Source organism: Melozone crissalis, unplaced genomic scaffold (assembly GCF_028551555.1).
Source record: "Melozone crissalis strain CALT ecotype California unplaced genomic scaffold, PUWL_Pcris_2 ptg000008l_1, whole genome shotgun sequence".
NCBI lineage: Eukaryota > Metazoa > Chordata > Aves > Passeriformes > Passerellidae > Melozone > Melozone crissalis.
This window is the reverse complement of record NW_026535786.1, coordinates 7,591,763-7,735,941: the sequence shown is the minus strand read 5'-3', so window position 1 is coordinate 7,735,941 and position 144,179 is coordinate 7,591,763. Positions and strand designations below refer to the sequence as shown.

The following is a 144,179-nucleotide window of genomic DNA, read 5'->3' as shown; positions in this document are numbered from 1 at the left end:
TGAGGCTGTCTCACAGCCAACATTAACATTGCTGCCAGTAAGTGATGCCCAGCATTCCCTGAAGCTCATGCATACCTACCTTGAGGCTATTTACACATTTGAAGGAATATTTGCACTTCTTCGACTTCCATTTTCCTTTCCCCCAGCTTTTTCTCCCTGGTGCATTAGGAGTGTTTGTTGGCGTATCAGGGCGCTCGGTGTTAGTACCGCTCTCAATGCTGACAGCGTCATCCTGAAAACATTCAGAATCATACAGAATGTCAGAGAGATCATAACTGCTGGATACATTCAACTGATCTTGCAGCACTTGGCCTTTTCACTTTTTCTTGTCATTCATAAGAACAGATCTCCCAGGACTTGGTGTTATTTAGATTCATGTATTTTAATCTAATGCCAGCATAGTAGCATTCTTCTCTAGAAACAGAACATGAATCACATGAAGACTAATCCAAGAGGGAGAGATATGAACTGTGATCTAGTGATGTTTCTTCAGAATACTGGTAGCTGCTCTCAAGAAAATGTCTAGAGATAAAGCAGCTGCTTCCCCTAGAAAACATCTTTGATCCAGATGAAATGAATACTTCTGAAGTACTGAGGAAGAGTTGCTTGTGTAAAAACATCAGGCTTGACCTTACCAAGAACTGAGCCATTCTGAGGCTTCTGTACTCACAGCACGGTTCAGCATCAACACCAGAAGACAAAGTCCCTCCTCTCCCTCCTACTCTTTTCCACAGACATTTACTTGTTTCCACTAAAAGCTAAATTCTGATCAGCTAACTAATCCAACTGGCCCTCTAACCATTAGCATAAGATAACAATGGGGAAAATTGAAAAAAAGGGATACACAAAACACTCTGTCCAGCCGCTGAGATTTTACATCAGCTTTGGACAATCAGCAGAAACTACAAATTCCTGGGTGGTCTGACTGCAGGGCCCTTAAAAGGTTAAAAGGACACTTCCCTGCACCACCTGTCACAGAGCACTTCACCTGCATTGTACCTGCCCACTCTGTGCTTCTGTATGAGCACGTTCAGCTTGTTAAAAATCAACTTTTCCCATTTTTTCTGGCAAGATAGTCCATTCACTTTCCATCACACTAGTGGGGGGAAAACAACTCATCCCAGGCCAGGTAATTTCTAGATGTGAACTAAGGGAGACAGAGGCAGACAACAGCCTGTCACTGTAGGGGATTCACCAAGCTGCATTAGGAACTGCACTAGGAATATGGAATGAGGTCAACTATAAACATTAATACACTGATTCCCACCAAACATTCATTCTTTGTCCCAGTTTCATGTCTCTATTATCAGAAGCCTGAAGAGGTGTACTAGTCTTTGTTTGCCCAACAACTCTGAAAGACAGGACATTCAGAGGACAAAAAGGAGGAAAGATACCACACAAGCCCATAAGTGTACTGCCCAAATCTGGAGTCATTCCCTTCACACTGGACCCCTAAAAGAGCCAACCCTCCACTAATATTCACATCCAATTTTACAGTTTTAAGTTTTCCTGTTTCTTCTCCTTTACCCTAAAAAAATTTCAGAGTTTGCCAAATTCTCATCTCCCAAGCACATTTGCCAGAACTTTAATACTCGACAAGACTGAAGTTTTCTCTGGACTAGACATATACTGCCCACGTGAGAACACCAGGCAGCTGATGTGGTGAACTATACCAGGTATTTGCAACTACCACATAACCAACAAACCTGTACACAGGACACCTAACAGAGCAAAACACACCCTTTCTCCAAATCAACATCATTATGTCAACTTTTAAACAGAACACCCCATCTTGCAGGAGTAGTGGAGTCCAGTAACAAACTCTTGAAAAAGGAATCCCTTCACCATTGAGGCAACCCACAGAGAATCAGAGAATTGTATAATCAGAGTGGTTTGTGTCGGAAGGGACCTTAAAGATCATCTAGTCGAACCCACTGCCATGGGCAAGGACACCTTTCACTAGAGCAAGCTGTGTAGAGCCACATCCAGCCTGGCCTTAAACATCTCCAGGGATGGGGCAACCTATTCCATGCTCAGTGATAGCCTACGACTGACAACAAATTAAGCCTGAACGTCTGTCACCAAATTACACTTGGATCCACGAATGCTGCTAAGCTATTAAAAAAAAAAACAAAGAGCAGCCCTGTGGAACATCTCAAACCTGCCTGTCACCTCACAAGCACCACTTCCAAAGGTTGTGGAGAATGTGGTCCATATCCCTCACTTGTTGAAAAAGTGCAGAAAAAGAACTTCCACACACTACAAAGCACACATCCAGTAACTACACAACCCTCTCCACACCAGCAACTACATAAAGTGACTGCTCGATACCTTAGGTTAAGTTTACCTTTCAGATATACAGTTATTCTACATCAATCACATTACCTTTGCTCTGAGCACTAGAATTTCACCTAACTTAGAGACTACAGACCCCATCCCTGCTGCCTTCTGCCGGGAGTAGTTTACGAGCACCATCTCCTACTCCTCATTCACCAAAAGGCTGCACACATAAACTTGTTAGTCTACAGCGTGACAGTGAAGACACACAATGCAAAACTGCAAGAAAGATGGAAAATGCTGCTGATTTGCAGGGAAATTAAAAAAAAAAAAAAAAAGTGGTTTGAAGCGGAGTTCGAGACAGAGCCCGCTCGCAGTCTGGGCCTCAAATCCACCTTCACCCACGTGGAGGCAAAGCGGGAGTCTCTCCCCCAGACCCTCCCCGGTCTCTCCCACGGGGGCCTCCCTCCAGCGGCCCCGAGGGGCGGCCACCGAGCTGAGACGGCCGGGCTGAGACCCCTTCTCCCCCTGCCCCGCTCCCGTCCGGGATACACCCGAGGGCTCCCGGTGGCCGATGTCCCCTCACGGCGGGGCCGGGGGGGGGCGGCCCCTCCTCCCTCCGCGCTCCCGCCCGCCCCCGGCGCGAGGCCCCGCGCCCGCCGCGCGCGCGCGCTCCCGCCGCACCAACCCCCCACCCGTGCCGCCTCCCCCTCGCCCGGCCTCACGTTCTCGTCGCCGGACAGGTCCCCGGGGTTACTGTTCTCGTCGCTGCTCAGCTTCTGCTTCTTCGCCGGCATCTCTCCCGCCGGTGCCGCCGCCGCCGGGGCTTCTCCCCGCTCAGACATCTTCCCCGCCCCCCACCCACCGCCACGCAGCCGCAAAGCGCGGACGGGGAGGTCGGAACGGCTGTGCCGTAAAGCGGGCGCGCTGGCCGGGCCGGAGGCGGCAGGTCGGCGGAGCAGCGCCTTTCCCGCCGCTGGAAAATCGCCTTTCCCGCCTCTGGAAACGCGCCCTGCCCGCCGCCCCGGGAGCTCGGCGGGGACCCCGCTCGTCCTGGGGGCTCAGCCGGGAGCGAGCCCGCGTGGTCGCAGCGTGGCGGCGCCTGGCCGGCGCTGCCTGCAGCCCGAGCACGCGTGCGGTGGAGAGACAAACAGCTGCTTTGGCCGCGGGTGTCACCGAGCTCTCTGTCCTTCTTTTCTTGTGCCCAAAGGGTTTGTTGGGGTTGGGGTTTTTTGTGGTTTCTTTTTTTTTTTTTTTGTGTTCTCTTGCTACACAAAAGTCCTTCAGTCTGCAAATAGTGTTTCCGGATAAGAAAGGCTCTTCTCTGCTTCCTACTTCTGTAGTCTCCGGCAAGCTCCTTCTGCAGCTATAAATTAAATAACTGCACTTGCGGGTTTTTGTTTGTTCATTTATTTATTGACAAATCAGAGGTCCCGGAGTCATAATAGTTATGAAGAGTAAAAAAAAAAACCAAACCCAACCTTCTAACAAAGGGGAAAAGTAATCTGCCCACAGGCACAGCATCTTATCTGCTATACTTGTAGAGGCAGAAACAAGTCTTTTCTCCCTGAGGGAGACATTCCAGTGTCAAAAGAGCTTTGAGGGCAGTGACAGAAGTGAACCATGCCTTGTGTATAAAATATAATCTCACATGAACTTCAGAGATAAAGAGGAAGAAGAAATATGCTTCAAATGGTGCACGTTCTATAGTGTTTTTAGCAATAAACAGTCTCAGCTCTGCAGAACTGTAGGTTCCAATGAAGCTTTACGCAACATGTAGCAAAAGGTGGTAGTTTACAGGTAAAAGCCCTCCCTACATCTGTGCTGTTAAGATTGAGGTTTTGTTAGAAGTGTTTGTGGGAAAATAGACAGGCTTGTTTCTAAAATACAGCAGGATTTTTTTGGACTGATGTCTTGTAATGAAGACTAAAGCATGACTGTGCTGCAGATTTGTTGAAAGAAGGGCAGGCACCATGTTTTCAGCAGAGAGAATTTTGAACTTCTCCCTGTGGGTGCCCTGGAGCTACTGGGGAGAAGACAGCTCCCCTTTGTCCTGCAGCTGTCAGCTGACATGCTCCAGACAGCCAGCTGAGCTGCACTTTTGACTCCACCACGTTTCACCAGCTCACCAGGAAAGTGGAAGCCTCAGCCAGCCTGTGTTTCATGGCCAGCATGCAGAAAGGTTCCTCACCCACTCCCAGAGCCAGTCAGTTCATCTCCCTCACAAACAGCTGTGGCCTGGCATGTCTGTGCCTTCTATCTTCTAGATGCTGGGGAAAAGGAGATAGCTTCCATCCCAAGGTGATAGCTCTGCTTCCCTCCGGAGACACTTTTTAGTCTTAACTACTTGCTTTTCTTTCACTTTCTTGAAAGACATGGAAGACTGGTGTACCAGGGGAGCTCAGTTTCCAAATGTCAGTACATTTCATCTAGCTTCTATTTAAAGAGTTAGTTGTGTGGTTAAACATAAGCTTGAAAGTTCAGGGAAATTGTTCCAATTTGTGCTCTGCTGAGATTCTCTTTGGAAGGCCTCCATGCTTTTCTCTGCCTCAGTTTCTCAACAGTGCTGTGTGAGAAGCATTTTTTATATCCCAGAGGGATACTATGAAAAAATATAGTTCATTATTTGTTTAATTAGTATAATACTGCTATATAAATACTATACACATATTAACTAAGAAGTAATAGGGCCTTTGATATAGCATATAGAGGAAAACAGGAGAACAATATTTTTTAAAAAAAATCTGCAGTCAGTTTTAAGTAGTGAATTAATGGTATTTTAAAAACACATGGTGGGTACTTGGGAGGCTGGATTTAATATATATGGAAAGACTCTGCCACATATGAGTTCTCATAGGATTGCAATAATAAATGTCAAAAAAACTGTGGAATGCGTTGAAGACATGGGGTCTTAATAGATAGTCTGGTTTTGGATTGTTTTGGTTTTTTTTTTAATAGGTACCACAATATTTCTGGATCATTCAGGGACCTTGAAATACTTTTTTATATATATATGGGTTGAAAGTAAATCAGTCTCACACTTTTCATTCATTCTCTACCAGGCAAGCTTCTTCACAGAATCATGGGATCCTGGAGGTTGGAAGGAACCTCCAAAGCTCATCATCTCTATACCCTGTTCAAAGTAGGGACAGTTAAAGCCAGTTCCTCAAGGCCTCCTTGAGTCCAGTTGCAAATTCCTTCAACACAAGATATTTCGCAGCCACCGTGGTCTTCTGTGTTCAGTGTTTCATTACCCTCATAGTAATAATTTTTTAAGTTGTAATTAGTCAGAAATTCACATGCTGCAATTTGTGTCCTTTGCATTTTCCATGTCCTTTGTGACTGTGTCTGCCCTTTGCTCCATGCAGCACCAGATCTTTATGTTCCTCAGCCTTCCTTTTGCTTGCAGTGTACTACAGAAGCCTCTCCTGATAACCTTCCCCTCTCTGTCTGGTTTCATCTCCCAGATGAGCTTTGGCTTTTCTGACACTACCCTACCCACTGAAGCAATGTCTCTCTATTCTCCTTGGGCAGTCCATCCGTGCTTCCACTTTCCATACACTTCGTTTTTGTGTTGGAGCTCAGCTGGGAATCCCTTATACATCCATGCTGGTCTCCTGCCTCGCTTGCTTGGTTTTCTGCACATTGGAATGGACTGCTCTTTAATTTCTTAGATGAGCTTCTCCTTGAAGATCAACCAGCTGTGCTGAGCCCCATACCAATTGGATCTTGCCAAAAAGATTCCCAAGCAGACCAAAATCTACTTTCCTGAAGTCCAGGGCTGTGATTTTACTACTTGCCTTGCTCATTTCTCTGAGGATTTTCAGCTCTACAGTCTTGTGTTTGCTGCAGCCACCTCTTTGGCTAGCTCACTTTTGTTTTTGACAGGTCCAGCAAGACATCTCCCCTGTCATCTTTCTTCCTTGATATGCTTCAGGTAGTCTACATACCTTCTGCCTTCTTTTAGTGGCAGACCAGCATCTCCAGGTGGCTGAGAACTTGTGTTTTTGAGAGTAGGCAGTAGACAATATGTAAGAAAGAATGTAAGAGATAGTGGTGTTCTAAAGACTCTTAGAATTTGCTCAGGGTTTCTAACTGTGTGGGTAGACCTTAATTTTGCCATCTTAAAGATGAAGGGGCTGTGCTGTGCTGGAATGGAGGACATATGGAATAGTGAGCTAGTGGGCAGACATCAAGGAGTAGAGGCCTGGATAACAAGCTTCTTGTTCCCACTGACAGAGGCAGCATGGAGAGTTATTTTGCCCAGGCAATACCTGTTCTCTTCCAGCCTCTCTTGTTACTCAGTGAAGCATCTGAGTCTGGCTTTTTAGAGCTTCTGCATTAACAGAGGGGCCCTGGCCTTTGTGCTGCCCTGATACTTTGCTGCCTTAGGTAGCATAGTGTTTTGCCTCTGTGCAGAGATAGCCCCACAGCTAAATTACCTGATACCAGGATCTGCTTTATAAAAAATGTTTCTTATTATTATTACTAACTGGTTTTTATGTGTCTATAGATCAGAACTACTGAATTAACTGGATAAAAGTAATTTTTAAAATTGGATTAGCTCAACAGGAAAACATAGCCATGGCAACTGAGGTGGATTCTGTTCTGCTCCATGTATTGTCAATAGCCCTGTCAGTCCATCCCCAATTACAGAGGCTATTTTACTGGTATTTTTATTAAGAGTCTGAAACCATGGCTGGATTTTCAGAACACCAGTTGAGTTTTTAAGTCTGACTGCTTACATAGTTTTTGCCTTATGAAAACAGCAACATTAGTAACCAACTGGAAAAGCATCCACACGAAAAACCGTAGCATCTCTTTTGTGTAATGGGAGTGCAACAGCCAGAAAAGGCTGCAGTATTTTCCCCCCTCTCACTTTTGCAAGATTAATGGGTCAAACCTTTGGCTGACTCACACTCTGAAAGCAAGGAACAACTCACACATTTAAATCTTGCTGCAGAAGTTCAAGATGATAGGGATAAAACTTACATGCGTTATCCATCTGCTAGAGCTAACAACCTGCATAAAAATGGAAGATGTATCTGAATCAGAAGACAAGACAGCTGAGTTGATCTGACAGCTCAGTGATACTGAAGGAAGGATATCTCACCCACCCCCCTTTCCAAACCTTCTTCATGTTCCTAATTCTGGTTTTCCACCACTGCTCTTCCATGGGCTTTGCTTTTCAAAACACTCTCAATGAGCAAGTTCAGCTCACTAACCCAGAAGAAAATTGATCAAGCACAAAGTAACTTGATCCTTTATCTTTAGCTAATGGGCAAAACCAGACAAACACAAATTCTCTGATGACCACCAGAAAGGAAGCTGCAGCCAGGAGTCAAAGGTGACAGAGAAACAAGATCTCAGTAGTGGTGAGCTGCAGCTCAGCAATGTCCTGAATTCTGCCTGTGTGCCACTTCAGTCCATGGTTTATCTTCAATGTTGAAAGGGTTTGACCGAAGGTGTAGGATTCTCTACGCTGCTCTAGCAGCTCTGCTGCCATGATGACAGAGGGGCAATGTGCAGTTTTGTGTCAGTAAAGTATCATCTCAGTCTGTGCCTTCATGATCAGCAACATCGTGGCTCAGCCAGTCCCATCCCACCTCATCCGCCTAATTTCTCCTGCTTCCACCTGCCCTTCTATTCTCTGCCAAGGAGTGATTTACATAGCTGTGTAAAGAATCACACAAGTCAAGTGAACTGGCAGAAGAAAACAAGGAGCACATCTCTATTTTGTTGTATTAGATCAGTTTCCTTGTTTGTTCTCAAAGTAGTACACAAACAGCTCTGCTGTCACAGTGCAGGGAGTGGCGCAAGAACAATTGGTGGGAAGAGAGGGAGGTGGCAGGAAAAAAGCCAGAATTACTTAAGCCAGTATTGTCACCAAATAAATCCTCATGGACCCACAGCTCATGTGAACAGAGCCTTTAGCCTAGTTTAAAGTGACCTTTTTTACAGAATAGCTTGGTCTGTATGTGAGGGAGCTCCCACTGAAACAGACAGGCACATTACAGTACGTGAAGCATATTTGCAAAGGGACTTTGGAGCCCAGTTTATAGAAGAAATGGGGGGACCTACAGTCCCACATACTGGCTGAGTGACAAAGTACAATAAAGACTCTGATGAAACCTCTGCCATCAACAGGAATTCAGCTGCTGGTGTGGCATGAAACAGCAGCAGTTAAAAATGTCTTAAATGCTAAGGGCTGCTGTCCATGCAATTGGCTGTCCCAGAACTAGTCCATAGAAGTGTGAATATTAAAGCATTAAATCACCATAATACCAAAGAATCTGAAAGGCCAAGATAAGAAACTAACATTCAGCTAAGCTGTATTTCACTTGCCACCTGTACAGTGAGCAGAAGTATGTGCAGCTACCTCCCTAGGATTTTCTCCCCATCTTCCCAAAAACACTACAAGGATGATCCCCACAATGGATTTTCTTTCAACTTTGGAAAGATACAACACGTCAGGAGCATTCAGGGAAGCCTCATGCTTCCATTACCACTTGGAGCCCCTTTGGCAGGCAGTTCTTGGCTTGGGTGTCTCCTTAATACCAGGGAATACTCTTAGAGAAGCCACCCTGCCACACAGTCAATCTATAGGGAAGATAGTACAGACTCAGGTCTTGGCCACATTGTATGTTCTGTAACAGCATCACTCACCAAAGGAGCAGCTAATGCAAAAAATATTTGGATAAATTAATAAAATTTTCAAAAATGCAGCTTCTGCCTTTGCCTGTAACTTTTGCCTTTTTTCCCATGCCACACCCTAGTTTTTCTATGTAGTTCACCATGGCAATACACTTTCCCTTAAATATTTTTCTATTGAAATAGCCATGCACAAGGCTTAGCCCAAGTGTTTTCCACTGAAACGCACACAGTCATGATGACCTTGTTGACATCATCTTCAGAAGCTATTCACAATGCTAAAACTTCAGTGCCTCAAAATGTGATGATTTAGAAATGCCTTAGAGACAGTTATGCATTGTAATTCAGGCTTTCTTTAGCTGCATGCTGCAGGAGTTATTTGCTGGGGAAAATGGTCCAACACCTATGGTTAATCTGTATTTAAATGAATGCTTTATTCTCTCAGCTCATATTTCAGTTTCATTTTCCAGTAGTTGTACTGGAAAAACTCCAGAGTAACTGTGAAACCTCATAACAGGGTGCAGGCAGATTTGCCGGCAGTGCTTAACAGGGCAACAGTCCACACCAGCAGCTGCTGGAACAGCTCCCATGTCCTGTCACCTCATCACTTTTCTCTTGTGCCTTCTTTTCCCAAGAACTCTGCTGCCCAGGATCTGCCTGTCTTTGTGGTGACAGGCAGCTTTCAGTATCAGAGCCATTCTTCTGCTCATGCCAGTTCATGTAAACTTGTTGTCTCTCTACAAAGAGGAAAGTCCTGGGTATTAATATTTATTCCTTCCCACTTAAAGTATATTTTCACTCTATTCCAGTGCAATGCAGCTGCCATTCCACTGTCACTTTCTGTCTTGCCTCAGCCGTGTGTTCCCTCCCCTCCATTGCAGAGGATGGCAAACCCATCAGCTAAACCCATTCTTTTAAACTGCATGGAGCTACAGACTGCTATAGGAGGTGGTGTTGCTAGAGCCAGGGGGTTGCCAGGGGATTCCTCCTTACAAGCCTTTCCTTTGATGCACCCAGGGTGTGGTGACAAGTTCACAAGCACATATATTTATTAATGGGGCTCAAAGCTGAAGGCATGTATTGAAACTGAGAGTGAAAAAAATATCTAGAGAGATTGAGAAAAAGAAAGGAAAGGCAAAGCTCTTCTACATGGACTGTTGCAAAAAAATGGGGAGAGGGTCCTCAGAGAGCATCCTCTCCTGGACTTCTCTCTAGGCTGTCCTGAAGTGCTCTTACCATAGCAATGATTTAATGGTTATTGGGACCCACCCAAATGGTATTTGTTGAAACCACTTGTATGTAGGTGGCACATGCTGGGTGGTTGTTAAGCTTTGTGCCCCCTGAAATGTAAACCAGAAGCAAAGGGAGGGAAAAGAGGGGTGATTCCCACGCTGGTGGCAATCACTTCCCATGGGAACCTGCTGAGAACACTATCAGGGACTTGCAGGTGCAAGGTCATTAGAATAACAACATGAGAACAACAGAATAACAGCATGAGAACAACAGCATGAGAAAAACAAGGGAAAGATAGTGCCCCAGGAGCTCTGGGGAACATTGCCAAGGCAGCCAGGGTAAGAGACCCAGCTCTGGGAGGCAGGATTGAAGTTGCAGATGGAAGGCCCTTGGCAATACAGAAAGCTGAGGCGCCTAAGGCATGGGTGCAGCAGCCCAGGACACACTGCTGGTGCTTGCTGTGCCCTTTTGCCAGTCACACAGCCTCACGCTGAGCTGGTGGAAGGCACAGTAAAGAAAATGCTTCTGGGCCAAAACAGCACTTGCTTGATGAGAGCCAGTAATGAAACTACATTTTCAGGAGTTCAGGAGCCTCTCTCCTATGTCTAATGCCTGTCTTGTGGTCAGCCAGATCAGGGATCCAACCAAAATCAAAATTAATGCAGGCAAAAAGAACAGAATATTTTGGAATATTAGAGCCTGCATCAGAAAGAAAGCAAGGGCAGAGAGGTGCATGGATAATTTCTCCAAGCAGCAACAAGGGTTGAGTCTTTCTTAAAACCATTGTGAGCCTACATTTCCAGCCATGCTTTCCTGTCCCTTGTATGGGCACAATCTCCACTGTGACCTGGTTCAGAGCAGGCATCTATCCATGAGCTATGCATCTTCTCTTTCTACTGTCTTAGTTTTCCCCCAACCTGGTTTACCACAAAGGCTGTGCAGGGTACATGTGCCAAAGGGAAGGCAGGAAACAGAAAACATAAACTTTTGCTGCTTTAAAATATAACAGGTTAAACTATGGCCCAAAATGTCTTTGCATCACTTTTCTACTTGAAGACCTTAAAAGGTTGGAGAAGAAGAATTTGGTCTATCTCTGTTCTGGGTATTACCAGACTAGGACAGTGCTGTCACAACTGCATTGCACTGCTCCTTGCTGCCATCCTTTATTAGTGCAGCAGCATTACCAAGTGGAACTTTCCCTCGTTAAGTCTTTTTCAATTTACTCAATAATAGTTTAGCTGCTGGAATGGAAAATGGGCACATTCCACATGGAAATAACAAAGAGGTGGGAGGGGACTGAAGAAACACTGGGGTATAGGATTAGAATTCCATACGCTCTTGACATATTTATAGAAGGGTCTGAAAATAGCTTTTTAATGGAGGTAAATTTGAGATACTGCACTTGGGCAGAAATGTTCAACTGCACAAGCATGAGGCAGACAACATAAAAGTAAAGACCAGGCCTCAAGAAGGAGGCTGAGGGGATTATAACATAAAGGCCTGAGTAATGTCAACTACTGCAGCTAAGGTCTTGTCTGTATATCCAGTTCCAGGCACTACGCTTCAAGAATAATTTGGCTCTATTGGAGAGTGTCCAGAGAAGAATCAGCAGGAATGATGATAGGTTTGAAACCATGACCTGCACTAGAAAAACAGAACAAACTGGAACTTCTTACCCTTAATAACTGAGAAGAGAGGTGATAACAGGCATGAAAAAAAAGGAAATATCATTGAGGAAATAAATTCTTTTCTTCAGGAAAAGAAGCAATGAGCTTTAATTGCAGTAAAGAAGATTCAGATTATGTATAGGGAAAATATACTAGTAGATAATTAATAGGAAGAGGTTGTTGTGAAGGATAGTATATGGAAGCTTCAAGGTTAGAGAAATGTCAGTCATTAATATTTTAAGCATAACTGATCTTATATAAGGCCAATGAGGCAATGGCCTCTCAAATTCTTTTCTATATAGGCATGTTCCAGATGCAGGGCAGACAAGGAGGAAGCACAGAATTAACAGGGATTAGTAGAGAACAAAATAGTCTAACAGATTACATTGCAGCAGAATCAGGGGAAAGTCTTGCTGGCCTGTTTCCTTCACCCTTAGTGCCAAGGTAAGACTTGGGCTCAAGGTAGCTACGTATTTCTGATTACCTTTGAGAAAGTGAAGAGGTAATATTTCCACAGTGTGCATGTTGGCTTTTTTCTGGAAAGGGGTTTCTAAAGTTGGCTGGTAGGAAAAAAAGTTACTACGAAAACTCTGAAGCCTTCAAGTTCCTGTCTGTGCTTGTCTATATGGTGTGACTCTTTAATGGGTGACAACAATGTTGTAATATTATAAAACATTGATTTTAGTTCATCCTCAGACTGAGGGCTTGCTTTTAAGTGCACAGACAGTCCAAGACTGTAAAAGCTAACTGTTCCCAATCATGAATCCATGTAAATAGGTGGGTGGCACTCAGGCACCAGCTCTGTGCATGCAGAGCAGCTGTGCAGTTGTGTGCTGAATTTCAGGCTGAGCACCAGGCACTTTGCAGCTACTCCTGTCCCACCTGTTGTATCTCTCATTTGCCATTGGGATGCACATTACCCACACTACTGGCTATGGATTGACTCTGAACATCTTAATTACATCTGAAGAACATGAGAAATGGTTGGAAATGTTACTCCAGAGGGTACCAGAAATGCCTGCAGCTTTAGCTATACATTATCTGTTGTATGACTGTATTTGATGGAAATCATCAGGTCCCTTAGTCCACTTCCTTCAGGATTATTATCAAGACAGCCACAGAAAAACCCTTTAGGAAAATACTTTTGGTTTCTTGCAATAAAATACAGATATGTGTATACTTCTAATCTTGTTGGACACTTTTCTGACATACAGACAGCAGGATCACCCTCACTAGTTTTCTGACTATCTATGAACTACTTTTCATTTCCATCTATCAATCTGAAGCAAATAATAATGATGATTTCCTCACTAATGGACTTTGGGCCCTATTGAGGAAAAGCTCACTTTTAAGTATTGTTTTATCACTTTCAGGAGGAAAAAAAACCCCAGCGTTTTTAGTGACTTTAGAGATGAGTTGCTGAGAAAATTGCAGATTTAAGACTGCATGAAAAAATTGTTGCTCAGATTTCATTCACATGTAGCATCTGTTCTATCTAACTAAATTAGCTTTTTTCTATTTACCTTTCATGTGGTACTAAGCATGCTTCTTTTTCCAATATTATTGTACTTCTGTTTTTATGTAACACAACTTGAACTAGACACAAAGAACATTGAATTGGAGATAGTCATAGCTGAAGGGCTTCAGACAGAGACAGGCTGACCTCAGAGGAGGGTTAAGCAGGAGCAAGATGCTGTCCTGGACACCAGAGGCTGCAATATTCCAGCCAAAACATTGTCACTGACAAGGAAAGCATAGGAATGTGTTCCCTAACCAGTTCCATAGTGGAGTTCAATAGCTGTTTCATTTACACTTCATTGATTTTTAAGAGCAGAAAGGGTATTATATGATCCAGCTTGACCTCCTGTTTAATAAGCACAACTGGGTTTTACTGAATTAGTTAGTGTTGGGCCCAAAATCTCATGTTTATTTAAAGTATTTTCCACAAAGGCATCCAGTCCTGAGCTGAAGACTTGAAGAAATGGAAAATCTGTTGCTTCCCATGGTAGTCTGTTCCACTGATTAATCACTCTCACAGTTGAACAATTGTGCCTTATTTCTCCTGTGAAATGTTCCTGGCCCCAGCTGTTAGTGACATTAAGTGGCACCTGGTATTTCTTCCCTGTAAGAATAAGTTTTGTTATCAAGCCACTTCCTAATTTATCTTTGTTTTTTTTGGGAATTGTTTTGTTTTGTTGGGGAGGGGGGGGGGGGGTGTATTTTTTTGATTTTTCAAAGCTAAAACAGAGTTTTTAAAGTGTAGAAACCAGCATACCTATGGTAAACAGCCATGACCACAAGCATACTTGCTGCCAGTATCCTGTGTGCCCAGCCCACCACACCTCTTGCCATGTTTCTCCTCTGGAGCTGCCTGTCTCTTTCTGCTGTCAGACCTGTCTCCCAGCCTGTTTCAAGCACAAATAGTTTGGTTTCTTAATTATTTTAATGGGAAGTGTCCTGGCTCACTGGGCAGCTTTGCAAGCAGGCAGCAGAACCTTGTGTTGGGAGGAGGAGTTGGAAGCAGCAGGAAACACCGCTGAGCACAGCAAGGATCTCCATCCACAGGAGTAGTTGCCCACCTTTGGTCACAATTAAGTGACAATTTAAACCAGCCTGATTAGTCCCTGCCCATATCATCCCATCTTGTTCCTAGTACCAGCTCTCCTATTTATATGACTCTCGAGGACCCCACTCCAAGGCAATAAATCCACAGAAAACTTTCACTTATTTCACTGAAGTAGTTTCCTGGCACCTTGGTGCCCAGAACCAGCTCATCAAGGGACTGGACAAATTCCAGTGTCAGTGCAATGGAAGGCATTGAAATCTGTGTTCATGTTATAGGTGTCAGCCCCTGCAGACATTTTTCATCTGCCTGTGCCCATGAGTCACAGCCCAAAGCTTCTCTGACCTCATAGCAAAATGCCACAGTTAACACCATCCTCACAACTCATCTGTAGACCTAAAACCACCTTAAAGCTGACAATCTTATGTATAAAGTCAAGTTCAAAACAATACAGACACATGGGAGAGGTGATATTAGGCGTGCATTTTCAAATTGTCATTGCAATGAGCCCTGCCTACATCTTGGACTACAGACCACAAAGAAAGCTGGAGATCAGCTTATTTTTCAGCTCCCTGAATATACTCACTAGAATGCAGTCACTGTGTTAAATACCTTACAGGAGACTAGAGGTTTAGGGAGAAGGTCTCAGTCAGCATCCTTGATTAAATCTTCAGCTGCTGCACCTCAGGATAATGTATAGGCTTCTTCAGAACAGCATCATTTTACCCTTGGCTCAACAATGAGATGTTTAAATGCTCAAAAAGAAAAGAAAGACTGCCTTGTTTTTGTTGAAGAGTTGTTACAACGGTGATCACTTAGTCTAGCCTTTGTTTTGTTTTGCCCAGGGACACATTTAAAGAAAATGTAATATCTTAATGATACTCATGCTCATACATAGATTCCCACAGCAGCTAAACAGGTATTGGCCATCAGACTGCTGATTACGATCATCTGTCTTCCCCTTGTGCATGTTCATTTCATATTCACAGTAGTTCTGATTCATTGCAATTTGTAAAGTAATAAATTCCTTACCAAAAGTTGGTGTCACATTTCCAGAAGGAGAAGTCTTGAAAGGTGTTGAATTAAAAAAAAAGAAAGGGAATATTTCTATTTTTTAATCTAATCTCAGGAATTATTATAGCTCATATTGGCATAGCTTTATTTTTTTAAATAGATGTTGGAATACAGGCAGCTGCCACAAACAATCAAAATAGTTACCTACCTTGTTTCAGTTTCATTTATAGTTTGGCTGCGTTCATGCCATGGAATTTTAGAGTTTAAATCTCTTCCATACCACAGTTTCATTGCTATTCATTTAAATGAGCATGTTTCCATTTTTCATTAAAATAGACAGAAAATACTAATTAAAAAATAAAAAATTCTCTTTTAAGAACAGCTAGTCTCTCACTCTAGTACCTTGTAAGTCAGTGGGGGTTGTACAGTGTTTGAAATAATATTTCCCTCCTTCCTTTCATGTTCCCTGCTATTCTCTTTCTGTGAATGGTGTTCTGTGAAAAGAACATGAATGAAAGAATCCCAATGTGCGTCTTTTAAGTGTTCATTTCATGCAATTCATCATAGTCTCTCCTCATTGTCCTGCTACTAAAATTAAGTTTTAGTATTTTTCCTTTAATACCCGTGGTTTTCCATTCTTATATGAGTCTTACTGCCCATCTCTCAACCTTTTTCTTTTAACTATATTTTTTTATTAGATCCAGTGGCCAAGCTGAGCACATTATTTCAGAATATTCTTTCAAAAACTCTCTGCTCTGTCTCCAGGTCTTTCTCTCTTGCAATAATACTGACTAGTCTGCAGGTTTTGCCTTCCTGCTTCTCACCTCTTTCCAGATCAGAAACAAACATTCATAAATATATCCATGGTCACCACTTCAAACAAGGAATGTAATATGCATAGCCCCTAGATACAAGTTGTTTTTCTTCTTACATAGCAAGAGTTTGGGTAGATTTTTTTTTTTTTTTTGCATTGAAGTGTGTTTTATGATGCTCTGCCTTTGGAAGAGTCATGGTAAGTAATAAGAGCATTTGTTCTCTCCTTTAATCCTTCTCCCCAGAACAGATCTGGGGATAGATAGCATTGCTTCTGGCATTTGTGACAGAAGAGGCAACACTGTCCCTACCATCACTGCAAAGTCTATATAACACATGATTTCAGGGGAAATGCTGTAGGACACCAAGCTGCCAGGACGGGAGTGTTGCCTGCTATTTGGTATTGCCATGCTGAGTGTTGCAGTTTCTACTCCAAACTTTTGGCTACTCTGTGTTAACTCTTGGCTATGATGAACATGGGTGGAGTAACTACTGATTTTTTTCCTCTCTGGCCTCTGGTGATATTTTACTTCTCTTGGATGGCTTAACTATTCAAAGGCTCATTCAAGTCCAACTTTCTGTCTCCTGATTCTTCCCCATTCATTTTATTGATGGATTTAGAGTACTATAAGGCTGAGAAATAAATTTACTTTTCAAAAGATGTCTAAGGGTTTGTCATATTAGTATCATCTTTCTAGGGTGTCATTCCATTTTGAATTGTAGCTTAACCAGTATCCCAGACACTGAAGCATGCTTTCACTATTAACTGTGTACATCAGCCCTTTCTGGGTGGCACAGTTTCAGTCTGTGAGGTGACACCTTCTCTAGATTCAGCTGTGACACTGGAAGAAGTTATCACTCCCAAATTTTCTTTGTTGCCTCTCTTCCATGTATTCCTGGCCCTTCATATTTGTCAGATGACTTGTTTATGTAGGCACTTCCAAACCCATCTCTCTGGCAAAGCGACCTAGATTGTGAAAATTAATTATTTATACTTTTTAAGCCAAGTTGTCCCTTTTTCACTTAAGTGAGTCAGAAATGTATTCCTACTGCTTCATCAGGAGAAACCCATGGAGTTGGTATTTTAAAAGAGAAGAAAGAATAGCCACTTTGGTGGAGAGACGTGATGACACAGGCAGCTGTGGCCACTTCTTCCACCACCAGCTGGCTCTGGCAGAGAATATTTTTTTACTTCTGCTTTCTGCAGGCAGGGCATCTGCTCCAGAAAGATTACAGTGGATAAGACTGGGAACATCTCTGCTATGTGGATTTGCCAGTATGAATCAGCACTTCCTAAAGGATGTTCTACACTGTGCTCATCTGTACGATACAGACATTCAGGAGGGAGAGAGAGGGAGCTAGAAGAGTTTCATCTAAATCCAGCCAGCATCTTCCACCAGAGCAACCACTGGGCTGTTTTACACCTAAGAGAGCAGTGAAAGTTAAATGAAGAACATACTCCTGATGTTCCTTTTCAGAGACCAGTATTGAAGTTTCCAGACATAAAATAAACTTTAATTCCCCTGTCTTCTCAATACTAAAACACTGGATGAGCATTCAAGTGTGCTATATAGTTTTATTGGTGTCTCATTGAATCTTAAACTCTTTCAAATCTCTACAGTGACTATACAGTTTTTCAGTCATGCTACCATTTATCCTACATTCCTGTAACTTCCTTCCCTAATCTGTGCTGACAGTCTCATTTTTTCTCCCATTCTCTGCATTTCCCAGCATATTTTCAGAAGGAAGCTGATGCTAAAGAATGACCTTATTTCTCTGCACTATCTTCTCATCCTTTACCATTCCACCCATTCCCTAACTGCACCATGAACAGGATTCACAGGCACTTTACCATTACATTTCCTATATGTCCTATGCAAAACATTATGTATACAGGCTGAAAAGCTAAGCAGATGTTTGTTGGAAGGTTCTCCTGATTTATTCTCCCTGTATATTGCACATATAGAACCATTGTGAAGCTTCACCTATCTGCTTGACTGCTCAGGCTGCTTGAGCTATAGGGACAAACTATATTCATTGGCAGTACAAAGAGGCAATTGTCCTACAGCAACTGTCATCATGCATACTCTGTGCTGAAACACAGTTACTTGAGTGCTTCCAGGTATTTTCAGCCAAGTTAGATTGCCCCCAGTGCCCCATGTCCACAGCAGAGGTGACTGTCTCAGCTAATCCCCTTGGGGTCCATGTGCAGTCAGTGGAGGAGGCAGCACCATCTATCCACTCTGGTTTAGACATTAAATTTAGGATGTCCTGATTTTGGTTTTATGTGCCTGGCTATGAGTGTTGTAAAAGGATGCAATGCAATCCAAGACTAATCTTAAAATTGTAAAAGAAAATTTAAAAAAAAAAGGTTAAATGAGGGCTCAGCATTACAGACTTTAGTGTCTCTCAGGCCACTTTCATACTTGATGTGAACAGACCCCTATTGAGTGCATCCTATTAAATAAAGCCTGAAAGTTTCAAGTATAAATTGAAAAAGATTTGCCTTTTGGAACACTGCTGTGTTACATAAAGGTGACAAATTTCATAGTGTTGCACAGACACTGTATCAAATCAAGACCTTGGTGAAGAGAAGGGAAGCGACAGTCCTGGAGCTGTAATAGATAAAGTCATGTACAGATGTTGCCAAAATGTCAGGATCAACAGACTTGAAGCAGCAACAATCTCTGCAACCAAATGTCTTAACCTCAGATAAGTTCACTGCCTCTTGTAAAAGTTGCTCATGTGGATGATAAATCACCAAGGTGAAGATCAGGTGCTCCTCACAGACAAAATAATGGGTAGAGCTGGTGCTGAGCACTATTAAACACTTCCCTTGTCTGTGAGAAAAGGAGGGTTATTTCCACTGCACTAGATACTCTCCTCCCTTTTTCTTGAGAATTGACATTCTTGCATCTGCAGCCCTTTCTTTATCAGAACAAAACATTCCTGCCCATATGCAAAACCTTTCAGGCACCATGCCAGATCAACGGCATTTCCCAGCACACAAGGCATGTTTAGTACAGAGCAGAAAACAGTTATCCAGAGGAACAGGACACACGAGATAAGGCAAAGTTGTTGAGGTGCCTCAGAGAGCTGGCAGATTTCAGAGGGACTGCTGACTGATTCCACTGAGACAGAGCTTTGCACAGACTTTTATTCCTGATGAAACACCTATAACCATCTATATTCTATTCTAGGCAGCTCCCTTCAGCCAGTCTGTGTGGCCAAATGCTTTAATAAGGCATAAATAAGTGCTTAATGGTGACAGGCACATGAGATAGTTCCCCAAATGACTGCTCTTTCATCCTGTCAGTGACTAGCTTTCATACATTTTGGAAAAACAAGCTCAATGAATTCATAATTCTTGTGTCTCAGGGATATTTGCATTATTATTAATTACTGACATGCAGTAGTTTAATTCTTCCACCTGTTATCACTTGACTGAGATTTCACTGGAGATAACACAGAAATGAGACACCACACAAAGCAGAAGACCTGAAGAAACTGTATCTCTGTAAATGACACCCTGGTTTCAAAGGAGAGGGCTGTTTGAGGGAAGGATAGGAGGTCTAGAAGAACATTTTCAAAGAAGGATATTTATGTCCTGAGACTGTAATCACAGCTGTTACTGCTCTTTCTGGGTTCCAGGCTAGGATAGCTCTTGTCAGCTCCTCCACAGAACCAGTGGAGGTTTTCTTTCTGTTCTGAAGTAATTCCTTATGAGGTGTTTAAACACCTATTTTCAAACACTCCATCTAGTTAAGTAGAATGGTGTCCTTTGGTAAAAAAAAAATACAATATTATTGATATAGCATTGGTTGTGCTCTTTCTAGACCAAATGAGGTGGTATCTCAGGTCTTGGCTGTATATTACACCTCTCCTACTGTGTTTTACCTGTTTCTTGTTTCTATGGCATGAGGTATATGAGACATTTTATATGCATTAAGTTTTGGGACATACAAAGGGCTAATATTTTTGAAAATTGTCTAACTTTTCAAACTATACCAGCTGATCCAACAGAAGACTATCAATAAATCTTGTGTCACCAATGTCCACTCAAAGTACAATCCTTTCTGTCTGAGCAGCAGATGGTAGAAACCTGCTACAGCCTGGAAGTTTTCTGCCTGCCTTGAGCAAAATGATGGTGATCTTTTATTCTAAAGCATGGTATTTTACAGACAAAAACAAAATACAAGAACTTTGCCAAAGGACTGCATGCTTGCAACAGTGTTGGCTTCAGAACCTAGCTGAAGCTTTCCAGCTTAAAAGTATGAAAGAATCAAAACCAGAAGAATAAAGATTTTCTAACAAAGGAAGCACAGTGGCAGTGTTTATGAAAGAGGACAGTGCAAATCTCCACTGGAAAGCTTTTGTGAAATGTTATTTACCCTTAAGTTTTCAAATTTTTTTTCAGCGTTACTATTTTCTTTACTAATACCTTAATATTTCTATTCTGTAGTGGCTTAGCAGAAGTTGAGCTCAGTACTGTATACACATGGGCAAATAGCTTTAGAATCTAAATCCAAGACAAAATACAAAAGACCTAGATGGAGAGTGAGGAAGCAATGCAAGTGCATTAGCCAGCCAGACAGCATGGATTGCCAAGAATTTTCTAGCCATCATAGCCAAGGAAAGCTGCAAGAAGGAATCTGAATTAGAACAATGAATGGGTTTCAGAGATCATTAATAGGAATGCTTTTTTTTTTTAACATGGCAAATATGTGGCAAAAGCAGGAGTCACTCTCTCAGTATGGATGATAGGAAGAGAGGACAAAAAAGCTGTTAACCTGAGAGAAGAGATACAACTGAGTTTTGATGAACACAGAAGGGGAAATCAGTAAAACCATACAGATGTGGCAAAGCAAGTAGAGTATGGATTGTTCATAAGATCTGCACAGCTGAAAGTTATCCATATTCTGAGTAAAGTTTCATACTCTTTAGTAGTTGAATTTTAGACAATTTCTGCGTCTTGCTCATGCAAAAGACCTAAAACTTGCACACAATTTTTGCTGATGAGATGTATTTTAGAGGAACCTAAACAATTGAATCTATATTTAAATGAACTCAAAAGAGGTCAAAGAAGTCAAAATTGATATCCAGCATATGGGTCTGACTGACAAGATCGTGTACAGTACTCAGTGATGAAAAGAGTGCAAATCAGGTTTTGGTAGTGAAGGCTGGAGCATCTTCCTTGGTCAGATGGAATATAAACCCATTACACACCCACTGAAGATGTCAAATCAATATGAGGTTTTACTTTGAACAGAAAGGACAAGGCTTGGATGCCACTATAACATATATATATAAATCCAGGCCAGTCACCCAAGCTTCCTTCATGAATGGTAAAGATCTACTAAATGGATTTTAAGACAAAATCCGTTTCATCTAGGTTAAATATCTAACACAGGCCAGTTTTGAATAAAAAGATCCCTAATGTTGGTCCCTGCAAGTATGTTTTTCTGTCCAGTGACTACAAAAAGCAATTCAGATGCCTGGTTTAGCTGTACACATCTGTGCTAGGGATGCCTAATGTTAGGTGAGATGACTCAGCCATGGAGGGAGATGTGGAGTAGTGACTGTAAGCCTGAAGAACAGAGATGGCAGATTATTATACATGTGAGTGTGGAGCTTCTCAGGGATAAAGGGCAAAAAAGAACAAATCTCTGTGTGTTTTTGTGTACAAGTGCTGCTCATCAATCTATCACGTATGGAATTGTTGCTTTCAGAATGGAAAGCTTCCTGCTCTGGAGGAGGCAAGAGGTTCAAACTGCATAGCACATTGGCTATGCTAGCATAAGGAAAGCAACAAAGTGATCTCTCTCCCTAATGATTACAGTTAAGTCTAGTTCCAAGAATGCTGTCTGTGTATCCAGCAAACGCTCTTGGACATGTACATTTCCTCTGGCTCTAAAGTACTAGGCTACAAAATACCATATAAGTGCATGAAATGTCCAGACTTTTTTTTCCATGAAAAGAAAGCTTTCAGCATTGCAATGCCGAGTGCAGACATTACTATACATCTTTTTTTACCGCTGGCAAAGACCAGGTGGGAATTCCATGTACATGGCACATTGGCACATCTGCAAATAAAGCAGGTCTGGCATGCACTTCTAAGTTGTCTCTTATTTCCCACCCAGATATCTTGAAGCTGCAAATGAAGGGTATTTGGTGATAAGCATGTTATGAAAATAATTCTTTGATAAAGAAAGCCAAAGCCCAACATTTGAATTAGAATCTCACCACTGCAACAAACTGAATTGTGCCAGGATGATCCATTGAATGGATAAATAAGAAATCTGTGGATAAATAAAACAATAAATGCTGCAAGCCAATAAATTTTAACTCTGTGGTCTCATGGTAAATCACTGTATTGTGCCTATATGCAGAGAAAGGATAGAAAACACTTTGTGACATGACATTTGGCCTCTACAAATAAATATTCATAAGTTACAAGCAAAGGGGAGAAACAAGAAACAAACAAACAAAAAAAAAGAGTTTGTAGCTGCACTAATTCCTGTGGTTAGAAAGTATTTGGGTAATGATGGGATATCAATAATAACCAGGAAGCAGAACAACAAACAACATAAAAAAGCAAACTCAAAGGCAGTCAGCCTGAAGTTTTCCATCAAAGTCAGCTCAAAAAAAAAAAAAAACAGATTTTAAATAACTGTTGTGGATGAACTCACCACTGTGTTTCTACAGGCTGATGACATGATGACTGCTTTGATTTCAATGTGATGTAAAGCCAAACCAGCACACTGTTGACATAGACCCATTGTCTCATACTAACAGAAACACTGTTCAGTTAATGGGTCAGGTCCTGACTGATTCAGACCAGAATCTGAGACTGGAATAAGCCAATTGAAGCAGATTATTTGATCCTAGTGGAGAACTTTTATCCTCTCTCATCCCCAGGCCATAGATAAAACAAGTTTCAAGTAGCTCAGTGAAGGACCAGAACAATGAGTGGCACGCGGAGGTTGAAATGAAATCCCTGAGGTCCACACAATTTTCCCTTGTGCAGAGACAATACAGGATCCATACATGTAAGTCCTGCAGGATCTATCCTGTAAGGTCATAAGGTTAAATTTGTGCTGATGACAGTGCAGGGCTGGGGTAAAGAAGTGTGCTATAGCAGTGTCATGTGCAGATCACGTAGCTGCTGTGGGGATGGCAACACATGATAATGCAGCCAGAGACAATGGATGGTATCTGGGCAAGGGATCCCCTGTGCCAAGACTCATGTCAGTGATGTCACACCCTTGGCAGAGAGAGCTATGTAGTGTCTCTCAAATCTCTGTTTGGGAATGCAGACCACAGCTTTGGCCTGAATCGCCTTCAGTTTCACAGGGTGATGAAAATGCCTTCAGACAAAAGAGGTGTTTCATTGCAGCACAGGGGCTGCCCATCTCCACCCAAGAGGCTGCTGTATAGCAGTGGCCCTTCTTATGTCACATCCCTTCATCGGCTTCTTGAAACAGAAAAGCCCCACACACTCACAAATTAATGTATTTATTTTGTTAGAGTAGCAGATCCCCTTATGGCTTATATTTAAGCACCTACCTTTGAATTTGGAAAAATCATAGCAATCTGCCTTTATATGAAATCCTACCAAACAGGGGTTTCTTGTTGCATTACTCTCAGTCTTCTCTGCCTCTAGGCTGAAGCTTGAAGATATTCAATTCAATACAGCATTTTTATTTGTGTATTCTCCTGTATCAAGGCCATTAGCAGGCTATATAAGTACCTAAGTGAAGCTCATGAGCAGTTTTAGCATATTACTGAATTAACATTAAGTAAAATATATTTCATGTTCAACTGCAATAGCCCAGCGTCAGAAATAGGATGTTTCTCCCTGTGCATACTAGGAAGTGCTAGGTCCCTTTCGGAAAGGAAATCTAAATTCATCCTGAGCATCATTTGGATGTCTGAGAAAAGGTTTAGTAACATGTCTAGCCAAGCCACAGAACTTTTTCACATCTGGATGTGTCCCATGTGCTAAACTGCTTCAGTCTGTGAACAATTCCAAAATACACTCAGCTTTATTATTGTAAAAGAATGTAATGTTATATAACCAAATGTGAAAGCACATATTGTGGAATATTTCAGAAAGAACAACATGTTAAAATTGCACTTTTAAAACAAGGTTTGAATTTAATAGAGAAAATGGCCTCAACTGGTCTGCATATGTCAATAGTTTACTTTACGTAATCGGCTGAAGGCAGAGGAGCCTGCCAGGAAAACTGTTTTTAAAAATAAAATCACACTGGTGAAATGGGCTTTCTTCAGAGCAGAGGTGGGCCTCAGCTGCAAATATCATATCTGGCTTTTTCAGAAGTTTGAAATACTTAAATTCCAAGGTATTGCCCCACTACGTCTTTGAAATAGATTTAGAACTTATCCTCAATTAAGAATTAAGAATGTGTCTCTTTATACTATACAAAGAAATTCTGAAGGGTTATAAAAATAAGATCTTGGGATAAGGTGGATTTCCTATGAAATATTAGCAATATCAAGATGGACTTTTTCCTGGTTTTACTGAATGGCTCTTTAGGGTCAGAAAATCATCCCGAGTTCTTCTTCATCCTTTATTTAGTTGTGGACTGCCAAAGTAACAACCAAGCTCATGCCAGGCCCAGAGATGGAGCCGTGTTAAGAAGCAGATTGTGGTACAGTGGAAAAATGTCAGCTCAGACCTTCTAGAGACCCTAAGGAAAGGCCTGTCTCAGATCCCTGCCTGTAAAAGAGTGAACTTCAGAACAGTGCTGTGGGAATATGTGAGAAATATGCCTTTGCTTGCAAGTGGCACCACTTACTGACAAGGCACCATGGAAGAGAAAGATGTAAAAGATTTTCTTACTAGTGGAAAAGCAAAAGGTTTAATGTAAAAGAGAGGAGTGAAACTCCAGAGTGGACTTCTTTTCAATTCTTCAAGATTACTTTTACAGATCATAAGTCGCTTACAGTTTGTTAGTCCATTTGGAGTTTTTTGTCTTTTATTATGGTGCAGAATTGCTGAGTTTCATCAGCTAATCATGATCCTCTCTGTCACTTCTAAGGCTTGATAAAAATAACCTGTGTTTTCTGGGTAAAGAATGGACAATGAACAATGCTCAGGATAACACCACTCCCTATTCCTGCACTGCTGTCATCCAAGGAGGGTAACAGCAAGCTTAATAAACTGGGGGCAGAATCTGCCTTGTAGATATGCAGCTTCTCTTGAGTGCCTTAAGAGTGTGGATGCAGTTCACCTTGGGCACATATCCCTCACTAGCTGCATTTCAGCAGCAGGCAATCTCTGTAGGGGAAACACAGCAGTCTTTCCCATTCTGTGCCACCAGGATTACACAAAGGAAGGGAAGTGAGCAATACGTCATCCAGCTGAAAGTACAGAGAAAATCCAGGAAGAAAGAAAAACATCTGAGCTGGAACACAGCCACATCTCAGAGGTTAACACCCTACTTCTGTGAAAAGTGGCGTAGTCATAACGATAAAAAAGTGGTCAAGTCCTCATGTTTCATACAAAGGGAGGTTTTCCAATTCAATTTCCATTTTAAAAATCCAAAATTCAGAGCAATGCTGTTCTTTCTAGGCACTCTAAAGTTCTGGGTAAATTCTGCCACAAATAGGATGCCTTTTTTGGTAAGGAAATCTTGAAAAAATGTGGTGGGTGTCAGAATCCAGTGAATAAATCAATTAATAATTCTCAGTCTATGGCTTATTTGTGAATCATTTCTTTGCATACTTTACTTACCCATTACTCATACTGTGTGGCCGATTCCTTAAGGCTTTATCTTCACTGCAAAAGGGATCCATTCTTCACTACAGGCTACCTGGGCCAGATCAGCTTCGCTCTCTGCAGCTGTATTTTTCTTTGAGTTGACAGAGACAGAAACCGCTGAGCCTCACTTCCATTAGGATTTAAACTGGGATAGCCAGTTGGAGAAAGACAGCAATTTTAATGGAAAAAAACCACTGAGCTTGTTTTGGGTTTTGTTTGCTTTGCAGAGAACATGTCATTTTTGTCCAAGACATTGTTTCAGCTCCCTAATTGAATGACGGAAATTTTTTAGGCAGAACAATGAAATGGCCTTCTTGTGAAAAAAATTCTGGTTGCCATCCAACTACTTGCGAAAATTCCAATTGTAGAAGTCAGGGTAAAACAAACTCTTTAAATTATTTGTGAATGCATTTCTATTTTGTATTTTTTCAATAGATTCTGCTTACTACCACACTTGGGCATTGCTTTGTGAAGAGAAGAGGATCTTATTTCCTGTCCAGCATCACCAATTTCTCACCCATTTGATCCTACTCAGTATATAAAGTCATGCACCACAGCAGCTCAGCTTTACTTCACCTTATGCTCCATGAAGCTTTAACTCATTCTGATAAGAAACAAGATCTCTAGAGATAAGCAGGAGGGCCTAGCTAAAAATATAACTGAATTAAAAGCTGGCTTTTTGAATGCCTTTTTTGTTACTTAAGATCTGCCTGTCAAGTGAGGTGACATTCAGCATGAACTGGATCTCAGAATCTCAGCCTTAGTCATTTCTGCTTAATGCAATAACATTTTGAATGAAATAGTTTATTTCCTGGCAAAGGGCTTAACAGCAAAATTAGACTGTGTTCTGGCATGGCACTTAAATTGGCTTCCAGAAAGCTTGTGATTATCTTCTGAAGCTGGCTGAGCCAAGGGTCTGTTCTTTATCAGTGCTTCTTGGTCTGTTCTGTCCTTTTCATTCAAGGTACAGCCTCACCAGTGCTCAGTAGAGAAGGACAATCCCTGCCCTGCTCCTGCTGGCCACCCTGTTGCTGATCCAGGCCAGGATGCCATTGGCCTTCTTGGCCACCCGGGCACACTCTGGTTCAGGGGAAGCTGCTGCTGACCAACACCCCCAGGTCCTTTTCTGCTGGGCAGCTTTCCAGCCATTCTTCCCCAAGCCAGCAGCACTGCCTGGGGTTGCTGTGACCCAAGGGCAGGACCGAGCACTTTGTTTTATTGAACCTCACACAATTGGCCTTGGCCCATCGATCCAGCCGGTCCAGACCCCTGTGCAGAGCTTTCCTGCCCTGCAGCAGATTGACATTATCACCTAACTTGGTGTCTGCAAACTGACTGAGGGTGCACTCAATCCCCATGTCTATCTACATCATCAATAAAGATGTTAAAAAGGACTGAGCCCTGGGGAACACCACTGGTGACTGGCTGCCAATTGCATGTAACTCCATTCCCCACCACTCTGGACCATCCAGACAGTTTTTAACCCACAGTGCACCTATCCCAGCCATTTCTCCAGGAGAATGCGGTGGGAAATGGTGTCAAAGGCTTCACTAAAATATCAGTGTGATGGAAGAGATGTTAAAGCTTCTGTTGCTGCTGGTTATGCAGTTCTTGTTTCTACAATGTCTAAAATGACTCATTATTCTGAAAATACGAGCTTACAAGATCAACAGCCTAAAAAATCTGAGTTTACAGGTCGACAGATGTAAAAGAGAAAGCAACTTTAATTATCAAGACAATAAATGAATCACAAAGACCTATAAAATTAATTTCTTCTGCCCTTGAGACAAATCCTTCACACATAAATGTGTAGGTCATCTCCACACCATTCATTTTTTAGTCCATTATCTTGGAAATGTGCAAAAATTTATGGAAAACACCATATGGTCTGAGGTTTGTGACAGAGATTCACATGTAGGTCAATGGGAGCATAAGTGTGAAACATTCTTCAGTGTGCCACTGGCCAGTCTTGAAATCAATACAACCTGCAGCCTAGAAGTGAATCTTTAGAAAGTGAATAACTTCAAATCCATTTTTATTAATCCTTTGAGCTGATCATGCCCTTTCCTCTCTTGGGCATGAATGAAAAAATTAATTTTCCAGAATGCTTTAGACAACACCTAAGTATTTTGGATACACAGGCAAAACCATTAAAGCAAGAGCAGAGAAGTCCAGAATAATGTGAGCTACCTAAATTTAGGAAGTTTGCTAGAGAAAAAGACCCTTGCTCTGCCTTGTTCCATGCTCCTGGTGAACTCTACAACAAGAATACCAAGCTCTTTCATTCTGGAGAGTGATCAATATAGGACAAATTCATACAAACTTTTGTTCAGTTGATTAGAATCATGGAATTGTCTAGGTTGGAAAAGACCTCTAAAATTGTAGTGTCCAACCATTAACCCACTACCACCATGTCCACCATGAAATGTTGTCCCCAAGTGCCACATCCACATGCCTTTTGAATACTGCCAGGGACAGATATTCCACCCCTTCTGTGGGCAGCCTGTTTAAATGCCTGACACAAGATTAACAACAAGCTATTGAGTTAAGGGAAAAAAATGGCAGGAACTGCTGTTCGTATGGTGTCATAATAAAGATGCTTCAACTTTGATCTGAATTGCTGACAACTCTGAAAACGTTCATGCATGGCTGGTTCCAAGGCTGAAGTCTACAGGGAAGTTACTGGCAGTGTGCCAGGAACTTGATCTCCTCTCCCTTGCTTTCCAGCCACTAAATTGCTTTAAAGGAGAACCTAAAAATACATCAAATGCTTCCTGATAAATAATTTTCCACATACACCATTTCTGTACTTGTTATAGAGCTGTTATGAGAGTGAAATGATCTACCAGCCACTCACACTCTGCTAAGGTGCCCAGCACATAATGACTGTGTTTGAGAGTCTGGGATTTGAATGTCAGTACATCCAAAGCAGAGGAAACCCATAGGACTTCATAGTTCTAAGTGGGATGTGGGAAAGCTTCCTGATTTAAAAAAGGAATGATAATTAAAAAGCCTGTGAAAACTGGTAACTTCACATTTATGCCTGGTGTTATGTGATCCTTCCTCCCTTTGAGGTACAGAGGATACCTTGTTCTACCTTCGGAAAACATCCGGCTCAGTGGAAGGAGGATGTTTGTTCTGTTCTTCTGAAGAAGTTGGAAGCAGAGCCCAGTCTGGGGCCCCTGATGAAAGGCTTCATGATGCCACAGTCCCTTGAGGAGATTTTGAAGGAACCTAATTTGCTGTGAGATACAAATGAAACCGTTTACAACTAGCAGGTTTTTCCCTTTTACATGTAATGCAATACTCCTTTTAAGCTGGTGGATTCCTGTCGTCCAGTTTTGCTGAGGCACACACTGACTTGTTGTGCGTATCCAGTTATAATGGTAAAAATATTGAGAGCCCCAACTAGCATGGCTGGGTTATTTGCAATTACAAATGACCACAATTCTCAAATCTGGAGGGCAAAATTTTGGTTTTATCAAGATGTTTCTCAGGTGATAAGCTAGGAAGAGATTTTTAAGCCTGATGTCATTCTTTGTTTCTTCATGATAACTGCAAAAGATTTAAAAAGAGTTTATCTGGTTTACATTTATCCTGGAAAAGAGATTGGAGAACTTGCATTAGTCTTACATGAAGTAAACAAAAAATGGGTCTTAACCCATCTTTAAAGCATTTTGTCACCATTTAAGGTAGAATTCTCATTTATTTCTGTTGTTGCTACACATTACCTCCAATCTGACACATATCCTGAAGAAAACCATATCTGTTCAAGATCCCATGCTGTATATTTATTTTGCTGAAACTGCTGAAAAATTCTCTGCTGCAAGAAAGGAGAAAGCTGATTTTCAGATTTTTAAAAGATAAAAACAATCAAGCAAATTCCCAAACAAATAGATTGTGATGCCTCTAAAAATACACAAGTTAAACCATCTCTGTCTCAGATGCCAGGTTCCTGTACTGTTGTAACAATGACAGTTTATCTTTCGACACTGCACCACTGTGAAAAGATCAGTGGTGCTGTGTGTATATCAAATTCCCCCAAAACTGCAATCTTGTCTTCTTTATCTAATAACCAGACAGCTGAGGCCATGCTTGGCTGCTGTTGACAACAGTGATTCTGCTGAAGGAACTAAATAAACAGTTAAATGCCCAAAAGTGCTCATCCATGGCAAAACATCTCAACAATCAGAACCACTTCAGCTTTACCGCAGCAGAAACAGAGTCAGAAACTTGTCCCATATCATTCTCATCCTGCTAATGATGAGTTCACTGAAGATGGCAGCTTCTGACTCTAAATGAAGAATAGAAATAAACAGATATCTAGACTGCCAAGGTTTTTTCCAGACTGTCTTTGGTTTGTAGTGACGGTTCTCATATCTATACTCCACTCTGCTAAGACCACACCTGGAGTACTGCGTCCAGCCCTGGAGTTACCAGTGGAGGAAAGGCATGAACCTGTTGGAGCAGGTCAAGAGAAGGGCTACAAAAGTGATCAGAGGGCTGGAGTACATCTTCTGTGAGGGAAGGCTGAGAGAAGAGGTTTTTCAACCTGGAGAAGAGAAGACTTCAAAAAGACCTTGTTACAGCCTTCCAGTAAAAGGGGGCTTACGAGAAAGATTGAGAGAGACTTTTGACAAGGGCATGTAGTGCAGCACAAGAAGAAATGGAGTTTCTGAAGTAGGGCAGGTTTAGATTAGATATTAGAAAGAAATCATTTGCTGTGAGAGTGATGAGACTGGCACAGAGAAGTGGTATATTCCCCATTCCTAGAAAATTTTAAGGGCAGGCTGGATGGGGCTGGAAGCTGGAAGGAAAGAAGGGCAGGAAGATGTCCCTGCTCATGGCAGGGAGTATGGAATGAGGTGATCTTCAAAGGTTCCTTCTCACCCATTCTATGATTCTATTCTTCCATACCTGATCAGCAGGCACCAAACTCACTGCCTAAAAAAAAGTCAAAGTGTTGCTATGCTCCACCAGTACAGCCTGCTCCTGTAAAGCCACTTTGGAGCAATCTTGTATCTACCACACAGCTAAAAAGGCTTAAGAGCATTTTTGTCAACCAAAATCCTTGTTTGTGAACTAGAAAATGAAGTGGACCAGATTGTTTTGATTCCAGCTTCAGTGGGTACAGATGTTATTTGAACTTGCCACGCTCTTTTCAAGCCTGGCTGTGTCAAAGTGGTGACTTTTTTTGTTTATTTGCAAAGAACCCATTTGAATATACCCACTGCTTTATTTGTGTATAATTTCACAGTATTCAAACACCTTAGTTTTTTATCCTTCTCTCACTGCAGCCTGGGAAGCTACAGAAAGATATATTCACTCCTGGCATATCAAGCAGGAACAGTCCACATCTGGGTCTGACTTCTTTTGATGACATTCAAGAAATTCCATTGCTCAAGGAGTTCTGTGAGGAAGACAAAAGTCCACATTTCACAATTCCTTGGTCTGGATGTCTTGGACCAGGGGACCTAGTCAAAAATACTGCCTTTGATATACACAACATACTCAGAGCCCCTGAGCTCCACTGAATTTTGGACTGACAGGGGTGACACAGGTTCATCTCCTCTAAAAATCTCAAGCCCAAAAGCAGCTATAGCCAATTTGGCCTCAAAAATAGTATAAATCAAAGCAATCTCAGAGAGACATCAGCTCTGTTGCTCATTGCTACATCAATACAACCTTAGAAGCAAATTTCAAATTTGCCTTTAAAAGAGTATTTATAAAGAGTTTAATCTCATTCAAGTGGTGTAAGAACATCTTGATAATAGCCTCTATACATTCTATAGGATGAAAACACCTGATTAAATACCTTTCATAAACATGCTCTTAGCTTTGTGGTTTATCATTGCAGTACTGAAAGAAATACTATGCAAAAATTCACTTTAAATATTTCATTAACCTTCTTAACTCTGACCCAGAATCATGGTACATGCTGAGAAACTAACAATGTATTTTACATAGCAAATGTATGTCTCTGTACCAGTAATTTCTGAGGAGAGAATAAATAAATGCCGATTTTCCAGCTGTACCGGCTGAGGAAATTATAGACCCTCCTCAGCAAAACACTTAGCATCTTGTTAATTTGAATAGCTCTGAAGGAAAGCTTTAAGCAGAATAAATGACCCTTTCCCTTAACAAGAAGTAAGGGGCAGCAAATGAGCAAATTTGCATATGGAAAATACTTACTATTCACCAGCACTAAATGTTTCCTGTTCAAACTGGCAACAGAGAAGAATCTAATTCTCTAGAATATTTTATTGAGGAACTAGAAAGTTAATGGAAGAGGGAAGATACTACTCATGTTTACCTCAGGAAATAAGCTAAAGTCAGCATTGATAAGTCTGCTGAAGTGCTCCCAATTTGCATATTAAAGAGGTTCTTATTTGCTTGCTTAAATCCACATCTCAATAAGACAAGTCTGATGAGGCTTCAGGATTAATGCTTGTAGATTCTAATAATTCAAACAAATTTGCAGGGTCTTTTAAACATGCATAATAACTATAAGGTCAAAGAATAACTTGGCCAAGATTTTTAAGCGTCTGTGATTTTTGTTACTAACCATTTACTTTGTGACAACTGAAAAAGGTTCAATTTCACAGAAGAGAAGCACAGTTTTTTCCAAAAACAGACTTTCTGAAATATTTTGTGGAGGCCACTCAGATATTAGAGATGTTAGTGCATTCAAGTAATCGGTATCTTTGGAAAATCTTAGCCACAAGGGAACTGGCTTCTCAGTAATGTTGCAAGCTGCATGAGATAACCAGCTTGGCTTTAGTTTTCTGGCTAGCTCATAATCCAGCCCCTTCTGAAAACAAGCTATGAAAACACAGTCTGCTTGAAGTATTGCAAGAGGCTGTACCATTGGGGAAGCAGAAAAACCTTATATTTCCCTCACTGCATGACAAAATCCAACTGATAATGCTCAGATGTCCTTTTTAAGCAACCTAAGAGAAGCTGCCTCACCATTTTGGCAGCCATCCAGAGTGTGTATTTTGTGTCCAGAGCTGGGGGAAAAAAAGCCATAGAGGCAAATGATTTTGCAGGAAGACTGACACACAAAAAAAGCAGTTGGAGTATTTTTAACAGAAGCAAATGTTTCACACTGTTTTACCTTCAAAGGCCTGGCTGTGGCTCTTGTTTAGTTTCTTTTGTACTTGGCTGAATCCCAATGTATGATTTGCAGAACATAATCTGCCTTTCCTGTACCTATGGGTTTTTTGGTAGCTCCAGATTAGCATCAACTGAAAAAAGCATTTTGGAGATCTCAAGGAAGCACATTCAATTGCACTCACCAAAATCTATGTAAAAAAGATCAATAGCAGTGTGTGGGTTGTACAACCCAGGGAATAGCTCATCTTGGGCACCTCATCAGTCATTAGCAGTCACTGGAAAAGCCATAGGATTCCAACAGTGACTGCAGGTAGATATCAAATTTAATTGCAGCCAGAATGAAGTGTTTCAGGTTGGCAGACTTTTGTTTAAACAGCTCTGTAAGTGGCATAAGACTGGCCCATTACAGCTACATAGCTGTTTCACATGGAGCACTGCATGTAAAAAATACCATAAAGGAAACCTTATCACACTCTACAACTGAAAGGAGGTTGTAGTGAGGTGGGGACAAGTCCCTTCTCCCAGGTGGCAAGTGACAGGATGAAATGGCCTCAAGTTGTCCCAGGGGGAAGTTTAGATTGGATATTAGGATTTATTTTTTTTAATCTAAAGGGTTAAAAAGACATGTAGATGTGGCACTAATGGATATGGTTTAGTGTTGGGCTTGGCAGTTCCAGGTGAATGGGTGGACCCATTGATTTTTCCCACCTTAGTGACTCTATGATTCTGTAAAAGTAAATTCTCTTCCTGTCAGCTGCTCAGGTTCCCTCCACAGTGCATATTGGCCACCCTATTCTAGCCATGCACAGCAGCCACAAATCTGCTGGGATGACCCATGTGACATGAACAGCAAGCAGCAAGGGTGTTCTGTCTGAAAGCTGACTCAGAGGAAGAGGACATATATGCATGTATAAGGGATGTGAAGAGAGTTTGTGTAAATGCTGTGCATTTAAATATGCAGAGAAAGCATCTCTGCATATTTACATGCAGAGCTGTGTAAGGAGTCAGAAATTCCACTATCACTACATCATCACTGTTCCATCTGTGTCAGCAGAAGCATCCCACTGCACTGGACAGACAGTATGGCCTTGGTGGGAGAGAGGTGGAGAAAAATGAAGCCGTGAATGGAGTGCAGAGGCAAAGAAAATATCTTCATGTCATCCACACCTCTGTTTTTCATTTGAGCATTGTCTTTATCCCCTTCCTGCATTCCACAAAAGCTTCATATTTTTGTGCTCTCAGCAAGGGAACTGTTCCACACTGACTATCCAGCCTAAATCCCACAAGGCCTGACAGCTCCTCAAAGCCTGCCTACAGTTTCTGTGTTACACCAAACAGACAAACTCTTTAGGCCACTGTCCCTTTGAGTGCAAGAGCATGGGCCATGAGGTGAAATTAGGAGAGGCCAGGTGTGAAATAAACAGCAGATGGATCTTCATTTAATGGTTTGGCCACTGTCCCTTTTGTCCCTGTGTGTTAGGGATGGGGATTAGTCCAACTCTGAAACATCATCAAAGAACACCCTCAGAAACTAAGAAGGGATGAAAAAAAAGAGAAGTCAGAGAAAAGAAGAAGCCAAAGGACTGGAGGGAACGGTGTCTGAAAAGAAAGACATGGCAACAAATGGTTAGAAAATTAAAAAATTAAAAGTAAAGAACTGCAGAGGGACAAAGAGCAAATTTCCAGCACTCTGGTGAGCTGCTGGAACAGTAGTGCTTTTCTGTCCAGGGAGAGAAGGACAAATGAAAGAAACCTCACAAATTTAGGGATCAGTGAAGCTCAATCCTGTTAACACAACTGGACTTGCTGGCTTGGCCAAGACTAGAAGGAGGTAGGTGAGGAGGTTCAACACTGTGGTGGGAGTCTCAGTTGAGACAAAGGTATTAAAAAGGTGAGGAGAAAAGTGCAGCAGCAGGGAGAAATTCTATGGGAGCAAAAAGAAGGAACACCAATTGACAAGCCTTATCTAAATGTGTCATCTTACAGAAAAGGCATAATTCTTCTTATGAGCTGCTCTATGAACTTATTTCTGTAATAGAACCATAGAATAATGAAATGGTTTGTGTTGGAAGGGACCTTTGAAGAACCTCTAGTCAGACATTAGATCACAATATAAACTGAAAGACTGGATACCAGGTTAAATAAAATCAGTGGAGAAAACAGGAGGAGAGGAAGAAATATCATTGTCAGGACAGAACATTTGGACTAATATCTCCTGGATATATGGAGTGGAGGCACAGAGCTACGTGAATGATGACTGGACTCTCTTTGCATCTGTTTGCAACAGAGCTTGACACTGTTACCATTACAGTTCTGGAGTGATGAGAAGTCAGGGATCATGGCTGGGATCAGGGCTGTCTGTATATGCCAGCTGCTTTTATTTCTCAAGTCTGAACACAAGAAACAAGAAGAGACGGTAAACAGACAGCAGCACTTTGAAAGAAAATGGTAGGTTAAGGAAGGAACACCTTGTCATTAACATTTAGAAGACATCTATCGTCCTTTTTTCTAAATTCCAAACAAATATACAGAATTACAGAGTTCAGAAGAACCACGTATTTCTCTCTTCTCTTCTGGAATGACAGTGGTAGGTCAACTGAGTCTTAAATAGATAATGTATAGAAGCATCTACTTCCTTTTCCAGAATTTAGAGCCCTTACTGAGACAGTCAACTGGATGGAGGAAGACTAGTTTGTGGCATAAATTTAAGTGCAAGAACACAGACTTTCTGCCATGTACCAGTTAGACACTTTTTCAATTGTTTTTTTAAGTACAGGAGTTCTTCATCTAACATAGAATTCATAATTCTCTTGGGGAATCCTATGCAGATCCCACAAGGAATGTATTGTCCTAAGTGGGTGGGGACAATACCTCTCTATTGCTCTGACATTCCCACTAGGATATAAGTTAGAGGCCCTGTTTTGGCCCCCACCATACTTGGACAGCATATCTTATTCACTGGGAGTTAGAGTCTTTGCAAATGCATTCCAAATTCTCCTTGATTTAATCTGTGCAATTTTCTCTTTCCTAATGGATTAGCCTGTCCCTCTGCAAGCCAGGAAAATTCAGCTGCAGCAAGAGCAGAGAGGGCTCACTGGTATCACAGCAAACCGTCCACCCTCCTGCTTTTCATGGTGTTTGTTCCTGATACCTTAACAACAGCCCCTCCTCTCAAGGTCCACTTCAGCTCAGTGAACTTGATGCCCTGTCACTTCTCACAGCCTCCTCACTCTTCTTGGAAATACAGGCTCCTTATAAACTCTCTGCCTGTGCAGTAACAAACTGCAACCTTCAACTCAGACTTAAGGAAAATTTATATCATCACAAAGCTCCCTCTTACCTCTTTTTGTCATCTCCAGGACCTCCCAGAGACCTCATCTCCAAAGGTTGTGGCAGAACTGCTTTTAAAAGGCTTCAAGCAATGGGAGGAGTTTGTCCCAGACCAGTCCCCACATCTTGACTTTCCGCCCCCACTTTCAGCTAGAATTTAATAAAATTGGCTCTTTTCCAAGAACACAAACAAAGGAGAGAATATTGTCCTTAATCTCCATGTCTTGCTTTCATTGTCTGCAAAGGAAGGATAATAAAACACATTTGCATGGCTCTGAGGGGCATTGTGAGGGATAAATTAGTATGTAACGTATCTGTAATTGCTCAAAATGCTATAACAAAAAGTGTGAACAGCATGTGAAAAAGGGATCACCTTTAGAGCCCAAGTGATGCTGTGCTGAAACCTTGCAGCAAGAATCATTTTAAGAATAAGACTGCTGTGTGCTGAGCTCACTTGTAATGCTGATGAGAACACTGCATTGAGAAAAGTGGGGAAAAGCCACCACCTGTGAGATGTGCCATTTACATTGGCCTAAAGCTCTTCCTTTACTTGGAAGGAAAATAACTAACTGTGGAGAGGTGCAAGCAGTGCTTACCTGACATGACTTCTGAGATGTAAGCAGGTATCAGGGAACCTGTTGTACTACTATTAAACAACACAAACTGTGCACTGGGCCTATGACCAAATGTGAAAGAGTCTGTGGGACTATGCAAAAGACATTAAAATAGGACTATCATCAGCTCAGATCTTAAAACAACATGACTCATATTTCATTACCATGAAATTTGCTTAAAAATAACACCATTTCCTATAGGTAGCAATTATGGACAGGGGTTCCCCTTCCTCCTAACTTCTGAGCCCTGAATTCAGAAGTCCTTTCTTTGCAAACCTGAACACTAGAAACCTTCCAAAGAAATAAACAAAAGTTGAATTTCTCACATAACCACTAAATTCCAGAAGCTGGGCTTTAATGTAAAATGCAAAGAATTATAAATGTTAACAACAGAGCTATCAGCTTGGCAAACTGTTCTCTGTTCTTGGCAAAGGCTTCCTACAGGTGGCAAGTTTGAACTCTGCTCTGTCTGTGTCTCTCAAGGCACAGAAAGGGACAGGTTGAGGGAAGGGCACCTGTCACTAGATGATCCCTCAGGGGCAGCAAGGACTACTGCTAAGGTATAAAGGCTGCATCGACCTGCGCTGATTTGCTGAGCAAGTGACTTCAGAAGTGGGTATGGCTTCTATCAGTCCTCACATTTTTGAGTCATTAGACTGCAAGGCTGTGAATCAGTTGCTTTCATGCTACATGGAGAGCAATATTTACAGCACCCACAAACAGACTGAGGAGGGGAGACACCCCATCTGTATGAAAGGCAAAGAGCTTAGCAACTTCCATAATTATGGTTTTAAGTACGTGCAGTCACATCTGGAGAGCAAAGCAGGATATGTATTCTCCTCCCCCTTCCTCCTCCTTTCCATGTGAAAGGTATGGCACTATGATGTACTGTCCAAGGGCTAAGGTCATGTTTGCTTTGATCTGATAACAAATTGTATAATAATAGATGGTTGGCATTCAAGGAAAAACCTGCTTGTTTTAACTTGTGGTTTATCATCAGAAGTGGAAACAAGGATTACTTCTTTTCAGGGAAACACCAAATGAAGGACAGTTTGCAGGAGACAAATTCCAGAGAACTGGTCCAGCGCACAGACACAACTTAATAAACTCCAGCTTTTTATAGAGTTTCCAGCTACCTCTCAGACAGGAAATTCTGATAGTTGTGAGGTGGCATGGGCTTGAATCCCAGCAAGACCCAGTGTCTATTCTTACTTCTGCTACAAGTTTGCTTCTCAATGGCTTACTAGTTTCTAGAGGGAAACTGAAGAGCTTAAATGTACTTAGAATAAATTCCAGGGCATATCACCTTTAGCAAGCTTCTTTATGGAGATAATAGTGTTTACTCCTTAGCTTTATGAGGGTATTTGAGATGCTATTACAGCTGCAGTACTTTGACCATGTAAATGCTACGTTGTCATAATATTCTCTCCTTCACTCTGTTATGTCTAGAACAGGACTTTGAGATTTATAGGTGTCTCACTCATCCTTCTTTCCTGAGTGTCAAAGACATCAGGAAATCATGCTTGCCTGTGACAAAGGCTTGTGAGTCAAGATTAAATAAAGCTGACAGTTTGACTCCTTGTTATTACATCACTAGGAGAACAGGTAATGAAGCTAGAAGCCATAGATCAAGGGTACATAATATATCACCTGCTCTTTGGGTACCAGCGGCACTCACAGAATTATCTTCTTGGAAAAGCTGGCCCTCTGACACTGTTGAGTGTATTTCAGAGCCAATGTTATGAACAAACCATTATTTCCTCCTTCAGATGCAGATATTCCCTGCAAATAAATATGCTTTGAATTGTGTCATCTTCAGAATTGTAACTCATATTTTATTGCTTGGGAAAAAAAAGGTTATTTTCAGCATTAATAACTAAGTCAGTGATGTTTTGACTAAAAACTCTCTCCAATGCCATTATATAGAACTATGCAACTCCTTGGATATGGTCAGAAATTCTGATATATATTAAAAAATTCAATTAAAAGCTTGCTTAGGAATCCTGGCTTTTAAATTTTTCAAGTCTTTCTCACTATTTGAAATTTTCTAAAGCCGTAAATCTAGATCACTCTCTTTCTCCCTGAGCAGAAGTCCTGCTAACTTTTTTAGTCTTTCTGAAAGGATGAATTCTCACAGTTTCATTTTAAAAATGAAGGAAAAAGCAGTGGAGTATTCTATTTTGCATTTGTGAAATACATAAGTGATATGTTCAGCCACTGGGGAGGAAGGAGGGCTGGCAGATAAATTGTAGTGGAAATTCAGTAACTGTGTTTCTCTTTCAAAATAGGCTTGTTATAGTTTCAAAACACATTATTTATAGAGCACCACATTCAGTAAGACTTTAACAGGCAAGGCAGACAGAAGGTATCAGTCCCAAAGCATGGTTCAATAGTCAGTCACTGGACACTAAAGGCCCACGGTTTTCATACCCCTGAACTCCCACTCTCACCTGAACATTCCCACCTCTCATTGCCTTTACTCTGCTGACAGACTTCGGAGCCACATCACAAACTGGAACGGGGAACTCTGATCCAACTGAAAAAGTAACACTGCAAAAAAGGCCAGATAAACATCAGCCATATTTTTCAGTCAGGTAAGTTCCCTGGTCAGATTCATCACCCAGCAGCACAAGTGCTGCAAGAACAAGGGTGGTGTAGGAGGAAGAGGTGGCCATAGTGGGAGAAGAGGAGGCTCACAGTGTCTGTTTAAGCATTGCAAACAGGGTGATTACTAAACTGGTCCTCTGGTGCCTTCACCCTAATGGTTTGAAAGCAGGCTTCACTTTGGATATGGTGAATCACTCCCTTTGCTAAATGGCACTATTCACAGCAAAGAAAGCCTAAGGTTGTCCCCTGTTCTTGTGATCTTTGCGGGAGCCTGGAGTCATGTCAGCCATGTGAGAACCTCAGTATCCCTTTCAAAAGGTCAGTTTAACTTGAATACCTCCTGACTGTGGAGGAAAAAGGCATGCAAGTCACATCATAACAGCTCAAAACATTGAAAGCAAAGAGAAGAATCTCAGTGCCATAACAGCAAAAATGTAATGGCTCCATAGCCCTTGCTATGCTAAATGATATGATAATGCTCAGATATCTTCTTTAGGTAACCTAAGGGAAGCTGCCTTACCATTGTGGGATCATAGCTAGATATTCACATGTTCCACATAATCAGTGGAACTGTTTAGTTACACAGAGTTGCTTCAACATGATGCTGTGCAAACTTCACTGACTATCATCAAAGCTTGTTCTGTTCCTGTGCTACAGCAAACGCCCTTGCTGCTTCTTGGTACTCAGAGAAGTGTCAGCACAACTCTAAGACAGAGCATGTGGCTCCTGAGACTTGTACACTGCATGGAATCAAAGTTCTGTCAAAAGCTCTCATACTCATGGGAAATCCTCTTCATTATTAACATTTATGTAACGACTCCTTTGTGAGCCAAACATATGTTTACATTTCTCCAGTCTGTTTTTTTAAGGGACAGTGCTGGCCAGATGTTTTTGCTAGAGCACTGGAATTATGTCTTTGTTTTTAGATCTGCTTCATCTACCCATGCAATGTCTCTAAGTCTCTAAGGGGACAAATGCTCCCACACATGCCTTTGTTTACCAAAGAGCATGGATGCATTCAGCTTTTCTTGAGAGTATGTATCAGGGAGAAGAGACAGAGAGCCTGTGGAGTGACTGAGTCATCCTACCTCCCCCACCAAAGGAGTATGGGTTTGGTGCAGAGAAGAGATCTGAGGATCTTTGAGAAATGATGCCCAAAAATCATGTCTCACTTAAAGGGGTCACAGCCCTTTGGAGTGTGCTGCAAAGGGAATCAGTGGCCCTGACTTGAGGAAAAGCAAGATTTCTGCCTCACCCTCTAATCTGCATGGCCTTTCTTGTCTTTGTGCCTGCTGTCTTGGTGTTTATTGTCTGTAAAATGGAAGAACCACCATAATCCTCACCCATTGTGACTATAGAATACATCTCACAGACATCTGAAAGATGGAAGCTGGTAAAAGAGTAAGGTGCAGTCCAATTGGCTTTTGAGAAACTCTTCATTGCAAGTTCCCTTTCAGACTGGTTCACAGCACTGGGACAATAACTTAATTTTGGTCAGAACCCCTATTTTGGGAACTGTTGCCTAAGGGTGCTCATGGTATACTGTGGTTTCTGAAGGCAAATTTTTTAACAAGCAAACCATCCATGCAAGGGAAGCTCAGTCCTCTGAGGGGATGAGCTGTATTTTCTAGGAAACAAAGTGCTCTGGACTAGAGAAACACCAAGAGATGTGGCAATTTAGACAAGTTCTGCAGGTAGCTGTTTCTTCCCAAACCATGAAATGTTATATCTGGGAATGAGGCAGTCTTCATAATAAAATTCTTGAACAAAAATAAAATTTCTAAAGGCAGAAAATGCCACTAAAGGTAAATTTGGTAACTGTCTGCACACAGCCCTCTCATACAGGGGCCAGTGTTACCCAAGTTGAGCTGGGTTGTCTACAGAAAAGTGAATAGGGAGAGCAACTGCCACATGAACTAATTTAATGAATATCCCCCTCACCTTACTAGCAGGAATTTGAACTGCAATTTTAAACCATAAAGCTTTGCAGGCAGGGTAGCAAAGTCCTTCCTCAAGAAATTTCTCTGGATTCAGTCCTCACTGCCTCAGTGAAACTGAAAAATCAGTTTTACCTTTCTATAATAGGACTGTTTCAAAAGCCGCATTTGATTTCATCAGAGGTTTTCTAATCGGGCTTTTCATAAGTTTTTCATGAGAGTTTCTTTGCTTAAGGATGTATATCTGAGAATGACAGAACTCTCCTCTAAAATTTCGACAAGAAGGCATCTGCTTAGGAAGACACTGAAGTTCATACACAGGCAGCTACTACATCTAGTCTAGATTTTGTAAGCACTAATGATGTTTACTCAGTTGATGTTTGTTTCTGTTTAATAAAGAATTTATCCCCATCATAATATTATACCTCTAACCTAATCAAAACCCTTTTTTATGCAACTGAGCACACAGAAATGAAAAAGTGGTGGGTTTTAACATCTTGAAATGGAAAATGTTCACTCCAGTTGAAACACCTTGAGATTTTATTTGCCATAAAAGACTGGATTCCCAAATGAACAGAACTGTTCATAGGGGATGATGTTAATCTCTGTCAGTAAGAACACCAGAGTTTGGCTGAAGGACCTCACTGATTTCAATATGTAAGCAATATTCTTCAAAATTTTCATGTCACTGATAATCACTTTCTCTAGATTTTGTTTCTTTCAGCAACCTACAACTTTAAAATTGTGCTCTTCTGTTCTGTTAAAATTTGTGTACTAATCTCTGGTAAACCACCAGATTTGATTTAGTTGAATATGTTTTGGTAACATTTTAACTTAGCACAGTTAGTTCATGTGCCAAGTATTACATTTTTTCATTCCCCACAAAATCAGGACAAACTGTACATCTCCTGCTGTGTCCAAAGCTGATTTGGCTAACTTTCAGCTATGTTAATGAAAGAATTCAGCAATCCTATTTTTATCTGATTTTAAAATACTACAGATACACTGCTGGCAATTTTGCTTGTTTTGATGCAAAATTCCTTCAATGCAAAAAAAAGTTCAGTAGTTCATTTTATGCTATTCATTTTCACATCCATGCACAGATACCTGCTATAATGCTGAGAGCTGTCAACCAATTACAAAGATTTATCAAATCCACTTTCAGGGTAAGGTTTAAGAATATAGATTTGGATAAACTTCACTAAAGCGAATATCGTGCAACAGAGGAGGAGGTAAAAAGAAAGAGAATACAAATGAGAAGATTCAAAGGTCTGTCTTGAGCAAAACTGGCTGCAATATCAAAAAGTTCTGGTTTGAAAAGAATGTTTCTAATGCTTTTGAAGACATGGGTTAGCTATTTAAAAAATTATTTACCAAATAAAGTTTATTAGCAATAATCACTTCAGCCAATGGACTGTAAAATATTGTGGACCAAAAAAACCAATGGTTGATATAATGTTCTAAGAGTAAAAGGGTTTTGTTTATTTGAAAATAAAAGGATTAAGATTAGACATGCACTAAATTTCCAGCACCAACTCCCTACTCTTCACCTACACAATTTATTTCTATTCTGCATTAGTATTGCTGGCCATACTCATAGCTTAGAGGGACAAAACTCATTCTGTTTGAAGTCAGCAAGCATTTTGCCATAGATTCAATAGGAACAGAATATAGCATCTGAAAGTATACTGCCATGTGATGAAATTTGGACCTCCAAAGTATCTGATTTGCAGTTTTACCTGCCCACATTACTCTTTTCTGTACAACTGTTCTTAGTAAAATATTCTTTTAGGCATCTGATCTTTCGGGTCAACAAGATGTCGCACAAACTACTCATCTTCTCCCCTTTCCTCCAACTGTGTTATCTAATCTGAATAAGTTCAATGCGTGTGCTATCCATTTTTGCTCTTTATCATTCACTGATTTTTTTGGTTGTGAGGGTTAAAAAACACAGGTGCCCAGAATCATCAGCATCTTGGTTTTGTAGTTCTTCCTAGGTTTCAGCTGCTATTGCAATGCACAAAGTCTTCAGCAATGCACAGGCTCTCTTGAAGAATATTAGAAGTGAACACCAACAAATTCAGGGCTACTGTTTGACTTGAGAATATCCCAGTGCAATTTGAGAGACTGTAATAATTTCTTTTGGATCATTACTCCTTCTTTACTCCTCTGGTAGCAAGCACTGCCAACATGTCTGGATTTCCATTGAAAAGGGATGCTGTATGAAAGGCAAAGGCATGCTTAACTGATTACTGAAAGCACATGGAAGTGGTACAAAGAGAAGAACTGGGAAGGTGGATGCACCAAAACCACAGATCCTCTACTACCCTTTATTCCTGCCTTCAGAAAAAAAATGACCAGTAAAAACTGTGGTGATTTTGTGATCCAGAGAAAGTGAGTTTGTTGGCCTGCAGCCAGTTGCCAGGGGAGATATCCACATCAAACAGCTTTCAACACAGTGGGTGACTTATGATCTGAAGACATAGAAGTTTGTTGCCAGATTCACTTGTAGCTTTAAACTGATACGGATTTATTGGGAGGTTACCAAGGAAATTTTACCCTTCTTGTAGCCCCTCTCCCACTCCACTGGAGTAGTGCTAGCAACTCCCTTGTTCCCAGAGGGGATATCATCTCATACCCTCTCTGGCACCTCAACACTAGCCACAAGCAGTGGGGAGCTGTAGAGACAGCACAGCCTGAGTCAGGACTGTGAGTATGCATTCTCCTGCATTTTGCCCTCCACTGTGGGATCTCCTCAAGGCTATTGAGCTGTCAGAAAGGTGAGTGCCCAACAGAGAGTTGTGAACAGAGTGCTGTGTCCCTGATATTAACATCTGGCCTGCATCTGTCCCTGGCTTCAGTAGAGAAGACAAGCAAAACATATTATCCAATCACTTCTCGACAAGGCTTGTGGCTGAAGCACGTTATCAGACAAGCCTGCTGTGCCACTACTACTAAGAAAGTATTGCTTTTTGAGTTCTAAGAAATAAATCTAGGAAACACAGAGTGACAGAGAATGTGAGAACATTCATTCTGATATTACTCACAATTCTTTGCTTCTCGGATCTTGAAAAAGAAAGCAATTTTAAATTGCCATTAACTCATTTTTTTTATGCATTTCCTCCAATTTACTAAACAGAAAGCACTTTCATTTATGTACTTGTGTTTACTGGAATGAATTAGGACAAATCCTCTATGGATTTTAAGATTTAGAATAGCTTATACACCATCAGAATGTTAGGAGGCATTTAGTTAATGTTCTTTTCAGTGCAGTAGTTTGATTTAATCAGCATGAAGTCTTGCCCATGTGTAAATGCAGTCACTGACCCCTGAAGCACAGAGCCAAACACGATAGCCTGACTCATTTCAGTGGGCAAGACTCAGATCTCACATGAAGACCAGAGAGTGGAACCAACCCATACAGGGCTTGAAACCAGCTCATTGGCATAAATGGATTTATTTGCTTGAGGAAGAAAAACAGGATTCACTTTTACTGCACAGACCTGATAATGAGAATACTTTTCACATGTAGGTTTTCTTCTGGGTGAGAAGCCCCATTCAAGTCAGCATTGGCAGGCCCCAGCTATTTACTCTCTATAGTTGGCATTGCCAGCATCAACATTTTTGTTTCAGCTCCACATCAAAATTCATGTGGGTGTAAAGCTTTCCCAGACACAGAGCACGAGCACATGATCCTCAACATTAATGAGGGAATTGATTAAGTTCTGCTGCACATATATGTGTGCAAGAGCGTGAGCATGAGTACCAATTTTAGCTTGGCAGCAGCAGCTGTTCCATTGATACCCTGCCTGCTTGTTTGCTTATATCTTTACTTAAAAATATTCCTTTGGGGCTGGAGTGTGTTCTGCTTGCTTTTGGCTCAAAGGTGACTGAAGGAAATGACAGGGGCTGCTTTCGAGTTACAGGAGCCCAAAAGGAATGCAGCTCCTCCTGTACTTGCCCTGCTGGCTTGGTGTTTGTGAACTGGCAAGGAAGTGAAATGAATGACAGTGCCCTCTCAGAGGTGCCCAGAGAAGGATTCTTATCAAATGCTCTCTCCTGCCAAGTCTCACAAACACTGCCAGCCTGCAAGTATTTGGAAGCATTTGGAAGCAAGGCCCTAGGTTTTCAACATCAAACTAGGAAGAAGGGATAGGACAAGTGTCACTAGCAGGGATGGGGCCACTTTTTTTTTCCCTGTATGATAGATGGTCTACAGAAATGTTGGGGAACTGTATAGGTGCACTTACCATGCTGGTGAGACTGTGCTGTAAGGTTTGATTTTCCTTGTTCAGCATCTGAGTTACTGTGAGAGTGCCCACTGCCAAGAAATGATGTGTAAAAAACCACAGTAGGAAAGAGAGCAGCAGGAGTGCATTAGGAATGTTTGCTGATGGGCAATGCATGGCAGGTGCAGAGGACAGAAAGCCTCTTGCTCTTCAGAGGTGTCAGTGTTTGACACATCCACTGGGAAGTGTGAACAAAATGTAAGGGAGCTTGTTTCCTTTCTCACACTCAAAGACATTTACTATGTGCATTTGTCAGCCAGGTAGGAATCCTGCTCACAGCATGAATGACATGATCAAGCTTGCAGTGTGCAAGTTTCATGTCAGGACAAGAAGAGAAAGGTGTTAGAACACACAAGAGGATTCAGAAGCATCATATTTGTTGTTGGCCTCTACTTAGATACTCTCATGAGGCTGGGAGCTCCTCCACAGATTTCCTGCTCCTAAGTGAAAAAAATTAGTTCTGATTGCTCCCCTCCTGTGCAATGGCATTGACTCACTTTTGTCCCTTCCTGTGCTTTTATCATGTCAAAATCACATTAGCTTTTGGACAGCTGCTTTCTTTATTGACAAAGTCAGCCTCTTTTCAGGGAACAGCACTGCAAGGGACATTGACTACTAGATAACTGGAGCTGCGTGAGAAGGTGCCACAAGCTGCAGAGCTCAGATGAGGAAGGAAGTTGGATATTTGCCTTACAGAGAGAGGCACAAAAGAGGAAATGTAAAAGGAACAAAAGAAACATGAAAGTTGTCACTATTTCCAAAAAGAGGGAAGAGAATTGTGAAAGAGATCTCTGATTCACTATGGACTTGAGGAAGTTGTCTTTGCAAAGAGTGAGTTGGAATAGATTTGAGGATTGATAGTAGTGAGGACAGTGTGGAGCTTGAAGAAACACAGGTGATATGAGAGAAATGCAGAGCAAGAGCTCAATGTCACTTTCAGCAGGAAAATTCTGGACAGACTCAGGGTGGGTATTTGGGTGGACAAGGGTGATGTATTTGAAACAGGAATTAACATGAAGTAATGATCATTATGAAAGGAAGGAGCTGAGTACTAAAAGCATGAAGGACCAGAAACTGAATACAAGTGAAGCAAAAGGAAAACCTGTGGACATTTGGAGTAGTGAAGAGGTATATCACTTTAAAAAGTATCCTAACTCCACTGTGTTTCAAGACTATTTTGAAATATTCCAGACTGCAGTGATAAATGATCTTGTTGCCTCCTTCCCTCCTAGCCAAGCAATGTGGCCACCTTGCCTACCTCTGTTGGCTTCTGCTCTTGTTGGCAGCATTAATGAGTAACAAGAACCACACTCCTGGACTACTTCATTTCATTGTGCCCTAACAAGCATTATTTTAACCATAATTTTTCTTTGTTCCAGTTTAATTTACTTCATCTTCTTAGAAGCATTGCTGGAAAAACTTTATCATTGTCCATAAAATTATTTGTTAAGTTGCTATGGTGATGCAAATTATATTGAATTCTTGCTATAGTCACGGAAAAACAACATTGGGTAAATCTTTGCCAAACTCTTTGAACATGGTTTTGAAATTAATACACTGGAGTTAAACTGGCACAGTTCTACTAGGCTGGGTAATATTAGTCTACTCAAAAATGCATCACTAACTGTAGATTTCTGCATATGGTCAGTGAGTGGCCTGGTTCTAGCTGAGCAGCCACTCTATAGTTCTCTGTTGCCAGAGGTGCACAAGAAATGGGACCATACAGTGGCCACAGACATGGACAAATGTCATAGAGAGCTACATTTGGGAAGCTGGTGTTTTCTATTTCCTGCAGTCTATTCTACATCTTATGTCTACTCAGATGCTTAATTCCTGGAGCTAACATCAAAAACACCTTCCCTGAAAAGCTGGGGAAAATACTATAACCCTTAAGAGCAAATGAAACTGCAGTGATCCTTTAAATGGGTCATGTGAAACATCTGGATTGAAACTTATTTCCAAATCATTTATACAACACTGATAGGGCATTTCCCAACCTTACACAGGTGGCTTCGCTGCCCTTGCTTTTCCTCCCCATTGCTTCCTTGCCCCATCACTCTTACCATTTCCCTTCAGCTGTTCCAGTACCCAGCCCTATTTCAAACTCATTCTCTCTTTTCACCTTCTCTTCACTAGACCACTTAGCTTCCCAAATTATGGCTGATAGGATTTTTTTTTTTGTTGCTGTTAGCAGATATGGCCTCAAATCCTTGGTAATGAGCCTGCAATGGTTTGTCAGCATATGCTCAGCTTTGTTCCTCACTAGTTTTGTGGCACAGATGGGCTGATTTCTAATAGACCTGAAATTCAGCCAAAACACCTGGCTGAGATCTGAAGCTAATTAATAGTGCCCCCAACCCATGGCTCTCCTAATAGTGATTCCATGAAGCAAGGAGGAAGAGCATGGATGCCAGCAGCACTGGGAACACCAAATCACCCTGGTGGACTGCATGCATTTCAGTGTGACAGGCACCTCACTGAGTGGAAATGACATTGTTGCAAGAAAATGATACACATAATAAATTGCAGAGGTCATGCTGAGGTTAGGTTTTCAGTACTATACAATACACATGGGAAGAAAAAGATCTGTTAGCTTGTTTGTCCTTCCAGGATAGCTGAATACCAGCTAAATACTGTCAATTTTGGGGAGCTTGTGAATGCATGATACAGCACTTTCACAAGAGCTAGATCCAGATTCTGGAAGAACTTTTCACAAGAGAAAAGAATGTTGTTTAGGTTTGCTGCTTCGCTAAATATAGGACTCCTATCTCTGGGGTAGTTTCTCTTCAGATATGTACTCCTTCCTCCTTTCATTCTCAAGCACACCCAGGCACACAAACAAAAACAAATGAGTTACAAGCTAATCAAACTTGTTTTCTCCAGGTTGGAAAGGAAAAGAGATAATATTTTGATTTCAATTTCCAAATCTTTGGGAGGTGCTCAGATATTATCTATCATAGTGCTTCAAGCTTCTTGCTGTAATGGCATCAAGTGCCTCCCAAGCAATTAAAAAGCAACAAATAATTATCAAAATACATTTTGCCATCAGTTCTCTCATCCATTTCTGCTTATGAAGAAGTATTAAAAGCAGATTTTTTAACTGTGGAGTAAAACTGTGAGCTTTCTGTGAACAAGAAGAGCTGTAAAAAAGGGAAAATTTATTTTTAGTTTTGGACTTCTAAGATCGAGGTCACTTTCTGTTCCCTTAGGAATGAGATATTTTGTCCAAATCTGGTCTCAGTAACTCCTAGAGTCACAAGCTTCCTCTGTTTGGACAGTTTCACTGCTTCTGGAGAAAGTGACAGGCATCATCTAAGAAGAACTGATGGAGCCTAATTTACTCAGGCCAATTCCATGGAGTTTCTCCAAATAGCAGCTTGAAATGGGGTGTTGAAATCCAGGTCCTAGTTGAAGTTAGCATAAAAAATACCAATGTGTGTTGCTGTATCAGTAGCCTATAGCAGCCCCTGTGTTTCCAAAGTGTGAAGCTTTATGCTAAAGCTGTCTTATGCCAGAGTCTGCTGCTGTATACATCAGTGATTTACTTCCCCAGCCTGGATATTTGGGAGTCCTAAAGCAGTCAGGAGGAGCTAAGAAATACAAATACAGCAGTATCCTCAAAGAGCTTGGCATTATGAAGAAAGCAAGTTCTACATGTTGCTAGCCTTCCTAACACACACACACATAAACAGCATTATTTAGGTTCAGCTTTCACCAGATGTTCTTCCTCTGACACCAGGTTTCCTTACGCATTATAAACAGATAATCCTACTTACACATCCTGTCAAGCAGACAGAGCTGAGTATCATTTGTACACTGCTTCTCTTTAAGTTGCCTAATAAATATTTCAGTGGCTTCACGGATGGGGGACACTTACAAAACAGCTCCTCAGGAGGCACTTCTGGGAGAGGAAGAACTTTGTCTGCTGGAATCCTGTGGTTTTGCCGTGTTATTCACGGCTGTGTGTTCGGGGAGGAGAGGAGCGGTGCTGCAAGGAGCAATGGAAGCTGCAGGGAGCGGGAGCCTGGGGCGGCTCTTGGGCAAGGGGCGCTGAGAGCTGAGGGCGCCAAGGAGCCGCTCCCCACTGGCTGTCACTGGCTGCCACTGGCTGTCACACGTAGCCAGGTTTACAGCTGTAGGTACCAAGCTGGGAGAAGGCACCTTTAGGAACTTTTTCTGATTTTTATGAACAGAAACCGAGTAACTTCGTACAAAATCCCAGGCAGACAAGGACAGAGCTACCACATAGGTCCAAGAAGCATTAGCTGATTAACAGAACGGTGCGAGGCTAATCATGAACGACCTGAAAACCACCAGTGTTTTTATGCTAGCCGTGATGCACATTCGAGACATTTTTGGCCAGCTTTCAAGTAAAAATAACTCCGAAGAGAAGCCCGATCGCAGCAACCAGCCGGCTCCGAACCCTTCGCTGCCTAAGAACAGATTTTTTTCCCTTTGAGCTTTCCCTAGCCTAAGGTGACACCAAAGGAGCTCCCACAAAAACTTTGCAGGCTGAGAAACACAAAACTACTTCCTTCAGGGGCGGAGACACCCCCCACTCGCTCCACGGAGACTTTACCCGGCGCTGAACCCGAACAGGGGATCACCGAATCTCCCGAGGGGAGCGTGCCCAGAGGAACGGGAGGCTCCCCAAGGGGAAGGGCCGCCGGCGGCAGGGGAGGGTGCCCCGGACTCGGGGATCCCGGGAAAAGCGATCCCGGCCCGAGGAGCGGCTCCGGATCCCGCCCGGGGCCCGCCGCGCTGAGGGGGGCGGTGCGTGTCACGCGGGCGGGGCGCCGGGCGGTCACGTGACGAGGGAGAGGCCCGGCAAGGCCCGAGGAGGAGCTCGGCCGCCGCCATTTTCCTGCGGCGCCCAGTGCGTGTCCCTGTCCCCGGCCGGGCGGGCGCGCAGGGGGAGGGGACGGCGGCCGGGGGAGGGGGGCGGGAGGAGGAGGAGGAGGAGGAGGGGTCCCTGCTCGGGTGACAGGTCCGTCCCTGAGGGCGGAGCGGGGGCCGCCTGCGGCACGGCGGGGTGAGGAGCCCGCGCAGCTCCATCCCCCCGGCGACTCCTCCCGTCCCGGCCCCTGAGGAGGGAGCGGAGCCGCGCTCGGTTCCAGCGCCGCCAGCGAACCCGCCATGTCCGGCCAAAGCCTCACCGACCGCATCACGGCGGCGCAGCACAGCGTGACCGGCTCGGCCGTCTCGAAAACCGTGTGCAAGGCCACGACCCACGAGGTGATGGGCCCCAAGAAGAAGCACCTGGACTGTGAGTACCGGCAGGGACGGCGGCCCCGGGATCACCCCGAGCGTCCCGCCGGGGAGCGGGATTGCCCGGCCTGTGCCGGGTCCCGCTGCGGGGCTGCCGCCCATCCCACCGGCCTCGTGGGGACGGGAAGCCTCCTCCGGCGGGGAGCCCGGGCTTTCAGCGTAGGGCACAGCCCGAGGGCGGGGGCGTAGGGTCGGGGACGTGGCGATGGAGAGCCTGGGAGAGGCTGTGCAGTGTATCTGCTCTCCAAAAAGGGCCTTGCCAGTCTTTCTTATGCACAGGGCCCCGGACAATGTGAACTGCTGAAGGACAGGACCTGCTCCGTACCCCTTTCTTAGGGAGAGAGAGAACCACGGAGGCCAGGCAGAGGAATGGGCTGCGATTTCCTTACTAATTGATCTCATTTGCGTCGTGCTAGGGCAGCACTCCCCCATTCTCTAGAGGAGGTGCAGGAGTTTCAGGAAGGAATACCTCATCAGTTATCTTAATTATTTCCCAGGTAATCTACTAGGGGAAAAAAAATCCTTCTTTAACAATCATGTAAATCTTCCATGTAGGAAAATCTATGAAACGTCTGTTTGAGGGGCAGATCTCTCTCAGTGAGGATGTTCCTAGTCTTCTTTCTACTCTGTCTCATTCACTTGGAAAGATGTATCTAAGAGGACTTCTTTAGAACTTCGGTACCTGGTCTTAACATACCATGCAGGTTCTGGCCATTTTTCAGCTTCTCTTAAGAACAGATCAAAGGTGGGAAGGCTTAAAAGGTTTTCAATCAACTGTGATCCGTGCATGTGATTATGAGGAGAATGAAGAACACCAAAGTTCACATTAGCGTTTCTCCACTAAGCTGTAAGGTCACACACAGGACTGGGGAAGTTCTTGGTCTGAATATCTTATTTAGGTCTTGCATCTGTTTATTCTAGGCCTTTTAAGGACAGCCTCCCCCCCACCCTTTTCACTTTCCCAAATATATAATAAAAGATACTGGAGAGATTTGTGTGTCTGTGCCTTCTATATGTGTGCTTTCCCCCTTCCTCCCACCCACGTCTGCAGGAGAAGGTTGAGTCTTCATGAGTCTTGAGTTTGTGCTTTCTGAATTGCTCTGTATCCAAATGAGAACACCAGATGATAGTAGTAGGATTCATTGTACTGTAGTTCTTTCTTCTTTCCACTAAAACGTGTGCATGTTAAAGGTTTAAGGAATTCTTGTTCTGCAAGTACCTGAGAGCAATGTGATTAATTTTTAGGGTAGTCCCAGAACAGCTGTCTCTGACTCTTTTTGGTATGCCCTCATTTAGTTAATCTTTTGGCTGAAGATGAGAGTAACTGAGTGGTCTTGTTGTATTTGGTTAGCGAAGGGTGTCAGAACACTGAGGAAATCTTTGGGCTTGGAGTAACTTATTGGCAGGTAGAGAGAACCCCTTGTCACATGGCATATGTATGAAATGGTGATGTTACTGGATTTCACACAGCAGAAGTGAGGCTTGCTGGAAAACAAACTTTGTCAGGCTTAGCCTGTAATTGTGCTAAAAGTAGGGTTTCAGTAATGAGGCATCTAGGAGCTGAATTATTTTGTGGTATAAGCTGTGTTGAAAAGAATATGAAGCTGGCCAGAGAACTGCTCTTCAGGTGTGTGTGTGTGTGTGTGTAAAAGGGTGATGTTCTGGATAGGGCTGCTAGGCAACAGCCTAATGGAGACCTCCATGGTGCTGCTTCAGAAGGTTGCCTGGACTTCCTTAGAAAGCTGTCTGCTAGTTGCTGGATGAGAAGACGAATTCTGTGTTTCCTTTTTCTACTCTAGACTGTCAGGTGTTTTAGTTTCTGCCTCTCTGAGAATTTTTATCAAAGCGAAGAAAACTTGGTTTCTTAATTAGTCCCTCTTTTTAGTGGTTAAAATATATCATGGCTAGATGTTTTGTACCCTAATATATTTATTAGAAGTCTCTGTTCCTGGCATCAGGAAATGACACATTGTCTTGTATTTTGAACTTTTTCTTTGTTCATACCCTTTTTGGTTGTATACTTTAAAATAAATATTTTTTACACAAGCTGTGACTCAAGCCCACTTCTGAACAATTTGTACATATCTTCCTTTTACCACAAACAGCTTAACTTGGTAAGGCCTATGAACTGACATCTCATTATAAATGACCATTAATATACCTATCTTCATAGGCAGCATGCTGCCCTAGTATTTTTCTGATTATTGTTTATTGTGATAATACAGGTAAAAATTACTAGAGGTTGTGTCCTGGTGAGCAGATGAGTTGAGTTTTCCTGTACTGTCCTGTAATGAAGTCTTAGTCTTGCAGCCTGTTCTGTGGCCATGACATACATTCTTGTTTCTGTATTTCTTGTGCAGATCTCAAGATTTCTGACTGTCCTGTTACTGAAATGCTTTCTTCATTAAGCTTGAGCTGTCACAAACAGATTTAACTAGCTCAGCCTTATGTTAACTCATAAAAATGGGGGGAAGTCCAACATAGATACTCATGAACCTAATTATTCCTATTCTTATTTATCTTGCTTCTGACAGTGTGTGCAGTTTAAAAACTGAAGTGCTCTTCGTCCTAGCTTACCTCTGTTTCCCTGAGTGATGGTTATCTTTATCAAGGAAGTTAAAAAGGAATTTTTTCCTTAGCTCATGGTGGTTAAAATGTAATATGTTTCAAAGAATGCTTTCTCTCCCATTACAAAGCTTAGTTGTTTGGTTTGGGGGAGAAAGACTTCTAATTTACCAGTGGACATGGCTTGTGATAGGTAGTAACATCATCTTGAGGCTGTATACTCGAATCCATGATACTGCTTTATTCTTCTGTTTTGAAGGTCCAGCCTTAGAGCTTAGAGCTGGGTTAAGGATTGTGTTTGTTGTTCTGAATGCTGTGCTTGTTGTGATGGATTACTTGTTTTACAGAAATCAGGTTTAATGGCCTTGGAACCCTCAAAACATAGTTCATCAATTTCTTTTATGGAAAACCTCGTTTCACTAGGACTTTGTCCCCATTTTTACACCTATCTGAACAGTGGGAGCTCTAAACTGGTTTGTGGGTTTAACTTGCACACACAGATTGGTACAACCCTTTCTTTCTAGGTAGCTTTTTTGTCCCCACGTTGAGTGTTGGATAGTGATGCTAAGAACAAGTGCTTTGGGTTGTTAGAATATAAATGGTGCTGGGAAACTTGTTGCCAAATTTCACTCTTTCTTTATGTGATTCTCAGAGGGAGGTGTGCTTGTGTTTGTATGTGTGGTGGATAATTAATATTAGGAATATCTGAAGTTAATGCCTAGTAAATTTCACTGGCTTGGTTCAGCGGAGCTGCTGTAGCAGGGATAGCTCAGTAGCACAACAATGTTTGTGTACATGTGTGTTGTGTGCTTAAAACAGCTTTGTTGTGATACTCGTTTAGGGTTGGCCTCTTGAATGAGTGTGCATCGTAACCCTATCTGCTTGTAGCTAATGGAGTAGCCCTCTTTAAATGAGAATGTGGAAGGATGACTTGGAAGGAAGTTGTGATGCTGTAATTACCCATTCTTAACAGGAAATATCTCTATAATTAAGCCAGAGTGTAATTTCCTTGATTTCTTATTGTGAAAGAAAACATGTATTTTTAAGGAAGGCAGTAAACCAGAACTCTGCCCTGTGTTGAGTAGATGTCTATGAAAAGCTGTGTAAGCTGTGTAAGGCAAAGTAAACTCGAAGGAACTTGTTGGGAACTTAATTCCTAAGTCACTGATGTCAGCTGCTTTGGTTTTGTCTGGAGGCTGCCTCTGGGATAGAGAAAACTCTTGCTTCATGTGTGTGCTGGGGACAGCTTCTATTTCAAACTGAGATGGTACAAAAAGGTACTTAGGGAACTGAGGAACAAGGATCACTGCTCTTTGCTGGGTCACCCAAGAGATTTGTAGGGAAGCTGGGAAAGCCAGCGTTGTAAGGGTTCACTTGCCTTTGTATGCTAAAGTGTACCTGGGTGATGAGGTGAATTAACTCCTAGTTCTGTGGGTACTTCTGTGTTCTCCAGTAGACACAGATTATCCACATTCCTTTTATGGTATTTTAGTGCTTCAACTAACTCATATTTTGTCTCTGGTTTTGGCAGAATCACCTGAGGTTTCTTGCAGCTTTGCTTCCTTTTTGTAATTGACTTAAATTCCTGGAGGCAATCCATTTTTATTTTTGCTTAGAAATGTTCTTTGTAACTGTAATTATTCCAAATACAGATAATTGCATTATTACAACTTTCTTTTGAAGTACTCAGTTTTCTTTCTGAGTTTTTTCTCTGATTCCTTCATAGTTTCTTTCTTTAGCCAACTTTCTTACTTTTTACTGGAATTCCTTTGGAGTATTTGTTCGTGCCTTTTAGTAGAGTATGAGAACTATCATGCTCCTCCTGGCTGCCAGAGGGACAATTTTCTCTTACAGCTGCTCATTTGCAGAAAGAATAGCTGTGTAGTTGTGCAGCTGTTGTTTTATTTTACTTAGCCTGAAGCAGTATTCTGCTTCAGATGAGGTAAGAGGCAGGAGCTAAGGAGGAGAAGCTGTAGGACACCTGCCATCAGCTTCCTGTGACTCTTCATACCACCACCATTGTTTCCCAGTAGCAGTGATTATTCAGGTCTCCTGTACCTTTGAGCTGTAGCCCCAGCTGAGATTTTTCTTAATTATTTTTTTAATCGTGCTGTCATATCTTGTATTTTCTAAAAGGGACACTTGGGAGAAACATTCTTTGCTGCTCAGCCTGTGACCTAATGATCTATTTCAGTCTTCAGTTCCTAATCCTAAAATCACTTTTTGATTTGTAGATGTGAAAATTTTAAGTTGTCCCTAATGGCTTGTCTCACAAAGTAATGGTAGTTTGCATAATAATACAAGAGATGACTTATCCAATGTGGAATTTAAGGCTTCCTGACTTTTGCATTTGTTGCCTTATGTAAAGTACATGATTTGTTGATGATGGTAGAATTCTGGGAAAGTTTACTTAAAAAACATTACTGGTGTCTCACTCCCTCTGGAAAATGCAACATTATTTCTGGAGATGAGACACCTTTTGTATTTGAAAGCTTAATTTATTAAACAGCTTTCTTCAATTGAAAATTTTCACTGCTATTACAACATTTTCACTCAAAGCATCTCACACATCAATTAGTCCTTTAAAAATAGCCCATAGTAGCTTTACTGCTGGTAGGATATGTCCACTTCTCTGTAAACTGAAGTAGCTTTTTCTCAACCATGATAGTAGAAATCAGGTAAGAATTGTAAATGACTTGTGTATAAAGTCTAGAATCCCTCTACTGGGGCAGTTATTTAATATTTTCAAGTAGTTTGCAATACAAGTTTAAAGCAATAATCTCAAGTATGTGTCCTTTTGAGTGTTCTAGCAAACTCTTCTGCTGCAAACTTTGCTTTATATTCATGAGTATGTGAATTTAGCCATTTAGATTTCCTGCGGGTCAAAGTCTTAACTCTGGGAGTAGCTGCAGTTTGGAGCTTAATGTCATCTTGCAAAGGCTTGGGTATGAGAGAAATTTTATTACTGATTGTATCTGCAGCTGATTAAAAGTAACCAACAAGTAACTAACAAAAAAGAATGCAATCAAGTGAAAAGAAGCTTTTGTTGCTATAAAATTATTTGGCTTGGTGTTTTCCTTGCTCTTCTGGCCATTTTCTCCATTGTGAAGTATGATCATGAGTGGGCAGATTATGAATTCTTAGTAAATTCAAAGTAATTGTATCCTTCAAAACTTGAAGGAGAAATATTGTTCTACTTTGTATTTTACCCCTAGTTTATATCAGAGCTTTATCGATTAACTGGTAGTTTCTAAACTTAAAAATAATGTTAGTAAATTCAGTGCTAAGGTGTGGTTGTCTCAAATCTACTGAGGATAAATCCGAGTTCTGAGTAATTTGTCACAAATCGGGTATTGGGAATTTAGAAATTAGGGGACTAAGCTGTATTTAACTGTGTGAGAATAACTTAATGAAGTTAAGCATTTCATACAGATTTAGCAAATACACTGGATTTTCTGATTGTGACTAAAAATCTCCTGTGCTATTTTGCTAAAGGAGCTTTATTCAAGTAATGCTTATCTGGATCATTTGCAATAGTATACGAGGGTAAATTAGGCTTTTATAAGTTTTACCTCAGAAGAGAGGGTGAAAATGAACAAGATCTACATCAAAATTTGACTTGGGCATGTTAATTCACAGAATGAAGCATACTGAAGCATACAGCATTACTGGAGTGAACAGAGGTGGCATAAAGGGAAATCTTGAGACTTTTATGCAGGTCATGACATAAGTAGTCATAAGTAGTCTAAACCTAAAATAAATTTAAAAATCTCCAAAAGTGGGGATTATACTCATTCTGAGATTTCCTATGCACTTTCATTCATACTGATGTTAATTTACTGAGTTCTCCTCATCAACTCCTTTTTGCCTTTTCTCCTGAAAAGACACTTTTGAAATCTTTACTTGCTGTCATTTATTGCTTCCTCCTAAGCCAGCAGGCCTTCAGTCACAACACTGATATGCTCCAGCAGCGGTGCCATTCTAGCACGAGTGATTCTTTTGCTGATGTGGGAAGTGAGAAGTTTGCATGGGTTGAAACTGCTCTGGCATTTCACATATTTACTCTAAATATGGTGCTTGCAGTAGCTCAGCTATTCCAGTTGCTGGCTGTGTGTTATGACATCAACAAGGTTGCCTGTATTGTTTGTAACCTTTCTTGATTTTTTGAATAGTTAATTTACTAAAATTTAAAGCATAAGTTGTGAATCCTTAATAACACTGTGTCCTAGTTAAACAATTAGTGTGTAAACAAATTGTCCATGTTAACAACTTATAAGAAAGTACATTATTTTATCCATTTACAATAAGGTGATAATGAGGTTCATATAATTCCTTAATTACTTTTGCTCCAAAAAAAAAGAAAAATAAGCCCAACAAAACCAAACCAACCCACATGTATTCATCTGCACAGCATAAGTTTCTAAAGTTGCTATAGTCAACTTGATTTCCAACTCCCAAGTGTGTAACATGCAAAGTTTTAAATTAAACTCAGGCTACAAAGCTATAGGCAGAATTAAGCATGTTTTAAATACTTATTTTTAATTTTTAAAAAAGTATTTACCTTCACCTGGCAGTAAATGCACTCAGAGCAGCTCTGATTGATTGTGATGTTTTACTCTGCCAGGTGAGAAGCTTGAATGCCTTGGCTGTCCAAAGGTGGACATTGGTGTCCTCACGCTCCTTGGTGTCCTTAAGGGCTGCTGTAACTTGCTTTGCTGTTGGCTGTGTTTGGGCTTTTCTGGGGTGGATGCTGATCTGTAAAGTGACCTGAAGCGTTTCTGTGCCCCTCTCTTGCAGTTCAAGTGTGCGCTTTTTGTCTTGGGTTTAGTTGTGTTATGTAGCATGTCGTTCTCTTCCCCACATCTTCCCATGTGTTCAGAAGTTGTATCGCCATTTCTCCTGCATTTGCCTGCAGTTGCTCTGGGTTTATTTAGCTGGTACCTCCACTCTTGCTGACCAATGGGTCAATATTTAATTGAAAATGGATCACACTTGAATTTGCTTTATCCTCTTTACTTCTTTTTCTGCCCAGTATTATCATAGTAGTTTCAGCCATCATTGCAGCTTATTTCAAACATCATGAATTTTTCTGATCAGCAACTCTGTATTCTGGATCTGACCTTATTTTTTATGTGAAATGTAAAACCTTGTTCAAACTGTTGTGATGGTTAAGTCTCCACACAGGGGAATGGTGGTGTTATTTGATAATGTTTAATTCTGTCCCCTTTTCTATTTGCCAGAGGCCACTGATGTTCATAATTCGGGATGTATACTGTTATGGAGAGATTAAAAATAACTTTCATTTTAAAATCAGTTTGTTGGGAGTATTTACTTGATTATGTATTGCAGCCTCATGCAGTTGTAGTTCCCAAAGCAATTCTTCATTTCTGGGTTGATGTGAGGCTGATTTCATCGAGTCTTGCTTACTCATAAAATGCTTTCATTCTTCTGTCTCACAAGGGGCACTTGAATTTAATATTTATGTAAGCATTTAAGTCAGTTTTGTAAGTTTTAGGGCTGAACTTCAGGTATTTTACTTGCAATTACTTTTTATTCATCATGAACCATAACTAGTTCAAATCCTAGTTGCAGATAAAAAAGAAAAATGTGTTTTTGAACAATATCCTTGTGTTCTTTCATTCTCTTGAAGTGAAGTTTCTTTACTGTTTAGAATTATACTGGAATCTTTAGGTAGATTTCAGTTTTGAATTAATTCTCTGAATGTCCATGTCCCTTAGCTTTCATTGATATAGCCATGATCGGATCAGCTGGTTTTTATTGAAGTGACTGAATTTGGATTTATTATCCTTTAAATCAGTTTTTCTATTATATATTAGTAACCTAAAGTCTTAAATTTATTAGGGATTATTTCTCCCTAGTGTATTTGTATTTCAGGAGTGTTACAGTGCAGCACTGCAGAATAAGATTTAGAGTATCAAAAATACATGTGAAGGAGATTTTAATCATAGGAAAAAAAAATGAACCCACATATGAACACCTCTGTGTTTGCGGACTGTAGTTATTTCTAATAAGGGTATTTCATGCTTAGTAAGTTGTCACATTTGATTAGCAGATGACTGGAAAAGCTCAGGATGCACAACTCTTAGCTATAAGCTGTTTGATACACAGGGACTAGTACACTGTTTGTTGGGCTTTGAGGAAAAATGGTTGTCTGGATACAGACTTTTATTTTTAGGTTCTTGATAGTTAATAAGGAGCTAGCCCGAGCTTTTTTCCTGACCTGTTCAGTTGAAATGCCTTGCTGCTATGTAGCATCATTTAAGCCTATTAAATGTAACATAAGTCAATTTCCAAGCAGGTTGCTTTGCATTAGAAGTCTGGAATATATGAAGCTCGTTTCAGTGCTGAATCTGGTGTGTAAGCGGATGGAAATCCACAGAAGTTTTTGTGCTAGTTCTCAAATACTAGGGAGCAACACAGTTAGTGTAACTTCTGAAATTTGGGGTTTCATTGTTATGGATTTGAATTGAATATGCTTGGGATTTCCTTGTTATGTGTTTGAAGCTCATGCATTTCTAGGGTCTGATTTTCTCTCTCGTTTTGCTGGGGATTTTTGCTTTTTGTTTACACATAGCTTATGAGGAGACTTTCTTCATATTTAATGATCTGTAAGTAAAATACAGTGAGTTGGAGGAGATGCTTTTGTCTTTATTTTAAACTGTTAATGAGGAGTCTTTGTAGACAGGAATGTGGTCAGTCTCTTGGTATATACTAGGGCTGACACAAGATGTCTTAACACATAGCTTTACCAGAGTTCCATATTCAGTTTAGCTCTCTGAGGGTTTAACCAATGAACAACCTTACTTTGAAGTAAATGGAATAACTAATTCTTTTCTTTTTTGAACTTTTCTTATGGAACAGTTTAATTTTAAGGATAGAATCTGGCTGAAGGTTTCTTTCCTTTTACTGAAAACCAAAAGACAGATGTTATTTACTACTTCTCTTGGCTTTAGTTTATCTTAGAGGCTGTTTGTGATAGAGACATGTCTTTGTTCATGGTAAACAGAGAAGTTCCCATCTGAAAGCTGTGGATACTGAGGAGCTCTTTCTGTATACAGTTTCCCTTACCCATCCAGTTTCAGACTAAAAGTTTGAAACTCTGTATTGGCTCTGAAACTTCGTGAAGTTTCATGACCCCATGGTCACTAATGAAGGGCTCAGGAACAGTGTCTAAAAGTGAGGCATGAGGGAAAGAACTGATTTGGATTTATGAAACTCAGACAAAACAGTGTTGCTGTAAGTAGGATGTGTTCCCCTTGGTAATATCCTCTGCCTTTTCTACTGAGAATTGGTAAAGCTTAGTGTATGGTCTTGGAAAAACTCAGCTTCCTGTTTGCTGTGCATGTTAAATAAAGTTTGTTCCTGCACCATCCTAACCTCTTATCACAGAATGTTCTAAAATTTTTACTCTGAGCAGCTTGGACATGCTCTGTAAGGGATGGTGTTGTTGTGCCCTTGTAAAAGAGTGCTGTTCACATGTGCATTGAAGATGTGCTTGGGACGAGCCAGGGTGAGTCTTGTTTGGTCACAGAGCTCCAAATATCTCATGGGAGATGTTAGTTTAAATTGAAAAAGGAAGTAAAAGCTAAATTAGGCAGGCATTTCCAACATTTCTATTAATAGGATGGAAGAATTTAGCTGTACTTTTGCTTGGCTGCCTCCCTTCGTGGAAGAGTTTCACAGTCACAGTAGAGGAGTGTCAGTTGAAACAATTTTGTGGTGATACCTGTTTTTATAGGTAGAGAGGTTGGTTTTGGTTGTTAGTTTTGTTTTTTTTTTTGCTCTTGTGCTCTGCTTCATCCAGTTTTCTAACAGTTCGTGTCAAAATCTGATCTGGTTTTGGTCAAAAGAAAAGGTATGAAAGTGGCTGCCAGTAAAAGATCTCCTTTAATGAGTTCACCTCCTTTTAAGTGCAAAACGTGAAGTAGATTGTATGGAATTGATGGAGCTTATGTTGAAGTGACTGCAGAAATGCTCTAAATCCATGTATCATGAACTTTCCTTGTTACTTCAAAAATGGTAGTTTTTAAAGTAGTGACACTTTTTTAACCGAAATGACCAGAATTTTGCATGTCACCAAAGAGGTTGACAAGGAAGCAGTAGTTTCTTGGTTTATGTCATGCTTCTTTCTCCTATCCTAATGGAAAAAATTGAGATTAGTCTCACTTAGGAATTAGACAGAAGTTGTATAAAAATGTCTGATGTGCAGAGTAGTTTTCAGTTTTTTTACTATAGGTAAAGATAAAACTCAGCCACAATGTGCAAAACTGTTTTCATATAACACCAGGGAGTTCAGCATTTAGCCTATTTGATCTCTGAGATACCAGCTCAAGTACCCAACTGTGTAAACCTGTGCTGGCCTGTGTGATTTTCTGCCAGTCACTTTGTAGGAGGAGGATGATGTTTGATTTTCACTGAATGATAAGTATTTGAAGTTTGAGCATTTGCTGCTTTCATCATTCAAAAATTCAGATACTTTGTCAGGAGTTTATTTTTTTTTTCTTTAAGAAAATTCATTAGTTGATATAATAGGCAAATAATCTAAACTGATTTCCTCCTTGATCTATTAACTGAAATTTGGTAAGGACATTTTTGCAGCAAGTGCAAAAAAAGTGCACTTAAGGCAATTGTTTATAATCTTGAGGGTTACTATTTTGAGCTTGACCAGCTACTTCTATAGAAACTTCAATAAAAAAAAGTATTCCTCAGCAAGCCTTCTTCATGAAATCTGTGTTTTGTTTGTCACTTATTAGCCCCATGATTCAATTGTCTTTGCCTTATTTTCCCCTCTTTTCAGGTTTTTCCACTTTTGTTGGTATGCTTAGGTCATTGTTTATAAGCCTTTAAATCAGAACTACATTGAGACCTGCTGAGCTCTGTTTAGTCAGCTAAAAGAGTAAGTGATTATCTGACAGGACCCTGCTGTATGTATTTGCTGAGAGACACACAGGAAAGTAAGATACATACATTAGCCATACAAAATAGGAAATGCTGCATAGTTGGATTGTGGTATGATGTGTGTGAGGTTTATTCATGGTAAAAATCTGTTTTAAAGCTGTCATCTGAGGAGGTTTTCTCCAGTAGCTGGGCATTGTGCTATTTATAAGGAAAAGCATTTTTACTGTTTTGTAACAAATAGTACTAATGTTAAAAATCTAAGTAATTTGGACTTCTTCTATTTATTTTATACTAGAAAAGTACCTTATGCAGTAATTTTATATATTGGGCTTTTGATGCCTACTATATTAAAACGAATCCAAATGAGTAATTTTTGCATCTCTGTGATGTTGGAAGAACATGATGTAACAATCAAACCATTTTAGAATATGGCTTAAACCATTTGGGTCTTGGATGCAAGAATTTCCCTTTTTTTTTTTTTTATCAGATTAATTTTAAAAATATGTGTTAAATACGTGAGAAGCAATAAAATGTGCAATGTTGTTTTTTAACCAGTATACTACAGGGGCAAAAGAACCTGTAGTAGGTGCTGACACACCTTTAGACTCCCTTGACAGTACAACTGTTTTGTACTACATATTAGCATGGACCCTTGACTAAAGGAAACCTATTCCCACACATTTACAAGTTTAGGTTTTGGTTGGGTTTTTTCCAGTGGTTAACCAGGCAGCCCAATTTTTTCCACTAGTTAACCAGAAGCTGTAGAGGGTGGTATCTACCAAGAAATGTGTCCTACCTTGCATCAGATACACACATCTTCACTGGCAGTTTCAGCCCTGACGGAGGAAGGCAAATACAGAGGCATAACTCCTTCAACTTAAATACATGCTTCCTGACAGCTCCCAAAGGCATGCAGGGAAAAAAGTGCTATTCATGCTCAGAGTTAGATTTTGTCCAGAAGGAAATCTAATTTTCAAAATCTTGCTTTAAAATGGGAGAGAATGACATATATTCCAAACAACTTTGCTGGAGTAAGACCTTTGAGCTACTGAAATGAGACAAGTATTGAAGTAGGAAAACCATAGGTCAGATGGCTTTGGTTTTCGCTTATCTTTGGCTTTGTCCATTAAACTGTCCAATTAAAGATGGTGCGCTGCTGTTCAGAGAGAAAAGAATGTGAATTACATGTGTGATTAATTCCAAAGTAACAAAGGTCTTTGCATTTCTTTGGCTTGAGGATCTGTTCAGTGGGATGTGGTGGCAGGAGGTCAGGTTGGTGTTAACACTCACTGGTTTCAGTTTCACTGTGCTCTACTGTGAGGGTGCATCACTACTACAACATTTCTTTCTGTTGTGTCTTTTAGAATAAAGGGGTATGGAAGGTAAACATCTAAGGAACACCGAAGTTGCCCTTGTGTGGATACTCTGTATTTAGAAGATTACACATATTTAGATTCAGAAAGTTTGCTGGAAGTGTTTACTGCCAAAACGTGCTGTGCACAAAGTCTGTCTTTTTCTGTTTGCTCCTCGGTAACACAGGATTAAGGAAGTCACAGATGATAGAAGTTGGCACAGGCTGAGAGAGCTGGAGTTGTTCAGTATGGATACAAGAAGGCCTTGGGGAGACCTCTCTGCAGCCTTCTAGTAGCTGGAGGGAGGGGGACTTCTCATATGGGTCGATAATGACGGGACTAGGGGAAATGGCTTTAAACTGACAGAGGGAGAACTTCTTACTTGGAGGCTGGTGGAGCGCTGGAACACATTGTCCAGAGAAGTTCTAGATGCCCCATCCCTTCAAGTGTTCAAGGCCAGATTCAATGGATCTTTCAGCAGCCTGATCATGAGTGACATCCTTGCTGTGGTGGGGGTGTTGGGACTAGATGATCTTAAGGGTCCTTTCCAACATAGACCATTCTATGGTTTTGTGATAGGTACTTTGACAGCCTTTGAGTATATTTTTTAACAGATATAATCAGAATGCCATATAACCAGGTGAGCTAAAGTTGGGATTAGGAGTTTCTTGCAGGATTGAGGAGGGTCAGATACTGAAGTGAACCCTAGTTAGGTTAAAGGCTTACCTTCTTGCAAAGATGGAAGTTGCCTTGCTGCAGAACCGCTGTAGAGTTGTGCTCATGGAAGATTTTTTGTTCAGTGACGTCTGCTATTAAAAAAATGGTTTCCCTGTTCCAGTGGGCTGGGCTACGGTAATGTCACTGTAGCACTGCTAGCAAGCTGCCAGGTAAGGCATTTGTTGGTGCTATCTGCATCCAGGGGGTATCCAGAGCAATCTGCAAGGATTGGTTACGAGCTATTGGCAGTACAGCAGCAGTGTGTACCTGTGTTTCACAGGCCTCGTTTTAAAAGCATGTCTGTTAGCACAACTTGTTTTTTATTGTATGGAGGTGCAATAGCTATAGAACATTTGCCGGTTCTTTGGAGCAGAAGAGAGGGCTATAAGTACATACATAACCAAAGCTTTACTGTATGCAAAGGCAGATAGCTTGGGCACTATTCTTGTCAGGGACAGAGAACAGTGCGGTAACATTCCGTGTGTACGTGGTGATGCAGAGACCTGAGGGTCAGTATCTGGCATCACAGACTGATCTCTCAGCTCTCTGTAAACCATGTTATGTGCCTTCTCTATGCATCTTAAGGTGAAATCATAGCATAAACTCACATATATGCAGGCTGCTTGAAATACCTACGTGTTTTTAGTAGGATATAAAAGCATTGTTAAAGCAATGCAATTTTCAAAGTCATTAGCCTTCATCAAAGTTAAAATGTTCCACCTAATGTAGTTCATCGTGCTTCCATTGACCCACTATGTGTGACCATTCACACTATAAATATTACATTTGATGCTTAAGTATTATTATAAATTATTCTCATATTTAATATAGTAATTTAGTATTAGACACTAATATATTAGATATTATTGGTTTGATTTCAATATCAAACCAATGGCTGTCATTCAAAATCAAAGCCTGTCCAACCACCTGTCCTAATGTATTCTTAAACAGCAGTGCTCATATAGAACCCTTAGGGTACGTACCTGCTTTCTTGCCTATCAGAACCTGAAATGGGTGCATCCTCAAGTGTTTGCAGCCATGCACTCTGGAAATACTGACAGTCTTGAACAAAGAACTATTCATAATTTTATTCATGAATGCATTGAAATTAGCATGTGATTAGTGAAAAAGAATATTGATTTTTCCCTGGTTTAATTAGGCCAGTGGGTTAAATATTCAAATTGAATATACAGCTTATGCAAGAATTGTCATGTCAGTTGGCTGGTAGATACAGACATTTTTCATCTTTTAATCAAGAATCATCTTTGGAATATGATTCACAGGCTTGTTATTAAGCATGTTTGTAAAGATAGGATCAAGGCTCTAAGTTTACAGATACTTTTCAGTGGGAATAATGTGTTAGTGTACCTGTGGGAGATTGTAATTATTTTGAACTAGATTTCATGATAAAATGCTTTTCAAGGGTATGTAGGAACTGAACGTAGAGCAAAAGTATTCAGTAGCTTTGATATGTCTTGCATATTTCTTAGTATTAGGGAGCTGAAACAATCGTTGATTTGTTCTGTTTTGAGGAAGAATTTAGTTTTAAGAGTGGGTGGCAGCTGGGAAATTAATCCTTAGAAAGGTAACTAATAAATTTTAGATACTTTTGTATTGCTTAGTGTTTTAAGATTTTAACAAAGTTAGTTTTCTCCTGTTATAACAACTGATAGGTACAGGTAACAGCCATGGGTTTTAGTGTGTTTTTTCATTGATTTTCAAACTTAGTGGACCCAGAGAGTGCTGCTTTAGTACAGAGTGCTTGCATCACTTTGCCCACAACTGAAGAATACTTAAAGTGGAGAATATGTCCATATGTAGTTCTAATGATGTTTTTGTTAGTAACTGTATGTTGGTACACATGGTGTATCGACAGAGAATTACACTGTCCTGGGAATGTGTGCAGCTGCTCTTCAGGCCAAGATTAGAAGATGAAGTTACACTGATAAATTGGTGTAGTGCTCTGTGAATGCTTGCAGAGGTCTAAACGTGTCAGGAGGGTGTAAAACTTTAGTCTGGAAGGATTATCTGAACATGCAGCAACTGTGCAAGAAAGTCTGGCTCACTTGATTTTCATTATAAACCACCAACATGAGAATGTAGGAAAGATGGGCATCCTTCCATATATCTGTAGAAGGAAGTAATTTCCATTATCCAGCTGGGACACTATGTTTAACTATATATATAAATAAATATATACATTCATATATATGTATGTTTGTGTGTATTTATATGTATAAATCAGCAAAACTGTAAAAAATCGAGGTGGTCAGATGAATTAAGACTGAAAAGTTAGGAAACATTGCAAGAAAGTTATTTATTAAGAAAGAAAATAGTAGTTTTTTCATTGTGGTAAAGTTTTTTATGGGGAGTATGGATGCTCAGTCTTCAGTGAGAAGCGCAAAGGGAATTTATTTTTTAATCTGCACTAGAACATCAGACTTTGGAATATTAATGTCAGAAAACTTGGAACTGTAGACATGTAGAGTAACCACTGAAGGCCAAGGCAGACATCTTGGAAGAATGGAGGATGACTGTAGTGGGGTGGTTGGGTAGCAGTCACTCACTGGTGCCAAAAGTGGAAGGACTTGTCTACTTCCCTTTTTCCTCTTTCTTCTTACCTTTGCATGTCATCATCTCCTTTTCTTGCTATGGCTTTCACCTGTTTTGGTCTTTTGTGAGCGGTTTTTTAGCTGGCAGGATAATGAAAAAACTGTGCTGTGTTGTGTCACCTCATGTGTCATCCCCATTATCCCATCCAACACCACTGAGGTCAGGGGCTTTTGTGGGGTTTTATTTTCCTATTCTAAAAAGTTAGGATGGTTCAGAGAAGCACACTAGGCTGACATAACATAAGCATGTCATCAGTGGAAGTGTGTCAATGCTTGCAGGTAGAGACAGGAATGGGACCACCCAGATTTGTCATGAGTTATCATGAAAACATATCCTGTGAGTTGTGTATCTTATGCATTTGTGTTGGTCTAAAATAATGAACTTCTGCCATATGTTAAACTTGGATGAAGATCTAGGTGAGTTAAGCTATGGTTTGTGTTCAGCTTGAATGTATTTGAAATGAGAATGTTATATTTACAATCTGTGGCTGGAGCTGTTGAGGCAATATTTCACGGTATTTTCATGTTAGTCTTTAAAATGTGATGGGAGTATTTGGCAAGTTTACATGAAAGTGATGCTAAAGTCTGTCTTGAGAAATCAATTCTCCAAAGGTAACATAGCCACACTTGTCTTTTCCACAATATTTGTAACTGGAGAAGTTTGAATAATCATTATGAATATTAAATGAAGTGTTAATGTGCCACCTTCCAGTATTTAGGAATTGAGATAGAGAAAAGAAAAAGGAAAATTGTGTACATAATGGTTTTAATTGTTCTTCCCTTATTTTTAACTTCTTTTGCTGTTTCTTTTACCAATGCTTTGTTTGTTGAGGAGTTTTGGTAGACACTACTAATGTTTTTCAGAGAATTCTTCATTGAAACCACTTGTTCAACTGAAAAAAAAAATTTACTCTCTTTTTTGCAGAAAGTATATTAATTAGTTTTTGCAGTTCTCAAACAGAAGTAGTAAGTTGCTCGAAGTGTTGCCATATGAGAAAAATTTATTTAAAGATACCTGAGGCAGTAATGCTGAGTTCACAGGGTTACTGATAGAGATTTAAAGTAATTTGTAAGAATTCCAATTAGAATCAGTGGTTTTAAGTAGGAGAGAAAACATGATAGTCTCATTTGAGTTGGAAGAAAAAGGCAAGATGTAGCTTGATTAAATGAAAATATAAACCTGTGGTTATAGAGCAAGTTATTCAACATTATAATAAATCTTCTTTCTGCATTTTTTCCTGCTTATCTAATATAAATTAGATCAAATCATAGTTCTTTTTAAACATGGAAAGCTCAGAATAGAATGAGACTTCTCAGATTTCTTTAACTCTTCCAGAAATTGTTTCCTGAGTCAGTGCATGTAGCTGTTAAGATGCTTTATATATGCAGAGAAAAATTTCTCAGTGAGAATTTTTATTGTTAATTTAAAAATGTGTGGTCCTTGTCCACTTTCTCAAGGGGATTTTGGTGAAGCCATGGGACAATCTGATGTAGTAAACTACTTCTAGTAAAGTGGTTTGGTACAAATGGGTTTATTCAGAAGATAAACCTAAATTTAAAACCAATAGTGTTTATGGCATATTTTGTTTTAAACTGCAGACGTAGGTATTTTCTGTTAATTAGGAAAATACTGAAGTATTCACTCTGTTTTCAAATACATACTTGCTATATAATATTCTTCAGATTAAATTCAACAGATTAAATGTCCTTTAGTGAGTGGCTCAGAATGAAATTTACCATCACTGTGTTTCATTTGATCACTCCAGTATGTCATTTGGGGTATCCTCGTTTTTGCACGAGGTTAATTTTTGGTTACAAATGTATTATTTAAAAATTACAATTTTACCACTTTGCATTAATGCTCAGAATTATTCTGAGTATTATTTTTAGACAAATTGCTTGGTTCTCTAATGGAAGTACTTCTTTACTTCCAGGAACATTCAAATCCTATTTCCCATATTTAAATAAGGACATCACCTGTGGAAGAAGTGGGAAATCATTTAGAAAATTACCATATGCTTGCATTAAGTTATCTACTTGTAAAATGTCAGTTGGAATGTGTAGAATCAGGTCTGAATGTGTCAGGGTTTGTAGTTATCAGAACTATTAATCTGTAAAAGTAGATTTTAATTATAGATTTTACAGAAAACCTTTTCTTTTGTTCTTATTTTGGTATTCTGATTTCTTGAAGTTTTTATAAGTGTTCTTTCATGGCACAGTTAAGTCCTCCAAGTAGTTAAATATTAGAGAAAACTGTCTCTATATGTTCTAGAAATGCTTTCAAAGTACTTTGCTAGAATAAAACTGTTATGTATTTGTGAAGTCATTTAAATTTTGTTAATTTTGTAATTGGATAAAATTAGAGCACACTCTTCATAGTCATTTTGTCAAGGTGAATAGAAAAAATAACCTTCATAATCCAAAATATCTGTTTTCATCTGTAGCCAGTTAAAAACTCTACTTGATACTTTTTATTGAAGTTTTGAAAATAGGGAACTACCTTGATTTGCCAATTATTCAAGGAAGGAAGATGATCTTCTAGAAATTTGAAGAAAAAAAATACAACTGGGAAGAATATCTAATATACAGGGGTTAGATATTTCTATTATTTTATGTTAGATTTTATACAAACCACTCTGGTTAAAAAGACACTTCCAGTTCAGTAAATAACAAAATTAAAACAGACAATGAAAAACTTGGTTGATGCTAAATTCAGTTTCTCCTTCATTTAAAATCTGCTGACAAATGTTGCATTACTGTAATTGGAACATGCTTATTTCTTTCATTTTTTCCCCCCTCTTCTTCTCAATAACCCATATTTTCCCCCCTCTTGTGAAACTTTCTCAATGTCCTTCTGGAAAGGAAAGATGTGGCAGTCATGTGTGCTTTCTCAGAACCTGTAACAGGACTGTTTAAAATCCATGTGGCCATATAGAGTATGAGCTCTTGAGGGGTAGGCAGGAGAATGTTGGTCTTAAAGCTGTAAAATTTCTTTAGAATTACTAAAAGCTTGCTGTAACTGTATTCCTAACAAAAAATCAAATGAAGGAACATTTTGGCTAGTGGCTGACTCCTCAATGGCATAAAACCAGTTTTTCATATCATTAACCAATTTGATGTGAACTTGCTGACTTGTGCTCTTTGAAATTTTCCCCAAATTCCTGAATTTGTCAGTGCTACATGGTGTGTCATTGTGTGACCATTGGGAAATGGTCACATTGCTGCTTTCTCACCTATCCTTTGGAAATGTTTTAGCTGTTTAATAGACTTTTCGATTCAGACCATTTGCATTTTGATTAAGCTCGTTGACCAAATGAGGGAGCAGCTCTGTTCCAGTGATCAAATATTTGTGTAGAACAGGAAGAAAATGAGACCCTGACATAGAGGAAACTGGTATAATTTGAAAACCATTATAGGAATTGAAATCTAGGCAGCCAGGAAAGGAATTTAACTTGAGTATTGACAATGTAGATAACCGTGTCTTTTCCATTATTATTTTATTTTTGTTTCAGCCTTTTGGGTTGAGACACTAATGTTTTTTCCACTCATTTCCAAAGGTATGATAAAATGAGAGTGTGTCAGCTTTGAAGGCTTTGTCTCATTGAGAAAATGGTCCCTTAAGAGGAAAGCAAAATAGCTCTGTGTTAATAATTATTAAATCTTTTACTCAAATCTAAAAATCGTTTTGTATGGCCTTGGGTGAAAGAGGAATTGATCATAAGGAGGTGCACAGTCTTAAGTAAAATTATCTCAAGGATAGACACTGTCCTGTCTTCCAACATTGAGACTGGGCACAAGTGTTCCCTCGTGAGTGGAGTGTCAGTCACTAGCATGTTTTCTCTTCAGTTTGAACAATACTAAATTAATTGTGTTCTCTTGAACTCCTCTGTGTGGGCATAAGTTGTGTGAATATTAATTCATCTAATAAATGTTTTATATTTCCTTTTGTATTTAAAAAACGAAACAAGTTTGCTGTGTTAACTTAAATTTTAAATTCACCAGTTATGTAAACATAATCTGATGTGTATTGGCTCGTGCTTTGGATCCACCAATATGCATTTAAATATTCTTGTATTATTCTTGTATTTTTTAACTGAAGAATATAATGTGTTTAGATCTTGGCGCTATCTGCCTACTCATGTTGGATAATCAATAGTTCAATTGCTTACTGAAAGGATACTGTCTCTCCCATTATATACATTTTTTTAAATGGCACAACTGTCAATAACTTGCAGGATATAACCAATTACTTGCTTATTCTAAGTAGAGTCTGTGGTGTAAAAGATGAAAAAGCAATAGCTAACAAGATGGATATCTGTCACAGTTGCTTGACCTATTTTGAAGTAACTGGGGTGTGGGGCACACTTTCTGGCCTGGAAGATTTTACTCTTGTAAATATTTTCAGACTGATACTTTACAAATAAAAATATTGTTCAAAATGAGAGATACAGGTAAACCATTGGAAATAATCAGGTCGTGCATGTACATGGAGTGTGTAAATCTGGTTTACATTCAATCTGCTTGTCAAGTTACCACAAATGTCACAATAAACTGAAACTGGACCTGAAACTAAAACCATTAATGAAAGCTCTTCTCAACCCAGTTCTTTATGGTCTTACTGTGAATTCATATGAGTAAGCTTCTGGGAAAAGAAATCATTCAGGATACCTTGTGGTTCTTTTTTTGTGTGGAAGGAAACCGGTTTTTTATCATTTTGTCTTAGCAGGCTGCCTGGTGCAGAGCGAGGTGCTGCACAAGGCGTTAGGGCACAGGCACATGCTGAAAGCACATGCATTCTCTGGGGTGATTTGGGACAGATGCCTTTGGTGCTTTATTATCCAGCCTGACTTCCTCATGTTTGCCATGGGTCAAGACTCATGATCTCTTGCCATGGGTTGGCTAATCCACATCTACATGCCTAATGTGGAGTAGACAGCATACTTTATCATCATAGCCTTGTAGTCACTGCTTTGTGTAGGTGATTGCCTCTTTCTTGTGTAGGAATCTTCAGTCTTGCTCTGCTTTTATTCTACTTTGCACCTTCATACTTCTTTCACCTGATAACTATGAATAGCATAAGGCAATGAATCGCTTGGCTCTTTGCTGTGATGAAGACTGAATGGTTGAAAGGCTGTAGAACTCTTGGCTGGGAGTTGCAAGTATATAATTTTTTCTAAGCCTGAGTATTGTACAGTAAGTATGGTACTGCGTGTTTTGCAGTAGTTAACTTGAACAGGGTTAGGCAATATGCTTGCTTTGGTACAGGTGCAATTGCAAATCTTCAAGTGTTGCTGAAATGTCTGTTGGCCAGACCTTTGTTATGATTCCTTGCAAAACCCTTGCTTTGGTGGAAAGAGACCCAAACAGAACTGAATTATGTGAAAGTCACTTGGTGGTGAAAGCTCTAACTGTTACAACAAAAATAAAATCTAAACGCTATTTAAAAACAAACTACAAGTGTTTTCTTGGAAAATCTAGTTTTACCTCTGAAACCTCTGCCAAAATTTGATACTGTAAGTAGGTAAGTGGTGTTCTCAAAACATGTTTTGTCAGTCACATAAGTCTAAGGTTTTTGATCTTAGGAATACCTGTTGGACTACTCTTTCCAACTTCAACTTACTTTGTAAGCCACTTCTCTGTTTTTGTTGCCTTTATTTTCTCGTTCTGTAGATGTTGCATAGATTTGTAAATTGCTTTAGATTGGAAGGGATCTCAGGTTCTGTAATGAACCCCAGCTTTTAAACCATGCTGAACATTAGTAGCTCTGGCTGTTTACAGGCTCTGGTGCCTGATCATTTTCTTTTGCTTTTCATCCTTTTTCTGTGGACCTCCACAAAACACCCAATTGAAGGCGGTCTTTATATTCCCCCCTCTCTGCCTCCAGCCTTCTGTTTTGCTGGTGGAATAAACCCACCTCCTTCAACCACTTCTTGTGCATTGCAAGAAGTGCTTTACACCCTGGGCAACCTGGTAGCTTTTCCCTTGGCTGTCCCCAGCCACATCCATGGATATGACTGTGCACTTGATGCTAAGTTTCCCTCATATAAGTCTCCCAGCCAGCTGCAAGCTTAAGATTCTTGTTGCTAATTGCTGCCTTCTATGAAATAAGGAATGCCTTTTATTATCTAACACCTGTATGCTGTGTGTCTCTTACTGTGAAAGTTTTAACAGATTTTAGAATTGCAGAATTCTGTGATTTTAGGTGGCTTATTTCCTAGGAGAGTATTTCTTTTTCTGCTGTGCGGTATTCTGGCCTTAATGCAGAAGATTGACACATAAAGTGATTTTCCTTTCTGTAGTATTGATGGTAATAACTATTAAATCTTTCTCCTTGACTCCCATGACAAGATGATCAATGAAACAGGCATCTCTCTTTCACCAAGGGTTGTCCTTTGTTTTCGTGATGATTTTGTTTGTTTCTATTTGTGCTCTAAGATGAAAGCTGTTCCCCTTAGTGCTGTACCCTTTGCTTATACACCTGCCTGTGGTATTGCTTGTAGCATTTCCAGTAAGTAGCAGTCTAGAGATTTGTTGCTTTGGGGCCCTTAGGTTTCCAAACACATAGCTAGTGTTTTCATAGGTGGGTGTGAGACAAGTTGTGTTAAGTGTAGGATGTGAAAATAACTATATATTTGTTCCTTTCCTTTAATGAAGGGTGTTTGTGGGAATAGGATAAATAAGAACACTGTATATGTAGTGTGGGATGTAGTGCAGGAGTGTGGGATGAAGGATACCATCTTCTGCTGTCTGTACTATGCTGCTTATAGTATAGTTAGCACAAAAATTGCTGTTCTAATTTGGGTGTAACTGTGCAAATATTTCTTTACCTATTTAGCATTGCTTATGAAAATACTTTGAAAATAAATTTCAGAGTGATGGAACTCTTCTGAGATGTGTATGGTTTAGGTACTTTGAGGTATTAATACATACCAGATTGTTGTGCATGTGTTCAGTCTGTATTTTGGACAGGGAGAAATTTCATGTTTTACTAAACTTAGTTTGTAGTAACTGTAGTATTGTAGTGACTCCCATGTTTGCATTTGCAAGTTTACTTCCCCTGGAGGCTGGAGTTGCCTCTGTACTTTGCTTCTTGCCTGTGTTCTCTCCCAGTTGGTCACTGGTTCCTCGTAATGTGCTGGCACTCTCTCCCTCTGCCCCCCCCCGCCCCCCAGGTTCCTTCATATGCTTTTCACAGAAACACTCATCAGTCCTGTGAGGGATCATTTTCTGAGGTTTACAGAGCCTGTTTTCTTTTATACACTGCAACAGATAATGATTTCAAAGTTCAGTGGCATTTCAGAAACCATTTCTCCCAGCACAAAATATCGTCTGTGCTGGATATTTATTTTGGGTGGGGTTTTTTAATGTTTCTAGATAGTGAATTTTCCAGTGCCACCTCTTCTTTTGTATTTTTTATTTCTGTTGATTTGCTGGCAGATGTTGCATTTAAGTATAGAAATTCTCACTTTCTCATATACACTTGCACCTCTTAGGCCAAAAAGTATGACTTGACATCCAGTGATGTTTGTACCTTTGTATTTAATGTATGTTCCTGCCAGATAGCCTTGCACAAAACTGCTTGTGTTATTATTTAGGAGGGAAGACCTGAAGGTGAAGAAGCTGCAGGGCTTGGTTTTGATGATCCAGTTCAGAGCACATCTCTTGCTGAGTAATATCCTGGCATTGTCTTAACAACCCCAAATCATCATCCAGTAATAGATAAACGTGACTTAGAAATGAGGTCATGAATGCCTGTAGTCATCACAATTTTACTTGTAGATAAAAGAATGTTTATCTCTCCATCTCATTACATTTATGAATGTGGAAATAATTTCCTGCTCACTTCCTTTAATACTTAAACATGTAAATAGCAGCTTTTTCTGTTCTGACCATACTAGTTCAGAGTGTGTGGTAGCTGTGCTTACCTGCTGCTCTGGCTGAAGGAAGGTCCTGTCTTTCAGGAGTCCTTCAAGGTGGATGATTGTTCATAGGAAGATATAAAACTGTCTTCAAAAGTGAAATGTTTGCCTTCAGATTAAATGGTTGTTTCCAGTATGCCTTGGTAGTCCTTAGTCAGGAAGGCATAGGACATTCTGAAGTCTTGATTTTTATTGAGCTACAGCCTTTGACAGGGCTGCCAGTTTGAGTGAAATTTGCTGGTTTATTTTTGGAGTGGTAATGGTAGAAAAATTTCATCACTGCTATGTTGCATTAAGTTACGCTTCATATCAAATATTAGCGACCTGCATTATCATATAGTTGTTTCTGTTGTATTTGTCAATGCAGTGTCGTGATCATAAGCCATCCCTTCCTTCACTGGCCTTTGGAAATGAGTTACTGGATGATGAGACGTTGTTCTGTTGGTTGTACTGAAAGTATAGCTCCCCATATTTACACAGGTGGGACAGTAGTCCAGGTTGAACAGAGATTGGAAAGCTTTGTTTTAGTTAGCCAACCTCAGATCTTGTGCTCCTAACCATCTTTTTGGTTCATGATCCAACTTTGTTTGAACTAAATTAATCTGTCAGTTTCTAGCATTGTTGCTAGGGGCTCCTTTTTCCACTCAACATTTCCTCTGCCCTTTTGAAGGTGTTGATTGCATTTTATCAAGACTAAGTAGTATTTGAATCTTGTATTACTCACTTTGAACTAGTGCAGGAAAGTATTTACTGATCCATTAAGAAGCCAGAAATCTGAGATTACAGTTAATTCTAGTCATAATCTTCCAGTAAAACTTAATTAAATGGTACCATGTAATAATTATTTTGCTGTTTAATGTTTTAGGTGTTTGAAAGCTGAGAGTTGTTAGTCAGAGATAGTGTAAGTCATTATGGTTCTTCTGTTCCAGGGCCTTCTAAGGCAGCTGCAAAAGCAGTTGAATCTTGGCAGTGAGCAGAGTGAGCTTTGTATTATTAAGTTCTGATAGACCAGAGCCATGCTGCTTTTTGATATTTATTTTGCTGGAAAGCCCCTCAGTTTTCATAAAAAATATTACTACAGATAATGAATGTACTGATTTTTTTTTAGGGAGCATTATTGATCTTCCTTTACAGAACTGATAATAACAACAGAAATTTTTGTATTGCAGATTTAATCCAGTGCACAAATGAGATGAATGTGAACATCCCACAACTGGCAGATAGTTTATTTGAAAGAACTACCAACAGTAGCTGGGTAGTGGTCTTCAAATCTCTTATCACAACCCATCATCTAATGGTGTATGGAAATGAGGTAATACAAAAGTGATGTATTATTTTGAGAACAGTTGCAGTCCCTCATTCCTGTAAATGTCACCTAAATGCTTCCAGTAAATTTTTTTTGTAAGACAATCTTCAAGTTTGCCTTTTTGATCCTACTCTGAATGAACACAAGTCTCATTTTCTGTTTGTTTCCATTATTTCTACTTCCAAGTGTGCAATTCTAGTGTAAAAAGTAAATGTCCCAAGTGCTGAGGGTGCTTTTTTCCTATCTTCATATTCTAATGATGAAAGAGAAAAAACCCAAGAAAAGCTAACTCACATGGGATTCTACAAGCTGAAAATGGAAGCAGTTTTGCCTTCATGCTGTAGCTAACTCTATGGTCTTTTCTCATTGATAACTTCATTCTAAAGTAATTTCTACCATCACACCCTAATTTTTTACAAAGAAAAAAATGTGTGCCTATGAGTTGGCTTTGAGGGTCACCCTAGGACAGGGTGAAATAACACCAAACTGTTAACAGTTGAACAGTTTAACAAACATAACCCCAAGTTACACAAAAAGGGATAAACCTGTTTTGTCTCACAGTTTTAATTCCTATGGGCCCTTATTGTTTGGAATACCACGCCAAGCATAGCAGCAGCTCAGCAGCTTGAATGTTTTGTCTTTAAAAAACCAAAAAAAATATTTCCAACATCTTCATAGAAAATGTTTGTAAACATTCCTTTTTACTGCACAATAAGGTAAGCTATATGAACTTTGGAATTAAGATCCTTTTAGCAAATTACCAACATTTTTCACTTGAGTTTGCATGCAGAGGAACTGCTTCCTCTGACTGACTTGTGTGGGTTGGAGAGGGAGATTAAGTTTTTAAACATATACTGGTTTCACTTGCAGGTTATTGCTGGTCTGGGTGAAAATCTATTCTGTGAAGCTAACTAAGCCACAAGAGGGCAAACTTCTGTTATTGGCTTGAAGCTTAAACTTTTTCATTGGGATAATTGACACTTTTCAAAACACCTTGCAATTTGAGTCATATTAATTTTAACCTGATACCAAAATAGTTCATAGCAATTAAAAGTATTTCATGGGACCACTGTCTGAAATACTTTGCATTAAGAATATTTATGAACTTACAAACAAATTTTGCTTGCCAAGTATATTACAAGAGTGTTGAGGGTAAGATTGCTGCTCAAAATGAAATTTTTCACAGTTGGAAGTAGTACTTGGACAATGAGAGTGCAAACAGATTATAGCACCATTTAGATTGCAAAGGACCTTTAAAATCAAGTCTAGCTGCTAACCCAGCACTGCAAGTCCACCACTAACACATATCCCCAAATGCCACATCTGTGTGTCTTTTAAATACCTCCAGGGATGCTGCCTTCAACTTTAATTCCTTTACAACTAGGTACTGAGTGCCTTTACTCTTCTCCAGTCTTTTTTCTATGTAACTTATGTATGCTAGTAAAAGTAATGAAGTAGTACATGTTGCACTAATCAACACTGCTTTTGTCTTTTGTCAGAATGGTTCTTGCAGCTGAATGATTGGCTTATTTTTGTAGCAGCTCTGTACAAGTTTTTTTTCCTATTGTGTCAACAATCTTAAATGTGTCTTTACAAGATGAAAATGGCATCCTTCACCTTGTAAAACATAATTTGCAATTAAGTATTATAAGAAGTATTGTGATACAGTGTTAATGCTTTATATGAATTGTTATGTTTGATATTTGATTTATAAGCCAACTAACATTTCCATCACCTATATTCATATTTAAGATAAGTACCATTACAATTGTATGCTGAGCAAAGATGACTTTGCTAATTAGCATTATTAAATCAGTTGTTATAAAATTGAAGTCAGTGAAACAACTATGAGCATGTAAAATGAGAATGTATTTGAAGGGATTTTTTCAGAAGTTCAGAGTTCCATGTTCTAGCTTAAAATAAACTCCAACTAAATGAGGCCTTCATACAAAATGCTACTTGGATTTTTTCAGAGATTTATGCATAAAAAATAACTAGCTTACTTTGATAGCTTAGCTGGTTTTGTGATAGTTTCCAGATTTGAAGTCAGTCTTAAGGCATAAAAGCGGAATTTTGTAACCTGGATAAAAAGTTTCTAGTGTTGTTACTGCAATTCCTTCTCCTTGGTAACACAGTGAAAGTATTCAATTTTTTCTCTTTTGTCTAGCGTTTTATCCAGTATTTGGCATCCAGAAACACATTGTTTAATTTGAGCAATTTCCTAGACAAAAGTGGATTGCAAGGTAAGGTGTCTTTTATTCATTAAATTTAGTAATGTGCTGAGGAACAGCAAAGGCAACTTGCTTACTCTAATGAACCCTGTCATTTAGGAAGTAACTTTTCTGTCCATTTTACCCCAGGCTGCATTTCTTAAATAAAGCACTGTAATGGTGTGGCAGGAGCTGTGTGCTGGAGGACCATGTTGAATCTTTTCTTACAGGCATACTTAAAAGCTTCTGACTTCCTTAGACATATGGATCTCAGTATCCTTCTTATTTCCGTAGACATAGACATCTCCAAATGAGACAATTTTGATTATTAATTTTTTAAAAATTCATCATATGTACGTACATCATATCAGTGAGACAAGAACCGTATCTAAATAAAATTAAAATTACTTTTTTGGGAAATTGATCAAAGACTATTCCATTTATCTTTGAGACTAATCCAGTGGGCAAATAGCTGTTTCTCTGGTTCAGATTTTTCAACTGAAATAGTCTTCCAAACTGTTATGCTGCAGTTCAGTGCAGTTCTGACCATACCTGTAGCTGGCATTGTTTTTTCTCCTAAGATAGTTCCTTACTTTGTCTACTGCTTCTTATATACTTCTGATCTTTGCTACAGGTGTACTAGAACAGGCAGCCAAAGAGGTTGCCTGAGGACAGAAACCTTCTCACTTATAACCAAGGCTCTACCAAATTGTAATTTTTTTTTGTTTTAACTTCTATGGTCTCAGCATAGACTATGAACAGATCTTCTTCCTAGTCTATACCCCTAGATTGACAGTTAATCAAAATATTTCCCATCACTGCTATCTTAACAGAGAAGAATTTCTGTCACATTGTGGTGTTTCCATCAAAGCCTTTTTTTTTCTGTTCAGTTGCAAATGAGACAATGTGTTGCCGAGCTGATGTGAATGCCTTTGTGAATGCATCATTTAATTTCTTTGATAGTAATGTCTATTGTAATATAAAAGAACTTGCATAAAAATTACTTCATTTTGCTTGTGGAAGTGATTTCCTTAGGAAGTGAAGTGTAAACTTTAACATACTTGAGGTTGTCTAGATATTTGTGGTATTGTCTGTTTGATTTACATGGTGAATACAGTGACGTACGCAGTGATTTTCAGACTATATTTTTGCACAGTTTTCTCTAGTCAATGGAGCTGTCTTGTGCTAATAGTTTGCGCTTTATTTTGAATAACATTCTTGTTCTTTGATTAGGTAAGTAATAAACCCCTGAAACTTATTTTTTAGGTTATGACATGTCAACGTTTATCAGGCGGTATAGCAGGTATTTGAATGAAAAGGCAGTTTCCTATAGACAAGTGGCTTTTGACTTCACAAAAGTAAAAAGAGGGTAAGGACTGCATTTTGTTCTACTGATCTTGAGGTGTTATGGTATGTCCTGTAATTCTAGTGAAAAATATCGTCGTTAGCTCTGGCTTAATACAGACAATAATGACTCCTTTTCTCTTTTGAATATTTCCCATGACACACCAAGGCCCAACAACCTGAAAGTGTATATAGCAAAAAAATTTTTTACTTCAGTTGTTGTAATTTTTTATCTTTAAACATCAACAGTTTAATATAAAGGAATGAAAGATGGTATGCATGGAAGTCTATATAAAAAAGTAGAAGTTTTAACAAATCTTTCACAAGAGATTATATACTTTGCCTTTTACGTAATATAGTGGACCATGCAATTTATTTGTGCTTGTAGCTCTGGAAGGCTTAAATTACAGGTGAACAAACCTTGCAGTCCTTCCTGGTGTTTCTCTGTTCTGTCACAAAATATCTGTGTGAAGTTTACTACCTTTTGAAGGTAGTGTAAATTTGTACTTTTAATAGTACCTTACAGCAGATGCTATCCTGAGTTGGTCAACAGGAATTCAAATTTTCCCTGGAAAGTGTGCTCATTTAAGAGGAGTTATTTTGAGATTAAGTACCTGTTTACATGTAAAATAGCACAGTGCAGAGCACCAGTGGTTTGGTAAATTACATGTTATAGTGAATGATGGAATTAATCTGGAGCTCTTCTTTGGGAAGACTGGAGAAAACATACCAATTATAGTTAGTTGAGTCTTTCCATCTTTGTCCATTATCTTTTTATATAGTGCTTTTTAAGGTTTAAAAGCATAACACTCGTTTTAGATTTGGATGTCTTATATATATATGTATCTATGTATGTATATGTATATATATATATGTATATGTATATATATATGTGTGTGTGTATATGTATATATATATGTATATATAAGACACTCCAATCTAAATCACATATTATCCATATAGGTGAATTTATACTGAAACTAAAAGCTTAATGTTAAATCCACAGAAATCTGAATTTAATACTGTTGAATTAATTAATTGCCGTAATGGGCTGTCAAATGATACTTTGCATTAACGTTGTAAAGGCATTTGTAGTGGGCCTCAGAACACTGTCCAAATCCCTTCTGCCTCCTTGCTAAGACTGTAGAACCCATTTTTGTTTGAAGTGTGATGGTAGAGTAAAAGGAGAATGCCTGGGCTCCTTTTGCTCATTCTGCCTTTAGAGTTGCTTGGATTGCCAACAACACAAAACAGTATTTTCCATGCTTAAGATTTGCATGTGGTAAGGTGGCTGCAGGTGCTCTGAAGAGATACACAATTGTTTTATCAGGTGTTTTAGGTCTAATGAGATGAATTATTTAGCCTGCACCATGTGCCTGGAGGTGCTTTTGTGAGCCAGTAGGAATAACTGTTCTGATGGCAGCAATCTGCCTTTTGTACTCCATTTTTCTCGGGTCCTCACACCCATGCTCTGCCCCATTCAGTTTCCTGCATTTGCTGTTTGCTGTTAGCAGTAAATATACAGCACAAGTAGAGAGCTGGAAGCAGCATGCTCCCCACTGCTTGCCAGCCTGGAGAACAGCCACAAACTGTTCTGTGAAGATGCACTGAGATTTGCACTTGCAGAAGCATTTGGTTTGCTCTGTGCATGCTGATGAGCTGCAAGGCTGTCTGATTTGTCTTACAGAAAGCAGTTGTTTCATGTCACTGAGGGGATTTAGTCTCTTCCTCAGCTGTTGCTTTTCTTGGATATTTTTGGTATTCATTTGATGGGTTTTTCAAATGTGCAGCCAATCTTAGTCTGTTCAATCTGAGCAATTAATAAACAACCAAATATTGGTGGTCAGCCATTAAAAGGAAATTTCATGTAGTCTGTAGAATCTTTCTGAAAGAGTTTGAAAAACATACTGCTGTGTTTTTTTATTCTTTCTTACCTCTTTAAGTTGAAAAGAATCCAAACTGACACAAAATAATAATTGGATGATTGGAAAAAGAACACATTAAAAATTGCTTCAAAAATAATCTTTGGAAATTTTTTTTCTTGTTACCTGATGCATTGTAGCTCTCCTGTATTTCTAAACACTATTAGTTTCATTTTCTCTGAGCAAAAATTCATCTTGAAGTCACATTTTGACCAAATAAGTAATTGTTTTTCTGTGCTGCAGTTATTACGGTTACATTGGCTAGACACCACTCCTAAACACCACAAGGATGGCTTTGTGTGGCAAAGACTGAAATGGTTTCTCTGATGACCTGCTATATTTTCTGTCATTTCTAACTAACAATGGCTTTCAAAATTCATGTGAAGAATTTTCTTTGTGTTTTTTTTTTCCTCACAACAGGGCTGATGGAGTGATGAGAACAATGAGCACAGAAAAACTCTTAAAAACCGTACCAATTATACAAAATCAAATGGATGCACTTCTTGACTTTAATGTAAGTTTAGCAGCATGTACATTTCTAACATACTGTCAACTTGTTGTACAAACGCGTAAAATAGATTAAGATTAAATGTCTTGCACTTGGTTCCATGTTATCTGCACAGCTTAAAGAACACAAATAATTTTGTTCATTGGTATACCCTCAAGAAATCAGACAAAATAGATACAATGCTCACTGGAGAGAGTGCTTTGTGCTAAATGACTGTTTTTATTGTGTACCTTATGTAAGAGTTGCTTGTTTGTTGAAAAGCTGATTATTTATGCCCTCTGTCTTTTAGTTATGTTAGTTAACATTAGCATTGTTTAACAAAAATGTCTGCCAAAATGATTTGACTTAATTCTGTGGTAAGAGAAGCTGTTGGTTAGTTATGGTGATACTTTCTGCTAACAGCCAGTGAGATGACTGGAAAGCCTGTCTTGAGACAATGTGCTGAAGTTTAACTAGAATTTTTCCAGTAAGAGATCAATCCAGTTCAATTAACTTTTTCTCTGATCTTCCTAGGTTAATAGCAATGAACTTACAAATGGTGTAATTAATGCTGCCTTCATGCTCCTCTTCAAAGATGCCATTAGACTGTTCGCGGCATATAACGAAGGGATTATTAACCTCTTGGGTAGGTAGAACTGCTCCCTGCAATGCTCAGCTCTGGGGGGGAACTCGGGGAATGATTCACAAGAGCTGCTCTCTTGAGAAACTGAAACAGTCTTACTGTAAAACATCAAAATTTTGCTGTTATTTCCAGTATTTGTCTGTGCAGTTGTATTTGACATTGCTTTGTACCCAGGGATAGGTAAAATCTGAAAGCAAAGTCCATCCAAGATTTTATTCACCTAAATTTTTTTTCTTGCACTGCTTTGTTGGGGATTTTTGTGTGCATTGGTTTTGAGCTTGTTTTTTTTGTTTTGTGTTTTTTTTTTTTTAAATATTGTCTTATTGAGCTGCATGACAAACCTGAATTATAATATTGATGTTGGTTGGGGATTTTCTTAAGAAACAGTTTGTGTTTCCTGGTAAAGGAATCAATTATGGTCAGTTGCAAATCTACAGTCACAACATCAGTGATTGCTTGGCTATTGAAACATCAATGTTGCTTTGTTTTCATGATTGGTTATCTTATGTTCCTGGAGCATATGTTATATATTAAGGAGAATCAAAAATTCAGAGTTAAGGCCCTTCCACGTGCACATACTGGAGATGAATTTTCCTAAATTTAGGAAAGAATTAAGTTGAAAGTAATCAGCTGACTTACTTGATTTTGTTATATGCTGTGATTAAATGAAGCTCCTGATTGCCATCATTACCCAGTGCTTGCAAAATGAAAAGTAAAATCCCGAATAACTCAGTAAGGGACAATCTGAAGTCAGTCAGTCTTCCAGTATGATGCCCCTGTCAGCTTCCTTTCCCTTGGTAAGAAGTAATATGTACTTGCTTTCTACTTATGCTTTGAGTGAAGCTTAGTAAAAAAGAAGCAGGCCTTGAAAGGGCTTTTTGAAGGAGGAGTGGGACCCTCTTGCTTTCAGCACTGTTTTTTCTAATCAGTTGTACTTCACTGCCCCAGACCATCGTAAGAGGCATCAATTTGTCAGAGATCAAAATCTTGCCTGATAGCTGGCAACTGGAATAGAGTAGGTATTTGACTGCCAGATTGTAAAACTGCCCTTTTTTTGTTTGTTTATTCTTCTTCCCAAGAAGATGAATTTACATTTCCTTGAGTGACTTTTTCTTTAACTTGATTGTCCTCTTCAAGGTGGTTATGCTTTCGTGGTATCTAGTACCTACAAGGTAAGGTGTAATTTCATCCATGGAACCAGTGGCTCACATTTGACAGAGCTTTTGTCATTTGGTGCAAGTTAGGCATAGTGGCTTCTGCAGTTGTCATAATAACAGATCAGCAGGTATTTTCTGTTTGTCTTGGTTTATGTGCTTTTACTTTGCATGTCCTTTGCAAATCTTGATTTCTAATTTAATGCAAATATTCTTACTGTTTCTAGAAAAATACTTTGATATGAAAAAGAACCAATGCAAAGAAGGCCTTGATATATATAAGAAGTTCCTCACTAGAATGACACGGATCTCAGAATTCCTTAAAGTTGCAGAGGTAAACTTAAGCTGATCAATTTAGCTGTTTATTTGAAGCAGCTTGTAAAGTGCTTATTTTATCATAAAACAGGTGCTTCTTCCTCCTTGCTTAATTGCTATTCTCTCAAGGGTCATCTTGTTCATCTCTACCCTGGTGTTAGTTCATTTGAGGACTGTGTTGGAAAACCTGGCTGTGGAGTGCTTATTGGTTTATCTTTTGCTAAGGAGAGTTTATTAATGTGCATTTTAAAAATTCCTTGGTTATGGAATACTTGTGAGCTTTCTTTGAAAAATAGACTTTTAACAGAGGAACTTCATGGTGATCTGCTTTCTATGATTCTAGCTGTATTCTAGTTTGAAACCCACAATTCTACCAGAAGTTTTAGATAAAATACCAGCTTCAGAAATAGGCAACTGAGACAAACAGAAGAACATGAGATTTCTTAAAGATTTTCTGCTGGAGGTGTGCTCATAGAGGGAAAAGCAATTACCTTGCAAAATGTTTAGTTTGTGGGTTTTTTTAATAAATGCTTAGTAGGTTGCCTTCCTGTTTCTAGAGCACTGCTAAATTGATGTCCTAATATTATGGAATTCCTCAGTTGAGGTGTGCTCCTCTTCTTGTTTTCATTTCCTTGGTATTCATATCTCTCTTAACAAAATAAGCTTCCCAGCTTGGCTTGCTGTCTGTCCTGACAGTGTCTCTGTCAAAGATACTGTCTTCAGCTGATGAGACCATCAATTGAAGTTGAGAGTATTGATCTTTCTGTTGTAACAGTATATGTCCTGCTGCAAACATCCTAAATTTCATCTGCATTTTAGAAAAATGTTTCTTTACAAAACTTCATTGATGCTTTGTTTCATCAAATATATCCTGTGTGTCAGAAGGTCTGAGAGTTTGCCACGTAAATTGTGAGATAGTCAAACTTCTTCAGGTTCTAAAACACTGGGTTCTTGCTCTCTTGTTTCTAAGCTTCTATCTGTTGAATATCTCTGTAACACACCTACTTCAATGTGTATACATTTAACAAGAATTTATGACAGCCAACCATTACAGAGTACAGACTCTGGAGATTTAAAATTTATATTGAACAAGTTTGTGCTTTTTGCATTACTTTATGTTAATGTTGTTTACTTTCTGAGTATCTCTGCCTTAAAAAACAAACAGGTTCTGAAGCTCGTTTGTTTTATTACAGCAAGTTGGAATTGACAGAGGAGACATACCAGATCTCTCACAGGTAGATAAACCTATTATGTGTTTGCCAGTGCATGTATGTGTATTTTTAGGGTTGCATGATCAGAAATGCCATTATGGTACTCACTTAGGCATTACTGTATATGTTGTCACCAAGTTATCTCTAAGTTTGTGATTAAATCCAAGCTCTGTCAGAGCCTGGCTTTTATATTCAGTGATCCTGTTGTAAAAAATTTATAACATTTCTGTCATTCTCTAATTGGATTTTAAGATAACCTTATTTCCATCATGCTTGAAGACACAGTTTATATCTGTGAGGTCACATAATGAAAGTCTTACACGATATTATGAAGCTGTGGTTTTTAGCAGCCTTGCTTTTGGCTATATGCCTATTGCAGTTAATGTGAAGTTAATGTGAAGACTTGCAGAACATGCAAAAAGAAATTACTTTAGGTACAATTTCCTTCTTAGTGTCTCTTAAAACACTGACTGCTTCTGATTATCTGCCTGCTGTTTCCTAGCTGTTAATTTTAACATTTCTTGACTTATTTCAGTCCTTGCTGATAAATGATTGTGATGGAATAATGTAGTGAATAGAATACAGCACCTTATACTTGAAGTCATTAAATACGTACAGAATGCCAAGAGGGGGTAAAAGTGTTCAGAGCTGTTGTACCAGTTGCCCTACAGTTGCATTCTCTGAAAATATTTAAACTGTTGGTTTCTTCAGATGTATTCCCCAATGTCTCTCTTTGCAGGCACCGAGTAGCCTTCTTGATGCTTTGGAACAGCATTTAGCTTCTCTAGAGGGGAAGAAAATCAAAGATTCCACAGCTGCAAGCAGGTGCTCATACACTTGTCCTTTTGGACAATTGTCAAATTGAGTGTTAAATAAGTTGTTTTTTTAATTTCATTGTAAATTAAGATGTGAGGAGGCTCCCTTAAAGGCATTGTATGAGCAATGATGGATTAGAAAGTTGTCATATCTTAAAATAGCTTCTTCCAGGTCAGCAGAACTAGAATCTAAGGACCTGTAAGGGTCTCCTCTAGCATCCCTACTTACACTTCTAGCATTGAATCCTGAACTTCTGAAGAGTATCTAAGTTTCTTTCATGTACTACCTGGAAAGGTTCTTTTGATGTTAATAATTAGACTTCTGCAAGGTATGCAACATGAATAAATACATGTCTTTAGACTTCTACATCTCAGCTTTAATCCCTGTTTCAAAAGCAAGGAAATGCTTCCAGGAAGTCCTTACATTAAGAATGAATTTTGAAAGTAATTGGAAATGAAAGCCATAATGCATATGGTATAAGGCATTAAATTATTGTGAGCACTTTCCAGAATACAACAGAGAAGTCCCCTCTGCATGACAAATTTCATTGTTCCAATTTAACAAAGCATAATCTTGGGGGTAAGACTTGTAAAATTAAATAGCATTTCTTTATTGCATGTTCAAAAACTGAGGCAGTAATATTTTCTGAGTTCATTATGGCAGTGAATATTAGGGCCCTAATTTTTAGGATATTTTCTGTCTTTTTTAAGATTACTCTGTTACAAGTCAAGTATTTGTTTTAAATCTTTTTGCATACTGTTAAACACGATGATAAATTCAAAATTTCTTTTGGGATATATTAAAGGCATTGATAGTTTGTTCACTAAGCCTGTTAAATTAACAACAATTTGAAATGGAGCCCAGATGATTGGAGATTGCTGTGTGCCTACAAATATTGTCATTTTAGGCAAACAGGAGAAGGGAAAAGGCTTCAAATGTGAATTTTGTGATGCAATTTGGAGGGGAAGCATTTAAGGTGGAAAATCCAAAAGCCAGTAGAGTAGACTGCAAGATTTCTGGGCATTTTTAATTTTGCTTTTCATATGATGTGTCTTATGTAAACTTTTCACTTGTGCAGTGTAAGACCTGGCCAATGTTACAGCGAGCTCAGAAGGAGACTGGGTGGGTACGAGTGAAGTGTTCTTCAGACGCCGCTGTCACGTGTTGTGTTTTAACAGCCAGCCTTTCTCCTGTCCAATGACTTTAGGGCTACCACCCTTTCCAATGCAGTCTCTTCCCTTGCAAGCACTGGCCTGTCCCTCACGAAAGTGGATGAAAGGGAAAAACAAGCTGCGTTAGAGGAAGAACAGGCTCTCTTAAAAGCTTTAAAGGTAAGCATACAGAATTTTTAATTGAAAATACTTTTCCTGTGTTCTTTTTCATAGCTTATTAGGATTCTTAAAAAAGCAAAGGGGAAAACAGAGTTATTAATACTTAGCATGTACTGTTGGCAAAGTGCTGGAAGTAGAATTGTGTGTACTTAGATGGTACAGCTTGTGGAGGGTTTGTTAGTTTTCTGAAGCATTTGTGGCACCACTGACTCTTGTAATTACAAGTGGCTAACACTAGTGTGTGGAATAAATAATTTCTTTAGTTCTGCTGTATTTACCTCCGATGTCATACACACAAATGTTCAGATTTTTTATACCAGCTTATTTTCCCAACAGGAGCAACGTCTAAAAGAGCTTGCAAAGAAGCCTCATACCTCTTTAACCACAGCAGCTTCTCCTGTGTCAACTGCAGCAGGAAGCATAATGACTACACCAGCCATTGATATTTTTTCTACCCCTAGCTCCTCTAACAGGTATGCTGAATCCTCCACTGGAGATGTGCTGCAGCAAGGGTTTCCTCTAAACTTGTGCCACAGAGTGTACATTGCACAAGATTGGTTGGGTGTAGAGTACATTAGCAATGTGATAAGAAATCATAGTGAAGCTGATGAAAAATAGCCTTTTGTAATAAATAACATAAAACTATGTTCTCATCTGTTTGCAGAAGTTTCTGGTATAAACTGCCTGCTGACAGCCCTTGTAGCTGTTATTAGTCCATAAGCCAGATGGCTGGAACTGTAAAACACACATACTTTATCCCCAGGGAGCATTACAAGTAAATTTGAGAAAAGTCAAACAAAAATTCTGTTTGAGAAGTCATAAAGAAAATGCATTTCTAGATCTTTAAGGTAGAGTGGCAAATATTCTGTCTAGTTTTTCAGAAAAAGAAAAGCCTGAAACAGGGTTTGAAATGAGGCAGGTTTTGCAGTCTTATGTTGTATCTGGAACATTTCTGCAAGGACCTGCAAAGAAAGTGCAAGAGTACTCACTGCATGCTAATCCTGATCTTTGACTAACAGGAGACGTTGGTATGAGCAAGTGTGTGATGTTCATTCTGTAAAATACCTGTCAAACTAAGCAGCAGCGGAAAGTACAGTGCTTTTATCAGTGTAGAAGGAATCCACGCTCTGAAGTCATATTTTTTGCTTTGAGCCTGATCCTAAACCTGAAGGGATTGTGTAGTTGTTCTGTTAGAGCTCACATAAGAATCTACTGCTCTTTTGACAGCTTTCTTCCCATTAAAAAGCTGTTGTAGGAAGTTACTTGACACCAAATATGTGGTAAATAGCTGAGTCACGTATAAGACGCTAGAGAATCTGTCAGTGTTAGTAACTGAGAGACTTCCTGGTAAAAAGATTTTTTTTAATTGCTTTTTAGAGACCAGAAAACTTGAAATGGGTGTGTGTTTTGAACTTGAGTATCTGATCTTGCTTCTTAAGAGGTCTGAAACATGGAAACATCTGATAAATCTTCTTTAAACAGACAGAAACACTGCATAGTGAGGACAAGAGTGTTTTCTTGTAAAAAAACCCCAAATGCTAGTTTTTCTTGATCAAATTTCCTTGCTGGCAGAATGAATGCTATGAGCAAAGAACAGATTTTGAAGCAGGAGTTGCCATCATGGGGATATGCTGGGTCAGAAGTTCAGTGGTTTGCTATTAAATGCAATGTGTCTGGTTAATCCCTGTTATTATCTTGAACAAGCTTTACCTTGAAAATTATCTTTGTTCAGCCGCTCACATTACAGGACAGTGCCAGACCATGCTGCTTTTTAATAGGAGCAGTAGTGGAAAAATGTGATTTCAATCACTGCTGAAATGAATCATGCAATACCGCAAGTGATTGGGTGAGCAAGAAAATATACAGAGCTACGATGTCACTACAGGCCATTAAACTCTTGTGCGGTCTCATTTAGAGAGATGTTTGGATGTCACAGGGATTCGGCTTCTGTGTGTAGTAGAAGACATATGTGCACATTTGGGTTCATTTCATCTCCTAAAAGTTTCTGGGAGAAGACCAGTACTCTTCTTTTTTTTTTAATTTTTTTTTTTAATTTTATCTCTTTTCTTTTTTTCCCAAGACTTATCTAAAGTGTGAAATGAACTCTCTGCAAGAGGATGAATTTTACTGTTCTTGTCTGACTCTTTAAATTTGTGCAGAAGTTGTATATAAGCCTTCACTCTTAATTTCAAGTGATGTTATAAGTTCTCAATTTGATCTTGAATGGTCTAAAATGTGCATTTAAATATGTTTTCATTCACATGCCTGATGTGTGATCAAGTGTTTCAAGACCTCTCAGATTTTGCTTTCCCCAAAGGTCTTTAATAGCTCATGGTTGTGATGTAGTTTCTCAGCAGTGATTGTAGTGGAAAGATCAGAGTTGTGGAATTTAGAGTAATAGTTTGGTGGTGCAGCCCAATAGAGTTGATTTTGTCTTGTTGTTTTTGGTTTTTTTTGGTGGTTGTTGTATTATAGAGTTTTCATGAGGTGAACTTTAAAAGGTGATGAAGAGTTCTGAATATAACATCTCCTTGCCTGGCATTGGACTGTGAGGACACCTGTCTTTTTCTTGGACAGCTTTGATTTGACTAAAGCCCCTTGGTATAACATACAAGTTACTTTGCTAAATTAAGACTTTTTTACAGAATTGAAAACATGGAGCTCACCAGCCCTTCTGATTTTGGCTCAATTTTATCCATTTTGTAATAACCATTTTGTAACAAAGGTTTCATTACTGTTGACAGTGGCTAGTATTTGCTTCTATTGAAAACTGTGATGTAGTTCAAACAGTTGTATTAATTTATCTTTGTAGCACTTCAAAGCTGCCAAATGATCTGCTTGATTTGCAGCCAACTTTTCATCCGTCTGTACATCCTATATCAGCTGCTCCACAAGTAGGAAGTACCTGGGGAGGTAAGAATTCTGAGTTGGATTAAGGTTCTAATTGCCATGGCCATGTTCCTGTACATGTTGCCCCTAGTCTGGGGGCTATTGCTTCCTTAAAGAGAGAGATCTTAAGACATTACAAGTGAATAAAGGGATGATAAAAAGTAAAATATGTGTATACATTAAAATAATATAGCAATGTGTGGTGATTCTAAATTTTTTCATGTGTGTTCTTATTAGCAAAGTTACTTTAATTGTTGATGAGATCTGCCAGCCTTATAACTGCTCTCTTCAAGGTTCACATAGCCAGCTGCAGAAACATAGCATTTAGAAGTCAGTTCAGTGAAGATGTCTGAGGTAGACTGTGCTGCAAACATAGAAACCTGAATGCAAAATCGTTTTAATACATATTCTAAATTTTGTCTAATATTAAATCAAATTTGCTGGCAATGATAATGCAGAACTTGGATGAAGCCTGAAAGGAGGCACTTGTGACAACTGTGCATAGAAAGAAAGGCAAGAGTTAGTTATCAAAATAATAATAAGGCTTCTCTGCCTTATTAAATTTTCTGCTATATTTCATTTAACTACAATAGCAAATCAGCAAAAAGCTGTGGTTGCATCTCTCAAGTGAAGAGACAAAATTTATATTCTTCCCTCTGAAATGTGTTCCAGAACATCCAAATTTTCATTCTGCCCAGTTTCTAGGATGGACTGAATAAGTTAAAATGATCTTATCGGTACAGCCAAGTCCTCAAACCAAGGGGTCAAGAGAGAGAGTTGTAGAAAGTCATGAATTTTCCTTCAAGATTGGTTTGAGTGCTGGAGCATTTTGATATTTTCTCAAAGTTCTTGGCTGCTTTGCAGTGTTCCAGAATAATTCAGATACAGTATTATATTGCCAGTATAACTGTTGGTTATAGTGGTGGAGGATTAAAGAGCTTTATGACAGAGGGAGAGGGAGGTAGTGTTGCTTTATTTTTCTACATAAATGATGCTTAATAAAATAGTAAACTCCTGAACTATGTGGCTATTTCCAGATTATTTTTTACTAAACTAGATGCTTGCAAAAATGTTTTATTTTATGATGCGGAAAATTGGGAACTACTACTTCAGAAGGTTTCATAGGCATCAGAACAAACATGTTCTAAATTTTTACTTCCCTGTTTAGTTTTATGAGCTATAGCTCTTCGTAACATCTTTCCAGCTATCTAATGTATCTTCATAATAAGCTGTGTATGTATTTGCTTTCCTTTTTACTTTTTGCTGTGTACTTTGTTTTCTATACCTTCTCACATTTTGTAGGGAAATAACACAATTTTGAGTGAGGAAGGCACTACTAATATATGTGGCAGCTTGTAAAATAAATTAGAAGTTTACTTGTTCTTTAATTCTGCTGAGTAAAGCATCTTTGGAGAAAGATGTAGTGAGGAGTGTATGGAGTTAGGCATACAAATTTCAGTGCTATGATAGGCTTAGAGTTTAGAAATGGAGAAAAATGGTTTGGCTCATCTTGATTGCTTTCTGCCCAATACCTTCTGTTTCAGCTTGTCCTGTTTGTTTTATGTGTGAGATATAAAAGGGGTGAGATATTTGCCTCTCAAAGGTCACATCACAATTCAGCATTTCTTCATTAACCTGAAAGTTGAGCCTGAAAGTCTGTTTGTTCAATGTTGTGTTGCTTGTGGTATGAGTCTTCAGTACTAGTCGTTGATATTTCTGCTTACTATTGACACATTTCTACATACTTATAAGACTTAATTAACTGTGAAGATTTTGGATTGTCTTCTGAAGTTTTAGGCTAAAATTCTGGGATCACCATTTTTTGTGTTACCTTTCATCAAAAAATCCCCTGCTCTTCAGCTTTACAGACATAAACACTCACTTCACACAGGTGAGGTAGATAAGAAGTGCTTTCCACATTTTACAGATGGGGAAATCTGAGCAGTTAACTGACTTGTCTGAGGTCATACGGCAAGTCAGTGGCAGAGCCAAGAATGAAACCTGAACTAGTTCCAGTCCTGTGCTCTAACTGCACAGCATCCCTCCCCTAGGTAATTTTCTGACATGATGATCTTTGTATTTGGTGTATATGGTGTCTTTGAGAAGAGTATCAGATCAGCCAAAATCAGTTACTGTTAAAGATTTTATGCAGAAGTTCTTAGGTGTGTAATAAAACAATAAATTGTTACACAAGTGTTGTTTTTGGGTCGCTGCCTTTAGTTTTGTGCTTCCAAAGATGTGAAAACTAACAAGGTTAAACTCCTGGGGAATGGATTCTGTGACTGTATGTTTTCAGTTTACCTATTTCAGACTGTAAAAGATGCCATTGAAAATCATTTGTCACTGTTTTTTCAGACAAAATACTTCTAATTGGATAACTTAAAGGTAGAAATTTGCAAATTTCAAACTACTCTTTTAAATGCACTTAAATCATTAATGCCTAATGATGGCATGCTGGTGCAGAGTGATTCCATTGACATAAACAGATGCCATTTGTATTCAAGGATGAAATTGGGCTTTAGAAACATTGAGGTGTTGCTGTCAGAACGGACAGCAATTTTTAAAACTTGAATATAGAAGGATATAAATTAGGATATAAAACCCAATTAATTTTTGGTTACTTTTGTTACTAGCATTTGCGAGTTCTGAGACTTGGACAAGATTGGACATGCTGGCTAGGGTTAGACTGGGGTAGACAAGCAGAGAATCTGAGAAAGGGTTAAATTTCTGAGAAAATCTTGATAATCTAAAGTTGGATTATATTGTCTTAACTAGTCAAAACACAGGAAGTTCCATATACAACCTTGGGAATTGGGAACAGAACGTAGTTTTTGGTTTTTTTCTGGATGAGTGCATGTGTAAAATAATTTTAGTGGATGGTAGATTCAGACAAATACAGTTAAAAAGTTGCGCTTATTAATTTCTTCCATATTATTTTATCTGCACTATTTATTGGGATTCTTTGGAGATAATTCCAGCTGTTTCTGGTACATTTGCCAGCTGTCAATTTGTACCTAAACTTCAAAAGCAAAACAGATGTATCAGTGTGGAAATGAACATTTTGACCCATCTGTTTGAATTTTTCCCACTTATATAATATATATAAAGAGAACGAATAAAATAAGCAGAACGTGAAGTAGCAACAGAAAGAGCAAGAAAGAACTGATGAACAGATAATCTGTCCCATTTTTATTGACAGATTTGTTTGTTCTACATCTTTTAAAGTGACATTCAAAGCCGAAAGCAGTTTTAAGGAGTAGCTGAAACAAGGATTCAGCTTCAGGCAGCTGGCTGATTGGCATATCCTGTATATAAAACCTACATGAGACAATATGAATTTTGTATTTGTGTTATATATTACAAATATTATATCAGTTTTTTCTACTTATCTTTTATTCAGTGTTGGACACTCATTTTACTGACTGAATGATTTAGGAAAAGGTCTTTTAAGGTATTTGACTTGTTCTTGCAACATAGCCAAGCAATTTGGGGGAAAGTCAGGTCTAACCTAATAACATACCTTGAGCTTGCAGCAAATCAAAGCATGCTTTAAGCCTGCAAAGAATAATGTAGTTATTTTGTTTCCATTAGGACTTTTCTACCCATTATGAGCACATTATGAAGCTGTGTGGGACTTAGAGCTAAGAATCAGCAAGTGAGATTCAGGGAGAGAAAATAACTTCCACTTCAAAACTGCTACACGCATCATGATAGTATTTACTATGGATAAATGCATAAACTGGCCAGGTTAAAAATAAAAAAAAAGACCAGGAACTGAAGTATTTAGCACATCTTTACTGTAATTATTATTCAGAAATTTCTCTCTCCTGGCTTTGTCTAGAAGATCAAGCTGCACTTCAGGCACAGTGATAAGTAGTAGGGCTCGGTACAACCTTTGCTGATCTCACCTAGTGAGTTCTTGAGTTTTCCATCAAGGGTTCATGAGCTCTGAAACCAGACAGCTAAACCACAGCTCCTTCAGTCAACAAGTGTTATAGCTGCCTTCTGTATCCTGTTTATCTGTCACATTCTGAATTACAGGAATACTTGAGCTTGGCAACTGCATCCATTCTCAGGAAACCCTGAAACTATGTGCCTTGGGAAGCCACATGTATAGATCCATGTTTCCATCATTCCAGTAAAGTCTGACAATTTTTTAGTAAGGAACATTTTCCTTATTATGGCTTAGGGTCTGTTGTCTGTAAAAGCAGAGCAGTCCTTTGCTTGCTTGCAGGTAACAGCATACCCACAACAAGCTGCTGTACCTGATGCCCCAGGTACCAAGGAGAGTGCTTGTGTCCTGGATGTTACCTTGGTATAATCATAGCTCAACCACAAAAATTTTGTGATGCTCAGTAACAGAAAAACCCCTAAACACAATTTGGAGAAAGAGAAGCTCATGTCAGTTGGTTTTGTTCAGGTTTTTTAAGTTGTCTTGGGGATGTTATTGCATTGAATCCTCTCATAGCACCTTGGGTTCTGTAGTGCTGACAGGTGTCCTCTGCTCCAGAGACTTTGTTGCAAATGTCAGGACAAGACTGGGAGAAACAAAAAGTGATGGTGTTTAAAGAGGAATAACTTAGTTAGTTTCAGTCTAAAACACATTCAGGAAGAAGCACAGTTTAGAAGGTGGTGTTATTGATTTAAAAATTAAAAAAGAGGATATGATTAGCTAGTGTCTGCAGTCCTTGACAACTTGAAAGTGAGATCAATAGCTGGGTCATCCCAAGCTTAGAGATGTCAGGAGGAAACTAAATCTGTCTCCCTTTTCTTCTTTCTCTTGCTCTCTGGAATTGAACAGATCCTTTTTCTGCTACTGTTGATAGTGTTGATGATGCCATTCCAAACCTAAATCCTTTCCTTACAAAAACTAATGATGCTGCTCATCTGTCTGTGTCTTCTGATGTATCTACTTTCACCAGTAGGACACCCACACATGAAATATTTGTTGGTAAAGTACCATTTTAAACTAATTTCCTATTTCCTAAAAATTTTAACATTTTAGTTTCTAAAATAGATTTTTGCAGCCTTTCAGAAAATAAAAGCTGGTAATTTGGGGCTGGTTTTATGGTATGTTAGAATTTGATTTAGTAGCTCTACAATAAAAATGGTGTTAAAATCCTTTCTTGGCTGCCTAGATGGGATTCTAACCTGATGTAAAGAAACAGAGCAGTTGCTTGAGTGCAGTTTTACAGTCTCTTGTACTTGGGAATTTTAAGGTAAAATGCTGCATATGCCTGAGAAGGAAAAGAAAATGCTGTTACTTTCTTCCTCAGGTTGAAATGCTCTTTTTAAACAAAGGAGTCTAATCTGATTTTTTTAATAGTTGATGGTTTTGCCCCAGTCATGTAGTCACTAACAAAGCTGTTAAAATCATGCACATATTGATGCATAATCTACTCAGACTATGGGGCAATACCTATGGGGCAATAAACTAATAACTCACCCGTTAAAAGCTGTTCATATTTTACTTTGGAGATGGTTCAGCATGGCTGTCTCACTAGAAACCCTTCCAACATTTGTGTTGGTACAAGAAGATTTAGTTTGTTTTCATAGATGAAAAAATCACTTCATTACATGTCAGTTCTGTTAAACAAAGCAAGTTTAAAGACAGTTGTACATCACAGGCTGTATTTATGCTGGTTGAACCTCACTAGAATTGGTCAAAGACGAATACAGACTATTAGAACAAAGAGGGGTTTTTAATACCTCTGCTACTTGTTAACAGAGGTAAAACAAAAGGATTATCTCTTTAAAGATATTAATACTACCTATACTTTGTCAACTTAATAACTAGTTTCCTAGCCTGTTTGTCTTTATTGGAAAGACAAAACAGGAAAGATAAATATATCTTTATATATAAAATACCTTTAGTTGGTACTGCTGTGTGATAATCTGTCTTTTCCATGCTTCAGTGAAATTGTTATGGTTCATGTAAATATAGAATGATTGTTTGAAATACAGCTGGGGTTTTTTTTAATAGGAAGGTTATTTAGTCAGGTTAGTTTTCTCTGCCTAATTTGCTCTGCAGTCACATGAAAAGCTGCAGCAATGCAGAGCTGTGAACAAGGACCCTGGTGGGCTTTTGTGGTGCTTGCTGGTCCTTGCAGTATTTATCACATGACTGCTCTGAGGTCACTGGAAATGGGTGGTGTTGATATTACATTCCCTTCCAGTGTCTCTACTCTCAGGATATATCTAGAACCAGAGGGTGGCCTCCTGACAGATTCATGTAGGACATGTAGATGTAGTTTTAGCTTTAGCATGATCAAGGTGCTACAATAATGTGAATGTGGATTTAAAATAACTCTTTCTGGTTCTTTAGATCATTACAATCCATTTTTTCAACTAAATCCCTTTGTGGCAAGCAAATATGAATATACTTCAGGTATAAGAAAAATGCCTTGAAGTTTTTACACTCATTTCCTCCAAGGGTGTAAAACGTGGCATTTGATGGGAAAAAAAAAAGATCCTAATATAGCTGTTCCTTGGAAACTGTGCTTTCCCCTTTTGTGTTAGAGATTGTGTAAACTTGTTTCTTACCGTCTGTCTGATGTGTATTGATTTCATTCCATTGGTTCTATGTTATTAGACTATATGTGGGTTTATAGACTGATGTGAAATTAAAGTTTTGAATAGCAGTGCATCTTGGTTCTCTTTCTGTAACTCTCCCTCTTCTCCTTTCCTGGCTTTCTCTCTTGTGTGATACTCCTTATCAGATTCTTTTTGTGGTCCTCAAGCTTATCCTAACGCTTCTCATTTCCGCAATGAGCCTTCTTCTGTAGCTGGTCTATTTGGAGGTAGGTGATGGGACACAGCCTTACCACACACACAGAAGTTTGAATGTGTTGTGTGCCTAGAACTAGTGGGCATGTTGCTGACTACAGAAGTGCCTTGTTGTAGTGGCTCCAGCTAGAATTCATGTGCTTGTGCCAGGTGTGTGATCACAAATGGTATGAATTTTTTCAGTTTCTGCCAAACTAAGGCTTATTTAGCCTAAACACGAAATGAGTATCTCCCCATTTCAGGATCTCTCGTAGTTCACTTGTTGCTGCATACCACACAAAAGACATGCATGTTTATAAGTAGCTTCTCATCTTGCTCTACCTCATTCTTTTTAAGATAACGAGATTGGGATGTTTGTGCTGCTTATGGCAATTTTGTTGATATATTGCTCTTAAACAGTGCGCTAAACTAGTGTTAAACTTTGCAACAGAACAGGAGAAAGAGGTCTCTGCTGCACTGAAGTACTGGCTAATCATTTGTGCAGCTGTGTCATGTCTGTGTAGTAACCCCATACTGGTGCTGATTGTGGAACACCGTCCTGATGATTGCTAGAGAGACTATGGGCTGTGACAGGTTATAATCTGTCCAAACCAGGTTGAACAGGGTGTGCAAACATTGCTGCAGTGCAAGGCTTAGGCAGACCTTCAGTAAATGGTTTGTGGAAGGCTTAGTTCTTAAAAGCCCCATAAAGTCAGATTTTGGTTTAGTATCTTTGCATAAAAATCAGAGTGTCATTTTGCAGAAGTTAAATGGTACAAATTACTGTGTTCCCTTTATTCCTTATTAAAAAACCAGAATTATTAGTTTCTGTCAAGTCTTGATGTTCAAAGAAGCTCCATTCAAATACTGACCTTTGCACCTTTCAAAATATCCTTGTTAAACAAACTGCCCTGAGTTGGTGGTTGATATCAAGAGTAGGATTTGATTTTTCTCAGAGGCTGATTCAAAGGAGTCCTGTGTATTCTCAGTTTCATAAAACTTGAAACTTCTAAAATGTGAGAGAAGGAAACTCAGCTTGTTTTGGTTGAGGCTGATTGCTAAAGCAAAATACGAGCTATTATAAGTCAAGTTTTCTGTTGGTGCAGGCACGGTTTTAAGAGTTGCAGGACATCCCATCAAAGGAATTCCCATCTGAAGTTCAGAGTCTCTGAGTCTGAAGTTCAGAGTCTCTGAAATGGCTTGTTACAACTTGATGGTATACATGTCATAAAGATACTCATTTTGGTTTGTTGATTTACTCTCTCTTTTCCCACATTACTGCTTCCCATGTTTTGCTGTATGCAGTTTACTTTGATTTATTTTTAATGAAAATTACATTGTCTAAATTTTAGTGATGAAGTTAAGAGTCTTATGATCCTTTAAGACAAAAAGAAACAGATAATCCAAATTTGCTTTCTTTTTCCTCTGAAGCTTATGTTCAAGGATAACATCCTGTAGTTACTAATTTTTTTAGGCGAAATGTGACTTATTTCAGAAAAACAGTAGGATTGAAATGATGTGCTGTCCCAGCAAGCAAAATGAAATCCAAGAAGTTTTCTTTGTCAGTCATTTTTACCCACTGCAGTGTTTTACTGCTGAAGTAGTTGTGATCCTTTCATTTCTCCAAGTCATCATACTTTTTGTTAGAAACCAAAAGAGCTAATTTTCAAGGTGGCATTGCTTTTTTTTTTTTTTGGTGCTTTTTATATAAAGCAATGATTACTTCTGTTATTGCCTGAATACCAAGGTGTTGCACATGCACGGGCTTGTGTGTGATCATACATGACATTTAAAAATACTACAAACAAATGGCCATTACCTTCTTAATTACTGAATTATTGACTTATGCTGCTGAACATCATATGCAATGCTTCATGCTGCAATACATTTTCAGTGTTGAAAAATAATTCTGTATTTGTAGAACACTACAGACACGTGGAATACAAAGGGAGTAAGTTTAGACAGCACTAGGAGCTGAAATGTGACTGTACTTCCCCATATCTTGCCATAATTTCTAGAAATTTGACTGAAAAACATGGTCAACTGCAAAATGTGTATCCACAAGTAACTAAGAGCTATGAAAATTATTTGTATTAGGTGTGTCTTATCAGAGGCATTAGTAGTTCAGGCATCTTGGGATGGTTTGGATCTTACTCCAGTTGTATCTGAAAGAATTGCTGGATTAATATAAACCACAGAGGAATAATCTTCAGTCAAATAATCCTGAAACAGATTCCACGCTAGCCAGCTTCTTTTCCTGGAGAAGCATGGCGACTTTTTCCTCAGTAATTTTATTGTAAATGTATGGTAAAAGAATAAGGAAGGTGTCCAGAGATGAAGTAATTGCAAGGGGACAGTCATTTATGGCCTGTCTGTTCAGTTTTTTAGACAAAATCTTTCTTTGGATGAGTAACTTTGAATAAAGACCAAACAAACTGCTCAGTGTCAGGGTGTAATCTGGACTTTTGAGGTATTTCTTGTATTTCTGCAATGCTGAGATATTTATTTGACTTGTCTTGCATAAAGGTGGATTTATGGGAAATGCTGTATAAAAACATACAATTTCTTTCTTTTTTTTCCCCACAGGGTTCACCCCATCTCCTGTTGCTCAACCACAGCCATCAGCTGGCCTTAATGTTGACTTTGAATCTGTGTTTGGAAACAAATCTTCTAATGTTGTCCCAGATTCTGGTGGTAAGACACTTGCTAAAATAAATAACGTATATCCTTTCCTTTAATTTATTTTAGTCTAGAGGTATAAATCTCTTAATATGTATTGACTTACACTACTGGGACAGAGTTTCAGATGAAGAAAAGAAAGCTGATTTTAAAAGGTCAATAACAGCATTAATCAAATAATTTTTCTTTACAGGCTATTTCTACACTCTGCTGAAATGTTTACACTGATTTCCCTCACTTAAATGTTTTATACATTAAAACTTCACACAGTGAACAGCCTTCATTTTTATATGTGAGCTGAAATTAAGTCTGTATTTGTAGAGTGTGGTTGAAGGAGGTAAAATTTCATCTTCATTTTATATATCTACAACATGGTTTTTGGCACTCCTTTGCCTCCTCTTTTGACGTTAATATTGCTTCAGAAAATGATCAGTCAGTACAGTTAATTTGGATTGAAGTCATAGTGCTCTTTCTATTCTTTTGAGCATCTGGAAAGTAGGTATTTTCTGATCTTTTGCATTAGACTCTTGACATCAGATTTTTTTTTTCCTAAGCCATTGATTTGCTAAAAGCAAATAGATGTTTTTGTAAGATTTAAACACTTTCTATGTTTTTTCTTGTTTTACATTTTGACTGCTTTACAGTCACTATGATTCTATTCCATGTAAAATTGTCCCATAGGTTAAACCACTGAACTGAAATCTTATTTCCATAGTAAATATCTTTTTTATCAAGAGACATAATAAGTTTTATCCTTCCTGTATATGGTAGCATCCCCAGGTTAAATTTGGATTTTAGCCATTGTCCTGACTTTGCTGTCTAATTGAATGTCATGACATTTGTGGGAGGCCTGTGATTCAAATCACTTATGTTTCTCATTCCAAGGCTTTGATGAACTAGGTGGTCTCCTAAAACCAACAGTGGCCTCTCAAAACCAGAGTCTTCCAGTTGCCAAAGTACCGCCTAATAAATTAGTGTCAGATGATCTGGATTCATCTTTAGCCAATCTTGTAGGCAGTAAGTATGGAACCACTAACATGTAAATACTTAGTGATTTGTTTTAAACAAACAGAATTTCAGTAGTCTCTTTTTCTCCCTTGTGACAGATTTGGGCATTGGAAATGGAACTACTAAAAAGTGAGTATGTTTAACAGAAGTTGAGCATTTGGATTTTCATGATAGTAAATTTTCATGAACGTGCATGTTGAAACCTGTGCATACCAAAACATAATGTTAGCCTTCAGAGCACTTGTGGGAGTGTACAAGGCGTAATGAATTGTTGAGAGCTATTGGAAGGTGACTGTAGACTGAGTGGCAGTGACAATGATAGCAGCAGGCAAGGTGTCTTGGGTCTGATTCCTTTCAGATTTCAGGTATATTAAAAAAAATAGTTCATCAGAATGTTTCTTTGTAGTTGTTGCTGGTAGTCATAGCACTCCATAAATACTTGGTATGGCCTGAGTGTGAGCAGAGTGGTTTTCAAGATTATGAAACTGCAACCTCTATCTTGAGGCTGACCTTTAGACCAGTGAATTCTGAAGCAGGGTGTGTGTATTTGAGGGTAGGGAACATCGGCTCTAGCAGCAAAGCCACAAAATGGAATTGGCAAATTTCAAGTTTGTTGGGACCATCTGTGCCAACTCTGAAATCGTGCAGAAAACTAATATACTGTCTTGAAATCTTACTCAAATGTCTCGCTCGGAGTCAGATACTAACTTACCTATTCTGGGCAAGTTGATTGAGATGCTGAGGGGGCTCATGCTGAACATCTTTTCTTACTTTTCCAAGCGAAAACATGATGTCATGATATTTTTTATCAACCCCTTTGCTAAATGAGCTTCATTAATAAAGAAGCCTCATTCCCAAGTGGAAATGATGTTTACCTGTTTTTTAAGGAAGTCCAATGTTTTCTAACAATTTTTAAAAAAATTTATTTGAAGTGATGTAAACTGGACTCAGCCAGGTGAAAAGAAACTAACAGGTGGTTCCAACTGGCAACCCAAGATTGCACCTACAACTGCGTGGAACGCTCCAACCTTGGTAAGCAAATGCTCATTTTAAAATAGTGAGTTCCCTGCAATTTAGATCTGCAGGGTGATGTGTAATGGATGAATTTGAAAATGGTCTATTGCTGCAGTAAAAGGGTAATAGAAAGTTGAAGAAGTGATCAGCTGGAGCTGTGTGCTACTGGGATTTGTTTTTATTGGCTGTGTGATTCTAGTAAATAGTTTTTGATAGGATGTGCAGGTTTAGCACCAACTTCAGTAGGGTTTGAGCAGCCTCTCTCTTGGGAGGTAGGGCTTTCTGGGTTTCACTCAATGGACTTTTCAAGTGCCTATTGAGACAGGACAAGGGGCAATGGCTGTGAACTGACAGAGGTCAGGTTTAGATTAGATACGAGGAAGAAATTCTTTGCTGTGAAGGTGTTGAGGCACTGACAGGGATTTCCCAGAGAAGCTGTGAAAGCCCCAGTCCCTGGAAGTGTTCAAGGCCAGACTGGTTGGGGCTTTGAGCAGCCTGGTCTAGTGGAAGGTTCTGGGTCCACAGCAGGGGGGTTCAAACTAGGTCACCGTCAAAGTACTTTCCAACGCAGAGCATTGTATGAGTTTAGGACATAAAACTCGGAATCCCAAGGAGTGAGGAGGCATTTGGCAGTCTAGAAAGGTGTAAGTGTGAACGTGTCCTTCGGGTGCACCTACAGGTGCACTTACATCATTACATTGTAACTTGGCCTACTCTGGGGGTGGGAACTGGCCCCATGATACTTGCAGAGGTGTCTGTGGCTACGGCTTTATTAATGTACGTAACTACTGCTTTCCTGGCCTGGTGTGTGCACTTGCTTTTAATCCATGTCAGTTTTGATGAGCAAGTTCATGTCTGTTTTAACAGGTAGTATTGGCAAGGATTTTGGGGTATCAGTGTAGGGGGAGGGCTTTTAATTACATGTTAATGCTTTACAGAAGTAGTTTTCACAACATTCACAGAACATTTTTGCATGTGAATCCTACTCACCCTTTCACCAATGACCTGGAGAGCTGTACATGGGCAGAGCAGGTAAAAAACAGCCCCCAAGGATTTATTGCATCTGATTCTGTCTGGGGGAGGTTGAATCTGCAGTGCAGTAATGCAGCATTGTGGATTTGGAAAGATAGAACTTGTCTCCCTGGATCTGCCATATCTTCCCTACCAGGCGTCCCTTATCAACTCACTACAACTATTTAGGGAGAAATATGTTTGTGGATCTTAGTGGAGGATATGTAGATATTGAAGAAATTGTAACTACTTACCTGTGTTAATGACTGGTGGTTTGAGTTTACCTGTGTGCTTGAATCTGTTTAATAACTCATGTCTTATATCTACATCTTGTGATGATAAGTCATTACAATTAACAGCTTTTATTATTGAGAGATACTGTTGAGACACTTCTTGTGAAACTGTTCTATAAACATAAAAAACTTGAAAAAGAAATAATGTGAGGGGAAAAAAAGGCTTTGTTTTCCTCTGCTGGTCCATTTATTGTGGAGTTGCTGCAGCTTGCTAAATAAATATGCTTTTGAAAATCTTTGATGAAAAAGGCATATACCAAATAAATGGACTATGCAAACCAATGTCAAACCTAATACCAATGACAGTATCACAGGTGTGTTGTCTCAGTGAATGACTTGAATTACAAGAATGTGTTGGAGTAAACATTTAATGTATTTGTGAACTAAAATGCTATCTGTGTATATTCTGTTGTGTAAGTATTTGCTTCTAATCCAGTGTTATTGCATTATGTAATTGTTCTCCCTGGGAAATACAGAATGGCATGCATTTTCCACAATACGTAAGTGAAACAACCCACAGCCTTTTTGCAATCGACTGGCATGCTGATATTAACCACTGCTGTTGCAGAATCTCATAACCTCCTCGCTATTTACACATTTCTCATTTGAAAATCTTTGGTGTGCCAAAAATTGAGCTTTTCCTAGCATACACAAACTTCATAGGTGGTGTGCAGGCTCTTGAATCGAATGATGGCATGGGAAATACCGAGATTATTTTTCCTTGCTTTAAACTGTACCATCTGCTGCCAGAGAGCTGGGGTGTGTGTCTGTGCTGCCTTTAATGCATTTGGTGGATTCTGAATGAAGATAAAAATATTGTGTTTGAATAACTGCATGAAACCTCACAGGCTTCTGTTATACATGGCACTTGATCCACATTTATGGTAGATTTTGATTTTTAAATTTTTTTTAAGTGGGGAGAGACCAATATATCATGAATACTCATATGAAGAAAGAAAATTAATGCAGATAGTTTACAGAGGGCAAGAATTAACCTGTGCTTGCTGTCTGAGGAATGCAAGCTTTCATTTCAAAGGACTTTTTTCTTTTATGTCAACAGTAATATTGGTCTTTCCCTGTACTTTGTTTTTATTCCAGGGTAACTCTGTAACTAAAGGGTGGTAGGTCCATATTTGAGCATTCAACAATAAGTTTATACAGCATGTTTGTGTAGGTGTGTGTACACAAGAAAAAAAAAAAAAAAAACCTTGTAATTTTGTGGATAGCTTTGCCTGCTGTGTGAAATATATTGCAAATATGCTGTCCAGATGATTTTCTATCTGTACTCATGGCAATTGAAATGCCAGTTGCACTGGCTCTACTATATTAAAAAAAGCAGCTGATACCTTTGAACTGAATTCAGAAGCAGCTTTCCTGATGCCCTATTCCTGATGAAACAATTTATCTGCTTTAATTAATCCAATATGATTAATGGTTTATGATTTGCCTCTTTTCTGTAGCAGTAATGTCTGTGTACCAAGAAATGCTTATGGTGTTTGTCTTGAATAGAAATCCCCACAGCAAAAACATGAAAATTACTGTTTTTTTTCTAAGAGGGTAGACTAACAGGAGCTGGAGTGGATAGCAAGCTATCTAAATATCTGTAAGCACCAGTTTAGTCTGAAAAAAAATCCAACTTTTTTGTCCTTAAAATAGTTAATACTAATTTAGAAAGTGGATAATAAACTGTAGAATAAAGAATATGGCGAAGAGATTAAGAACTATCTTCGTTTAAATTTCTAAGAGTTATCAGCTGTTTTTCTACCTAAATATTGCCAAGCTGTTGACAAAACAGAAGTTCACCCCAGTTTTGACAGCAGTTGTGCTGTACCTTCATAAAAGTACAGTAAGCACATCAGGGTAGTAAATGTATCTGCCAAGTACCAAGAGGACTTTTAGCAAGTTCAAATGCAGTGAATGGAGTGAGTGAGGGAGAGGGAGTGCCAACTGGCTATTCCTGTGAGAGTCTAATTTATATCAAAGCCTGCTAGGAGAATCCTCATAATGTGTTCATCCTGGCTAAAGAGAATTCCTCTAAGTGTCAGCAGAAGCAACGGTAATTTCATCTTTTGGTCTTTCAAATTCTCTCTTAAGACTTGTTGTGTACAATTGCTTTTGATACTGAAATATAAGTATATACTACATAGGATTAAAAATGTGCTTCTGTTTCATAAATATTTTCTCTCAAACTTCTCTGAGTCTTGTACTGTGTTCTTTAAACAGGATGTTGAGAGAGTGGTACATGCAGTTTAGTTCATCAGCCAGAATCCTAACATGAAAAAAGCAAATACATTATTAAAGATTTGCCAAGATGGCCTATAAACTTTAGTTTAGGTATTGTACTCCATCTGAAATAATTAGGATACCCTCTTAACACCAGACTGCAGATGCTATTTATTCTTTGCTATGTTCATAATAAGCTGAGTGCTGGAGGTGATCCTTAGAAAGCAATGTGTTGGAGTATGCAGCTGATCTCTTCTCCTCTCAGTTCACCACTGTTTCTCACACCAGGCACCCCCTGTAATGGCCTATCCTGCCACAACGCCAACAGGAATGATGGGCTACGTGATGGTGAGTGCAATTCCTACAGCTCCAACCAGGCACACGCTGTATGTTGTTTGCTTGTAGTTTGGTAGCTCTTGTTTTCCTGAACTGTTCTACTGAAGACTGAATTTCAACTCCCATTCATTTATTCCTCACCAATTATTAACTTCTGGTTTTCTGAACCACTTACATGCTGTTTGTCTGAACTTAAGTCTACCCTTCCTTACTTCACTTGTTTTATTCATAAACTTCTTAAAATGGGACTAGATCATGTTTAAGGTCCCTTCCAACTCAAACCATTCTGTGATTCTATGAAAATTACACAGTGTCTGTTCTTGGTGATCCTTATTGGCATGGAAATAAGTTTAGCATAGAAACAAGTTTATTGCATCAATATAGACATCTGCTTTCAGAACAGAAATGTTTTCTTGGTGAAGTGAAGCCTTCCTTAAATACCTTCTGCTGAGGTCTGGGAGCAAGAATCTGTGATGATTAATGCTACAGAAGTGCAAGTTTGTGACACTGCAATATAGTGTGGTTTCGGTTGAGAGTTGGATCTCTTGGTGACACACCAGCGCCTCAAGGCGTTTGACATAAACCTGACCTTCCTGCTTTTTGCTTGGCAAATTTTTGTTCTTACCTTAAATTTTAAAATATTTCTGAAATTATATGCCTTAGCTCTTTTTAGTATGATTTTGATGCAGCACAGCTTTCCTGGGTGAATAAAAGGCAAGAAAACTTCCTTCAAGCAGTTATTCTATTAAATGCTCACAGATTAAAGGAAACAAAAAATTTACATCTTTCATCATATAACCAAATTACTTTAATGACTTATAACTTATATACACTCAGTAAGTGAACTGCAGAAGTGTCCAGCTATATTTTTGAGGGCCTCTTGGGAGAGTATCATATATCATCCTATTCCCTATTACCTATCCATGAACTCCCATGTTCTTGGTCAAAGCTGTTATGCTTAAACTAACGTCAGTATGGATTCAAACTCTACACAACTTTGCTCCTGTGGTACCAGCAGCATTTTCATGGTTATTTTGAGTCAGCAGCAGGGGAAGGCAACAAGTACGAAAAGTAATCTTGCTTGTTATGTTACATTATTGTGTTATGTTTAATTGTGGGGTTTAAATGCCAGTGTGAAATAGAAACTGGAGTTAAGGAGACAGAACTCTATTACCCTGAATTGCTGCTGCTTGTTCAAACATGTCCAGTATCTGAGCAGGTGGGTGAGGTGGGCCTTTACAGAATGACCAGTGGGCTCCATAGCACGTCCTGAAATCTGCCCTGGCTCATTCAGACTTTACGCAGGACATTTACCATCAGCAGTCTCTGAAATGTTGACTCAATATACAGCCCTTGCTGTTAACATTTTAGTTTTTCATAAAAGCAATAGTGAGGGCCAGAGTTCTGAGGATGGTCCTGTCTAAGTGCAGGCTTTTCCCTTATGTTCCCACATGTCGCGAGCTTGCTGGGACAGGCAGGTTGTTTAGTGCTGTGGCACTGTGCCCGGGCATTCCCTGGCTGCTGTTTCCTGTGTCTTGGGCCAGCACTTGTTCAGATGTTCTTATATTTGTTTATAGTGTATTTTCATTAGGGTCAGTTTGTTGAATGGGTTCACCCTGTGATTGCCCAAACAGCTGGTAGGCATGATAGGAAGAGTACCACCACCACTACCAGGATTAGTCAGGGAAAAGCTGCTTGGTGTGGGGATTGTTTCAGTAGGACTGCTGCTGGCTGTCAACCCAAGCCTGAGGGAAATGCCAAAAGCAGTGCCAGAGATGGGCATCTGTGTTAAATATAACCTTACTTTTAAGACCATTAATACCCATTAAACTTCTAATTTGGCTCAGCTGGAGTGTTGGTTACACTTTGACTCTGATTGCGTAATTACTTGACATTAATTGCATGTACAGCTCTCAGTTTTCAATTTTGTCCAGAGCTATGCCAGCACTGCACTGCTGTCTCCAAAACTGTGCTTGTGCTGTCAGAGGCAGTCAGGGAGGTGCTGTCAGACCTCACACTGGGGAGCAGAAGGACCAGCACAAATGCTTGTCTAACAATTGTTTTAGTGCTTCAGATCTTTGCAGCAAGAGATTGAATGGTCTCGGCTGTTATTGAGAAAAATTCCTTGGAAAAGCTCTAATGTTCCTTTCCAGTAACCTTTATTTGCAGAATATTGTAGAAGGATCTCACATGGTTGCATATCTCAAATATGACCAAGACTTTTCACCCATTTGCCATTTTCCTTTATCTCCTGAAATACTTGAAATGTATTAATGCTGTGTGTGACTTGATGCTGTCTGGTTTTTTTCAGCCATCACAGATGGGAGGCATACCAGTAATGACCCAGCCAACTTTGATATACAGTCAGCCAGTCATGAGACCACCAAACCCCTTTGGCCCTGTACCGGGAGCACAGGTGTGTATATTCAAATTGCTGGTGCTGGGAATGAATTACACAAGGCAGTTTCTTTAGAAGTATATTAAATATGCTAATTTTACACATAGATATAATTAATCTCTCTTATTTGTGTTGGGCAAATTATTGCACAAGTTCATGGAAAGTTCATGGAAGGCTTGCTTCCTATCAGCTTGTATCCATGTTGACAGCAGCAAATTTGTGTTACCGAACCAAAGAGGATAGGTCTTTTTCAGGCATTGTTTTTCTGGGAATGTGACAATGACAAAGAATAGCAAAAGCTCATGTCTGTGCCCTTTGCTGAAGATGAGCTTTTTCCCCAAAGTCATATTCCATGCTGCTTTACTCTCAGAGTGTGTTTATGTGAGATTGGCTATCCCAGCTTTTTCCTGAGTATACGTGTCACTGTTCTTTTCCCTGTTACATTTGAAAGTATTAGATTATAAAGTACCCAAGGTGCAAGATGTGTGCTTGTATTAGAGCATTTTGCAGGGGCCAGACAGGGTGTGTGTAGCCTTTTATGCCCATGACTGGATTAGCTGGGTTTGAAAGAATTGTGTCATCAAACTTGGTGAAAATTCAACCCACTACTCCATTGTTGGTCCTGAGCACCTCAGTGGGAGGCACATGGCACGTCCATCTGGTTTTAACCACGGTGGTTTCCAGTGGGCTTTGTGTTCCTCCATGGTTTTGCAGGAGACTGCATGTGCAGCATAGTGAGGATGCACAATCGCAGTACTGGTCTACCTGGCCTTTCCCTGTTCAGTGCTACCTTAGGTGGAGTGTTCCTTAAATCCCCTGGTTACCTGCTTCTTGGGATGTGTTGTGTCCAGATTGATTACCTAACCTGCTGGAATGAGTGTGCCAAAGGGCCACTCTGAACTGACTGGACTTAAATACATACCTGTTTGTTTTACAAATATCTGTCACTGGGAAATTTCTGTCTGAACTCACTTTTATAACCCAATAGGCATCTAAAGAGAGGGTTTTTTTAATGGTAAGAAAAACATTTTAAAAAGTAGGAGGAAGAGGGGATAGATAACCCTGACCACCTTCATACTATTTTTGGAAAATTCTGATATCTTTGAGACTTTGTATTTGTGAACTGGAGTTAAAGGCAGAGCCAGGTTTAACTGGCAGACTGAAACTCCAGGATTAAGTGTAGTTTTACTCACCTATCACATGCCTCTTTTTCAAAGTTCACTCTGCACATCAGACCTTCTATTAGAAAAATGAAATATATTGCGCCTGTATTTTGATCTTATTATAAAGAGCTCTGTTTCTATAGGTGAATGTTTAGAAGCATTCATGTATGACTTCACCTAGGTATAGGTTGGTGTAACTGCAGTGTTTGGGACTCGACTGTGGAGGGAAGAGAATTCAGCAGCAAGCTGGAACTAAAAAGAGCCTCAAGCATTTTCCAGTGCCTCAGTCTGCTCCTTTTATGAGAAGGGTTCTGCTGTGTGCTCCCAGTGGACTGTATGCCCATTGTCTTCTTCAAAATACAGCCTTATGAATAGGGTTGTTTTCTAAATATCTCTTCTAAATGCTTTATCTGGAAGAGATGCTGTTAGATTTCTTTAGCTAGAAAGAAATCTTTAGCAATTCTCAACTGGCTTTGTCTTAGACTTCTGAGACCTGCTTTGCACCTTCACTGTCGCATAAGTGATTTGGTATTTTTCACATGGATTTTATACCATTTCAAGAGGACAAATAGTGTTTATGACAGTTTTTAAATATTGACCAAGTAAAAGGATCCTCAAGGATAGGAGTTTTCTCTACATTAAATAAAAAAAATTGAAATGATCCTTAAAAAAAAACCTTCCCACCTGCCTAATTCAGTTATGAACAGGTAGATGGGTCTGAATAGCTCAGTGAGCCTTTCTGCTTCATTTGACATTGCAGGGTGTGGCTTTGGTTGAATCCCAGCTGGCTGTCAGAACAGGAGAAAGAGGAATTAGTCACAAGTGAGGTGTATGCAGCTATATTTATTCTCTTACCTGACAATGTTTGGCTCCTGTGAGAATTAATTTCATTGAAAACACACCCTTTGAGTCAGCATTTGCTGTGACCAAGAAGGGTTTTCCCTGAGACACACAGTCTTTGTTGCTGGAAGGTGTCAAGTTTTCAGAACCCTCATGTCAGTAAAGCATATTAAATGAAACAAGGGCTGCATGTGAGAGCTTCCCCATACACAGCAGAGTTTATTAATGTACAGCCACGGAAGGGAATTGCACTCTTATCACACTGAATTTACTGTGTGCTGAGTCTTGAGGCTCTTCTGAGAGCATATTTTACACTTTAAGTTTAGTTAATGCTCTTGTTGTGCCAGAAATAGAAAAAGGAAAGTAAAAGAAACAGAAACATGTATTCTTGGGGTCAGTAAACAAATCTTAAAGAATTAATAATGGTTATCTGAAAGGCACACAGCTGAAACTGCCCACATGGATCACTGTAAACACCATTATTCTATTACTGGTTTTGTCCATGGCGTCATCACTTGCCAAAAATGAAATTGTTTTTCATATTTAATTTAAAGCACCAGATTATATCACCTATTGTCTCCTGATAGATCTTAGGTGTTGTCTACAGTAAAGCAAGCTAAAGGTATTTAAAAGCATGATGACAGATATGAAGTTGTTGCCAAAAATTTTATTGCCAAGTTGTAGTGAGTTGAGAACACACTGGGAAAATAGGCATCTTAATGTTGTGCAGTTTCCATATAAATTAAACTGTTGTTCATAACTTGATATTCTCAGGGATTAGTCTTAATAAATTTTTTCTCTCTCTAGACATACCTCTTTTGCTTCTCTTCCAAGTGTTCTCTTTACATGCTTGCAACTTTTTTCCTAATTGTTGCATTCAAAAGCAAAGGTAGTTTGGTTTTTAAGGACAAAATAATTTGAAATAATTGAGAATGAAACTAGAACAGTCACTTCTATGGAAATCTGAGCAAAGAAGGCATTTATAGTTTTGAAAGATGTGTAATTTTTCTTTGAAAATATTTATCTTGCAGTATTTCCCACCTGAGAAAGAAAATAAGCTTTCATCATGATAAAATAGTGGGCATTACCCACTGCAACTTATTACCTTGTGCTACCCAGAACAGTGAGAATGGTTGGAGTTGTTTGATGACATTGTAGCTGGTGAGGGAGGAAGTGTGTGTGTGTGTCTGAGGAGGGGGCAGGCTGAATCAGTGCTTCAAGCAGAGGGATGGCAGATGTGATATACAGGACAGCAAATGCCAAAAGTCCCCGACAAGCCAGATTTGACTGATGTACAGGGGCTGGAATGTGTCTGCCCATCACAAGGCCTGAGTATCCCAGTGGCTGTTAAATCAGCCACAGTGTTGTGTTGGCCAATATAAAATGGTACAACTAGGACAAATCTGTGTGCCTTCGCATGTCACATGTTCTGGTGTGGTGTCCCCAGAGGGACATAACCTTAGGAGGGGGAAACAGATGGGTAGTGCAAAATTTAAGAGTTAAAAAAGAATAAAGAAATTACTCCACCCACTGCCAACATCTGTGTAAATTGTAACACAGCCGTTTGTACGTGGCAAGTAGCAGGAGTGATCACCTGGGTGATGGAGAATAGGTAAATGTGCAAATGAGTAAGTTGGTTTGGTGGATCTGTTTTGTAGTTGATTTTTGGCTGGGTGTAGGGAGGGGGGTTGGAGGGGTATTTGAAGCTGTAAGAACAGGGTAGAAAGTTCAGGACAGACTTATGCCAGAAAATAAACCTTAAAGATGCTTGCTTTGGCACATTACCCCTGAAATATATGGTAAAACAGCTGGACAGACTCATTTCATGGGAAACCAGAATGTAGCCAATGGTGGCAGTCAGCCCAGTGCTCGCTTATGGACGGGTTCTTAGGTTTTACTGGGACTCCAGGGAGGTTTGTCTTTGTTGGAGGCAGTGAGAAGTGCCGGCTGATGCTGGAGGTGAGACTAAGCTGTCTGAGCAGTGTGGTGCAGTGCATTTCACATCACACCAGCTCTGGGCAGCAGGGGCACTACATCCACAGCTCCAGTTAGGTCAGCTCCAGAGAAACTGATGGCCAGCAGTGTTGTTTTAAATGCTTCTCCTTAGAAACTGTTAGGAGTCGTTCTTGCTTTCAGATCTATTTATAAACTGGAGTAATCTGGAGAGCTGCAATGTAGGAAACTGTCTAACTATACTTCCCATGCATTTTTTTAGGTCTCCTTTTTGATAATTAAAGGAATTTTGTTAAAATGCGTATTTACTGCAAGTCCTGGCTGAATTTAATTATGGCATCTAGGTAATAGCGTTATCAGATTTTTTCCTCAGATTTTAACTTGAACAGGCTTCCTGAAATTTCCCCTGTGTTTGGGTTATGTGCTCATGTTGCACAACTGGCCCAAACCTACCAGTCTTCCACACTGCTTTCAAACTGGGACGTTTCTTTGGACTTGATATGGGTTGGAGATCTGCCAGCTCAGTTTGATAGAAATCTATGTGACTTCAAGGCATTTGACCATGAAGAGGAAGAATGTTTCCTGAAATCAAGTGGCAGCAGGCATTCCTTGCTGAAGTTAGGACTCTGTTGGACCATATCACTAGTCTGCCTATGGCTTCCCAAAGGAAAGAACCAAGTTTAACAGGGGAAATTCTGACATCCTGAAACTGCTTCTCAAGCATTTCCCATTCTGTCTCATGACTTTTGCATAATTTATTTATGGTGACTGGATCTGAATGCCCCATTGGGAGTGGGGTTTCAGGAGAACATGAAGATTCCAATGCAGATTAAGTATGTACTGATCCTGAAGGAAGTCCTCCTTCTCATGTGGTTTCCAAAACAGACGTTCATGTGAAAAATTTAAATGTGCAACGGCAATATTTACACTCTGAGCACTTGTGCAAGCAATGCCCATAAGCAGATTTCCTGTCATGTGTAGGTTGGCAGGTGCCTGGCATTTCCAAAGGAAAAGGTCTTCATGCAGTGTTTTTTGTCATGGGCATGGAGTGCAAGTGACTCAGTTCTGAACAAACTGTTCCAGTGAGGAACCCAAATTGGAGGACGCTGACTTTGATTTATAAGTGCAGAAACATGCGTGTTCTACTCAGGGGGAGGGCAAATAGGATTTAATAAAACACCATTTTCTTTTTTGTTAAGAAAATACTAACACAGAAGGAAAAATAAATCAACAAATAGCAGATACTCCTGCAAGTACAGTCTGCAGATTATTGGTCTTTCCCAGCAGCAGTAGTTGGAATGCCAATATTACCCACCTTTAAGTTATGTGCTTTATATGACTGAGTTTGTGGTGTGCTGCTTTAGGTACATGACTGTAGGATGCAATTTTTATGAGTGTACAGACTATCAGTCACAGTCTTCATTTCTCACCTGAAACGGCCACAGTAGCAGTTGAAACTCTCATCTTTTTGCCTTTTTTTCCCTTTTTTCTCCTATTCACAGAATATATCTCTTGTTCTCCTTCTAGGTCCCAAATTGAGAATTAACTATTCTCTGCTATCCAACCTCTTTTTATATGCATCCTATTTTGACAAGAAAAGATGCTGAAAGCTATTCCTTCTGGAGAAACCATCTGGAAAGTTGCCATGCTCTGGCCAGACCCCAGCATCATCTCTCCCTGCCAGGCTGTAGTTTTCCCAGTAAAGCAGGGAGAGGACTAACTTGTTTCACAGAAGTCAGGCTGAATGTTTTGTATCTTCCTTTGAAGAAAGCTGCTGTGAAAATGTGTATCTGCTTTTTGGCCAGTGCCACTGGTGTTTCCTTTCTGGAGGGTCATGTCTGGCTTGTTTCTACATTACACCAACCATTGAAGAGGCTTTGTTTTCCATATGACCAAACACCTTATTTTAATAGTTGACTTCTGCCAAGTGTGCCTCTTAACCTCCCCTTGTCCTTTCATTACACGTTTAGCTTTCATATTCTGTCATTCTGAGACCTTGTTTTCTTTTTCTTTCCCTTTCTCTGTCGTCTTTCTTACTAGCTGTCTGCAGCATCCAGCCCTTCCAGTCAGAGTCCTCACAGAGCCTCAGGAAAGGATCCCTTTGCAGAGCTCTCTCTCCAGGATTTCTTGTAGAACAACTTAGGTATTGTCCATTATTCTGGGGAGATGCTGGTGTTTGTGATATGAAACAAAAAAGTTCTAATTCAAGTTTTATTAACATGGCTAGAACTGTTTCTGAAGGAAATAAAACCAAATCTTGTTGAGTTGGAAGCACTGTGGAAGTGACTTGGAAACTCTTTGTGTTTAACTTCAGCAGTTTACAGGCTGATTGAGTGGTTTTGCCTCAGTCCATTGGAAATAGAACCAGTTCATGTGGTACTTGCTGCAGTTAGGGAGAAGGAACTGGTGCTACCTGGTATTTACCATCTGATCAGGAAAATGTTCAGAGTTCCCCGTTAGCAGCAGAGCCCTGAGTGCTGCTGGCAGGGTGCTCGTGCGCTTCCCCGTGGCTTGGCCAGAGTTCCCTTCATGCAGGAGGAGGTGCTTGTTTCACATGTGCCAGGGATCCATTTTGGTGCAGAGGTGCAGTGGAGGACTCGTGTTGGTTTTGCCAGTCAGGGGCAGGTGGGAATTAAATAGTAAAATGAGTGAAAACATGAAAAAGAAATTTGAGAATTTGTGGTATAAAGAGAGAGTAGGCTTATTGCGCACAGCAGCTGCTTTTCTTTGTGCACTTCTCTGGTTCAACATGAAAAATGACCCTGAGTTCTCTTCATAATGGTGTTGGTCTGTGTTATGCTGCCGCTGGTGACAATATTGCATGGATAACTAGGTGGGTTTTATTTTTAATGCAGAGCTATTCCAAAGGCTGGTGTCGTTGGAACAACATCCTGATGTCTTTTGGTTGTTTCCTGGCCCTGATTTTTTAAAAATATTTTATTTCTGTTCAAAACTTCAGATCATGGGGTAGCTTGGGCATCAGAAGAATGGAAATTTTTCAAGAAAAAAGGTTGAGAGTGAAGTTCTACTTCTGTTGCATGTTAACCCTAGGGTTTTTCATCTTTCCAGATTCAGTTTATGTAACTGTGTTAGATGGAAGAGAAAGGAACGTTTCCAAAAAGATGTGCTCAGCAGTAAACTCCCAGGAAAAAAATGAACTTCAGTCCCTCAAACTCTCCTCTTCCCTTAAGTGATGCAGTGAAATGATGAAGACCAATGAAGGAAGCTGGGACACCTCCATAAGAAGACATCAGTACACAACACAAAGCCAAGAATTGCCGTGAATTAAGACCAAGACCTATTTTTGTCCTGGTGACTAACACGTCAATACTCTCAGCTTCTAATAATATCCTTAATTGGTAACGTACGCAGAGAAGCCTTTATTCTGGAAATTGATATTGGTGTTTGGAAATGCTGTCTGGATTGGAGATGTGTCCTTTACCGTAACTCAAAACAAGACTCTGGGCAGGGGAGGGTCGAATCCTAACTCTTAATTCTGCAGTTACCTTTTCAGTCCTCACAAATGTAGGCACAGCAGTAATGGAAATTAACTTTTTTTAAAAATTATATATTCAGTTTGCAGTAGACATTCCTTATGTATTATTGTTTGTATTTATTTATGATTATCAATTTAACATTAATATTGTATCAAAAAAACCTCCTTATGAAAATGAGTATGGATGTATACAGTATGTCTGATTTTTATCCACAAAGAATGAATCTGATTCAGAATGCTTTTCAGCTGACATACAGAGCACTAAATATTTTAAAGGTCTGAATCTAATGAATTCTCAGTATATATGGGAATTAGGGAAGAGCTGTAAAACGCATTAATCCTTATAGTCAATTCTGTGCCTAGGATTTTGCAAGGGAACAGTTAACTGACTAGAAGAAGCACTACATTTTTAATTCAGCATTAGTGCATTGGGAAGGAACTTTATTGCTTTGTGCTTGGCATGTCATTATTTTTACATTTGACATTATAAGGCCTTTCCAAGATGAATGTGAGGAATTGCTTTCATTTTTAAGACTTTCCTTCTTTTCTGTAAAAAAAAAAATAAATTGAGGTGTTGTGTGTTGGGGGGGAAAGCCTTTTCATTGGGCTCGTTCATGATCATGTACCTTTTAAAAGTAAAAAAGGGGAAGTAGCTTCCTTACATACGTCTAGTGGGTATTTAGTTCACGAGGAGTTCAAGTAGCGCTGTTGATCGGTGCTTTGTGTAAATACACCATAACTTTTGGGTGGAGTGGGGCCTTCAGAAGGATAGTCAATGATACGAAAGCAATTCTGTACATGAATTAAGCATACTTGCTGCATTGTCTCTGCAGATTCTATTTTTGTTTAAAATATTAAAATGTATGTTAGCAAAAATGGGTGGATTTTCAAATAAAATGCAGCTTCCACAGAACTTTTGTTACGGTATGAAAGTCTGAGGTGCTTCTTTTCTTTTTGCTGCTTAAAATGTGCACTGATAATTGCGTTGTTTACTTAATAAAATACCAAATGTATTTCATACGTGCATATTGTATTGCAGGAAGAGCAGCACTCTGAACCTGTGGCTGACGTGATCCATGCAGCCTCTTCCCTGGGCTGGTGTCACAGACAGCCTCAGTGGACACCTCAGTGACAAGGTGTCTCCTCCTTCCTGACCTAACGTGATATTTCACCACCTTCTAGTTTTTCAAACTATTCATGGCAATAAACTTGTACTGTTCATAACTGACCAAGAAGCATAACTATGTCCCCAAAAATTGTTATTATCTTCCCTAATCTTACAGCAGAAGGTAGTGCTGGAAAAGCTATGAACAGTTTGCTGAGACCACCTTCTGTAATTAGACACAGGAAGAGTTGATAGAAGTGGAACTTTCCTCCTCACAACAACCTGAGGCTTGTCCTGGAGGCCAAGGTATCATAAACTGAGCAGTACAGGTCAGTAGATTTAAAATTTCTTTCTCAAAGTATGACTTTAAAAAACCCTGAACCTATTACAGAGTATGTAATACACACACCCAGATCTGGAGAGTTTCATACACATTTACTAAAATTTTGCCTTTCTACCGCTGGAGCTTTCAGTGTGGGTCAGTTTGCTTGTGGTCAGAATATAAAAAAGGTGAATTGTTTGAGTTGGGTCTGTGACCTGTTACCTACCTCAGTAAGTACCAAGGTACAGATTGTTCAGACCTTGTGTGAAGAAGAAGGTAGACCTTCATCTTCCTCCAGAGCCTGATGAGCTGGGTTATGATAAAACAGATGCTAATTTTCTTCTTAGGTCTCCGTTGCTCTCTGCAGAGTCTAACTTGAGGCTTTTGGCTGAGGATAGATGTATTCCTAGATCTCTTTGATCCCTTGGACTCTTTGTGTGGCTGTGGACTTGAGGCTGCAAATCATGAAAGTACCAAAGAATTGTGAACACCCAAACCCATGTCTTCTGCAGGGATGCTGAACTCCTGTTACTCTTTAGTGCTCACTCGTTGTTGCTCTGTGTTCCTTGAAACAGCTGCTGTGCAGATTAGGCCTTCTTGCTGAAGGCTTTGCTAAAAACCCTTGCTCTTTGGTTTACTCTTCAGAGACAAACTGGCTTGAAAATTTTCCTGAGTAGTAGGTTCTCATTTGCTTTGTTCCCAGTAAGTGTTTGCTTTCAGTGTCACTGAAATAGCACACACAGCTTAATTTAAAAAGCACAGCACACAGACGTATTTTGTTTTTTAATTACCGGCACTTTTCAATAATAGGGGGTAGTGAAAACCTGGTTCTCTTCAGAATTGAGTGGAAAGGCTGTTTATTCTACAGGAGCAAAGTATAGAGAAGCTGCCTGGCCTTAGCAAGCAGAGGACGATGGAGTGGGTTGCTGGGGGGATGTGGTTCCTCTTGAAGCTTTGTGTAGGGAGCTGCTGTGTCAGAATAACCACTTTTTTGTTTGTTTGTTTTTAGATCAGGGAATTTTATAATGAAAACAACTGGATTTACCTCTTGAGACAATTACTTTTGCCAGAACAAGAACTTGAACAGCTCCCGAGTTTTCCAACATCAAATGTTGAGTCTTCATATGAAGACAGATCTGAATTTCTTTGCTGCTTTTCTTCTTTGTTTCAAAGTCACAAACTAAACTGAGATGGTACCTCAGGACATGTTTAAAGTCTGTCTTTGCATGACTTTTTGACATCAGAGGTTCCGTTCAGCCAACTGCCAGAATAAGTCACAGATGTTCCCAGCTGCCAAACAGCCCTTCAGCAAGAAAAGGGACAGGGTGAAACCCTGCATCTTTCATTAGACAAAAAGTGCCCATTTACAGACCCTAACACAAATTTTGTAGCAACATAAATGAATTGCAACTTAAAGGCCATGACATAATTGAGATAAAGATTGTGGCAGAGAAATGAGAATTAAGTGCTAAAAACACTGGGAAGGATAGTAAATGCTGATGGGAGCAGAAGATTGACAAGATAATGTGAGGGGCAGTGAAAAAATGTGCTGAATACAGACAAAAGAGCAGCGCTAATGGCAGCATATGTAAACTGAACAAGAGCTTGCTCCTTGGCCTGTTGTCAGTCTCTTGACTTGACCTTTGGAGCTCTCACACGACAGTGGAGAGAGCAGAAACAGGCTTGACATCTTCCACTGAGTTTGCCCAACAAGAAAAATCTGTGAGATGCTGCTGTTTGCCAAGTTCAATCTGGAGAGCAGAGGGACTTAGCTGATTGTTCAGCTGCATCCTGGCTGGATCAGGAGAATGAGTGGGGAGAAGAAAACCCTGGGCAGGTTCCCTGAAGGTGTAACATTGCTGCCACCTACTCAGCACCTTTTTGTACCAGAAGGTTGAGTAATGCGGTGAGATGGCCTTCCCCAGATAACAGATCAGTCTAGGAGCGAGTAAAACACATTTAATTATTTTCTTCCTTCACTGATGATGAAATTTCCTGAAGCAAAGATCAAAAAGCCTTGGAACAAAAAGCCAATTTGCTTAAATTTCTATGTGAGGTGATAATGGGTAAAGAGAATGTGTTGGATGCAAGCATAGTGCTTTGGATATCCGGCAGCTGCAGTACACAAGGAGCACAGGGGTCTTGGGTTTATTTTCATAGCATGGATCTCTGCTTTGTTCTTGGCAGTCACTGCTGAACTTCCCTCTGCCAGCTACAGCAATTGCCCAAGTACTGGAGTTTTTTAGAAATGTAGTATTTGATACAATTTTAGCTTCTTGTTTTACTTTGATCACTATGTGAGCAAAGATCCAGCACCAAGTTAAATCCTAGTTTTCAGCATGGCTCAATGTTCAGTTGTCAACATATGGCAACAGTTGTTGGCATCTTGTTGCCATGTCATGTCCTAAAACAATATGGTGTTTGTGGGAGACTGCAGAACATGAGCCCTGAAATGTAGTATTGCAAAAAATATCCTTACTTTCAAAATCCAAGGAAAAGCCTTTTTTTGGAGGAACATCCAGCTGCAAAACATCAGTGGCTAAAGATGCTAACACCAATAGATTCTCTGTTCTCTGCTTGTCACTATAGTGTAGCTTTTCAGTCCATTACCTTCTGCCTTGACCTTATTCTGGCAAACTCCTTTTAGCCCACAGAAGCAGAGTGTTTAATAACTTCTCTCTCAGAAAGCAGCCAAACAAGAACAAATGCTGCAGAACGAGTCTCTTAAACCCTCCTTTTGCAAAACGTGCAGGTCTGAACCTGTGGAAAGAGTCCCTTGTTATATAACCTCGCCACAGTGGACGCTGCAAACCTCATAAAAACCAGACCAAAAGTGAAATCGCCCATGTTCCCTGCAGCTCAGGCTGCGGGAGATCACACCAGCACAGCCAGACTATAAAGCACTACAAGCCAGTCGCTCAGAGAGGGTTCAAGCCAGCAGAGTGCTGAGGTAAGCAGCTCCTTTCATCACTGGAGTGGATACAGGCTCTCAGCACACCTCTCCTCATTGTGCTTTTTAGACATTTCATGGATTGATGTTTCTCACTTCCAGCTCATGGACCTCAGTTCTATTAAAGTAGTTTTTATTTCCGTGCAAATTGAGTGATGCTTATATTTCTTTAATTTTGAATTCCAAGGAATACTTGTTGGGTTTTTTCTTCCTGTTGAAACTGCAAATTTGTTTGAGCTTTGTTCTACTTAAACACACAACTCCACCTCAGCTGAAGCTTAGATTGGATTATAATTGTGGAGACCGGGACCCCTGCTTGCATCCTAGAGCTCTCTTGTGCAACAGTAACACAGTAAAGAAAAGCTATTTCATAATGCTGGGAATACAAGGGTGACTCCCATAAGTTTGGTCCTAACTGGAGTAGTGAACTCCAAGTGGGGCTTGGAAGCACTGGCTGTGCTGCCAGAAAGTGACGGATCAGCCCCCTGTTTTACAACATGCTGCTCATTTCTCAAGAGATTTTGCTAGTAACGAATTTATCAAATCCAGATGCCCTGGGCTGAAGACCCAGCTTTCTCCATATGAAAGCCCTGCAGTGGCCTTAATGCTAATCCTGTAGAAATCAAGGGGATTTGGGACACTTCACTAAATATGTTTTGCTGAAGGCTGTTGCTTCTGGCTTGTGCAGGCTGCCTGTGGCTTGAACCCTAATTAGCATGTTTGGGATTTCTTTTTAACTCCCTCTCACCCACACAGGCTGTTATGGGAAAAGGCTAAACTGACTGGAGGAGGCAAGGGGTCTTTTTTCCAAGGTGCAGGTTGATGTTGTCTTGCCATATGTCCTGCACATGGTGCTATGCATTTTGGGCATAAGCCAAGAGAAGCCTAGAGATGGGCCCTACATTTACACCACCAGAAAATATAAATGCCTCTGGGAGTGGTGGGAAGGAGGAGAGGCCTTTCTTTAACAGAAAAGCCATTCAGCATAAGCCACATTGTAATTCTGCATCGAAAGGAAAAGCTAGACTAATCACTGAGCAGAACTAATCTCTCTTTCAAGTCAGCCATTTCACGGGGCTTGCACTGCACTCAAAGCAAGGCAGGGGAGCCGAGGGGAGGTGTCTGTCGGGCTGCAGACACAGCCCAAGTGCAGATCCCCATTCCATGGACACACAAGGGACAGGAATCACCTCAGCCTTCACAGTCACTCCACTGGGTTACAGCAGGGGCACGTCCAAACTCGCTTTACTGTTCACCACGTGGCAGAGAAGAGAGAGTCAGTGTGAGCTGGAGTCTGCCACCTTTACCTGTCTGCTTGTGATCCCTGCCTCGGAGGAGCTTGGTCGGTGGAGCCCAGAGACCAGTGGGACTCACCTGGAGCCCAAGGAGACACCTGCTGGCCAGGAACAGCTGAGCGGGCTTGGAAAACCAAAAGTGTTTGCACTGAAGTACAGATACACTGAGATACTGCACAGAGATACAGGTTGTTTAAAAAGTAAGTTTTTTAAAAAGCTTTATTCCAAACAGCTGATTATCCTCTCAAGGGTTAAAATTGATTATTCAATTCTGTCACAAGTTTCTAATGAGGAAATGCATGGGTCAGAGCCTGCATGTGGGAAGGACCTGCTGTGTGCTGCTGAGAGGGTGTCCAGAGGGAGCCCCTCCACTGCATCAATGCACTGAGATAAATGTTCAAAGGGACCAGCCACAAACCAAGGATAAGGGCTTACACAATATATTTGGCCAAAATATTTCAGACCTTAGAGATTTTTATGCTGGTTTTAAATTAATTTGTTTATTTCAGTGTATTTATTAGGGGTCTTGTGGAGACAGATAAAAAAGTATTCAGACCCTCCATTTATAGCAATAGTTGACTTATGCTTGCAAAAATTAATTCTGCTTTAGCAGAGCATTATGTATTTTGTAACAATTCTGTGTTTTATGACAGCCTGCATTTACCCATTCATTGTCTGATCAAGAAGGAATTCCACATCTGCGAGTGGAGACCATACAAACTAAATATTAGTTCAGACCTTTTAGTAGATATATGTGCTATGTGGACTGAATACCCCAGAGAGTGCACAAGCCCTCTCTCAGTGGTACGGAAAGGAACGTTTCAATTAGCCTCTGCACACAGACATACCTCTCATGAAACTTATAATCATGATTCAGGCACTCTAAAATAGTTTCCTCAAAGCCCCATGCCACACAGAAGAGATCAAATATTTAATGAACTAAGAATGTTACATTTCTGTGTAAACAGCACAGCTTGTCTAGTTTTCATCATTTTCCTTAAATAAGGCCTGGATCATCTTAGCTGTGATACGCCCATCTGATTTACCAACAGTACGCCCTTCTCTGTGGCTCCCGCTTGGCATTTCTTCTGTTTCCTTACAAGTAAGCACGGCTTTTCCAACCAAAAGCAGCTTTCTCTTCAGAGGTCCCAGTTTTGAGTATGCCTTAAGAAGAAAGAATATGGTTCCTTTGTAATTTCATAGAAAAGCAACCATTCTTAAGGAAAAAAAACCAAAACAACAAAACCAGAAACTTTTATTTTTGAAGCAACTGTAGAGGTGCTGCTCTGGGGCTGTGTTTGATAATGTCAGTGATAATGGGCTTCTTTTGCAAGCCAACTCATTTTAGGAGGCTACAGCCCTGCTGCCCTCTTCTCTGTGTTTTCACCAGTATCATCTTCTCTATAAAGCAAATTCTAATCTCAAATTCAGTTCTGTGAGAAGAATTAAACCAATGCAACAGCTTGCTCCTTCCAAAAAGAGAGAAGTCCAAGCCCAGCCATGTGCTTCAGCCACATCTGCACTGGCTCTGGTCTTCTCCAAACCTCTGAGTCTACTTGGTTGACCAACCCAACAGAAACTAATTCAGGGGGAGAAAGAAAGGAAAACTTTTCTGCTGGACTAGAGTCCATCAGCTGCAGCAAAGACCAATGTGCACTGTTTCCTCAACCCTGCAGTTTGCACCCAGGAACACCTTCATCCTGGCTTTCTGTTGAAGGAATCTTGATCCTTTAATGCTGCTGTGCAACACAGACTCTGAAGGACCTGTTCATTGCCATCCAAGCCTCGTATCTCTCATTAGGTGACATTCAGAATTCTTTCCAGGGGAATTTCATCCTGACACTCCATGGGATGATTCTTAGGACATCATTCAATGGCCAAAACACATGCCTCATGGTATCAGAGATGCCTGAAGGCATCCAAAACTTCCATGTGCTCTTTTGGCCCAGCATCTGAAGGGCATGGACCTAACTGTCCCAAGTATCACCAGAAGACTACAATGCATCTGAACAGCCCAGCAGGTAAAGGACATTGGATGCCATAACCACTGGAAATAGAAGGGTCCTGACAGTAGCTCATGCTCCACACTGAAAGTGTTAAAGTGTGTTTGTGTCAGTGGAAGACCTGATAACTCTGGCTCATACCTGGAACTCTTCTTCTTCATCCAACAAGCTGTCCAGGGATGGAGTGAAGAATTTTTTCCTCAATTTTTCATCACTGTCTGGAGGCTTCTTATAATCTCTTTGAGAACGAATCTTTGGAAAGGCACTTCTGAGGCTCTTTTCATCTGTCTTTGCTTTTCAAAGAGAAGAAAAAGGAAGTATATGTAATAGTTAAGCCTTATGGAAGTCAGAATCAGTACTTGATATGAGCATTGCCTGCAATCTTTAATATGGCTCAGCCCCTGCAATGCAAAGAACAGCTTGGTAGCATTTTTAATTAGCAAATTAATTAGCAATTCAAGCCAAATGCTCATTACACTGGGGTTTTTTATGTGTTTTTTGTTCACAATTTCTGATCAAGACCCAGGGACTGAAATTGATTGGAAGTTAGAACTAATGGATCTGTAGGAGGGGGCAGGGAAAAAAATGAGCTTTTGTCAGTTCAGCTTAAATCCTGTAGAGCCCTGAATAGTTAAAAAAAATAAGAAAGGCAGCAAAACCAAGTATAAATTTCTTCTATACCCATGTTTGTGTATCTATAGGTACATAACTACAAGTTCCTGAAACAGTCTACTTATAACTCCCCTAAAGAGATCACATCTGTAGTTAACTCATTCTCAAGATGATACAGAGGTTTCTGAACATGGACTGCCAAGTTACAGGTTTGCCTGTGACTGTGACCCAGCTTCTTGAAACAAAGCCTTATCCTCCAGGTAACTATTGCAAAAGTCTAACAAATGTGTTCAAAGTAAACATGTGTTTAATTCAGAAGTTTTGGTCAACATGTTCGGTGGTGCCTGATGTTTCAAAAGGCCCACCTATGGCTGGGACTGATCAGAACTTCAACAAACTTCTTCATGTATCCATAACTGTATGATTTCCATTTTTCTAACATATCTCTTTAATTTTAATTAAAGAGATATGTTAGAATTATCTTCTACTTTTTTCCATCCTCTTTCTTCTACTCACACAAAGATGTAAAATAAAATTTGTGATACTTAGGAACCCACAGAGTCTGCCCTAAACAGATAAGCACAGGCTCCTGCTCCTTCTTGCTTAACAGTATATCCTTTCCATGGCCACACCTACCAGAAGGGATGGAGATTCAGCCCAAAATTCAGTACTGCTTACCAAAATTTTCAGTTCAGGTTGAGCTCCATGTAGCTTCATCTCCTCTTGCTAGGGATTTAGTTAGAATTGAGCTCTGGTGTATTAGATTAATGACTGCAAAGTGCATGCACACTTAAAGTGAAAGCCTACATGGAGTTTAGGAGTGTCCTCACAGGGACAAGCTATAATGAAGTTATTATATGGATCAGTAAAGAACTGATTAGGATATGATTAATATCTTCATAAAAGATGGCCAATCCTGTAAACTGTATTCCAGGGTAGCTCTGGATGAGTAATAATATTCCAAAATCTAAAACCAATTTAAATTTAAAAACTGTATTACAGATAGATTGTGATTTTGTCTCCTTATGCAAATTACAATCTATTATGGCTGTGGTGGCTGCAATCAAGAGGGAAATAAGGTGTTCTCCATGTCAAACAGGTAGTTTGAATAAAAAGTTTCAGAAATAAAAAGTCTGTGCATGTTCAGTAACTTAGTATTTCTTATAAGCTGCTGTCATTTGCATTACCTGCATATTTTCTGGTTTCCCTTTTCATTTCATCCTTAGGAATTTCTTGCAAGCCAGTTTCCTTTGTATGAAACAACTGCCTATGGAGTAAAAAATATAAAGTGAAATCCATAATAGGAGTCTAATTTTTTCTCTAATCTGTCCTGTGCAATTATTTGGGGTGAGGGGGAGGCCACCCTTTCTGAGAGCCGCTGCTGCTTAACCACAGAGGCAGAATAGCGCAATGGTTCAAAAATGCAATGGAGGCAGCCAGGTAGCTTAGTGGCTAATAAGCTGCTCTTTTTTATTCTTAGTGCCTTAGTTCAACTATGTCCATGAGACTAAAAGAAAACAAATGTTATAGTCTCTAGTCAGTCCAAGATTCAGACCACAGCTGGCAGCTCTCACTTCAAAGAAATCCAAAGTTTGGAAAGGAGAGAAAAATGGTCGCTTCTTAAGACTTGAACTTTTTGTGCAATATGGCTAAAATCACTGAGCTGGTACTGGAAACTGAAGATGGATCTCTCACGTTGTTGCATTATGCTTTTGACACCATTAGTGTTGACATTTTGTAGCTAAATTAATCTTTCTCCAGGGAAAAAGTTAAATCATTTCAACACAAAAGAAGCTAATATTACAGACACCTCTGCAGACAGACATTTCCCAAGGTCTCTTCCTCTCTCAGTGTCAGGTCATTTGTTTCACTCAAGATTGCAAACCCCCTATATATTTGCAAATTAATCTTCACATCCTTAAACATTTTGCAAACAGTAAAGAAAAAAATCTATTATTCAGCACTTAGTCTGAAAAGCTAGGGCTGAGACCATTAATTGCAACACAAAGAAATTATTTCCAAGCCTAAGTGATATAAAGTGAGTAGTGTTAGATCTTAGTAGATTAATTAAGGACCCAGTTTCTTCCCTGAAATTCAGTACTTGAGGAATCACAATCTTATTGTCATCCTTCAGAGATACTGCTCCCATGTATACTCAGTCAAATCCTGTCTTTCCTCAACTAGGAGACTACCTTGGCTTTGATGTGGGAGAGCCTAAATAGCTCTAGAGGCAGACAGGAGCATTATTTAAAAAACAAAAAAAATCGCTTTTGAGTCCATGAAAGCATAATTTTACCCTGATACTCTTAGATGCTGAAGTTTGATATCAATCAGTTTTGCCACCAAACTGGTATTTTCTTCTTCCAGGAGCTGGACAGAAGCTTTCAAATCCTTTTCTTCCTTTCTGTAGATCTTAACCTTTTGACAATTAAAAAAAGAATAAAAGAAAGTCTTAGAATTTCGTAAAGCTTTGATAGCAACAACCTTACCAGCACACACCTAGGAAAAATGCAGCTGTATCAGCAAGATTGCATATTTGGTGGGGAAACACAGTGACACATCTTCAGACAAAAGGAAGGACTCGCTGGTTCTCTCACACCTTTATTAGAACCCTGTTACTGTCACAGCACATGTGTCAATCACAGCCACACATTTGGGCTCTGCAACCCTGATAGCAAAATCTTCTTGTACAGTCAAACACGTCTGCTAGACAGGAGCTCTAGATTTTTCTTTTTTGCTTTCACATCAGAGCTTTGAGAGAGGAAAAGCTTCTTTGCAGAGGTAAAGTCAGGGTCTTACTCAGCAAGTGTTGTTTTTCTAGTTCCTTCCTCTACCTGAAACCTTGTTACCTAAAATTAGTGAAGTTTTCAGTCCAAGTTACCACAGTATTTCTTCCCTCAGAGGGTGGTGGTGGGGCTCAGGAACAAACTCCCCTGGGTTACAGCCCCAAGGCTGACAGAGCTCAAAGAGCATTTGGACAATGCTCTCAGTGGGGCTTTCCAGGAGCAGGAGTTGGACTCAATGATCCTTGTGGGCCCCTTCCAGCTCAGGATGTTCTACGGCTCTGTGACATTGGCTGAGCCCCAGGTACTATTTGCTTTCAGACTGGCAATTGCCCCTTATCAGTGTGGAGATATAGTGACCAAAGGATGCTGGTTATTCAGTTCCCACAATGCCTCCCACTTTTGCATAAGTACCAGCAAGTGTTTACCCCCTTAATGGGAAAGGGAATATACTATGGGAAAGATCTTCCCAGAAATCTTAGCCATATGCACGTGTTCAAGAGAAGAACCAAGCAATCTGAAAGCGTCCATTCTCATCAAAACCAAATTAACCCAGCTATAATCATCCAAATTTGCAGTTAAAACTAGTTCCAACTTCTCCCAAGGATTAAAAAGGTGAAAATGACTGGAAATTAACCAGTAACAGGATGTGGCTTGGCACAGTGAGGTGATGCAGCTTTGCACCATCTTGGTGTGACAGAGTAACCATGGAAAAATGTGACTGAAGTCTCCAAATCTGTTTTAATTTTGGAGGTAACTAATCTAGAGCTATTTTGGTAAGTCATTTTTCAGTTCAGTGGCCAAACTTAAATAAAAAAAGAACTGAGACAAAACTAAAATTTTTGGTTTATCACCCCCAAAGGAAATACTGCAACAGTCTGTCAGCTACATATAAACATTAGTCGGAGAGAAAATATTTCATCCATGTAAGAAAAGCAGAGAAAATGAATGGGTGAATTCAGAGGACCGGAGAAGTTAGTGATAATAGTTTTGTTTTCCCCCAAAATTCAAAGCAGTAATTCATAACATAGGAAAGTAGCAACATAGGAAAGTAACTCATAACATAGGAAACTTCTGCTTGAGAAGAAAGAAATCCAAATCCCTCAGCTCTGAGGTGAAGGCCTGTCAGGACATAAGAGTACTCCAAAGTGCTTTCTTATTGGCACTGCTAATGTGTGTAAAACCTGTAAGTGTTCAGTGAGACAGGGAGAAGGGAAGAGAATTCATACTCATGCAGTGATGGGATGTGTAGATTTGAGCTCCTGTTTGTTTATACAGAACAAAACATTAATTCTTTCCCATTTCTTTTCCTTACCCTCATTGCTTCAGAAGTTGTGGTTTGGACACCCTCCCTGGAAAGTTAAAGATGCATGCTCAGAGCTCATTAAGGGGAAGAAGGAAAGCTGTGTCCCTGCATACTGGCAAGTACCTTAAATTAGTAACGAAAATGAAGAACCTCTGCCAGGTTTGTTGATGTGGCATGGAAAAGTAAGAAGTACATTTATTAACTTTCCAAAAAGTTTTACTTGGTTCTCAACTGTGAGGCTGTAAAAGTGAGGAAAGGCATTTCACTCACCAATCTCATGCTTAGATTTGATTGAAACAAAGAACCTATATTGACTGTAATAAAAAAAATCAAACTTTCACTATGGAAAAAATTATTTTCCTAAATCTGGCACACAAAAATATTTTCTTGTCAAGAAAATTATAGCTATCTAGTATAGAGCCCTAAAGTGTCATTAAAGGTCAGTATAAAAGCTATCAAGCAATTAATTACAGCCATATTTGATTTTGATTTTCCTTTCTTCAGTGTAGAGTCCCCATGGTTTCTTTATGACCTTCCATTTCATGTCGTCTCAAGCCATTTCTCACAACATATTTCCAACATCCATATCCATTTTCTTTCAATACAGCAGCACTGGAACTTTAATGCAATTCAAACCTCCCCTCTTCAGCTACTTACCAGGTTGATCCTTTATAGCATCCCAGTCTCCACAGATAAAGATCCTTAATTGTATGGAACATTGTAGTCCTTCATGTAACAGCTTGGGCAGGAAAGGGGGTCCTCCATTTGTGAAAGCAGATGTTCACCTCTTACCTTTATTCACCACATTGCACTGCTTTCTGCTGAGGATTACAGATTAATTACTGGAAAACTGCTCTCCTTTGCCAAAAGAAGTTTCCCAGGCCCATGACTGGAAACAGTTCTGACCATAGGCCACATTATTTCAAACATGAAGTGCCATGATAAACTGCAGGCAAGAGATCCTCTTACCTCTTCTTTTAGCCACTCGTTCTCTTCAATCTCTCTGCGACAATTCTTGTCCAAGTACCCCACAGCATTCTGAGAAAACACAAGTTAAAATAATCCCATCGGAGAGCAACACTTCGACAGTCCTGCACACTATAAAGAAAAACTGTCTGCTCTTTAGCAGGAAATAATTAAGACACATCTACACAACAGACTGTAGCATCCTCTGAGGGATTACAAGGGGATTTACTTCACAAGGCCAGATGTTTCTCCTCTATCGTTCTGCCTAGAGCAGATTATATGTCAAGCAATTTACCAATATTTTTTGATTTCCCATATTAAAATAGGACATTTCCCTTTCTGCCTAATAAATTCTTCTGTGTACCACTACTGCTCAAGTCTTACTGCTTTCAGAAAATCAAACCTTCAGCTATTAAGAATCCCAGGTAAAATCCCAAATGAGGCAGTACTGCTCTACAACAAGTGACCTAAGCATGTAGAGGTCTGACCCCAGGCTACAATTTAATTATTGATGTCAGTAAAGTGGAAAGGAAGAAGTGAGGGGGAAGATGCCCCAACAGATCACCATAAACACAGTCCTCTGGATTACGTTCTCACATGACTGGAAATTCCGGCACTGAAGTCAGGGAATTTAAAAACCTAATGGGCCTAGTGGTTTGTACTGAAGTATACTTTGCATTTTGTGAAAGTAAGAAGTTGTCACTAGAACTATTTGCAAACCATGTTTTCAAATCAGAGCTGGCAGAGATGACAAAATCATAGTGAATCAATAAACCTGTATTTTCCTGAGACTGCACTATTGTGACATTTAAAAAATGTTGTACTTTACAAGTACAGTGAAACCCTTTTTTTTTCAAATTGATGTATATTTTCATGCAATTTTTTGTATATTACTGCTTTTGGAAATCTGTATAAATGTCAAAATCAAGGCCATGGCAAAAGCAACATGTTCTCAAACAAGCCTTGTCAGTGCATGGTGCCCCAGTTTCCTGTGCATTGTTTGTAAAATGCCCTCACATCTACCCATTGCTATTCTGGTGGAAAGGAAAAAAAGGTACATGTATGTATAGCAGTAACCAAATCCATATGTACCAGGATTTGCAGGTTATTTTACTCTCAATTTATTAAAAAAGTTTGAAGTCTTAATATGAGTTAAAATAATTAATAATGCAGAGTACATGTATCCCAACTGTAACACAGTTAGTTTCTAAAAAAAGCAAAAAGAATACCTTAAGAGCTTCTTCACTGAGTAATTTCATGTGCCTGTCAAACATTTTCTGATTTTCCTCTCTCACAACTTCCAAAGCTTTGCTATAATATTCTTCAAAACAAAAAACCAGGGAAATCAGAAATCATTATTTGCCATCAATTTTTCCTGATAACATATAGAAAACTGACATGTCATTACTAAACTGCAATTTATCAGTGAGTGTCACCTGGGCAGATACTCCACAGAGAAGGATTCAAATATCCTTTTCTAAAGAAATTCTCCTTCCAAACCCAAAGAACAGTAGCGTTAACTACAAAACTAGAAATTGGAAGTGGAACAGAAATTACACATTTCTGTTCACAACTGCAAGAGCTGAGCAATTCACTGCTAACTGAGCAGTGATCTAAGCAATTCTCTGCTAAAATACTGGCATCTTAACATTAAATTTTGTCTCTATCAATAGCAGAGCTCCTGGAGCCCTATGAGAGATTTGCTTAGAAAATTTTTTTTTTGACATAGAAGCATACTGGATCTCCTTCTCCACATGACATTTTTTCAGATAGTTATTATAACATGCCTAATAAATTTTCTGACTTATTTAAGACTCTGAGGTTCTAATTTGACAGCAGGACAAAATGGAGAATGTGGCAATTGCCACAATGATTTGCTTCTATCATTACTTGCGGTCATTATTTAGAAAGTGTGTCTTACACTGAACTGAATAGGTTTGGATTCATGTTCTAGTCACTTGCTATTTAATTATTTCATCCTTCCATTTAGTTCTTTTGTTTTTGCTCTTCTAAATAGCTCACTCCTGCTTGATATTTCCTCCTTCTGAAGGAATGAATGAGATTATAGTAATTTTCTGTGAAGGAAGGCATAGCACACTTATTTCAAATGGTTGAAATTCAGTCTTTTACTGCACTTGTGTTGCAGACAGCCTATTTCTGATTTAGCTGCAAACAAATATCTACTCATGCATGCACTGTGGAGTCAGAGGCAGTCAAATATGAAAGGTGTATTAGTAGCGCATTAATTATTAATTTAACACCGTGGAAGCTGGACTCCACCATCTAGACTTGGCAGAATGAAAAGGAAGAACTTCCATACTATAATGAATTCACTCTTCCATTATTTCAAATAGCTAAATAACCTGAGTTGTACTTGGAGAATGAAAAAGGAGAAAGTGTGTGTCTGAACAGTTGCTAAAGAGGCTATCTTCCCTAATCCTCTCACTACAACACTGTTTTCCCCACGCATCACCTAAATTGTGGCTCTCTTTTGCTTGCTCTCCTCTCCAGCTGTTTTGCTTAAAATGTCACCACCAGAAAACATGAACTGTGCCAGTTCCAAGCCCTTCAGTGGTACACACAGAGACGGAAACCTGTTTACCTATGCTTATTCTCTAAGCTTGTTACACATTCAAGGTGTGAGCAAGCCAAATTTGTTGCTGCCTTGCTCAGAAAGCTTGACAGATTGAAAGATAGATTTCTGCTGGAAGGCTGTACTCCCCAGACACTTTCTAGGTTCAGTTTTAGGGAGTTAAGCAAAATAGTATGGTAAATATCCAGTACTGTCAGCATCATTTTCCAGTATGTTATGTAGGGCATTTACATATATACCACTATAACTGACTTTCAATAAATACATTTCTGTTGGACCGTGAATTTTTGTTAAACCACAACATTCTGTACCTTGTGGCATGCAGGAGATCAGACTGCCTATCCCTATTGGCATTCTATATAACAGCCCATTCTCTTTTTCATTTCATATTTCAGCAGCAATACAGAGAAGTTTTAAATCAATTAAGAACACGGAAAATGAAAAAACCCCAACCTCTCCTGAATACAGACATGGATATCTGGCAAGCTATCTGGAAACGTAGAAATCACAGAGCAGATCTTAATGGTGGTAAAATATGTTTTGAGAGACAAAAAGATAGCTCATTCACAGTAGCTGATGCCTGGTAATGGCTGGCACAGAATATACAGAGACCCTTAGAGCAGTGTCACTGCCTGTTACTACCAGCTGCTTGGCTGCAGCCACGCATACTGAGAGGGACATAAAGAAAGAAAACCAGGACATCCTTCTCCTGTTGGAAGCATGGCTTATGTAACAGCAAAATATTTAAATTATTTTTAAATAATGCAGTAATAAAGAAATCTTTGTAAAGCACTCACAGCACAATGTATAAGCTCTCAAATGAATTGCACTGCTGTGACAGGGCTGAAACAGGTCTCAGTATGTGTCTGCGTGCCTGTGGGTGATTTTGCAGAGCCTCACACTGTGCAATAGGAGGAAAGGCCCAGACCACTGGCTAAAGAGCTCCCTCTAGTCCTGCATGGAAACCAGCGCGCTCCACAGAAAAGACCATTCCAAGAATGAACTCATACTGCTTCCCTGTCAAAGGAGCTTTCAATATGTGAAGTGCCTGTAGATGATGAGAACTAACAGCAGCAGAGTCAACATTTTCAAGTATGACTGCTAAGGGAGCCCTCTGTGTAGGTGACCTAAATATGTGTAGACTTATTTTTACAAAAAACTGCTATCCTTCTCAGTAACTTTTTTTTTTAAATGGGTTGCCTGTATTTTACAAGAAAACCATCAAAGGACCAGCTTATCAGTTTCTTGAAGTGTCATCATTTCTGTAAACTTTATCAATTTCTTTAATAAAGGAACTTTTACAGAGTGAGAAATAAAGAAAGGGAGTCCTTCTATTTTTCAGGATTATGCAGCCCATCTTAGGCGCACTTAGAAAAGTTCATGCAAATTACTAGAAAAGTTGATAGAAGTTACTAGAACTTGATCTAAAATTAATTTTATCATTTCATTCCTGCAGGCAATATGCAAAGCCCCAGTTGTAAACTGACCTTCAGTTCTTTCAAGTTCATATTTGACATCTGCAATGTCCTTTTCCAGACGGCTAATCCTCTCAGCATGTATTTTGCTTCCAACATTTTTGTACTCCAACCAATAATCTCTCTCACGCTGCTTTTCTACAATTTTTTTCTTTGTTTCTTCAATTTGGGAGCGCAGATCTATTAAAATAACAATGTCAAAACTGATTTATTGAACTGATAATTCTTACTATGTCAACTTCTTTAAGAAAGGTGTTTTCATAGGGAATGGAAAAGGAAGGGGGATTCTTCCACACTATAGTACATCACAACCTGATGGCCTTACACAGTTTCAAGGGCCACTAGCATTGCTGAAAACAGCTTGATCTTATTCTTCCAAAGAGAGACAACTGTTCTCACCAAAACATTGTAACCAAGGTCACGTGTCTCCCATAGAGAATCGCAGGGATGGCAGCTGGAATTTTCAACACTCAAAACTGGTCTTTTTTCCTTCTATCAATAATTTTTTATTTTTAATCCTCAGTAGATCCAGTGCTTAGGACTTTCATGAGTTTCAAAAAAGAGGAAGCCTCTGTACTTGCACAATACTATACATCATTTGGAAGGGACAGATTGATTTATAAGCCCTCCACAATCTCATACTAAGCTCAGAGAGCCCAGTTTTGGGAGAGGAATAGTATTGATACTTTTTATACAACAAAGAAGTTGAATCTCTACTTAAACTGCAAAACTACATCAACATGTACTTAATCCCAAGTGTGTAAACTGCAAACCACACTTCCCCAGCACACAATATACCTTCAAGAAGTTGTTCTTTGTCCTTCACAAACTGGAAAACTGCTTTCAGTGACTCTTCCACATCATCCCTGGTTACAATCCCCTTCTCATCTCGTTTGTTCTCCTTTTCTTCTATTTGCTTTACTAAGCGGCTGATAAGCAACTTCTGCTCTTCCTTCAGAACAACATTCTAAGGAAGAAGACACAGCTGATATTAAAATGTTTTCAGAGTGAAAAATTTAGGAAAAAAAGGAAAATATGGCCTAGTGCCAGATGAAATGCAAGAACAACCTGTGCTTCATATTCTGAAAGGTTAGAGTAGGAGGGAGAATTTGCAAGGCTCAGATATTTCCTCAGTAACTTCAGACCACTGGAAGGAAATGAGAGACAAATGAGAGCTATACTTGGTACAGACCACCAATAATCCTCCATTGCCTGGAAAGAAAGGTGCTTGCAGACAATTTAATAACAATGTTTCTATGCAGGAGCTATTTGCTTCGTGTGGACATTCCTCATGAGATTGTATCATCTTCATATAGAAAAATCATGAGACAATCAAGTCACTTGCATATAACCACAGCAAAGAGTCTTGTCAGACTTTTCAAACACTTGTCAGGACTCTTTCAAACACGTCCTGAAACCACAACTGTGATCATAACCCCTGGCCATGACCCTCTCTCGTGACACTCAGATTGTTTGAAATCCAGATTGTGTATGTTTGCTCCCAAAGGATACCACACAGGAGCAAACAAGTGGGAAGTAAATAACAGTGAGTAGGCAGTGGAAAGAGTCTCAAGCATTCCTCACTTCTAGGATTAACTCTAAACCACTCACAAACATTAAGCAGGAAATAAAGAATGGAGCTCAAAGCACTGTCAAAACATGATTAAATTAAAACAATAGCACTTCACCCATGCCTTAAAGTACCCTGTTCAATCCAAAACATGGAGTCCTTGAAAGACCATGAACTAGCAGCAAACTGGGGGAATAACTGTAGAAAGTTAGCTGGGAGTAAAATTAGAGGAAACTAAGAAGTTGTATTCACATCCTAACAGAAGTTGGATGGTAGGGAAATTATAGAGTAAAATGCAGCTGCTACTATCTGAATGGAATGCAGCTGGCATGCTCGAAACCCACTCCATGATGATGCCCTACAATCTGCAACCACAGCCCCTGCTAAGGGCATGGAACAGAGGGTGGAACAGGGTGCAGACATCGTGGCCAGGCTGCATAGAAATCTTTGCAGGGAGGGGAACTCAATGGCACTGTAGCTGACAAACAGCACAACACCTGTCAGCCAGGGGAGAGAGAAGATGAATAACTAGAGTCACTCAAGCTCTGCCTAAACATAAAGAAATAGTATAAAAGTAAGTTAGGAATGGGGAGAAGTTTGGGAAGTCCATCAAAACTGCTGGGATCAGTCGTGAGGCTGAATCTGTCTTCTCCCCCATAGAGGGACACCTATTGGGTTAGAACCATACTCTGTGAGTACTGAATACTTTGGATTAGAGCTTTTCTGTATGTTGCTTTCATATGCTTTTGCAGAGAGATACTATCACTGAAAATCCTCAAAACTTAATCTAACTTTATGTTAATAAAGAGCATTATTCCATTAACTGTCAATGTGAGCCCTTCACAGGCACTGGGGCTGTCAGTAACACACTCAAACAACTGGGGAGACCCACTGAGGGGTCACAAAGTGGGGATACCAACTGAGGGGTCTCCCTTATGCTGTTGCTCTGTGTCTCTGAACAAGGCAGTTGAACCACCCTCCAATCCAGCAATATAACCCCAAGAGACAAAACACCCAACAATAATCTCAAAAGCCTTCAGATGCCTTAAGAAAGAAGAGCAATTGTCACTTCCAGTGATAGTTAAACCACAAATGAAACACCATCCAGGCTTCAAGACTGCAAGAAGTACCACAGAGAGCTAAACAGATGGATGCTTATAAAAGCAGGGCAAGCATCAGCACGAGAAAGACAGAGAGGTGTTGTTTCAATGTTTCACTGCTATGAAGTGCAGGCTGCAACATGATCCAGAATAAGGATTTTTTGAGCATTTTCAATTAATTTCAATGGGTGACTCTCTAATATCTATTTTCAAAGTTCACTGCTCACAGTTACCAGATGCCATATTATGGCTCTTTATATACAGCTCATATGCATGGTTCTTTAAAGTGTCACTCAGGTGAGATCAGTAGTTACACAACCTTGTTCTAAAAATTTCCCAAACAATTATTAATCCATGAGAAAGTGTGTGTTCATCAATCAGTGCTAGAAATTACCGCTAGCAAATAGCATGATGGTCTTTCTCCTTTATTCAATTTTTATTGTAACTAAGCTTGCAGCAATAACTAGATTCTCACAGAAACCTGTGCAATTCCATTACTTCAGAAGGATTCAAAGAAGCTCAGCAATTCTCAGTGCTTGGTTAGGTCTGCTAATACTACCAACAAAACTTAAATGTATACCATTTATTTTTCATGCTTTGAAATATTGAAGAATATTTGTAGGACTGGTTAAATGGCATATCTGATGTACTGCAGGGAAGGTACCTACTGAAAGGTGGCTTGCTGTCCTGTGCTTGCTGCAGAGAAAAATGCCAAAGAAGGGAAACAAAGTTGATAAAAGGACTAAAGCACATGTCTGATGAAGAGCAGCTGAGGATGTTTGGTCTGAAGAAAAAGAGGCTCAGGTGGCACCTTATCTCTCTTTAAAACCACCTGGAATGACTTTGTAGCCAGGTGGAGGTTGGTCTCCCCTCCCACGTAACAAGTAACAGGGCAAGAGAAAAAGAAACTTGTGCCAAGTTTAGATTGGTTATTAGGAAAAATTTCTTCACTGAAAGAGTGGTGAGGTATTGGAACAGGTTGCCCAGGAAAGTGGTGGAATCACTATCCCTGGAAGTGTTCAAAAGACACATGGATGTGGCACTTGTTGACTGCTTTAGTGATGAACACAATGGTGCTGAGTTAAACAGCTGGACTTGATAATCTGAGAAGTCTTTCCCATCCTTAACAATTCTGTGATTCCATTAAATACGTAGGTGGTTATAAGGAACTCTTGTGCATTGGAAAGCACCTGCACTGAACTCACTTTACCTTAATGCTCTGTCCTATTCTGTAATGTTCTACTCCTGCAGCTTCTTTTTAGCATGTTACATTTAGGACATGTATGCTATATGTCACATTTCATTCAGGTAACACTTTAACTTTCAGCACATAAAGTGACTCACTAACTCCAGTTTCATTGACTGTAACAAATGCACTGCAATAACTATTTTTAAAGTATGTAGTATTCAAATGGAAAGAATAAAACTGAATCTATGAGTAAGAATACCACAAATAAAATTTGTTGTATAGTAACTTACCTTTTTAATATCTTCTTTGAGCTTTTCTTCCAATCCTTTCAGATGAAACAAAACCCATGCAATTGCTGTTTGTTTTGCCGCAATGCTATGAAGAGAGAGTAAAGAAAGAGACATTCTTACAAAAAATTAGAGAAAGGAATGCTATTTAAGCTAGATTAAATGCAAATACTACCAAAATGTTTATTTTCATATCATATTGCTAGACTCATTTGGGTAAATACCACTGTCTGCTTACTACACATAAAGAAATTATTTCCCACATACATCTGGGCCTGCATGTTAGTTTGGATTTCATAGCCCTACAGAGCAGCAGACTCCCTGGTTATACTGTTCCTGTGCAGCCTCCTGAGAGGCCTTGTTTATTCTGCATGAGGTTTAGCTGACCTCTTACACAGGTCACCTTCAGGACAAGGTAATTCATGCTCCAAAAAGTATTACTCTAGCACTCTGTACATCTGTTCCCAGCATCCACTCATCATGTGGTGCAATAATATTGCAATTATCATAAAACCTTTTATTCTTTTAACAGTTCTTCTTCCTTCAGTTTTTAGTTTGAGGGTTTAGAGTGCTTTTTTGTGGTTTTGGGAGTTTTTCCCTTCTCTGTTGATTTCAGCTGTTTCAAAAGAAGATAATTCATTTCCTAGTTAATTTGCTAAGTTTGGATCACTGAATCATGCAAATTGCAGGTTACTAAATTTGCATCCTCTGGTGTCAGTGTATTGTGTATTGGTGTCAGCTCCAAGGTATTCTTCAGGTTTTCTATTAAGTAGAAGGATATTAGTTAGAGAGAGACTAGACCAGGGTACAGTGGTCATGGCCACAGCAAAAGCACATCATAGGATTGTTGTTCCTAAGAAATGCTGAAATGGAGAACTTTAATGAAAATGCAAAATAACAAGATCCCTAGGAACAGTGACCATTCTTCAGTGCAAGGAAATAAAAAACAGGAATGAAAGTTAAATAAATACTATACACTTGATAAATCCTAAAGTGGAATGTGACAGCTATTCACTTGTATGACTATCCACCTTTGATCAGTCAAGTAGTACAGCGAATTTACAGAGGTGAAGAGAAAGAAAGGAAGAATAAAAGGGACAGATAAGAGAGTGGGAGAAAGATAAAAACAGCAAGAAGAATACTTTTCTTCCCTTTTCCCCCTTCTGTTGCTGTAGAAACTACATATTCCATTTCAATGAAGCACCGATTTCAGTGGAAGACTCCAGACGAATGAGTCTTGGATTTGGATATTAGCATATGCATAACAATAATTTTATCAGAAAGTGGTACAGTTTTTTTCTCAGCCCAGTAATACAGTTTCCTTATTCCTTCACAAAATAGGTGAGTTAGTTTTGGACTTTTCAGAAGGTATTTGTTTGCGATATGATTCAGGTAAATCTAGGCTATTTCACTATGGAAAATTATACTCTGTGCCCTGTAAAATGAAAGAGGAAAATCCCACATAAACCCTGTGAACTCATACAGCTGTCACTACAACTACAGGAGCATTCTTTTTAGTTTGCTTACTCTACTTGTCATTTCCACACCGAGACAATACTCCCTGCTCCCTAAATGCTGATAATTGTTGGATACTGGGTGTTCCTGAGGTATTTCCATTTCAATTTCTGTCTCAGATAAAAGTCATGAAGCTTATTTTCTCCTTTTAATCATTTACTCAAGAGACTAGAAATCAAGTAAGTTGAACAGGTTTGTAATTGCTTCAGATATTTCTCCCTTGGCTTTTATTTTCCTCTGCTTGATTTTAAGAGACCTTTCATTTATCCATCTCTTACTTTCAAAATAAAACACTTTGTGCTCTGCTCTCAGCTGCACTAGGGAAGACAGCAAACTGTAGGTCTTGAGGTTCTGGCTAGTGACAACAAACCTCCACGAACCCCAAGGAATCCTAAAAAATACAGCCAAATGTGATCTTGATTCAGCATATGGTGATCAAAAGCTTGCTACTAACAGAAAAAATGTCAGGGTTTTTGGTTTTAGTATTTTTTCCCAAGTTACAGCCTAATGGCATAAAATTTCTGACCCATGTAATTGCTTTCTTACAGCTACAGTTTAAAAAGTGAACCTTTCTGAAATAGCCTCAAAACCTCAAATCAATCAGCTCAGGCTCTAAATTGTGTAAGTTGTCTTTGTTATCTGCTTTCTTTACTCACATATTCTGTATGAGTGAAAAGTTAAAATATATTAAACCTACTGATAATCTAGTAAGGATTCTGGTAAATCAGATTCAGGCTCTTGAACTTGCTCTTCTGGTTTCTTCTTTTTCTTACTCTCTTCCATTTTTTTTGGTTTTTTTTCTTAATGTGCTAGAAGTGAAGAAAAAAAAGTATAGAGATGAATTATTTACAAAACATTGTGTGTTCACTGGCATTTGTCACTTTTGACAAGCTTGTAACAGTTCTGAAATAAAAAACAACAAACTGGGTTTTTGGCAGCAACAATCCTGCCCAGGGCAGCACTCAAGCCCATATCTCTCTATATATACACACATTTATGTGTGTGTATATATACATATATATATGTAATGTATACCTGGGTAGATACAGTGGGCTCTATCACCATTACTTATTGCATCCCTTGCTACAGGTTGTCTTTTACATTCTTGCAAATCAAACCAGAAGCTGCTCCTTTTCCAGTCCTTTGTTTCTTTATCATGTTTGTTTTATCAAGTCCACTTGTTCACATGCCTCTCTTTCCCTCTCCTTCTGTTCTCCTAGCACCATGAATATCTCCCTTTCACCACAACTCTGATACCAGTTTTCATTGTCAGAGCTGGAACAAAAGCACTTTCTGAAGGGATATGCATGTCAGCAGTATTCCCCAGGCATGCTGTCACAACCACCAACCTCAGAATTCAACTGACAATGAACAGTTCTGCAATGGAACTGGTAGCATATATTATACAAAATAAAAAATGTCACAAAAAAGGGCACTTAAAAAGATTCCTGGCTTTTAGCAGTCACATAATCAAATTTTATAAACCAAAATAGTTTATATAATATAGAATGTTTTATTACTGAATGAGTAGAAACACTGTATGTAACCTGGTTTTGCATTAAACTGCTTCTCTGAATTTAAATTTTGAATTTTACAATAATAGGTCAAATTGATTAAAACTTGTTCTGCAACTAAATACAGCAGGGTAGATACTTTTTCCTGTTAAAATGAGCACAAGTAAACAGGAAAAATATCAGTAAAAAGCCACAGAAGCAAGCCTGTAAAATCAATGGAATGAAGTGAAACTACTGACAAATGCACTGCAATCCAAACACTGTCCTATGCCTCCTCACCACACTCCCCATACCCTGCAGCAAGGCCATGTCAGCTTTCTGTATACAAAACAACTTTTTATCCTATTTCATACACAACCTTTGCAGTTTCCAATTCAGTACAATATTTTTTTTCATGAAGCTTCCAAAAATCCTAAAGATATGGCTATTGTAAGACCTGAGATTTAAAAGAAACCAAACAAACAAGTGAATTAAGAAAAAAACCTCACTGAGGCAGGAAGTTGGGTACTTTACTCCTCCTAGACCCCTTTGATGTTTCCAAACCAAGTGCACAAGTGCAGGATACACTTGTTAAGTGTGAAAAAGAATCCATCACACTTCCTCAGTGCAGAATTAACTGGACTGCTATTGATTCCATTTCCACTTGAGCATTTATTTTACTGATTTTCCTCAGAAACTGAAGATCACTAGAGCACTCCCTAAGGGTTTCTTTCAATTGTTTCTGTCTCTTTCACTAAATGGAAAATCAAATTCCCTGCTTAAAACTGGATACAAACCAGAAAATTTTGAGTAGAAGTATTTTGCAAAGGCTTAGAGTGTTTTTGGTTTTTTTTAACTACAGACCCAGATGAGCTCCAGTGACATAATTATGAAATTGTTCCCAAGTAGAGAGGAACACGAAAGCCTCCAAGTTGTAAAAGGTGAAAAAACACATGCTATAATAAAGGATTTTGCAAACCATAGAAAATACTCTCACATGAGACAGAGAGGAACATATTTAAGGGGACTGAGGATTGACTGCACATTTGAAATGCACAGGAGAATATTTACAAAATATAAAGGTCTATTTCTTCTCCCAAACAAATAAAATTGTGAGGCTCTTGACTGACCCCCTTTATAAGCACCAGCACTGTCTCAAGCAATAACTCCACTACCATTGCATCCTTAGAAGGAGCAGGCAGTTTCCTGACACTGCACCCCAACTACAGTGACTTTCCAGACACTCTTTACAGACACCACCTGTACAGCAGCTCACCACTCTCATGAGCCCAATCATTATCATTAACACCATCCAAACTAGCACTTGCACTCACATAATAATCCCTGTATATCGAGCAGCTGCACTACCAGAAGCCTCCACTCCCTCAGTTCCCAACATTTACAGACTCACAGAATACACTGAGTTGGAAGGGACTTGTCAGAATCATTGAGTCCAACTTCTGGACCTATGCAGGACATTCCAAGAATCACACCACGTGCCTGACAGCATTGTCCAAACATGCTTGAACTCAGCTTTAGGCCATCAATCCCCTTGGATCCTCTCACTGGTTACTAGGGAGGAGACTGGTACCAGCCCCCACCATGAGGAAGTTGCAGACTTTGATGGGGTCTCCCCTCAAGTCTCCTTTTCTCCAGGCTGAACAGACCAATGACCTCAGCCACTCGTCATATGGCTTCCCCCTAGGGCCCTTCACTATCATTGTGGCCCTCCTTAGGAGGCTCCCCAGTAGCTTAATGCCTTTCCTGTGATGCACAAAACTGCACAGAATATCCAAGGTGAGGCACCCTAGTGCAGAGCAGAGAGGACAATCCCCTCCCTTGCGTGACTGGCGATGCTGTGCCTGATGCACCCCGGAACCCACTTGGCCCTCCTGGCTGCCAGGGCACTGCTGACACATGTTCAGCTTGCCACTGACCAAGACCCCCAGGTCCCTTTGCACTGCCTGCTGTCCATCCTCTCCCTCCCCATTCTGTCCGTATATACCCGGGATTGCACCGTCCCAGGTGCAGAATACGGAAAATCTGTCAGTAATGGAGGTACAAAGCTACAACATGGTGCAGTCACACTGTAACCCCTCCCCAATCTCCAAAGCAGCCTAACAATTCCCCCTGCCCTCAGTCCGTCCCTGGCTAACACTTCCCCCATGTTCCTTCATTATTCCCCCAGCCCCCTTCACCACCAGACACCTCAGCGGACAAAGCTGGGCCACCCCTCAGCGCCTCGCTGCCCGCAGGCACCAAATCCCGCTGGCACTGTCACCCTGTGTCTCAGCCCCCCGCCCCCCCTTCCCGCCGCGGCCGAGAGCTCCCTGAGGCAGCTCCCTGAGGCAGCTCCCCGGCCCTGCCCGCGCCCCTTCCCGCGTCCCCCCTCACGGTGCCCGCGCCCCGGCACCCGGCCCGCACCGCGCGCTGTCTCTGCCCCGGCCCTGCCGCGGCCCCGGCGCACGGCCCGGCCCGCACCGCGCGCCCCGCCCGCCCGTCGCCATCGCGACCGGGCCGAGCGCCGTGGGGGCCGCCGGCGCCCTCTGCCCCGGGAAACGAGAAGTACGGAGAAAAGGGTGTGGGACGGGCTGGGTTTCGCCGAATTGCGGTGCCAGGCTGAAATCCTGAGGTTGTAGCTCTCGTCAAGAAAGGGACTGTGTCCCAGCTCCGTAGTGGGACAGTGCTGCTGACACGGAATGTGAGCAGGGCCACCCATCACCGCAGAGCTGCTCTGTCAGGAACCAGCTCCCTCTGTCCAAGGCACTGCGATGGAGCCTCGGGTGGCTCCTGCACTGCAGTAACAACAGCCGAGCTCTGGCCTGTGTCCCCTTTGCTCCACATCAGAGCAAAAGGCCATGGCCAGCGTGGGGCAGGGCTCAAGAAAGGCTCAAGACTCCAAACAAAGATTGGAGTCTGATCCTGAACTACTTCTGCTTCTCTCCTCCTGGCCTGTGATCTGCAATAGATTTTGGATAGGCTCTGGTCATTTCCTTCCTTCATAGGATATCAGTGCCTGAGCCACATAATCCTGGGAGCCATCCTCAACCACAGAAATAAATTAGCAGTCACTAAAGTGCTGCTGTCTGCATTCTTGGGCAACATAGAATCATAGAAAGGCTTGTTGGAAGGGACCTTAAAAATAATTTCACCCCCTGCCATGAGCAGAGACATCATCACTAGTTCAGTTTGCTCAGGGCCCCATCCATCCTGGCCTTGGACACTTTTAGGCATGGGGCATCCACAACCTCTCTGGGCTCTCCTCTCTTAGTTAAAAACCATTCATTCACCCTTGTCCCATAACTATCTGCCTGTATAAAAAAAGTCATTCTCCCTCTTCTTTATAAGCCCCCTCTATGGACTGGAAGGCTGCAGTGAGGTCTCTCCATAGCTGCTTTTTTTTCATGATAAACATTCACATTTACTTACTTTGTTCATAGTTCTTGGCCATCCCTGTGGGAATTTGTGTTTTGCTTTGACAAGTCCTGTTTGACATAGTAGAGCAGTCTCTGTAATTAAGACATGTTCATTAAAGTGAGGACAAAATGCTTTTAGTCTGAC

General features: G+C 39.8%; 3 protein-coding genes across 8 annotated transcripts in view; 1 reads left to right on the top strand and 2 right to left on the bottom strand.

Moving 5' to 3' along the window:
- The window catches only part of EED (embryonic ectoderm development), a 17,171-nt gene extending 14,049 nt beyond the window's left edge, over positions 1–3,122 (bottom strand). The window contains exons 1-2 of the mRNA XM_054270005.1: positions 3,003–3,122; positions 80–232 (exon numbers count right to left, since the gene is read on the bottom strand). Coding sequence (XP_054125980.1) covers positions 80–232; positions 3,003–3,122 — 273 coding nt within the window. The remainder of the gene's footprint in view (positions 1–79; positions 233–3,002) is intronic.
- A 47,755-nt stretch (positions 3,123–50,877) lies between these two features.
- Positions 50,878–117,231, top strand: PICALM (phosphatidylinositol binding clathrin assembly protein). 6 transcript variants are annotated; one of them, XM_054269707.1, is made up of 23 exons: positions 50,878–51,161; positions 76,417–76,559; positions 78,721–78,796; positions 80,030–80,132; positions 82,450–82,543; positions 83,051–83,162; positions 84,541–84,647; positions 85,822–85,863; positions 86,579–86,664; positions 87,863–87,986; positions 88,323–88,459; positions 90,799–90,899; positions 95,677–95,826; positions 97,595–97,675; positions 100,227–100,334; positions 101,205–101,336; positions 101,426–101,456; positions 102,260–102,359; positions 104,122–104,145; positions 106,157–106,216; positions 108,516–108,620; positions 114,599–114,701; positions 115,628–117,231. In XM_054269707.1, the coding sequence occupies exons 1-22, from the start codon at positions 51,032–51,034 to the stop codon at positions 114,689–114,691; spliced, it is 2,139 nt and encodes a 712-aa protein (XP_054125682.1). In that variant the 5' UTR covers positions 50,878–51,031; the 3' UTR covers positions 114,692–114,701; positions 115,628–117,231. The 6 variants fall into 6 exon arrangements, with proteins under 6 accessions (XP_054125682.1, XP_054125683.1, XP_054125684.1 ...); XM_054269708.1 differs by lacking the exon at positions 104,122–104,145; XM_054269709.1 differs by lacking the exon at positions 114,599–114,701 and having other exon boundaries at positions 115,628–117,230.
- Positions 117,232–122,213: 4,982 nt separating this feature from the next.
- Positions 122,214–143,062, bottom strand: CCDC83 (coiled-coil domain containing 83). Its single transcript, XM_054269714.1, has 11 exons — positions 143,043–143,062; positions 139,823–139,934; positions 137,614–137,698; positions 134,263–134,431; positions 133,477–133,644; positions 130,626–130,717; positions 129,400–129,468; positions 126,638–126,759; positions 125,529–125,608; positions 123,871–124,022; positions 122,214–122,890 (listed from the first exon to the last, which is right to left on the bottom strand). Exons 2-11 carry the CDS (start codon positions 139,906–139,908, stop codon positions 122,705–122,707), a joined length of 1,209 nt encoding a protein of 402 aa, XP_054125689.1. The 5' UTR covers positions 139,909–139,934; positions 143,043–143,062; the 3' UTR covers positions 122,214–122,704.
- Between the last annotated feature and the right edge of the window lie 1,117 nt (positions 143,063–144,179).

Excerpts from the sequence above, each read along its gene's own strand:
- PICALM (XM_054269707.1), top strand. The coding sequence starts at position 51,032 with ATGTCCGGCCAAAGCCTCACCGACCGCATCACGGCGGCGCAGCACAGC. Across the intron at positions 78,797-80,029 it reads AGACAAAAGTGGATTGCAAG|GTTATGACATGTCAACGTTT; the intron begins GTAAGGTGTCTT and ends CTTATTTTTTAG. Across the intron at positions 101,457-102,259 it reads GGAAATGGAACTACTAAAAA|TGATGTAAACTGGACTCAGC; the intron begins GTGAGTATGTTT and ends ATTTATTTGAAG.
- CCDC83 (XM_054269714.1), bottom strand. The coding sequence starts at position 139,908 with ATGGAAGAGAGTAAGAAAAAGAAGAAACCAGAAGAGCAAGTTCAAGAG. Across the intron at positions 134,432-137,613 it reads TCAAAGAAGATATTAAAAAG|AATGTTGTTCTGAAGGAAGA; the intron begins GTAAGTTACTAT and ends CTTCTTCCTTAG. Across the intron at positions 122,891-123,870 it reads ATGAAGAAGAAGAGTTCCAG|GCATACTCAAAACTGGGACC; the intron begins GTATGAGCCAGA and ends TTTCTTCTTAAG.